At 42.0% G+C, this 121,568-nt stretch overlaps 1 protein-coding gene across 4 annotated transcripts; it reads right to left on the reverse strand.

Annotated features, from left to right (window-relative positions):
* Positions 1-14,349: 14,349 nt before the first annotated feature.
* On the reverse strand, positions 14,350-116,464 carry FBXL20 (F-box and leucine rich repeat protein 20; the record flags this gene model as incomplete). 4 transcript variants are annotated; one of them, XM_080712524.1, is made up of 15 exons in its annotated part: positions 14,350-14,457; positions 16,639-16,851; positions 17,845-17,901; positions 24,445-24,489; positions 26,463-26,523; positions 31,199-31,329; positions 36,219-36,293; positions 39,849-39,975; positions 44,078-44,173; positions 49,067-49,135; positions 54,301-54,395; positions 58,610-58,684; positions 67,230-67,284; positions 74,528-74,589; positions 116,417-116,464. In XM_080712524.1, the coding sequence occupies 15 exons, from the start codon at positions 116,462-116,464 to the stop codon at positions 14,350-14,352; spliced, it is 1,317 nt and encodes a 438-aa protein (XP_080568650.1). The 4 variants fall into 4 exon arrangements, with proteins under 4 accessions (XP_080568650.1, XP_080568649.1, XP_080568651.1 ...); XM_080712523.1 differs by lacking the exon at positions 116,417-116,464 and adding an exon at positions 115,682-115,993; XM_080712525.1 differs by lacking the exon at positions 44,078-44,173.
* Between the last annotated feature and the right edge of the window lie 5,104 nt (positions 116,465-121,568).

A 121,568-nucleotide genomic window follows, 5' to 3' on the forward strand; every position in this document is an offset into this window, starting at 1 on the left:
CTTTTTTTTTTTTTTTTTTTTTTGTGGTACTGGGGTTCCTGGAAGCCCTTCTAACTCCGGGCTACACTCCCAGACCTATTTTTACATTTTTATTTGGAAACAGGGTCTCCTAAGCCAGCGCGCGCGGCTAGCTTCGAACCTGCGCGATCCTCCTGTCTGCCTCCCAAGCGCGGGGATTACAAGCGTGCGCCACGACGCCCGGCTGCTGAGGCTCTTAACCAACTGTAATCCTTCTGTTTCAGCCTCCCAAATGCTGGGATTACAAGCGTGCACCACCACGCCCAGCTTGACCTATTCCTTTTTTTTTTTTTTTTTTGGTGGTACTGGGGATAGAACCATTCTACCTCTGGGCTACACTCGCAGACCTATTTTTATTTTATTTGGGAACAGGCTCTCTTAAGCCAGCGAGGCTGGCTTTGAACCTGCGTGATCCTCCTGTCTCCGTCTCCCAAGTGCGGGGATTACAAGCGTGTGCCACTACGCCCGGTGACCTATTCCTTTTATAAAAGTTTAAATCAGAAATTATTTTTTCAAACTGGGCATGGTGGCTCATGCTTGTAATCCCAGCACTTGGGAGGCTGAGACCGGAGCCAGCCTCAGCTACTTAGGCCCTCCACAACCTAGTGAGACCCAGGGGCATTCTACCTCTGAGCCACACCTCTATTTTTTATTCCTTTTTTTTTTTTTTTTTTGCGGGTTTGGGGATGGAACCCAGGGGCATTTGACTTCCAAGCTACATCCCTTGCCCTATTTTTTAATTCTTTATTTTGAAACAGGGTTTCACTAAGTTGCGGAGGGCCTAAGTAGCTGAGGCTGTCCGTGAACTCTGATCCTGATCCTCCGGTCTCAGCCTAAGTACTGGGATTACAAGTGTGCGTCATCATGCCTAGCTCAATTTTCTTGGCTTTAGGGTCCCTAAGTGAAATATCTTTTGCTTAAACTATAAGGACCAAGGAATGTGGTCTGGAACAAAGAAAAAATGAACCTGGTTGCCCCCCCCACCACCAATTTTAGGTAAAAGCTAAATACTAAAGCCTCCAAAAGACCACTCAACACTCAAATCACTACCTACTTTTTAATTTCCTCCTGTGTGCTTGTAATTGTAGTGCTGGGGATTAAACTCAGGGGCATTCAACCTAGGGTCTTCCTAGGTTGCTGAGAGTCTTGCTATTGCTGAGGCTGGTCTTGAGCCTGCAGTTCTTCTGTCTCAGCCTCCCAAGTACCAGGATTACAGGCATGCACCACCACACTTAGCTTCACTGTGCTTATTTAAAACTTCAGTTCATGCCGGGCATGGTGGCGCATGCTTGTAATCTCACCATTTGGGAGGCTGAGACCGGAGGATCATGGTTCGTGGACAGCCTCAGCTACCTAGTGAGGCCCTCCGCAACGCAGTGAGACCCGGCTTCAAAGAAATAAGAATAAAAAGAATAGGGCAGGGGGCGTAGCTTGGAGGTCGAATGCCCCTGGGTTCCATCCCCAGAACTGCAAAAATAAATAAATAAATAAGAAATAAAAAATAAAACTTTAGTTCAAGCCAGGCGTGGTGAAATAGGGCAGGGGGTGTAGCTCGGAAGTATAATGCCACTGGGTTCCATCCCCAGACCCGCAAAACAAAAAACAAACAAAAAACCCCCTTCAGTTCTACAGATTTGGAAAATATCATTGCTATTCTCTATCACTGAGGCTGCTGGGGAAGGGGGGAAGATGTCTTTTTCTTCTTTGCAATGTTGAGGGTGAAACCCAGGGCCTTACAAGGCCTCTACTACTGAGCACTGCCACCCTTGGCTCCCTCTTTTAAAATGCAGTTTGCTAGAGCCGGGGAGGCGGAGACAGGAGGATCACATATATTTGAAGCCAGCCTCAGCTACTTAGTGAGGCTCTCAGCAACTCAATGAGACCTTGTTTCCAAATAAAATAGGAAACAGGTCTGGGAGTGTAGCTCAAAGGTAGGAAGCCCCTGGGTTCCATCCCCAGCACCACACACACAAAAGATGCAGTTTGCTAATCATTTTTTTAGGCCTCAATCTTTCCATATACTAAGGTCATAAATTTTCTGTGCATGTATTAATTTATTAATATATGTGGTGCTAGGGATAGAACACAGGACCTTTTATATGCTAGGGAAATATTCTACCACAGAATTATACTCCGTTATAATTTTTTTGTGTGTGTGGTACTGGGGATGGAAACCAGGGGCATTTTACCTTCGAGCTACACCCCCAGCCCTGTTTTTTTATCCTTTATTTTGAAACAGGGTCTCACTGAGTTGTAAAGGGCCTAAGTAGCTGAGGCTGTCCTTAAACTACGATCCTCCTGTCTAAGCCTCCCAAATGCTGGGATTACAAACATATACCACCATGCCTGGCTCTGTTTTAATGTTTTCCCACTACTGGGGATTGAACCCAGGGGCACTCTGCTCAAGCTACACCCCCAGCTCCTCTCCCCGTTTTGGTGGTACTGGGGATTGAATACAGGAACATTCTGCCTTCAAGATATTTATTTTTTGTGGGTCCAGGGATGGAACCCAGGGAGGGGCATTCGACCTTCTGGCTACACTCCTTGTCCTACTTTTTATTCTTTATTTTGAAACAGGGTCTAAGTTGTGGAGGGCCTACTACCAGCTAACCTTGATCCTCTGGTCTCCACTTCCCAAATGCTGGGATTACAAGTGTGTGCCACCACGTCTGGCCTTTATTTTTTAAATTTTCAAAATAGGGTCTTGCTAAATTGCTGAGGCTAGCCTCACATTTGCAATCCTCCTGTCTCAGCATCCTAAGCACTGTGATTGTAGGTGTTCACCACCAGACCTGGCTTAGTCTTTTTTTGTGTGTGGTATTGGTGATATATCTACCTCTGGGATACACCCCCAGCCCTATTTTTTCTTTATTTTGAAACAGCGTGTCACTGAATTGCAAAGGGCCTACATAGCTGAGGCTGCCTTGAACTGTGATCCTCCTGTCTTAGCCTCCCAAATGCTGGGATTACAATGACCACACATAGCTTAGCTTAGTCCTTTTTTTGAGTCAAGGTCTTGCTAAGGCTGGCCTTGAAATTGAGGTTCTCCTGCCTCAGTTCCTGAGTCACTGGGATTATAGGTGTATCACTGCATCAGATTACTATATGTATGTGTCTATCTACCTAACTATATTTTGTACTGGGACTTAACCTATGTACATTCTACCTCTGAGATATTTTGTCTATTTTACTTATTTATTTGTGTGGTACCAGAGATGTAACCCAGGGGCATTTATCTCTGAGCTACACCCCCGGCCCTATTTTTTTTCTTATTCTTTATTTTTTGAAACAGGGTCTCACTGAATTGCATAGGGCCTAAGTAGCTGAGGCTGTTCACGAACATTGATCCTCCAAACCTTGATCCTCCAGTCTCCGACTCCTTAATGCTGGGATTATAAGCAGTGTGCCAACACACCCAGCTATTTTTACTTATTTTGAAATAGGATCTCACTAAATTGCTGAGACTGGCCTCAAATCTGTGATCCTCCTGTCTCAACCTCCCAAGTACTGGAGTTATAGGTGTGTGCCACCAAACCTGGCTTCCTATGTATGTATAACTTTAAGTGGTACTGGGAATTAAACCCAGTGACATTCTACCTCTGAGCCACACCCCCACTCCTTTTATTTTGAAATAGAGTCTGGCTAAGTTGCTGAGGCTGGTCTCAAGTCTGCAATTTTCCCGTCTCAGTCTAAGTACTGGGATCACAAGTATGTGCCACTGCACCCTTGTGTGTCTGGGGTTGAACTCAGGGGCATTCTAACTCTGAGTTATACTTCCTGTCCTATTTCTTATTCTTTATTTTGAAACAGGGTCTAAGTAGCTGAGGCCGGCTATAAATTTTCAATCCTCCTGTCTCAGCCTCCCAAGTACTGGGATTACAAGTGTGTGCCACCATGTCTGGCTCCTATGCAAATTTACTTCCACTTGAAATTAAGCTTTCCGAATCTTACCAAATAGAAGTCTAATTCTCTTTTTCCATATTGAAAACAAATTTTTTATTTTTACAGTACTGGGGCTTGAATCCAGGGGCTCTCTACCATTGAGCTACACTCCAGTCCCATTTATTTTTTATTTTGTGATAGATCTTGCTAAGTTGCTGAGAGTAGTCTTGAACCTGTGATCCTCGTCTCAGCCTCCTAAGTACTGGGATTACAGGTATGTAATACCATGTCTGACTGAAAGCAAATTTAATAAATAAGTGCTTCTTAAAAGATATATGGAGCTGGGTATGGTGGCACATACTTGTAATCCCAGCTACTTAGGCCCTTTGCAACTCAGTGAGACCCTGTTTCAAAATAAAGAATGAAAAAAAAAAAAAAAAAAAAAAGCCTGTAGGCATAGCTCTGAGGAACCCAGTACTGGGAAGGAAAAAAAAAAAAAAAAGTAAATGGAGCCAGGTGTGGTGATGCATGCTTGTAATCCCAGCACTCAGGAGGCTGAGACCAGAGGATCGCAGTTTGTGGACAGCCTCAGCTACTTAGTGAAGCCCTCTGCAACTTAGTGAGATGCTGTTTCAAAATAAAGAATAAAATATAGGCAAGGGATGTAGCTTGGAGGCAGAATGCCCCTGGGTTCCATCCCCAGTACTAGGGGGGGGAAAAAAAAAGAGATTTGACAGGGCTCTTCAAGGATTTTTCATGTCAATGTATTTGAATTTGACTCTTCTTATCTCTACCAAAATGATAGGAACCCTGCTGCATTTACATCCGTATGTATCTCTTAGTCCAGAAGCCTCTGGATAGTAAAGTATTTGTGGAAATGAAACAAAAGCATCTAACACATGAGTGAACTATGTGCCACTATATCATTTAATCTTCACAGCTCTATGAAATATATATATATATTCTTTTTTTTTTTTTTTGCGGGTCTGGGGATGGAACCCAGGGGCATTCTATCTCCGAGCTACACCCCCTGCCCTATTTTCTATTCTTTATTTTGAAACAGGGTCTCACTAAGTTGCAAAGGGCCTAAGTAGCTGAGGTTGTCTGCAAACCACGATCCTCCGGTCTCAGCCTCCAGAATGCAGAATGCTGGGATTACAAGCGTGTGCCACCATGCCCGGTTGAAGTAGATACTGTTATCTCTTATTGATGAAGAGCTGAGACAGAGAAATTAATTGGGGTCATAAGAACAGTAAATAAGACTTGAACCAGGCAATTTGAAATCTTAGTGTCTGTTTAACCACTATACTACTATTCCATCTCCAGCCCTTCCTAGTTACAGTAAGCGGCAAGGGCAATGAATACTCAGCACAGAGAGAAGGGACTTAAATTGAATTTTAACTATCAAATTTGTTAAGATCACTCCAACTTGTCTTCTACATTTCCTGAAGACAAGAATATTAATATATTAAGGCTGGGCATGGTGGTGCACGCTTGTAATCCCCACACTTGGGAGGCGGAGACAGGAGGATCGCAGGTTCGAAGCCAGCCTCTCTGGCTTAAAAGACCCTGTTTCCAAATTTAAAAAAAGTATAAAATAGGTCTGGGAGTGTAGCCCGGAGGTAGAAGGGCTTCCAGGAATCCCAATACCACTAAAAAAAAAAAAAACCTAATAATAATTAATTTAAAAAAGATTGTGTATTAAATAATGGCTATTAAGAGTATTAACAGAGGTTAAGAAATGAATAAATGAATATCAAACAAAGGCTAGTAGCTGGGCATGGTGGCATATGCCTATAATCCCAGCTACTTGGGAAGCTGAGGTGGAAGACTGAGTCTGAGGTCAGCCTAGAGAGCTTAGTGAGACCCTGTCTTAGAAGACAGAAAGGTTAGTAAAGGCTATTAAAAAGTACAGGATGCCAAAAAGAAGTCCCTTCATTCAGCCTCAGGAGCCTTGGTAATTCTAGAGTTCAAGGAAGTTAGGAATAATAGCTCCAAGTCAGGCTATTTCCACAGGACAATGCAAAGTCTTCACAGCTTATTTCCTTTAATTACATCATAAAACAAAATTAGAACATACAGGAAACAATAATAGTTACATAACAATTTTCTTTATATATTTATATATAAAACATTTCTTTTTTAGTCCAAAGATTTTAAAGCAAAAGGAATCCTCTACTGCCAACTTGGATTTTATTTATTTTAAATACCCCCCTACCCCCATCCTCAGGTGCCAAAAATATTGGGTGGAAATATAGTCACTTGAACAGCTAATGGGACCTGTTGTTTAGTTACGATGTAGGAGCTGTGGCAGCCCCAGCAGCTGGCTGCACACTGCAGCAGGCCCAGTGGAGACACAAGCAAGCAGTGGCTCACTCCTTGCTCCCCAGGAGGCTGTGTGGCTGGGGAGGGCGGGGCCGGGCCCTGCAGGCAACCCCTCTGCACTGTGCCCCTCAGGGGAGTGGGTGAGACCAGGGATAAAAGAGCCTGGTGTGAGATAAGGAGTTCTCCTACAGCACCATCTGCCCCTCCATCTCTGGCCCTGAGCAGAGTCTGACAGGCATGGGTAGTCCTCACAGTTCTCTGAGCTCCACACAGGCTGTGCTACTCAGGTCTGTGCTCTCAGGGTTACTGGAAGGTGGGCAAAGGTGAGTGGAGCAGCCAGGATCGTAGGCAGCAGGTTAACTGGAAACAATTCCTGGAGGAAAGGTGAGGAGGCCAGACCAGGAAGCATCCACAGGCCGAGTGGCACAAAAGAAATGGAGAAAGGCAAAGTGAAGAAGCCTCTCTCTCTGCACAGTGACCTCTGGAGCAGGAGCCACAGATCCTTGGGCTCGGCTCTGGGGCTATAGTACAGTGAGGAAGGTCAGGGGAAGCTTTTGGTGAGCCCAGTCCCAAGGTACCTGTACATGTGCCAACAGGCTCCAGAGGTTAAGAGTCAGTGATTGATGTGGGGGTGCAAAAGGGAATAAGAGAAGTCATAGGCTCACCCCTTCTTGTACTTATTAAAAACTAACAGTCATCAAAGGTACAGATAAGTTATTCTTAAGAGAAGGGAAACATCTGATGTAAACCCAGGAAAGTAGCAGCAAAGGTTTCACTTATTAAAGACCTATTTTAGAGCCCTAGGAAAGAAAATCATTTGTCATGGGTGTGGGAGGTAAACCATACCAGTCAGCGACTCTTTTTCAAGTCAGTTAGGATTTTCTAAGCCTTTAGGTTTTCATTCCCTTGCACCATACAGAAAGAAAACAAAAGGAAACAAAAGAATAGATTAATGATGTCAGGAGCTGAGTAAGGTTAGGCTAAGAAGAAACACCTATGTGTGAGCAGCAATGTGGCACAGATCTGAATTAAGAAGCGTAAGTAGTAAGCAGGGCAAAGTTTTCTTCTTCCACAGTAACAAGACATCATTTCAAAGATTTCTTCAGATGCTGCAGCACAGAAGAGAAGTATGGGTCTGGACACCTCTCTCCTGCCATCTCTTCCTAGAGTGAGGAGTCTAGGTTACTACCCACATGTTCTTGTCTGGCACTAAAGCACATGCCCAGAAGTAGCTAGGAAACCCTGGTGTTTCTTTCAGGGATGCCAATCCCCACCTCGATGACTCTGAGTTAGGGCTGTAAAAAGGAGCCCTCCTTGCCAAAGAAGAGCATGGAGCCCATCAAACAAGGAGGAAAGTAAGTACACCGAGGTGTGAGGCAGGTGTCACTAAATGCTCAGGACAAATGCTAGTTTTAGAACTGATTCTCTCTTTCCCTTTGAGCATCCATTTCCCCAGGCCAATTCTTCAAAATAAGACACCAGAAAGCACAAAACAGAAAAGGGCCACCATATGGTTTTGCTTGCTCATGTTCTTTCTAAAAGGGCAAAAGCTACGCTGGCTGATGAAGCACTGAGACTCAACATCTGCAAACTGAACTCTACAAAGTCTCACTCAGAAAAGCACATGACAAGCCAGGTGTGGTGGTGCCTTCTTATAACCCCAGTACTTAGAAGGCTGACACAAGAGGATCACAGGTCTGCAGATAGCTCCAGCAATTTAGTGAGGCCCTCTGCAGTTTAGTGAGACGCTGTTTCAAAGTTAAAAATAAGCCAGGCCTGATGGTGCAAGCTTGTAATCCCATACTTGGGAGGCTGAGACAGAAAGATCATAGATTCATGGAAAGCCTCAGTAAGTAGTGAGACTCTCACTAACCCTGCAAGGCCCTGTTTCAAAATAAAAAAGTAAAATAGGGCTTGGGGTGTAGCTCAGAGATAGAATGCCTCTGGGCTCAATTCCTGGTACCACAAAAATAAAAGTAAAACAAAATAGGGTTGGAGATATAGCTCAGAGGTAGAATGCCCCTGGGTCCAATCCCCAGTAACAAACACACACACACACACACACACACACACACACACACACACGCGCGCGCGCGCGCGCGCGCAAAACAACAAAAAGCAGGGCTGAGAATGTAAGTCAATGGTAGAACACTTGCCTAGTATACCCTAAGCCCTGGGTTTGAGCCTCAGCACCAAAAAAAAAAAAAAAAAAGACATGAGGCAGAGTAAAATTTCTAACATTCCACCCACAGTGAGCTTGTCCAACAATATTTTTTCTCCCTGAAAATTAAGTGTAATTGTCTTGGCCTCTTAAGGTTCACTTAGACTCAGGTGAGAAGTTATATACTGACTTTCCTAAGGATTAAAGGCTTCAGAGGCACAGAAATGAGGTTCACAAGAATAAAAGTAGACAAAGCAGGTAAACTTGGCTTAAGTATGAAGCTGCAGAAGCCCTTACTGCAAAAAAACTTGCCTCCTATGGTAGTTTCAGCAGGTGGAAAGTTTGTCCCAAGTAAGAAGGCAGGATCAGAGCAACTGGTGCCTATGTTCTTTGCTGGAGAATAAAGATATTAAGTTAGGACATCTGGATATAGCATTTGCAGCCAAATCTTATCAAATTACCTGGGTCAATTACACCCTACAGACACGGTTTTATACAGCTTTTGTATTTCTTTTTTTTTTTTTTTTTTGGTACTGGGGGTGGAACCCAGGGACATTCTATCTCCAAGCTACACCCCAGCCCTTATTTTTTATTCTTTATTTTGAAACAGGGTCTCACTAAGTTGCAAAGGGCTTCGCTAAGTAGCTGAGGTTGGACGCAAACCATGATCCTCCTGTTTTAGCCTCCCAAATGCTGGGATTACAAGCGTGTACCACCACGCCCGGTTCCAGGTTTCTGTATTTTCTAATCTTAAAATTAAAAATTACAATAAATAAGGTGAGGGGAGGCTGGAGCTGACCTTGTATTCCCTCTCATCCTCCTCTTGCTTTAAAAATCTTTAGCCCAAGATCACTGTAAGGGGGTTAGGATTTCTACCTCAAACCAAGCCCCTACACCTCTTTGCACATGAAATTTGGCTAACATACTGCTTGGGGTTGAGGTGGTTTCTCTAAAACTGGTAGCCATAAAGAAGAGGAAACTTTTTGGAAGGTGCTCCAGAGGCTCAGGGCATAATGGAAAAAAAGTCTCTCAGCCAGGAAGCACCACAATGATAAAAAAACTTAACCATCATTATGCATATGAGGAGGGGAAAGGCAGAATAGAGCAGTTCCTTTAAACACTTCTTCTCTGGTGGCGATTGGTAAGAGCAGTCTGTGTCTTTTAGTGTAATAAACATTGAATGGTCACGGGCCAATGATGACCCATGAGTATTCTTCCAACAAGTGTCACCTAAGAATATTCTGCCCACACAGGCAGGCAGGAAACCACCCTCCTTTCCAGTGATAACTCTCATACTTCCCAACAACTTGAAGCCAAGACAGGTTCCACTGGATACTATGTTCAGTGCCCCATGGCTTTGGTGGGCTATCAAACCAGTAACAATGCACTTCACAAGGTAATGAGAAGAAAGAAAAGATCTGGGCTATTGTAGCATTATGGCTATATTGAACAATTCAAATAGTAAGCCCAAAGTAAGCATCATAAAATTATTTGCTAAGTTTCCCACTAAAATATTTCATACACAGGATATGTAAAATTTCTAACAAACATTTTTACATCAATTTAATGAATGTGGAAATTGGACTGGAAATTTACAAAAGCCATTTAAGGAATACTTTTACATCTAGTAAAGATGAGAGCAGAATAGGAGAAAATATTAAACACAAAGCACGATGTGCTTTCACATTCCAAATATTGGAAAAAAGGCTGAAGTCTGATCCCCGTATTCTTCATATAAAACAGATTGATTTAAATTCAGTTAAAAGTCAATAAGCAAATGTCAAACACTTTCCAGTGAGAAATGGCCCAAGCTACTTGACAGTTACTGAATTCATCGAGCCTGCCTATAAGTAGTTTGTCTGGATCAGGACAAGGGCCAAAAACAGCAGCTAGACTGGAGACATTTGAGAATAAATCAGTAGCATTATTGAAGATGAGATGGAGGCTTTAAAAAGAGGGCAAGGACAGATGTAGAAGGAAATGGTGAAATCAGTGCAAAATAAAAAAAATGCTAGAATCACCTCAGTTGGGCAAATGAAGAGGATGTAAAGTATATTAATGTAGCAGACTATGCTGGGAAATATAATGAGACTGGGGAAGGCTGCTAAGAAACTAGACTATTTGCATGTTCAAGAACTTTCTCCAAGCCTGGCGTGGTGGTACACACTTGTAATCTCAGTACTTGGAAGGCTGAGACAGGAGGATCACAAGTTCACAGCCAGCCTCAGCTACTTAGTGAGGCCCTTCACAACTTAGTGAGTTAAAGAATAAAAATAGGGCTGTGCTTGGAGGTAGAATGCCCCTGGGTTCAGTCCCCAGTATTGGAAGAAAAAAAAAAAAAAAAAAAAAAAAGAAAAGGAACTTTCTCCAGAAACACTGCAATAATTGCAATAATTCCTCCTGGCAACCTGTTGATTTATGGCAACCAAATTGAGGGAATGAAACCAACTTTATTACTTACTTTAAATATCTTTTCTCTGTTCACTCGTTTTTCATAATAAAAGGCATATTCTGGAGTGGATAATAAATTAGACAAATGGACCAGTAAACGTTTCCTAAGGAAAATTTTTCTTACAATTAAGCTTTACTGAATTCTCAAACACATTCTAGAACCAGCCATAATGGCACACACCTATAATCCTAGTGACTTGGGAGGCTGCGGTCAGCCTCGGCAATTTAGAGAGGCCCTGTTGCGAAATAAAAAATAAAAAGGCCCTGGGTTCAATCCCCAGTAACACACACACACACACACACACACACACACACACACACACACACACCACAAAAATATGCATTCCAGAGGCTAAGACAAAAAACAGTAGGTTCAGACATCAGGACCCTTTGCACATCACCGAAACTTACCACGTAGTCCTAGTGCATTCATCAGCTGGTTTACATTCCAAACAGCATAAAGAATGTATTTTCTTCTAGGCCTTAACTTTCTTGAGAGCAAGGCTTCTGCCTGACACATACAAGCCAGTGCTACATCTCTGGACCTTTGCTCTTTCTCACTTGACTTTTGTTCTTGGCCCAGACAGGCTGAAATTGCCTTACTAGCAGGAAACAGCAGAGCAAGCCAATGGACCCATGTGTGGGCACACCCTTTGAATAGATAAAGAAGCATTTTCAAAAAATTTTTTTGTGATACTGGAGATTGAAACCAGGGACATTCTACCTCCGAGTTACACCCCAAGCCCTACTTTTTATTCTTTATTTTGAAACAGGGTCTCACTAAGTTGCGAAGGGCCTCACTAGCTGAGGCTGGCCGCAAACTGTGATCCTCCTGTCTCAGCTTCCCAAGTCCTGTGATTACAAGCGTGCATCACCACACCTGGCTCATTCTCAAGATTTTTGATGAACTGGTAAATAATAAGGTATTTGAAACTTCTAAGTAAATAAGTACCTTAATAGCCTCAATTCAGGCAATTAAAATCCACACTCACTAATCAATCCAGGTTTTATTATCAATTGTCAGATACTAAATATTCTTTTAGTTTTGTTTGGAAAAATCTGATTATTATCAACTATTATCTGGAATTGTGTGTTTGTATGTTTATTTCTGTGTGGGGGTATAGCCAGGAGAGTGAGTCTCACTTTGAAAAGTACCTTCCTGCTGGGCACAGCAGTGTGAGCCCACAGTCCCAGTTACTTGGGATGCTGAGGCATGAGGATCACTTAAGCCCAGGACTTGGATTAACCTGGGAAACAGACTGAGACCTCTATCACAAACAAACACACAAACACACACAACTCCGGGTAATCAGTAAAGAAGGGAAAGGAGGAATAAAAAAACAAATTTGAGCTTTTAAAGGGGCATAACAGAATTTAAAATACATTTAATATGATAAATGAGTAGTAATATAGACATTTGGGGCCCTTTCATCTGACTGCTTTCTACACCAACAGAGAAATAAATGAGATTTCATTCTTATCATATGTTGGTAGAACCAGTACCTACAACATAAAAAAAAGACTTTTAAAAATATGGATCATGCAAAAGATGATCTGAGATCAGGGTGGATTGCACATTCATATTCTAAAAGACCCATCCCCCTGAATCACACCTTATTAAAAAAAAATAAAGCCAGGCATGGTGGCACATGCTTGTAATCCCAGTACTTGGGAGGCTAAGACAGGAGGATCACAGTTTGCGGCCAGCCCCAGCAACTTAGTGAGGCATTCTACAACTTAGTAAGACCCCGTTTCAAAATAAAAAAATCAGGCTGGGGATGTAGCTCAGAGGTAGAATGCCCCTGGGTTCAATCCCCAGTAAACCCCCCCCCCCAAATTCATACAAGGTTGCTAACTTTGGGGTCTAGAAATATTTATATGCTTTAGAAATTTACTTTATTTCCTTCATCCTCTATGAATTTTTGGGGTGCTTCTCTGTCTCGGAGTCATGGGTACAGAATCTCTTCAACTCTGGTACTTGGTGCCCAAGCTAGGCTGAGACACTGAACTCTCTGCTCCGGGTAAAGATGTTCTTTTGGTTGCTTCAAGCCTTCACCTAGTTACTTTGATATTCCATTCAGAGGAAGTTTGGAATGGAAGAGAAATATGGTTGACATGCCTGGGTCCTTTGATATGACACCGTTAACCTTTATATATAGTATCCCTTATGAGTTGAAAAGGGAAGAAAAAGAGAAATGACTGGCTAGACTGCCATCTTTTCTAGCAGCATTCCTTCTAAAATAAATAAGCTCACAGACACAGGTCAGAGAGGCGAGTGATCACTCCTGGACTGTAGTGAATATATGATAATGATAATAAAAAATAATTAACATCAATGTCTGAGCTTGGGTGGTGGAGGCTTTGAAGCTCAGTTTCAGGTCTTCCATTTATTGTCTTCTACTCTTTACTAATTTACCTCCTTCCTTAATAAGTTAGTGGAGTTTGAAAGAAGTAAAAATGTGCAAGGGAAATAACTGGGGAGACCATGCAAATTATCATGTATCCTAAGACATAATAGAAACCAAAGGCAAAGTTTGTTTTCATCAAAATAGTTTTAGCTTGATTTCTTCTCATAACTTTTCTTGCTTTCATTAAAGTTTCCTTTCAGACTGGCAAAGATTCAGGCAGGGTCCCCTAATGGTAAAATTTAGAATTAAAAAAATATTTATTGATTTAATGTTTCTTTTAAAAATGTTTGATAATCCCAACTAATCATCCAAAATGCAAACTGTAAACACAACAGCAAAAGAGTAACATTTGAATGTGAGTAGACAGACTACGAACAGGTGACAGACTGAGCAAGAGTACAGAAGGAGCAATGGAGAATGGAAGACAGGTGCACAAGTGTGATACAGACAGTGATGATCTGAGTGAGTAAGTGATCACATTTGGGCCACAGTGATTTCAGTGCAGCCATTTAGGAAACCTCTGGGCCAAATACTAAAACACAGGCGGAATGGATGAGCCTTCTCTGTGAGCATGCTCAACATATTGGCATGGAAACAAGGAAGCAGAGAAACTGTAGTCATCTCACAATGGATAGCTACCATTTCTAGGATGCAAAGAAATTTTCTTTCTGGTCCCTGGATACATCATATATTGTTTTTCCATGCTTTCCTCGACCCTGGAGGACTGTAGTTACTGCTCCAAAATCCCCAAAGAAACCCCTTAACAAAATAAACCACAGTAGCAGTAACACTGGGTTTGCTGAAATGCCCCCTCCCTCTACCTTGGCCTATGAATTTCTTCTGGGCACATCCAACAGGAATGGTTAAGTGTTACCAATCCACTTCATAATGCCAGAACGAACTTTAGTCCCATGGTCATAGAGCTAGAGCGGATGGAGGTGAGGGTACGTAGGTGTATGTATGCATGGTTCTGGGGATCTGGACTCTGCCCTCACTTTGTAACCCTTGCTCAGAACACTGGGGTCGCTTCCACTGGAGAGACTCCACGATAATTCTAGAAGTGTCATTAAATACTCAGTTCACCAAGGTTGACCACCTCCATTGTCATAGGATGATGCAGCATCTGCAGAAGCGCTGTCTGCTGCCCCCTACTGATGGGGGTGGAGTGACAGGTGCGAAGTAGGCGTGGACTTTAATATTGGGTAAATGGGTCTGAAACAAGACAGAAACATTATTAGGAGAGAAGACCAAAACAGAAAGAACAACGATGCTTCTCAGAAATACCACTGAGGTGCTGAATGGACATGAAAGCAGAGCTGAGGCTGAGCATTAGTTAGGGTGTGTAGAGACCTGGGTTCTACCATGTTCCATCCTATGCTGTGCTAAATAACCAAATCAACTCACATAATTTTGGTACCTGTTTTTACAGTAAGAAGACTGGGGAAATACATCATACTAACTTCTTACCTGTCTCAAAAGAGATTTCCAGAAGAAGCTATGCAAGCTTAAAAATAATGATTTTTTTTTTCCAAGTTGTTTTGGATAATGTCTTTGTCTTGTATTCAAAAAGAAAAACAAGCCAGCATGGTGGTGCATGTCATGTGTGTAATCCCAGCTCGGGGGAGGCTGAGACAGGAGGATCGTGCAGGTTCGAAGGCAGCCTCAGCTATTTAGTGAGGCTCTCAGCAACTTAGTGAGACCCTGTTCCAAATAAAATATAAAACAGGTCTGGGAGTGCTCAGAGGTAGAAAGCCTCTGGGTTCCATCCCTAGTACCCTCCTCCTCCCAAAGAGAAAACCTATCTTTTTAAACAACGTACTTATTATAGTCTATACTAGTATCTCTGAATGCCTACTATGTTTAAGGAAATAAGTTACTTAACAAGTAAGAGGGGTATAAAGATGGTAAAGATATGAACTCTTTGGGGAGTTCATAGTCTAAATTAAAGTGGAAAACTGCTAAAGGACTTGAAGAACAGATAATAAACCATCTTCTGAGGATTCAGACAGCAAGGAAGGTCCAGGAAACTTAGTATAAGAGGCTCTGGTTAACTTATGGCTCTCTGCTCTTTTGTTGCAACTTTCCTCACTGCAATTACATTCTCAGTTCTCCCCATCTGAAGGAGGAGGAACTGAAATCAACTAGAACTCAAGGCCTCATGCAGCTTTATTTGCTCAAGGCCATATGGTCAACATGAATTTTTTAGAGGCTGTGGTAAGGGCCTAACTAAGCATGGTGCCTCTCCTCTAGCAGGTATGAAGCAGATGTTTCAATAAATGTCTCTTAAGCTGAATAAAATATAGATTCATCCAGCTTTTTATTACTTCCTTGCTGACAACCTGAATTCTAGTCATTTGTCTATATGTAAAGTCTCTCTACAATGGAGTATGGTACCTAAAGAAAAGGCACCTGATTTATACTTTTTTTGTCGGTCTGAGGATGGAACCCAGGGGCATTTGACCTTCAAGGTACACCCCCTGGCCTATTTTTTATTCTTTAATTTGAAACAGGGTTTCACTGAGTTGCAGAGCGCCTCACTAAGTAGCTGAGGCTGTCTGCAAACCATGATCCTCCGGTCTCAGCCTCCTGAATGCTGGGATTACAAGTATGCACCGCCATGCTGGGCTACACTCCCAAACCTATTTTATATTTTTATTTGGAAACAGGGTCTCTTAAGCCACCAAGGGGCTTCAAACCTGCGCGATCCTCCTGTCTCTGCCTCCCAAGCACCAGGATTACAAGTGTGCACCACCACGCCCGGCTTGATTTCTTCTTCTTCTTCTTCTTCTTTTTTTTTTTTGGTGGTACTGGGGTTCCTGGAAGCCCTTCTACCTCTGGGCTACACTCCCAGACCTATTTTTTTATATTTGGAAACGGGGTCTCTTAAGCCAGCGCGGCTGGCTTCAAACCTACGCGATCCTCCTGTCTCTGTCTCCCAAGCGTGGGGATTACAAGCGTGCACCAGCACGCCCAGCGATTTATTCTTTAAAAAAAAAAAGAAAAAAAAAGTACCCTAGAAAAAGGGTTTTATGTAAAGAGAAAAAAAGTGAATTCATAAATCCCATTTAACCAAACATTTTATATTATTCCTTTCTTTGAGGATAAAAATTTGGCATGTTCTTGTTCTGACTGTGGGGATATGATTAAGCCCTGGACATAAATGAAAACACTAGGATGAGAAGAGACCCACTTTTCCTTTCAGTGGGTTTTTCCTACTAAATTTCCATCTGGAACCACAGGGAAAAGCTATATACCCTTATGTTTGGTTTCCATTTTTTCTATTTTCTAAATATCCAAGTAAATATAAAAATCAAAGGAATATAAATCTGAAAACAAAAGAAAGAAAAGGTGCTGAGAACACGAGAGCTGGAGAGATACAGCAGCCATCTTTACCCTGAGTCTCTTGATCCCCGCCCGTGTGATTTGCTGGCAGTCATAGAGTTCTATCCGCTCAAGGCTGTGACAGCTCTTCAAGTGCTCCAGGGATGCGTCTGTGATTAGTGGGCAGTTGTCCAGCTCAATCACCTCCAGCTGGTCATGGGCGCAGGCCCCATTCCCTAGGTGACGAATTCCGTCATCTGTGATCAGCTCACAGTGAGATAGACTCTGTGGCCAAATAGAGCAAGAATATTTTGAAATATCTTCTGACATTCCTCTATCCAGAGACTTGTGTAAAGTCAGAAAGGAAAGCATTCTAGTTTGATTTTGATGAATATGGAGCCATTACTATTATCAATGTGTGCTGAAATGAAGAATGCAAAATAGGGTTTCTGGGGTTCTGCTTTTGGCAATCAACAACTGACATTTTTATCTTTTGGTACTGGAGATTGAGCCCAGGGGTATTCTACCTCTAAGCTACACCCCCAGCCCAATTTTTTTTTTTTTTTTTTTTTTTTTTTTGCAATACTAGGGATGGAACCCAGGGGCATCCTACCTCCGAGCTGCCCACAACCCTATTTTTATTTTTTATTTTGAAACAGGGTTTCACTGAACTGCAAAGGGCCTCATTAAGTAGCCGAGGCTGTCTGTGAACCATGATCCTCCTGTCTCAGCCTCTCAAATGCTGGGATTACAGGTGTACGCCACCACGTTCGGATTATTCTTTATTTTTGAAACAGGGTCTAAGTTGGGGAGGGGCCTCACTAAGTAGCTGAGGCTGGCCACGAACCTCAATCCTATCTCAGTCTCCCAAATAGTAGGACAAGAAGCATGTACTACCCTGCCTGCACTGCCCCTAGCCCTACTTTTCATTCTTTTTTTTTTTTTTTTTTTTTGTGGTACTGGGGATGGAACCCAGGGGCACTGTACCTCTGTTTTACACTCTCAGCCCTATTTTTTAGTGTTTTTGTTTTTTGAAACAAGGTCTCACTGAGTAGCTGAGGCTGTCCTCGAACAGCGATCCTCCGGTCTCCACCTCCTGAATGCAGGGATTACAAGCATGTACTACTGCGCCCGTCTTCTACTTTTTATTCTTTAAAACAGGGTCTAAGTTGTGAAGGGCTTCACGAAGTACCTGAGGTTGGGCGCAAACCTGTGATCTTCTTGTCTCATCCTCCTAAGTACTGGGTAAACACATAAAATTTCGAAAGTAAAACTCACCAATACTTGTAGTCGAGGACAGTGTATAGAAAGTTGGATTAATGTGCTATCTGTTATCTGAAAGAAACAAAAGTTTATTTTAGGTATAATTCCAAATAAAAATATGGGTTACTCCATCCTTTTTTTTTTGGTACTAGGGATAGAACCCAGGGCAATCTACCTCTGAGTTACATCCCCACCCCTTATTTATTTATTCATTTATCTATTTATTTTTGTGGTGCTGGGTAATGAACCCAGAGGTATTGTATCTGAGCTATATTCCCAACCCTATTATTTATTTATTTATTTAATTTATTATTTATGGTACTGGGGATTGAATCTACAGACATTCTACCTCCAAGCTATACCCCAGCCCTTTTTATTTTTATCTTTTTTATTGGTGCACTGTATTCATACATCATAGTGGGATACAAAAAAACTTTTGTAGACATACATGCACACATTGCCCAGTCATCCCCCACCCGATCCCCACCCCATTCCCTCCCCATCCCTCCTTCCCATGCTTGGCTTAGTGGTTGACATCTAGTATTATAGCAATTTATCCAAAATAATCTCACATAACAGTTTCATTTGTCTGATACCAAGCTTTTGATAACTTAAAGATAACATTTCAATATTTCTTTTTGCTTTCTTTCTTACCAGAGAATATTTTTTTCTTTTTTTTTTTTTAGGTGAAACTATCATATATTTATATATTTATTTTTCAGAGAAAAATCTATCCTAATATGGAATATGGACTCTAGATACCCAAAACGATCTCGAAAAAGAACAAAGCTAGAAGATATATATTTCTGATTTCAAACCATATAAAGCTACAATAATTGAAACAGTGTAGTACTGTTCTAAAGGCAGATATATAAACCATTGGAGTTAAATAAAAGCCTAGAGCTAAATTCTTCCATATATTATCAAGTTATTTTTGACAAGGTTTCCACAAACATTTGGTGGAGGAAATAATAATCTTTTAACTAAATATTGTTGAAAAATAATAATTACATGAAAAAGAATAAAACTGGACCCTTACCTAATCCCATATACAAATATTAACTCAAAATAGATAAAAGACCTAAATATAAATCTTAAGACTATAAACTTTTAGAAGAAAATCTGGGTCATAAAACCTCACAACAGTGAAATTGGCAGTGATTTCTTGGATATGATTTCAATGGCACAGGCAACAGAAGAGTATACAAACTCCCTAAAAAATAAAAAAAATATTGTATATCCAAAGACAATGTAAACAGAGTTAAAAGTTACTGATAGAATGGGATAAAATATTTCCAAATGCTATATCTAAAGGTATATTAATATTCCAACTAGAAATGCTAAAAATTAACAACAATAAGAGCAAACAATACAATTTAGAGATAGGTAAAAGACTAACATAAATAATGAATCTCCACAGATAACCAATCTTAGTTGTCTGTTGGAGAGAAAATCTTGTTTCTCTGGTTCTGGTGTGTGTTACCTATTTCTTCTTTGTAGTTAATCTCTTTAAGTATTTTCTCTAGCGCTGGTTTTGAAGACATAAATTCCTTCAGTTTCTGTTTGTCATCGAAGCTTCTTATTTCCCCATCTAATTTGATAGAAAGTTTTGCTGGGTAGGAAATTTTTGGCTGGAAGTTGTTTTCTTTCAGAGTTTGGAATATGTTACTCCAAGCCCTTCTGGCTCTCATGACTTGGTTTGGGAAGTCTGGAGTGATTCTAATTGGTTTGCCTCTGAATGTCACTTGGCCCTTTGTTTTTGTTGCCTTTAAGATTCTCTGCTCGGCTTCCACATTGGTCATTTTGACAATTATGTGGTGTGGGGATCCTCTTCTCCGATCCTGTCTAAAGGGAGTTCTATAAGTTTCCTGGACCTCTGTATCGAGCTCTTGCTCTATGTTTGGAAAATTTTCTGCTATTACTTCCTTGAAGAGATTGTTGATCCCTTTGGTTTCACCTTCTTTTCCCTCCTCTATTCCAATTATTCTTAGGTGAGCTCTCTTAAAATGGGCCTATATTTCTTCAATGTCAGATTCCTGCTGTCGGATATTTTTTTTCTAGATTAGAAACTATGCGTTCATTTTTGGATTGATCATCTTCTAAGAGCGAGATTCTATTCTCCATGTGGTCTAATCGGTTGTTTATACTTTGAATTGAGGCCTTTACTTCATTAATTGCATTCTTTATCTCTTTTTGGCTCTCTCTGAATTCTTTTCGAAACACCTCTATTATTTCTACAGTTATTTTCCTGATTTGATCTTCTAGAAATCTCTGAATTTCTGTTTTATCGGGTTCTGATGTGGGGTTGTGGGCATTCATTGCTCCACTGTTATTCCTCTTTCCCATGATTTAGGAAGTTTGTGCCTTCTCTGGGTTCTTCCCTTGGGTCACTATGACTTCACTTAAGATGCTCTGGATCTCGAGTCTGTATCTCAGACTCCACTACTCCTTTATTGGGTTGTATCACAGAGTCTCAGACCCAGGAAGTCAATCGAGGCTGCTTTAGACCATGGGGGTTGCCAGGTTGGGCGTTCTCCTATGGTGTGCTATCTCTGCCACCGCTACTCCCCCACTGGGTCAAGTCCCTGGGAGTGTAGTACTGGGATTTCTCCTCTGGGGCCCACAATTTGACTCACTGTTGTTGAGTATGCAGATGGAGCTGTAGTGGACTCAGTGAATTTGCTGCTGCTGCCGCCGGTGGCAATATGGCGCTGTTGCCACGCCCTCGGCCGTGAGGCTGGCGTATTTCTTCTCTGGTTTTGAGCTCCGCTCTGAGTCCCTGCAGTGTGTGCTGAGCTCAGCCACTGGGAGCTTTAGATGCTCCCTGCGCCAAAAAATCTGCCAAATCCCGCCTAGCTGTTCTGCAGCGGTTCACCTCGGCTCACTGTCCGCCGCTTCTCTCTGGAGCCTGGTGGGCTGTTGAGTGCGTTGGTCTGTAGCCGTAACTGTCCGGTAAACTCGCCGCTGCCGCTGGCAGTAAGGCGCTGTTGCCGTCTCCTCGGGCATGAGGCCAGCGTATCTCCTCTGTGGCTCTGAGCTCCGTTCTGCGTCCCCCTCCTCTCTGGGGCTGGCGCTACAAGGAAAGATGGAGCCTGCCGCTCCGTGCCGCGGCTCCAGCCGCAGCACTGCAGTCTGTTTTTTTTTCTGGTGTCCCGTTTTTCCAGCCCTCTTTTTCTCTGTCCTTTGTAATTACATTTTTTTGTTTCTCTGGTGATGGTGTTTTCTGGCTATGAAAGGTGCTGATTTTGTGGTAATAGAGATTGGTTGTTAGCAGGGCTCTTAAGCCCGGCTTTTCTCAGTCGCCATCTTCCCGGAAGTCCCCTTTTTATTTTTTATTCTGAGGGTCTCAATAAATTGCAGAGTGCCCCATGAGGTTGCTGAGGCTGGCCTTGTGCCCTGCTACCCAGCCCTACACACACACACACACACACACACACACACACACACACACACACACACACACACACGTGCTGGGAATTGAACCATTGAGCCCAAGGATATTCTACCTCCAAGCTAAACCCCTAGTCCAGTCCTGTCCTTTCCTTTCCTTTCCTTCCTTTCTTTCTTTCTTCCCCCCCCCCCCTCTCTCTCTCTCCCCCCCCCTCTCTCTTTCACTGGGGATGGACCTAGGGGCACTGTACCTTTGACATACACCCCAATCCTATTTTTTAGTCTTTTTTTATTTTTGAAACAGGGTCTCACTGAGTTGTGAAGGGCCTTGCTAAGTAGCTGAGGTTGCCTGTGAATCGTGATCCTCCAGTCTCAGCCTCCTGAATGCTGGGATTACAAACTTGTTCCACCATGCCCAGCCTATTTTTATTTTTTAATTGGAAACAGGCTAAATTGCTGAGGCTGGCCTTGAACCTGGGATCCTCCTGTTTCCAACTCCTACGTACTGGGATTACAGATGTGCACCACCCAACTTTGCTTAAAATTTTATTTTGAAGTGGGGACTTGCTAAATTGTAATACTGACCTACAACTCTGGAAAGGACACAGAAGACACTTAGGCATGTGCAAGTGATACGTGTGTGTGTGTGTGTGTGTGTGTGTGTGTGTGTGTGTATATATATATTATTTTTTTCGGTACTGAGAATTGAACTCAGGAACATTCTACCTCCAAGCTAAACCCCTAGCCCCATTTCTTTTTTCCTTTTACTTGAAACAGGGTCTCACTAGTTGTGGGGGGCTTACCAAGTAGCTGTGGCTGGCTACAAACCTGCAATCCTCCTATTTCAGCCCAAGTACAGGGATTACAAGTATGCTCCACAAAGCCTGGCAAGTAGGTATATTTTAATTTATAAGAATTAAAGGTATTGGCTGAGCGTGGTGACACACACTTGTAATCCCAGCATTTGGGAGGCTGAGACATGAGGACTGTGGTTCGCAGACAGCCTCAACTGTTTTTTAGTGAGGCCCTTTGCAACTCAATGAGACCCTGTTTTAAAATTAAAAAATAAAAAAAAATTGGCTGGGAGTGTAGCTCGGAGGGTAGAATGTCCCTGGGTTCCATTCCCAGTACTGCAAAAAAAAAAAAAATAAATAAATAAATAAAAAATAAATAAATAAAATAAAAAAAATAAAGGCAATGAGCAAGTTGGGCATGGAAGTGTACACCTGTAATCTCAGTACTTAGGAGGCTGAGACAGGTTCAAAAATAAAAATAAAATACTGCTTGCTGGGATGTAGCTTGAAGATAAAATGCCCCTAGGCTCAATCCCTAGTACTTGGGAGGCTAAGGCAGTAGGATTGTAGGTTTGAGGACAGCCTCAGCAACTTAGTGAGGCTCTCAGCAAAGTAGTGAGACCCTGTTTCCAAGTCAAAAATAAAATAGGACTGGGGGTATAACCAAGAGGTAGAAGGCCCCTGGGTTCTACTTCTAGTAACATACACACACACACACACACACACACACACACACACACACAGTGCTAAGTAGTATCTGGACAACTAATTTATTTGTGGTACTGGGAATAAACCCCGGGTGATTCTACATCCAATCTAGACCCCCAGACCTTTTCATTTTTGTTTTGAATCAGGGTCTCACTAGATTGCTAATAGTCTTGCTAAACTGGCTGATCTTGAACCTGTTTCCCTCCTGTCTCAGTCTCCCAAGTACTGGGATTTCAAGGCATATGCCACCCTACCCAGCTTCAAAAATCTTAAAACTGAGCCAGACATGGCAGTATACGCTGTAATCTCAGCATTCAGAAGGTTGAGAAAGGAGGATCATGGGTTGTGGCCACCCTCAGCAGCTTAGTGAGGTCCTTTGCAACTCAGTGAGACCCTGTTTCAAAATAAAGAATAAGCCGGGCGTGGTGGCGCACGCTTGTAATCCCCGCGCTTGGGAGGCAGAGACAGGAGGATCGCGCAGGTTCGAAGCCAGCCGCGCGCGCTGGTTTATGAGACCCTGTTTCCAAAATAAAAATGTAAAAATAGGTCTGGGAGTGTAGCCCAGAGGTAGAAGGGCTTCCAGGAACCCCAGTACCACCAAAAAAAAAAATAATAATAATAAAATAAAGAATAAAAATTAGGGCTGGGGATGTAGCTCGGAGGTAGATTGCTCCTGGGTTCCATCCCTAGTACTGCAAAAACAAAAACTTAAATTAGTTAAAAAAACAAAAAGATTTTTGGTAAGGAGTTCAGTAGGATTGAGTTAGAGTCAGGCCTCCAGAGCTAATGATGTAAGGAATCCAGGGTTCAGTTAAGTTAAAAGAGAGCCATGTTATAGATCAGTGTGATAGGATTTTAAGTATTTACTAGTATTATAACTCTAGTAATAATACTATTATTATAATAGTTATAATACTAGTTATAATACTAGTATAGTATAATACTAGGTTATATTATATTATACTGTATTATAACTAGATATTATTACTAGTATTATAGTATAATACTAGTATTATAACTCCTTTCCCCCTTTTATAATGGGACTATAGCAGCGTACCAGCCTTTGCAGCCTAAACATCTGGGTATCCATTATAATGGTAACCTGATTGATGGCACGTATTTTCACATATCTTTTTTTGTGTGCGTGGTGCTGAGAATTGAACCTAGGGACATTTTACCTTTAAGCTACATCTCCAGCCCTATTTTATTTTGAAACCAGGTCTCATTAAGTTGCTGATCATAGTTCTGTGTGTGTGTGTGTGTGTGTGTGTGTGTGTGTGTGTGTGTGTGTAAACTGAACCCAGGGACATTCTACCTCTAAGCTACACCCCCAGTCCTATTTTATTTTTATTTTATTTTTTATTTCTTGCAGTACTGGGGATGGAACCCAGGGGCATTATACCTACAAGCTATACCCCCAGTCCTATTTTCTATTCTTTATTTTGAAACAGCGTCTCACTGAGTTGCAAAGGGCCTAAGTAGCTGAGGCTGTCTGCGAACTGCAATCCTACTGTCTCAGCCTCTAAATTGCTGAGACTACAAGCGTGAGACACCATGCCTGGCTCTATTTTCATTTTGAAACAGACAGGGTCTCGTTAAGTTGCAGAGGACCTTACTAAGTCTCTAAGGCTGGCTGTGAACCTGCAACTCTCCTGTCTCAGCTTCCCAAGAACATGGATTACAAGCATGTACAACCACCCCCAGCTCAAATCCACAATCTTACCTGAACACATTCTTCCAGGTCCATCTTTTCAAGTTCATGGCAATTCTATAAAGTACAAAACCAAACAATACAGTAAAAGTATTTTTCTTTTTTTTCAATACTGGGGATGGAATCCAGAGACATTCTACCTCCGAGCTACACCCCCAGCCCTATTTTTTATTCTTTATTTTGAAACAGGGTCTCACTGAGCTTCAAAGGGCCTCATTAAGCAGCTGAGGCTGTCTGTGCACTGTGATTCTCCTGTCTCAGCCTCCAAATACTGGGGTTATAAGCATGCACCACCACCCTCAGAAAACATGAGAAAACTTTTAGGTCAGAAAACTAAGAGGTAACACTAATTATACTGTTGAAATCTTAAGTGTTTCAAGGTTGGTATAATTTTCTCATTCCACTGGTTACACATTTAAAATGCTTTGATCACAGTAAAATTTCTCAATTATTCCACATTTAAATATCTAACAACATCTTGTAAGTCCAAGGGAATAAATGTGTTGATTATGAACACCATTATTACATAGTGATTTATAAGTCATTTCAAATATTAAAATCCTCAGGAGCCAGGCGTGGTGGCACACACTTGTAATCCCAGTACTCAGGAGGGTGAGATGGGGATTGTACAGGTTCAAAGCCAGCCTCAGCTACTGAGTGAGGCTCTCAGTAACTTAGTGAGACCCTGTTTCCAAATAAAATATAAAATAGGTCGGGAGTATAAACTGGAGTTAAGAGGCCCCCGGACCCCACCCCCAGGACCACAAAAACAAAAAACAAAATATCCTAAAGCTTCTCCATTTAAAACCATGCTCACATTTCTTTCAACATTATTTTCACTCACTATTCACTTATCAAAAAGTTTCTTTCATAAAGCACCAGGAAGTCCCTGCTTAATTTATCATCTTAGAAAACTGAAGAACTAGCCAGGCGTGGTGGTGCATGCTTGTAATCCCAGCATTTGGGAGGCTGAGACAGGAGGATAGTGGTTCGCTGACAGCCTCAGGTATTTAGTGAGGCCCCAGTGAAACCCTGTTTCAAAATAAATAATAACAAATAGGAGCCCAAATGCCAGCATTCGGGAGGCTAAAACCAGAGGATCGCTGTTCGTGGACAGCCTCAGCTACTTAAGTGAGGCCCTCCACAACTTAGCGAGACCCTGTTTCAAAATAAAGAATAAGAAATGGGGCTGGGGATGTTGCTCAGAGGTAGAATGCCCCTGGGTTCCATCCCCAGAACTGCAAAAAAAATTAAAACAAAACAAAACAAACAGAACAAAAAACAAAAAAACCCACACACAAACAAACAAAAAAAACCCCTGAAGAACTAAGCCGGGCATGGTCATGCATGCTTGTAATCCCACTTGGGAGGCTGAGACAGGAGGATCGCACAAGTTCAAAGCCAGACTCAGCTACTTAGTGAGACCTTGTCTCCAAATAAAGTATAAAATAGGTATGGGAGTATAGCCCGGAGGTAGAAAAGTCCCTGGGTTCTACCCCTAGTAACACCCCCCCAACACACACATGGGGGGGAAAAAAACTGAAGAACTCAAGTCTCAAGGAGTATCAATAAGTAAATGCTTTGCATTTCCAGAGCAGCTTGTATTCTTACTGGCACCAGGAGGTCCACAGCTATAGCATGAGAATGCTCAGGAAGACTAGCTACAGAGGAAGTACCCCCAATTCTGCTGTTATGCTAGCTATGCTTCCCTTGCTGCCCCTTCTCCTTCTCCTTCTTCCCCTCCCCCTCCTCCTCCTTCGTGCTGGGGATGGAACCTAGGGGTGTTCTATCTCTGAGCTACACCTCCAGTACTATTTTATTTTTTATTTGGAAACATGAAACTCTTGCTAAGTTCCTGAGAACCTTGCTAAATTGCTGAGGCTTACCTCCAACCTACAATCCTCCTGTCTCAGCCTCTCAAATACTGGCATCACAGGCATGTGCCACCACACCCAGCTCTGCTCAGTCTTCTGAAATAAAAATCCCAAACACACAGAAACAAACTCATGGAACCTGGAATAAATACTTACCCTGGCCAAAGTGGTAAAGCCCACATCTGTTAATTGTGAACATCTTGCTACTTCTAATATTCTGTTAAAAAAAAAAAGTGAAAGTCAGGCTCTTGGTCCCTGAAAACTAGGTTTTATAAAAACAGCAAGATTTAAGAAAACTATTTCCTATTCTCTAAGGATTTCATAATGTAGAGCAACATTAACAGCTAAGCAAGTCTGTATACAGATCCTGCCATTTATTTTTTGTGGAGTCATCGTAAAGTGGTTCTGTAAATACCACATTTCAGGGTGATGCAATCAAAGAACACAGAGGAATATAACTGAAGCTTGTAGTTAATGCCAAAATGCATTAAAAGCCTTCTTGATGGCATACTGCTTACCCCCAGAGGGCAGCCTGCGCCTAGAAAACAAAGGAAATGGAGATAAATACTCTATTTCAGTTAATCTGTTGCTGAAGTAAGTTATTTTCTTTCCATCTTACATGTAGGTTCACTCAGATTTAAATAGCTTTCTAAAACTGCAATGAAGGGACTACTTAATTACAGGTGTGTCCCAAATAGGAAATTCCATTTTTTGGGGGGTGGTACTAGGGATGGAACCCAGGGGCATTCTACCTCTGAGCGACACTCCCAGCCCTATTTTTTTATTTTTTATTTTGAAACAGGGTCTCAGACTCAGTGAGATGCAAAGGGCCTCACTAAGTACCTGAGGCTGACTTTGAACCTGCAAAATCTCTCAGCCTTCCAAATACTGGGATTACAAGCATCCGCCACCACGCCCGGCTTTATTCTTTTTCTTCTTTTCTTTTTTTGTGGTACTAGGGATGGAACCCAGGGGCATTCTACCTCTGAGAAACACCCCCAGCCCTATATTTTAATCCTTTATTTATTATTATTATTATTATTATTATTATTATATTATTATTATTATTATTATTTTTGGTGGTACTGGGGTTCCTGGAAGCCCTTCTACCTTCGGACTACACTCCCAGACCTATTTTTACATTTTTATTTGGAAACAGGGTCTCCTAAGCCAGCGCGCGTGGCTGGCTTCGAACCTGCGCAATCCTCCTGTCTCTGCCTCCCAAGCGCGGGGATTACAAGCGTGCGCCACCACGCCTGGCATCTCTAATCCTTTATTTTTTGAAACACGGTCTCACTGAGTTACAAAGGGCCTCTCTAAGTAGCCGAGGCTGTCCATGAACCGCAATTCTCCAGTTTCAGCCTCCTGAGATTACAAGTGTGCGCCACCACACCCAGCTTGGCCTTATTTTTTATTTTCAAACAGGGTCTCATTAAGTTGAAGAGGGTCTCACTAAGTTGCGGAGGACCTCACTAAGTTGCTGAGGCTAGCCATGAACCTGCAACCCTATTGTCACAGCCTCCCAAGCACTGGGATTACAAACATGGGCCACCACGTCTGGCTTTTTGAAATTCCATAGTAATGAAGGCTTCCTGCCTCCTTCCACAGGCTCCTGGGGAGGTTCATTGGAGAGGGAAGCTGGGCTGCCAGCCACTCTCATATCCACCAATGTAAATACCAACCACAGGACTGAGGAAATGAAAGTAGCTCTTTTCTGTGAAATGTCTGGTGACACCTGTATACTGTACAATAGTACCAACAAATATTTACCTGCTTGTTTATAAGTTATTACCACAGTAAAAAAAAAAAAAAAGCTCAAGTACAATAAATCAACTGAAAAGTAACTAGAAATGCATTCTGTAATCAATGGGAGAGCATGAATTGACTGAAATACAACTTTTGGTACTGGGGATGGAACCCAGCAGCATTCTACCTCCAAGCTATACCCCCAGCCTATTTCTTTTTCTTTTCTTTTTTCTTTTTTTCTTTTCTTTTCTTTTTCTTTTGGCGGTACCAGGGATAGAACCTAGGGGCACTGTACCTCCAAGCTACACTCCCAGCCCTAGTTTTTTTAGTCTTTTATTTTTGAAACAGGGTCTCATTGAGTTGTAAAGAGCCTGGCTGAGTATCTGAGGCTGATTGCAAACCACAATCCTCTGGTCTCAGCCTCCCAGATGCTAGGATTACAAGTGTGCGCCACCACATCCAGCCTTATTTTTATTCTTTATGTTGAAACAGGGTCTCACTGAATTGCAAAGGGCCTCACTAAGTAGCTTAGGCTGTCCTCAAACCGCAATCCTATCTCAGCCTCCCAAATGCTTGGATTAAAAGCATGTGCCACCATTACCAAGCTGAACTACAACTTTTGACTATCACATTTGAAAGCCTTCCCAATCCTAACAATATAATGAACTATACAAGAGGATAAAGCAGCAAACCCACTATTTAAAAATAAAAAAGGATACTGTGTATCATTTTTAGAGAGGTTTGGTAATCTTCCCAGCTCCTTAGAAGCTTCTGATATTACTGATTTTTTTAAAGACTATTTTTTAGTCTTTATTTTTTATTTATTTTATTTATTTTGGTTATACTGGGGATGGAACCTTTCTGCCTCTGGGCTACCCTCCCAGACCTATTTTATATTTTATTTGGAAACAGGGTCTCTTAAGCCAGCAAGGCTGGCTTCAAACCTGCACGATCCCTCCTGTCTCTGCCTCCCAAGCGCGGGGATTACAAGCGTGCGCCACCATACCTGACTGTTATTACTGATTTTGACCAACAAGTCTATCATCTATTAAAGAATTATAATATTGCCGGCAAACATTTCTTCACATTTTTTTTTCTTGTACTGGAAATTGAACCCAGGGGCATTGTAGCTCCGAGCCCTTTTTATTTTGAAACAGGGTCTCATTAAATTGTTGAAGGCCTCACCTAATTACTGAAGCTGGCTTCAAACCTGCAATCCTCCTGTCTCAGTCTCCCAAGCATTGGGATTACAGGTGTATGCCACTACACCTGGCTCTTTCAACAATTTTGGTTAGGCCCATTACCAGCTAATCATAAAAAAGGTTTTAGAAAATTTTATTGCTTTACAATGATTATTCTGTGTAAGAAAAGTGGTTTCATGGATTCTGAAGCCAGATTGCTTGGCTTTGAATCCTTACTCCTGTACTTACTGGCTACAAGCCTTTGAGCAGGTTATTTCACCTCTCTTTGGTTTTTCTCATTTACAATGTAACAATAATAGTACTTATATGATATTATAGAGATTAAGTAAATTAATATTTGTAAAGCACCTAAAATCATGCCTAACTTATAAGTATTATTATTCTTTGTGGGAATTGAACCCAGTGGCATTCTACCTCTAAGCTATACCTCTAGTCCTTTTTATTTTGAAACAGGGTCTCACCAAGTTGCTGATGCTGGCCTCAAACCTGTGATCCTATTTCAGTCTCTCAAGTATTGGGGTTAAAAGCATGTGCCACCATACCCAGCTCTATAAGTATTATTGTTATTATTATTATTTTAGGTACTGGGGATGGAATCCAGGGGCATTCTACTCCTGAGCTACATCCCAGTCTTTTTTATTCTTTATTCTGAAACAGGGTCTCTCTGATTTGCAAAGGACCTCACTAAGAAGCTGAGGCTATCTGTGAACCATTATCTTCCTGTCTCAGCCTCCCAAATGCTGGATTATAAGCGTGCGCCACCATGCCTGGCTGTGTAAGTATCATTAAAAAAACCAAGAACTCTTAGTAAATATTCAGCCAATCCCACATTCAAACAAAGAACATAGAAGACTGTTCTAAAAGATGACTGACAACAAGAGATCCTCTTGTAAAGCTGTTTTGTCTTTTGTGTGTGATACTGGGTTGAACCCAGTGGCATTCTACCTGTGTTACACCCCCAATTCTTTAAAAAAAAAATTTTTTTTTTTTGAAATAGGTTCTTGTTGGGTTGTTGAGAGTCTTTCTACTTGCTCAAGCTGACTTTAAATTTATGATCCTCTTGTCTTAGCCTCCCAATTACTGGGATTATAGGTGTGGGCCACCATGCCCAGTTCTGTTTTGTCTTTTTAAATACTATGAACCTGGCATCATTACAATATAATTGATCTCAGAGGAAGCCTTTAAAAACTTATTTGAAGCTGGGCGTGGTGGCACACGCTTGGAATCCCAGCATTTGAGAGGCTGAGACAGGAGGGTCATGGTTCGCGAACAGCCTCAGCTACTTAGGTGAGGCCCTTTGCAACTCAGACCTCGTTTTAAAATAAATAAAAAAGCCGGGCATGGTGGCGCACACTTGTAATCCCCGCGCTTGGGAGGCAGAGACAGGAGGATCGCGCAGGTTTGAAGCCAGCCGCGTGCACTGGTTTAGGAGACCCTGTTTCCAAATTTTAAAAAATGTAAAAATAGGTCTGGGAGTGTAGCCTGGAGGTAGAAGGGTTTCCAGGAACCCCAGTACCACCAATAAATAAATAAATAAATAAATAAATAAATAAATAAATAAATAAAAAATAAGGCCAGGGCGTGCAGCTCAGAGGCAGAATGCTCCTGGGTTCCATCCCCAGTACTGGAAAAAAAAAACTTATTTGAGAAAGGGATTATATTAAAACATTAATAGGAGAAGATATCTTTATTTCATTCTTAGGTAATGAAATAAATGGTGATATTTCCTAGTATGAATAGCAAGTAGTAGAGTTGGGGAATTCTTGCCTCTTTGTCCATGCCAATTACATGAACTCAAAGTACAAAGCAAATAGGTAGGCATCAAAAAGGATAGTGGCTTTGTATTATCTACCTTAAAATTTCAAAGTTCCAGGAATAAATATGGGTCAAGCAGGCTTTTGTTCCTTTTCCTTGAGTTTGTTGAGCTAAATAAGAAATGTTTACCTAAGCCGAGGGCAGTTCTGACCTAGAGCATTCAGGATGGCATCTGTGATGTTGGAGCAGCCAGAGGCACAGAGGGACTGTAACTTATGGCACCCTCTGCATATAGTAATGAGACCTTCATCTGTGATTTGCTAAAAAACAAGAGCAAAAAAAAAAAAAAATCCATGGATATTAGTAACTTAGCAGAGGAAAAAGAAGGAAAAAATAATACTTTTTGAAAATAAACACCAAAAAGAAATCTGGGCAGGTTTAATATCAATCAGATAGCAGAACTAAAAGAAACTGAACATAGTTTGTTTCTTCCTTCCATCCATTCTGATTTGTTTTGCAAGAAAATCTGGTTTCATTTCTGGTATAAAGCAAAGAAGCTATAATGAGATTTTTTTAACCTAATAAGAATGGGAATAGCATTGAGTATATTATAGTATGGCTTTAACTAAATGTTAAAAACTAGAAAACAGACAAGAATGAGTGTGTGTGTGTGTGTGTGTGTGTGTGTGTGCGCGCGCGCGCACGCGTGTGTGATACTGAGGATCAAACCCAGGGATATTCTTCTACCTCTGAACTATACTCCCAGCCCTATTTTACTTTTATTTTTTGGTGGTACTGGGGGTGGAACCCAGAGGCCTTCTACCTCTGGGCTATACTCCCAGACCTTTTTTATACTTTCTTTGGAAACAGGGTCTCACTAAGTTGCTGAGAGCCTCACTAAGTAGCTGAGGCTGGCTTCGAACCTGTGTGATCCTCCTGTCTCAGCCTCTCAAGAGCGGGGATTACAAGCGTGCACCACCACACCTGGCTCCCTATTTTACTTTTTAAATAGTTGCTGAGGTTGGCCTTGAACCTGCTATCCTCCTTTCTTAGTCTTCCAAGTACTAGGATTATGGGCATGCCTGGCCGTAATCTCTGTTTAATCAAACAATGTCCTTAAATTCCAAGAACTGAAAAAAAACCCTTTTAATATCCAGTGTTTATTTTTGTGGTACTGGGGATGGAACCCAGAGGCCTTCTACCTCTGGGCTACACTCCAAGACCTTTTTTATTTTTTGTTTGGAAATAAGGCCTTGCTAAATTGGTGAGCGCCTCATTAATTTCTGAAGCTGGCTTCAAACCTGCAATCCTCCTGTCTCAGCTTCCCAAGTACTGAGATTACAAGCATGCACCACCACACCTGGCTCAATATCCAGTGTATAAATCAGTATCATGCAAATGAAACAAACATTGATAAAAAAGAAATTGAACCAGGAGTAGTGGCACATATCGGTAATCCTAGTACTTGGGAAGCTGAGACAGGAGGCTAGCAGGTTCAACGCCAGTCTCAGCAAGTAGACAAACTCTCAGCAACCTAGTAAGGCCGCTTCATAAACAAATATTACAAAGGGCTAAGGGTGTAGCTCAGAGGTATAAAGTCCCTGAGTTCAATCCCCAGTAGCACAAAAAGGAAAAAAATATGCTAAGGAAGATACATGATTTACTATGAGGATAAAATAATGAGATCTATTCAGATATAGAAGTACCCAAAAAAGTACCACACAAACGTGATGTAATGCATTACTAGATAAGCCAGAAATCAAACATGTAGATATAGTGGGGTATTTGAATTTGTACTACATAAAACCAGAAAAATATTGTAGAGCTGTGCTGCCCCTTTTTTATGTTTTGAAGTCTAGCTCAGTGTAGGTGGTACATTTCTACAGTCCCCATTTCTCAGGAGGCTGAGGTAGGAGGATTGCTTGAGCCCAGAAATTCAGGGACACCATGGGCAACACAGTCGAGACTGCCTCTTAGGAAAATAAAAATCTACAAGGGAGTACTGAAGAAAGTCATACTGACAATACCTTAGTTAAAAATTAAAAATAAGAAAGCCAGTTGTGGTGGCATAGCATGCTTGTAATCCCAGTACTTGGGAGGCTTGAGACAGAAGGATCCCAGGTTCTTGGCCAGACTCAGCTACTTAGTGAGGCCCTCTGAAACTTAGTGAGACCCCGTTTCAAAATAAAGAATAAAAAATTGGGCTGGAAATATAGCTTGGAGAAAGAATGCCCCTGGGTTCATTCCCCAGTACTAAAAAAAAAAAAAAAAAAAAAAAAAAAAAAGCGCAGGCTTATAATCCAAGTACTTGGAAGGAAGGCTGAGACAGGAGGATCACAGGTTCAAAGCCAGCCTCAGCTACTCAGCGAGGCTTTCAACAACTTAGTGAGACCCTATTTCCAAATAAAATATAAAATAGGTCTGGGAATGTAGAAGGCCCGGAGGTAGAAGGCCTCTGGGTTATATCCCCAGTACCACAAAATAAACAAACAAAGCAAAATTTACAAAAAAAATTTTTTTGTGTGGTACTGGGGATTGAAGCCAGGAGCATTCTACCTCTGAGCCACACACACCTCCAGCCCTATTTCTTATTCTTTACCTTTTTTTTTTCCCCAATATTGAAGATGGGACACAGGGGCATTCTACCTCTGAGCTATACCTCCAACCAATTTTTTCTTTTTTATTTTGAACCATGGTCTCACTGAGTTGCAAAGGGCCTCACTAAGCAGCTGAGGCTGGCCTCAAACCTGCTATCCTCCTGTCTCAACCTCCCAAGTACTGGGATTACAAGCATAAGCTACCATGCCTGGTAAAATTTACTGCACTTTTATGTTTTCAAATCAGTCAAGAAAGGAAAACAATCAGGTTTCCCTTTAAGTTAATGTTGAGCAGAACATAAATTCTCATTAATACTGAGAATCATTTCATCACACTGTAGAAAAGAAATGCCTCCCACCTTTTTCGTGTTACTGTGGATTCTACCTCTTAGTTAAACTTCCACGCCAATTTTATTATTTATTTTGAAACAGGCTGGCCTCAAACCTGTGATTCTCTTGTCTTAGTTCCCAAGTACTGGGATTATAGGTGTGTGCCACCATGCCTGGCAGAGAATGACTCTTGTACTAAGATTTTGGTGAAGGAAAACAACAAAATACACTTATAAAGAACTGGTTCTTGTTTTTCTTTTTTGGTGGTACCGGGGATGGAACCCAGGGGCCGTCTACATCCGAGCTACACTCCCAGACCTATTTTATTATTTTATTTGGAAACAGGGTCTCTTAAGCCAGCTGAGGCTGGCTTCGAACCTGCGCGATCCTCCTGTCTCAGCCTCCCAAGTGCGGGGATTACAAGCATGCCACCACGCCCGGTGAAGAACTGGTTCTTTATGCTTACAAACTGTGATTCCTGTCTGAAGAATAAGTAAAACTGGCAAATAATAGTTGTGATATTTGTGAATTTACATGTACATGTAATATACATGTATAGTGTGTATATGGGTATACATAGTGCAAACACGTATACATATATGTCCATACACATATTGTTTGAAGCTTCCCAAGAATAATTTTCTTCTGGAACTCTAGATGATAGTTTGATATTTATAACTGTTGTATTTGCTCTTCCAGGATAAACACACATCGTTTGAAGCTTCCCCAAAACAATTTTCTTCTAGAACTCTAGATGGTAGTTTAATGTTTAACTGTTGTACTTGCTCTTTCAGAATAAACATTGAGTTTTATAGATATACTTAGGCAAATTTTGGAAGTCAGAACTATAGCTATGAGCATACACATGCATGGACGTGCACACACACACCAAATTACAGTGAACGGATGGTCAGAATTAAAAGAAGCAAAGCTAGTATGGTTGTGCATGTCTGTATTCCCAGCACTTGGGAGGCTGAGAAGGGAGGATCACTTGGGCCCAGGAGTTTAAGACCAGCCTGGGTAACCTAGTAAGATCCCAGCTTAAAAAGAGGAAGGAGCTGGGTATGGTGGTGCACACTTGTAATATCCCAGTACTTGGGAGGCTGAGACAGGAGGATCGCAGGTTCTCAGCCAGCCTTAGTGAGGCCCTCCACAACTTAGTGAGACCCTCCTGTTTCAAAATAAAGAATAAAAACAGAGTCTCAGTAGGGTGATGAGAGTCTCACTACTGTTTTTTGTTTGTTTGTTTTTGTAGTACTGAGGATGGAAACCCAGGGGCATTCTTCCTCTGAGCTACACCCCTCAGGACTATTTTTTTATTTGAGGATCTCACTAAGTTGTGGAAGGCCTCACTGAGGAGCTGAGGCTAGTTGTGAACCTGTGATCCTCCTGTCTCAGCCCCCCAAATATTGGGATTACAAGTATGTGCCACCATTCCCAGTTGGGATTGTAATTTTAAATAGTAAAGTTTACTTTTTCTTTTTTTTTTGGGGGGGGGGGTCCTGGGGATTGAATCCAGGGGCATTCTATCTATGAGCTACACCTCCAGCCCAATTTTTTATTCTTTATTGAAACAGGGTCTCACTAAGTTTCAGAGGGCCTAAGTAGCTGAGGCTGGCCATGAACCTGTATCCTCCTGTCTCAGCCTCCCAAGTACTGATATTATAGCTGTGCACCACCACACCTGGCTCTTCAAGTTTACTTTTAATAAGTAGACAAGATTTTCCTAAGTAGGTAAGACTTGTGTTTACTACATCCCTAGCCAGATCTTTTTTTTTTTTTTTTTTTTGTATTTGTGTGCTGGGAGAGGGTACTGGGGATTGAAACCAAGGGTATTCTACCTCTGAGCTACAGCCCTAGCTCTTTTTATTTGAAACAAGGTCTTGCTAAATTGCTGAGTAATGGGTCTCAAACCTGCAATCATCCTGTCTCAGTTACCAAATTATTGTAATTTTTTTGTTTGTTTGTTTTGGTGCTGGGGGTTAAACCCAGTGGCATTCTACCTCCGAGCTACACTGTTGGCCCTATTTTATTTTGAAACAGGCTCTCACTAAATTGCAGAGGGCCTAAGTTGGTGAGGCTGGTCATGAACCTGTGATCCTCCTGTCTCAGCCTCCCAAGTATTGGGATTACAAGTGTGAGCCATCACACCTGGCAAAATTATTGAGATTACAGGCATGTACCATGGAATCTGGTTTCTGGCCACTGATCCTGATGAAATTCTTAACAGTATTACTGAAAGGAATTACTAATACTGAAGTATTATAAAAAGGGATGCTTACTAAGCAAGTCTGTAAGTTCAAAGTCACCAGTTCAGGACAATGTGCACCTATGTACTTGAGAGCTTCATCTTCTAGCTACAAAGATTAAAAACAACAACAAAATGATTACTGACATTGTTTTGAAGGAGAAAGATTTAATAATGTACAGATTCAAAATGCATTCTCGATATTTACGTTTCAAAGGAACAAGAAATAATAAACTTCGATCACACAATGATATAATTTCTATTATTATTAGTATTATCAGTATTTTTAAAAATCAATTCTCACCACACTCAATTCATATTATTACCAAATAAAGGAAAAGATGATATCAACACTGCTTAGTGTTTATGGATTTTACTTCTGATAAATTAGATGTACTTCACAGTACTCTGTGGAGAGATTAGGTAGCTAAAATGATTTTTACACTTCTATACCCCTATTAAAAACAAACTTTTTCTATATCTCCTTTTAAAAAACAAACTTTTGGGAGAAAGAGCAAAGAAAGGAATCTACAGAATCTACAATGTTTATCAGCTGCTGGAAGATTAGTGGCATGCTTTCAGTGCTGAGAACATATGGTAAGTAATTGATTATAATGATACATTCCAATCAATATTTTTCTGAATCCCATAAATAACCAGAAGCTCAAGCTGTTGTTTTAAGGCACTCCAGACATTCAAAGCAGTCTTTTAAACAACAATACTTCTCCCATCATGGTAAAAGAATGAGGGTGTTTTTAATAAAATATAAGGAATGGCTTTAGTAACCATTAATAAAATAAGGTAGAAACCAACCCCACTGCTGGGCGTGGTGGCACACGCCTGTAATCCCCGTGCTTGGGAGGTGGAGACAGGAGGATCGCGCAGGTTCAAAGCCAGCCTCGCTGGCTTAAGAGACCCCGTTTCCAAATAAAAATATAAAAATAGGTATGGGAGTGTAGCCCAGAGGTAGAAGGGCTTCCAGGAACCCCAGTACCACCAAAAAAAAAAAAAAAAAACCCCACAAAAAACAAAAAACAAAAAAACAACCCTACTTGTCAGCCCCTCCCCCCAAGTACTGGGGATGGAGCCCAGGGGCATTTTACCTCCAAGCTATAACTCCAGCCAGGATTTTTTTTTTTTTTTTTGCAGTACTGGGGATGGAACCCAGGGCCATTTTACTTCCAAGCTATACCCCAGTCTTATTATTATTATTATTATTATTATTATTTTTTGTACCGGGGATGGAACCCAGGGGCATTGTACCTTCGAGCTACACCCCCAGCCCTATTTTTTAGTCCTTTTATTATTTATTTATTTATTTGGTGGTACTGGGGTTCCTGGAAACCCTTCTACCTCCAGGCTACACTCCCAGACCTATTTTTTATATTTTTATTTGGAAACAAGGTCTCTTAAATTAGCGAGCCTGGCTTTGAACCTGCGCGATCCTCCTGTCTCCACCTCCCAAATTCTGGGATTACAAGGGTGCGCCACCATGCCCAGCTCCTTTTATTTTTGAAACAGGGTCTCAATGAGTTGCGAAGGGCCTTGCTAAGTAGCCAAGGCTGTCAGCTAACAGTGATCCTCTGGTCTCTGTCTCCTGAATGCTGAATGCTGGGATTATAAGCGTGTGCCACTATGCCAGGCTCCCAGCCCTATTTTTAATTCTTTATTTTGAAACAAGGTCTCATTAAGTTGCATAGGGCCTCACTAAGTAGCTGAGGCTGGCTATGAACTATGAGACTCCTGCCTTAGCCTTCCAGGTACTGGGATTACAAGCCTGTGCTGCAACGCCAGGCTTTGTTAGTCACATTTTAAACCCATCATTTTTTTTTTTTTTTTTAAGAAAGGGTTTCCGAGCCAGGCATGGTGGCTCACGCTTGTAATCCCCGCACTTGTGAGGCTGAGACAGGAGGATCGCACGGGTTCAAAGCCAGCCTCAGCTACTTAGTGAGGCTCTCAGCAACTTTGTGAGACCCTGTTTCCAAATAAAATATAAAAAAGGTCTGGGAGTATAGCCCGGAGGTGGAAAGCCTCTGGGTTCCACCCCCAGTACCACCACCACCAAAAAAAAAAAAAAAGGACAGGGTTTCCCTTTGTCATCCAGGCCTTGAACTCTTCTTTATTTTTATGGTAATGGAGATATGAACCCAGGGGCATTCTACATCCAAGTTGCCCTCCCAGGAATTTTTTAACAGTTTACTAAATTGCTGAGGCTGGCTTTGAAACTGTGATCCTCCTGTTTCAGATTCTCTAGTACTGGGATTATAGGTGTACTGTCATCGTGCCCAGCATAATACTTTTTTAAAATATGTCTACCCCTGAGCTATTTCCCCAGACCTATTTTATTTTTCATTTTGAAATAGGGGCTCACTACATTACCAAGGGCTGACCTCAAACCTGTGATCCTCCTTTCTCAGTCTCTTAAGTACTGGGATTGCTGGTATGTGCCATCACTCCCATCTATAGAGTAAATTATTATTATTATTATTATTATTATTATTATTATTATTATTATTATTATTTGGTGGTACTGGGAGTAGAACTAAGGGCCTTCTACCTCCAGGCTACACTCCCAGACCTTTTTTATACTTTATTTCTTTATTTGGAAACAGGGTCTCACTAAGTTGCTGAGAGCCTCACTGAGTAACTGAGGCTGGCTTTGAACCTGTGCGATCCTTGTGACTCAGCCTCCGAAGCACTGGGATTACAAGCGTGCGCCACCACGCCCGGCTAGTGTAAAATTTTTAATGACAAAATAGGTTGGATTTGTGATGTGACTGGTAGGAGATAAGCATCAACATTATAAAATGCAGGTTGCTGTATGTTAAGGGAAACTACTAGTAGTTGAGCAAATGAAAATTTTCAAGACAGTGTTTTTTGCTTATCCAGTTCAAAGTATCAGACAGTTAAGAAACCTCCTCTTTAGTACAAATTAAACTGCATGAAACCCTTTATTTTTATGGGGTAGCCTTAGTATGGGCTTATTTTCCCACTTTGCCCCTCCCTCAATGTATCTCTGGTCAGCTGTTATACTTATTCTTTGATTCTAAGGAAAATGTTTTCTTTTTTTTTTTTCTTTTGCAGTACTGGGGATGGCACCCAGTGGCATTCTACCTCCAAGCTACACCCCTGGTCCTATTTTTTAGTCTATATATATATATTTTTTTTCTTTTTTTTTTTTTCTTGGTGGTACTGGGGATGGAACCCAGAGGCTTTCTACTTCCGAGCTATACTTCCAGACCCATTTTATATTTTATTTGGAAATAGGGTCTCACTAAATTACTGAAAGCCTCACTACTAAGTAGCTGAGGCTGGCTTCGAACCTGTGCGATCCTCCTGTCTCAGCCTCCCAAGCGCGGGGATTAAAAGTGTGCGTCACCACGCCCGGATATTGTCTTTATACTTTTTGAAACAGGGTCTCACAGAGTTGCAAGGGGCCTTGCTAAGTAGCTGAGGCTGTCCTGGAACCACAATACTCTGGCCTCTGCCTCCCAAATGCTGGGATTACAAGTGTGCACCACCGGTGGCCTTAACTTTTGGTAAGATGTGTCTCTGGTCAGTAATACACGTATCTCACATTTCCCACAAGACACATATCTTGGTGAAGCTTAGAAAGAGCTCATGGTTCCCACTTTCCACAAGCACTAACTAGATGGAGTATTACCTGTGTGCAGCCCTTTAAGAATAAGGCCTTGAGACCTCCACAGCCTCTCACTAGTGCTTGAATGCCATCCTTGGTTACTTGGTCACACCAGGAAATGTTCAACTGCTCCAACAGCGGACACCCCTCACTTAGGATAAAATAAAATGAGACAAGCAAATCACTACACCCAATTCCAAAGACACCAAAGTTTCGTCTTTGTGCCATTCATGTTGGACCATAGCTCATTCATAAATACATACATACATACATACAATAATTTGTGTGTGTGGTATTGGGAATCGAATCCAGGGACATTGTATCTGAGCTACACCCACAGCCTTATTTTATTTTTTATATTGAAACAGGGTATCACTAAGTTGTTGAGATCCTTGCTAAATTGCTGAGGCTAGCAGTGAACCTGTAATCCTCCTATTTTAGCCTCCCAAGTATTGGGATTATAAGGGTGTGCCACCACCACACTCAGCTCCTATTTTACTTTGTTTGGAAGCAGAGTATAAGTTGCTGAGGACCTTTCTATGTTGCTGGGGCTGACTTTAAACACGAGATACTCCTGTTTCAGCCTCCCAAGTACTGAGATTACAGGTATGCCTTAAACACTGGCTCATGTGAGACTCTATCACTAGACTCTATCCATTTAACCAACAAACAAAAAGCACAACATTGTTTTCCAGATAAATAGGAAATGGATATAAAGTGATTTGGTTCAAGTTTATAGACCAATTAGTAGAGTCCAGATTCAAACCCCAAAACTTCATCAAGTAATTCTATTAGTGTCACAGTAATAATGAGGACTTTTAATGATTATGGTCCCATGTCCTAGTTGTACTTAATGCATACTGAGGATTGTACTTGGGAAGCTGAGACAGGACATCTGACAGTTCCAGGACAGCCTTGGCAACATAGTGAGACCCTCAGTAACCTAGCAAGATTCTTTTTCAAAATAAAATGGGCTAAGCCGGGTATGGTGGTGCACACTTGTAATTCCAGTACTTGGGAGGCTGAGACAGGAAGATCTGGGTTCATGATAAGACTCAGCTACTTAGTGAGGCCCTCGGCAGTTTAGTGAGACCCTATTTCAAAATAAGGAATAAAATTGGGCTGGGGATATAGCTCAGAGGTTATATGCCCCTGGGTTCAATCTTCAGTACTGCAATAAATAAATAAAATAAAATAGAATAAAATAAAATGGGCTAAGCAGGGCGTGGTGACACACACTTCTAATCCTAGTACTTGGGAGGCTGAGACAGGAGGATCATACAGGTTTGAAGCCAGCCTCAGCTATTTAGTAAGGCTCGCAGCAACTTAGTAAGACCCTGTTTCCAAATAAAATATAAAATAGGTCTAGGGGTATAGCCTAGAGGTAGAAGGCTCCTGGGTTCCATCCCCAGTACCATGAATATAATTAAATAAATGAATAAATAAAATGGCTGGGGGTGTAGCTCAGAAGTAGGATGCTCCTGGGTTCAAGCCCCAGTAACACACACACACAGCTAATATTTCAATCATTTGTGTATAAATTGTACTACTTTGTTCAGAAATCCTAGTTGCTTCTAGTTATTTCTCTAGACCATACTATGTCATTATAATACCGAGAGAAATCTACCCCAGAGCTCTATCCGCCCCCCTCCCCCCCGCCCCCGGTACTGTGGATTGAGCCCAGGGGCATCTACTTCCAAGCTACACCATGAGGCTGATTTCTTATTCTTTATTTTGAAGTAGGGTCTCACTAAGTTGTGGATGGCCTCACTAAGCTGAGGCTGACGGTGAACCTGTGATCCTCTTGTCTCAGCCTCCCACATATTAGGATTATAATTGTGTGCCACCACACCTGGCTTAATTTTTAGTTTTTGAAACAGGGTCTTACTAAGTTACTGAGGGTCTCGGTAAATTTCCAACACTGGCCTTGAACCTATAATTTTCCTGTTTCAGCCTCCCAAGTACTGGGATTATAAGCATGTACCACCACACCTGGCATTTAAGAACATATATGTTGCTGGGCGTTGTGGCGCAGGCTTATAATCTCAGTACCTGGGAGGATAAGATAGGAAGATTGTAGGTTTGAAGCCACCCTCGGCAACATAGTGAGGCCCTCTGCAACTTAGTGAGACCCTGTTTCAAAATAAAGAATTGAAATAGGACTGGGAGTATAGCTTGGAGGTAGAATGCCTCTGGGCTCAACCCCCAATATCACACGCACACACAAGAATGTCCAAAATAACTGTTTTGCTTATTTATTTTACTTACTGGTACTAGAGATTGAACCCAGTTGCATTCTATCTCCAAGCTATACCCCCAAATCCTATTTATTTGCTTATTTTTATAGTACTGAGGATTGAACCCAGGGTTATTTTACCTCTGAGCTATACTTCCGACCTTTTTATTTTGAAAAAGGGTCTTGTGAAGCCGGCTGTGGTGGCAAATGCTTGTAATACCAGCATTTGGGAGGCTGAGACAGAAGCATCACAGGTTCCCGGACAGCTCCAGTTACTTAGTAAGGCCTTTTGGAACACAGTGAAACCCTGTTTCAAAATTAAGAATAAAAAATAGGGCTGAGGGTGTAGCTCGGAGGTCAAATGCTCCTGAGTTCCATACTAGTATCCTCCCCATCCCCTGCCAAAAAAAAAAAAGAGGATCTTGCTGAGCTAGGTGTGGTGGCACATGCTTGTAATCCCAGCATTTGGGAGGCCAAGACGGGGATTTCAGTTCCAGGACAGCCTCAGCTACTTAGTGAAGCCCTCTGCAACTTAGTGAGACCCTGTTTCAAAATAAAAAATAAAAGCCGGGTGTGGTGGCACATGCTTGTAATCCCAGCATTTGGGAGGCTGAGACCTGAAGGATCGCGGTTCACGGACAGCCTCAGCTACTTAGTGAGGCCCTCTGCAACTCAGTGAGACCCGGTTTCAAAATAAAGAATACAAAATAGGGCAGGGGGTGTAGCTTGGAGGTCAAATGCCTCTGGGTTCTATCCCCAGACCTGCAAAAACAATAAATAAATAAATAAATAAATAAATAAATAAATAAATAAATAAATAAATAAAATAAAAAAAGAATAAAAATAGGGATAAGGAGGCCGGGCGTGGTGGCACACGCTTGTAATCCCTGTGCTTGGGAGGTGGAGACAGGAGGATCGCGCTGGTTCGGAGCCAGCCCCACTGGCTTAAGAGATCCTGTTTCCAAAAAAAAATATAAAAATAGGTCTGGGACTGTAGCCCCGAGGTAGAAGGGCTTCCAGGAACCCCAGTACCAAAAAAAAAAAAAAAAAAAAGAGGGCAGGGGGTGTTGCTTGGAGGTAGCGTCCATCCCTTTCTAAAAAAAAAAAGAAAGAAAGAAAAACCGGGCATGGTGGCGCGCACTTGTAATCCCAGCATTCGGGAGGCTGAAACCTGGAGGATCGCAGTTCATGGACAGCCTCAGCTACTTAGTGAGGCCCTCTGCAACTTAGTGAAACCTGGTTTCAAAATAAAGAATAAAAAATAGGGCAGGGGGTGTAGCCCGGAGGTCGAATGTCCCTGGGTTCCACCCCCAGACCCACAAAAAAATAAAATAAAATAAAATAAAAGAAAGAAAGAGAGAAAAAGAAAGGAAGGAAGGAAGGCAGGCAGGCAGGCAGGCAGGCAGGCAGGCTGGCTTGATAAATTCTTAAGGGTCTTGCTAAATTGCTGAGGCAGGCCTTGAACCTGTGATCTTTCTGTCTCAAGTGTTCAAGTATCAGGATTATAGGTGTATGGCACTACACCCAATTGCTGTTTTATTTTTTACTTTGAAACAGGGTCTCAATAAGTTTCTGAAGGACCTTGCTAAATTGCTGAGCTGGCCCTGAACTTGCAATACTTTTATCTCTTTCTCTCAAGTGTTGAGAATACAGGTGTGCATCACCATGACTGACTCAAGAAAGGTTTTTCTTTGTGGTTTTTTTTTTTTTTTTTGGTGGTACTGGAGATTGAACCCAAGGGTATTCTACCTCTGAGCTACACCCCCAGCCCTATTTTTTATTCTTTATTTTGAAAAAGGGTCTAAGTTGTAGAAGGCCTCAAATAAGTAGCTGAGGCTGGCCACGAACTTGAGATCCTCCTGTCTCATCTTCCCTAGTATTGGGTTTATAAGAGTGCACCACCACACCCAGCTAAGAAAGTAGATATTAATGGGCATGGTTATTTTAAGAAATTTACCTCAAAATAAAACAAAACACAAGAAAAAAATAAATTAAAATATACAGAAAAGAAATTTACCTCAGAGCTTTGAGAGACATATTTGTTATTGATGTACAGGAAGCCAAGTCAAGATGCCTAAGTTTGGAACAGAACTTGCTAAGGCTAGTACACGTACTGAAAATGGAGAAAGGAGAAAAATAATGAATAAAATAAGAATATATCTTTACTATATTATACACCCTTATTAGTAAACCACACACACAGCTTAGAATTATTATTATTTTTTGTGGTACTGGAAATGGAACCCTGGGGCATTCTACCTCCAAGCTACACCAACTAGCCCTATTTTTTTTCTTCTTTATTTTGAGACAGGGTCTCACTGAGTTGCAAAGGGCCTCACTAAGTGGCTGAGGCTGTCCTCAAACTGAGATCCTCCTGTTTCAGCCTCCTAAATGCTGGGATTACAAGTGGGTGCCATCACGCCCGGCTTGAACTAATATTTTTATTCCCTCCTAAAAGCAGCTATAATGGCTGAGTGTGGTGGCACACGCTTGTAATCCCCGCGCTTGGGAGGCTGAGACAGAAGGATTACACAGGTTCAAAGCCAGCATAAGCTACTTAGTGAGGCTCTCAGCAACTTGGTGAGACTCTGTTTCCAAATAAAATATAAAATAGGTCTGGGAGTATAGCCTGGAGGCAGAAAGCCTCTGGGTTCGACCCCTAGTACCACCAAAAAAATAAAAATAAAAAAAAATAATAAAAGCAGCTATAAACCTTGGAATCTTTCACATTTCATGAAGAAAAGGTAGAAACCCATTCACAAAGAAGAAAGGCTATGCTACATATGAAAATTGATATCGGAGGAAGATGGTGCTTGACTCACATTTGGAATTATTAACAGCCATTAAAAACAAAGTACTTACAAGCTCTAAAATATCTACCTGTATTTTGCAAATCCAGGAACATCAGAAAGTCAACCAGTTCCTGCTATTATATGGTCCAACAGGAGGATCCTCTGTCTCTACTCTTCACTTAAATGTCTAATTAAGCTGGGCATAGTGGTGCAGACTTGTAATCCCAGTACTTGGGAGGCTGAGACAGGAGGATCACAGGTTCGCAGCCAGCTTCAGCTACTTAGTGAGGCCCTCCACAACTTAGTGAGACTCTGTTTCAAAATAAAGAAAAAAAAATAGGGCTGGGAATGTAGCTCAGAGGTAGAATGCCTCTGGGTTCAATCCTTGGTTCCACCAAAAAAAAAAAAAAAAAAAATCAATTCAAGATAACCTTTTATAGGCAGGTGTGCTGGTATATGCTTTGTAATCTCAGTACTTGGAGGCTGAGACAGAGGATTGCTGATTTAAAGCCAGACTCAGCAACTAGTGAGGCTCTCCCCAACATAGTGAGACTCTGTTTCAAAATAAAGAATAAAATCAGGCTTTGGATGGATCTCAGAGGTAAGAATGCTCCTGGGTTTGCGGGGCGTGGTGGCGCACGCTTGTAATCCCCGTGCTTGGGAGGCTGAGACAGGAGGATCGTGCTGGTTCGAAGCCAGCTGTGCTGGCTTGAGAGACCCTGTTTCCAAATTAAAAAAAAATAGGTCTGGGAGTGTAGCCCGGAGGTAGAGGTAGAAGGGCTTTCAGGAACCCCAGTACCACAAAAAAAAAAAAAAAAAAAAAAAAAAGAATGCTCCTGGGTTCAATCCTCAGTACCAAGCCAGAAGTGATGGCACACGCTTGTAATCCCAGCACTTGGGAGGCTGAGACGAGAGGATCACAGGTTCTCAGCCAGCCTCAGCTACTTAGTGAGGCACTCCTCAACTTAGTGAAACCCTATTAAAAAAAAATAGGGCTAGGGGTGTAGCTTGAAGATAGAATGCCCCTGCATCCACCCCTAGTACCCCCCCCCACACACACTCAATCCTCAGTACCACACACACAAAAGAATTGCAATGGTTAAACTGGGAGTGGTAGGGAGGTTCTCAGGCTCAAGGATAGCTTCTGTAAGTAATAAGACTCTCAACCTAGCGAGACCCCGTTTCAAAATAAAAATAGGGCTGGGTCTGTAGGGGTAGAATCCTCTGGGTTCATTCCCCAGTACTACATGCATTAAAAAAATTGTAATGGCTAGATTCTTCAATACAATATTGATAGAGTGGTTATTTGCTGGGCGTGGTGGCGCCCGCTTGTAATCCCTGCACTTGGAAGGCAGAGACAGGAGGATCGTGCTGGTTCGAAGCCAGCTGCGCTGGTTTAAGAGACCCTGTTTCCAAATAAAAACATAAAAATAGGTCTGGGAGTGTAGCCCGAAGGTAGAAGGGCAGAAGGGCTTCCAGGAACCCCAGTACCACAAAAAAAAAAAAAAAAAAAAAAGTGGTTGTTTGCCTTAGAGAAAATTATTCAGCCTTTTATCATTAAGTATGATGAAAGTAGGTTTCCCATAGATGCCTTTAATCAGGTAGAGAAATTTTCCTTGTACTTACATATTTATCATAAATAGGTGTTGGATTTTGACATGTGCATTCTCTGTTCCTAATAATATATTAGTTATTTATTTTGTGTAACAAACTGCTCTAAAGTAAATCAACTTAAAACAGTATTTAGTACCTCACAATTTTTGTGGTGAGGATTTCCGGCAGCTCAGCAGGGTACCTCTTGACTTTAGGGGTCTTCACAAGACTCTAATCAAGGTATTGGCCACTGGTTGCCATCATCTCAGAGCTTAACTGGGTTTATGTATATTTTTTTCTTTTTTTGCAGTACTGGGGGTGGAACTCAAGGGCATTCTAACTCCGATTGACACCCCAGCCCAATTTTTTATTTTCTATTTTGAAACAGGGTCTCACTGAGTTACAAAGGGCCCCACTAAGTACCTGAGACTGTCCGTGAATCGTGATCCTCTGGTCTCAGTCTCCCAAATGCTGCGATTACAAGCGTGGGCCACCATGCCCGGCTGGTTTATGCATATTTCTAAAATCAGTCAGATGGTTGTTGGCAGATCTCAGAGAATTTAATTCCAAAGTCATTCATGGTTTTGGTAGGTTTAAAGACCTTGCTAGCTATTGGCTGGGAACTTCAGATCCTAGTCATGTGGGCCTATCTACAGAGGTGCAACAGGGCAGCTTGCTTCTCTGAGAACCAGAAACCCAAGAGGAAGCAAAGCAAAACACAGACTTTATTTTTGTTTGTTTTTTTGTTTTGTTTTGGGTTTTTTTTTTTTTTTTTTTTTTGGTGGTACTGGGGTTCCTGGAAGCCCTTCTACCTCCGGGCTACACTCCCAGACCTATTTTTACATTTTTATTTGGAAACAGGGTCTCCTAAGCCAGCGCGCGCAGCTGGCTTGGAACCTGCACGATCCTCCTGTCTCTGCCTCCCAAGCGCGGGGATTATAAGCGTGCGCCCCCACGCCCGGCAAAACACAAGACTTTTGTAACATAATCCAAAAGTACCATCCAATTTCTTTTGCAGTGTTCTATTGTTATTTTTACAAGGGGCACAATACCAGGAAGTGTTGAGTATTTGGAAGCCATCTATCTGAAATAATGGTGTTGTTCTTGTCCTTTATTCCAGAGGTCAGCAATCTACATATGGCTCAAGGGCCAAATCTTGCCTACTGATTATTTTTATATGGACCACAGCTAATAATGGTTTTACATTTAAAAATGGTTCAAAAAGAATTCTACTTTGTGATATGTAAAAGCTATATGTAATCCAATTTTTTGTGTATGGTGCTAGGTACTGAACCCAGGGACATTCTACCTCCAAGTTACACCCTGAGCCTTTTTTATTTCTTATTTAAAAACAAGGTCTTGCTAAGTTGCATAGGCTGGCTTTGAACCTCTAATTCTCCTGTCTCAGCCTCCCAAGTACTGGGATTACTGGTGTGTGCACCACCATGCCTGACTATGTTGACACCTTTTTTTTATGTTGTCCCATAGGTTTCTGAGGCTCTGCTATTTTTCTTTAATCTTCTCTGTGTTCAAATAGGGTAACTTCTTTTTTTGTTTGTGTGGTAATGAAGATTGAACCCAGGAACATTTTACCTCCGAGTTATATACCACTAGCCCTTATTATTTTTTATTCTTTTTTTCCTCCCAGTACTGGAGATAAAACCCAGAGGCATTCTACCTCTGAGCTATACCTCCAGCCCTATTTTTTATTCTTCATTTTGAAAAAGGGTCTCACTGAGTTGTAAAAGGTCTAAGTAGCTGAGGCTGGCCATGAACATCTATCCTCCTGTCTCAGCCTCCCAAATGCTGGGATTACAAGTATGTGCTACCACGCCCAGCTTTATTTTTCTGAATCAGGGTTTCACTGAGTTAGTGCGTACTGGCCTTGAACCCACGATCCTACTGTTTCAGCCTTCAAAGTACTGGGATTACAGGCTTGCACCAACAGGCCCAGCTGTTGGAAACTCAGTGATATTAAAGCAGAGTCTTGCAGCTGAGAAAAAGGGGGAAATGATGACAGAGCCATGGCACATGAGGGAATTCTGAAGGGTTATAGAAATGCTACACACACACACACACACACACACACACACACAGGTGTTTTGGGGGGCACTGAGGATTGAACCCAGAGGCAAGCTACACCCCAAGCCTGATTTTATTTCTTACTTGGAAACAGGGTCTCACTAGGTTGCGGAGAGCCTTGCTTATTGCTGAGGCTGGCTTTGAACCTGTGATTCTCCTGTCTCAAACTCCCAAGTACTGGGATTAAAAAGTGTGCCATCACGCCCAGCTGAAATATTCAATATTTTGAATGGGGTGATGGTTATATAGGGTTACCCAGCTGCCAAAAAATATTGAATTACATTTAAAATGAATGCACTTAAAAACATCTATTACCAACCCCAAATTTACTGTCTTATAAGAACAGCAGTTAGTAAATGATTTCTAGAATGCTGCAAGAGGATGTCAGCAAATCCTATCACAGAAACCAACCAGAACGATGAATGAAATTGTCAAAAACAGCTATTTTAGAGCTCAGAGACTAAAGTACTTACACAGCGGTAGTTTCTGTACACCACTTAGATTTAGTACTTCTGTGTTCCTCAACGTATAATACTTACGCATCTGTAGTCTTTGTACACCCGTTTAGATTCAGGACTTCAATGTTCCTACAGTTTTGTGCAAAGGTCCTTTATGGAGAAGAAACAAAATAAAAGGTTTCAAATGAAATGGGAGGTCACAAGCATAAAACATAATAAAGATGTTATTACTGACAATATTAACTATCGGTACCTATGATGATGATATTATTATTATTATTATTATTATTATTATTATTATTAGTAGTAGTAGTAGTAGTAGTAGTAGTAGAGGGGACTGAACTCAGGACATTCTATCTCCGAGCTATACCCTCAGCCCTATTTATTTATTTATTTATTTGTTTGTTTGTTTGTTTGGTTTTGGTGGTACTGGGGATGGAATATAGGGGCATTCTAACTCTGAGCTCTACCCCCAGACCTATTTTATTCTTTACTTTCAAACAGGGTTTCACTAAGTTGCAAAGGGCCTCACAAACTGCTGAGGCTAGCCACAAACTATGATCCTTCTGTCTCAAACTTCCAAGTACTAGGATTACAAGCGTGTGTCACATCTGGCTTCCAATTTTTATTTTGAAAAAGGGTATCTCTAGGTTGATGAGAACCTCACTACTTGCTGAGGCTGTCCTCAAACCTTCAATCCTCCTCACTCAGCCTCCCAAGTACTGGGATTACAAATGTGCACCACCATGTCCAGATAGTACCTGTGAAATTATGATATAAAAAATATAGCCAGGCACAGTGATGCACACTTGTAATCCCAGCACTTGAGAGGCGGAGACAGGAGGATCACACAGGTTTGAAGCCAGCCTCAGCTACTTAGTGAGGCTCTCAGCAACATAGTGAGACTTTGTTTCCAAAAAAGTATAAAATAAGTCTGGGAGTATAGCCCAGAGGTAGAAAAGCCCCTGGGTTTTATGCCCAGCACCACACAAAAATAAATAAATAAATGAATAAAAATATCTACTTGGTCTTCATCCCTGGTTCCTGGCATAGACCTCCTAAAATCTTGTAATTTCCTGAGTGACAGGGATGATAGGAGTATCTTTTGTTATAATATTTGGTCTTCCAACTATGCCTACACAATGCAACCTCCATAAAAACTACCAAAGAACAGGGATCAGAGAATTTCTGGGTTGTGAACACAAATGTGTGCAAGGAGGGTTGCATGCCCCAACTACATGAAAAGAAACTCCTGTGCTTGGGCCCTTCTAATTATTTCTCCATGTACCTCTTCATCTGACTGTTAGTAAAGAGAGTTTTTTAGACTGAGCCACTAGTGTGTTTGGACTGAGCTACATCAGGGTGGGTAGTGCCAGTACTGAATTTAATGACAGGATATCCATGTGGTGTCCAGAGAATCAAAGAACTCATTGTTGGGTAGGAAAAGATTCACTTATATTTGTTTTTGTTTTTGTGGTACTGGGGGATGGAACCCAGGGGCATTCTACCTTCGAGCTATATCCCCAGCCCTATTTTTTATTCTTTATTTTGAAACAGGGTCTCACTGAGTTGCAAAGTGATCATCCTGTCTCAGCCTCCCAAATGTTGGGATTACAAGCATGCGCCACCATGCCTGTTTTTTTTTTTTTTTTTTTTTTTGCCATACTGGGGATGAAATCCAGGGGCATCCAACCTTCGAACTACATCCCCAGCTCTATTTTTTATTATTTTATTTTTAAACAAGATCTCACTAAGTTGCAAAGGACCTCACTAAGTAGCTGAGGCTGTCCACAAACTGTGATCCTTCTGTCTTAGCCTCCCAAATGCTGAGATTACAAACATGTGCCACCATGCTGGCATTCCACTAATATTTGTTATTAAAAGTATTATGAATAAGGCCGGGCGTGGTGGTGCACGCTTGTAATCCCCACGCTTGGGAGGTGGAGACAGGAGGATCACGCAGGTTCGAAGCCAGTTTTGCTGGCTTAAGAGACCCTGTTTCCAAATAAATAAAAAATATAAAATAGGTCTGGGAGTGTAGCCTGGAGGTAGAAGGGCTTCCAAGAAACCCAGTACCACCAAAAAAAAAAAAAAAGTATTATGAATAAGAACAGTTCAGCATGATACACAAAGTTGGCAAATATAAATAAATTTTTGCCGGGCGTGGTGGCGCACGCTTGTAATCCCCGCGCTTGGGAGGCGGAGACAGGAGGATCGCGCTGGTTCGAAGTCAGCCGGGCTGGCTTAAGAGACCCTGTCTCAAATATATAAAATAGGTCTGGGAGTGTAGCCCAGAGGTAAAAGGGCTTCCAGGAACCCCAGTACCACAAAAATAAATAAATAAATAAATAAATAAATAAATAAATAAATAAATAAATAAATTTTTAACAGTAAGCTTTCTTTAAACTATAAACTTGAGGCTGGGTTTGGTGCCCATGCTTCTATGCTTGTAATCCCAGTACTCAGGAGGCTTCTATAGGAGGAATGAAAGTTAGGAGCCAGAATCAGTAACTTAGTGAAGCCACCTGCAACTTAGCAAGACCCTGTTTCAAAATAAAAGAATAAAAATAGGGCTAGAGGTATACCTTGGAGGTTGAATGCCCCTGGGTTCCATCCCTAGTATCAACAAAACAAAGCAAAGCAACAAAACACCCATAAAACTTAGCCAGGCATGGAGGCATGGTGGTGCATGCTTTTAATCCCAGTACTTGGGAGGCTAAGACAGGAGGATCTCAGGTTTGAGATCAGCCTAAAAACTTAGCAAGATTCTGTCTCAACATACAAAATAAAAAAGGCTGATGGTGTAGCCCAGAGGGAGAGTGCCCCTGGGTTCAATCCCTAGTACCAAGAAAAAAAAAGTTAAAAAACCCCCACTAACACTTAAACACTGATCTTTGTGTCAATCATAGCTAAGATTATCCTACCTTTGAAGTAAATAAAAGTTCAAACAACAAAATAAAACGAAAGAAAAAACATACTTAAGTTCCAAAAGAACCAATAGGCATCTGGCATTCTGGAGGAAGTATTTGTTTTTTAAACCATACTTCCTACTATCTGATCTTTTTATTTTTCTTTCCGTGCACATGTGCGCTACTGAGGACCGAACCCAGATGAGTTCTATTTCTGAGCTACATCTCCAGCCCTATTTTCTTTTTTATTGTTTTTTTAAATCTTTTTGATAATAGGGATTGACCCCAGGAGCATTCTACCTCCAAGCTACATCCCCAGCCCTATTTATTTTGAAATAGTGTCTCATTAAGTTGCTGAGGCTTGCCTCCAACTTGTGATCCTCCTGTCTATGCCTCCCTAATATGGGATTCACAGACACAGGCATTCTAACTAAAAACTACACACTTGTCCTAGTTTATTTTTTATTTAGAAGCAAAGTTTCAGCCGGGGTTGGTGGCACACGCTTGTAATCCCAACATTTGGGAGGCTGAGACAGGAGGATTGTGATTTGTGGATAGCCTCAGCTACTTAGTGAGGCCCTTTGCAACTCAGTGAGACCCTGTTTCAAAATAAAGACTAAAAGCCGGGCTTGGTGGCGCATGCTTGTAATCCCCGTGCTTGGGAGGCTGAGACAGGAGGATCGCACAGGCTCGAAGCCAGCCTCAGCTACTTAGTGAGGCTCTCAGCAACTTAGTGAGACCCTGTTTCCAAATAAAATATAAAAAATAGGGCTGGGAGTATAGCCCAGAGGTAGAAAGCCTCTTGGTTCGGTCCCCAGTACCACAAAACAAACAAACAAACAAACAAATAAATAAAGACTAAAAAATTGGGCTGGGGGGTGTAGCTCGGGGACAGAATGCCCCTGGTACTGCAAAAATAAATAAAGTTTCACTCAATTTCTAAGAACTTTATCAAGGCTCAGCCTTCCAATCCGAGCTACACCCCTGGTCCTATTTTTTAGTCTATTTACTTTTTGAAACAGGGTCTCACTGAGTTGTGAAGGCCCTCGCTAAGTAGTTGAGGCTGTTTGCGAACCTCTGGTATCCACCTCCCAAAGGCTGGGATTACAAGTGGGCACCACCACACCCGGCTTCAGATACTTTTTTGTTATAGACAATAATAAATATACGTTTTGCTTTTTTTTTTTTTTTTTTTTTTGAGGAACTGGGGATGAAACCCAAAGGCATTCTACCTCCAAGCTACACCCCCAACCCTATTTTTTTTTCCTTTATTTTGAAACAGGGCTTCACCTAAGTAGCGGAGGCTGGCTACGAATCTGTGATCCTCCTGCCTCAGCCTCCCAAGTACAAGGATGGGCCAAGAAGCTCAGCCAGACAACGAATCTTTACCATCAGAACCAGGAAGCTGGGTTTCCTGCACAAAAGGTTTTCTCAAACTCATTCTCTGGAACCCAGCTGAACAATTTTGAGGCGCCATAGGTGGAGAAGAAAAGTGATTCACTCAGAATTTGTAAAAATAATATTAAAAAAAGTTATATTTCATATATAACATCTATTTTAAATATATGAGTATATAGAATATAATAAATATACTAAATATATTCATATATTAAATATAGAAATATTATGCATTTTTACATATATATATATATATCCCTCCCATACTGGGGATTGAACCCAAGGGCATTCCACCTCTGAGCTACACTTCCAGCCCTACTTTTTATTCTTTATTTTGAAACAGTTTCACTAAGTTGTGGAGGGCCTCACTCCTGTCTCAGCCTCCCAAGTACTGGGATTACAAGCCTGAGCCATAATGTCCAGCTCGGTTTGCATTTTAAATTGCTCAGGAATTTAAAAACTACTTTGGCTTTTTCTGGTTACAATGGTACATTTCTTTTTTTGAACTTGGAATTGAACCCAAAGGCATTCTACCTCTGAGCTATACCCCCCAGCCCTTTTTATTTTTTATTTTGTCTCTTGTTAAACTGCTGAGGCTGGCCTCAAACCTATGATCTTCCTGTCTCAGCCTTCCAAGTACTGGGATCATAGGCACGCTCCAACAGTCCCAGCCAAGATGGGGCTATTATTATTAATTAATTAATTAATTTATTTTATTTTATTTGTGGTACTGGGGGTGGAACCCAGAGGCTTCCTACCTCTGGGCTATACTCTCAGACCTGTTTTATGTTTTATTTAGAAACTGGGTCTCACTAAGTTGCTGAGAACCTCACTAAGTAGCTGAGGCTGGCTTTGAAACTGTGATCCTCCTGTCTCAGCTTCCTAAGTGTGGGGATTACAAGCAAGTGCCACCACACCTGGCAGAGAAACTGTTTCCACTTGGTTTATTTTTTATTTCAATCAAAAAGATTAATCAACAGTTATTTTTTTAAACAGTTATGTTTTTACCTTAATGCATTGTCTCCTACTCCAAGACACCCACGAAGACTTAGCTTTCGTAAAAAGCCCCCACATCGTTTTGAAATATTCTCCACTACTCGGCCCTGTAAAAAGAGACAGTTAAACAAAAAGATAACCTACACCACTGCTTTCGAAAACAATACATCCTAAATTTTTTTTTTTTTTTTTGCAGTACTGGGGATGGAACCCAGGGGCATTCTACCTCCAAGCAACACCCCCAATCCTATTTTTTATTCTTTATTTTGAAACGGGGTCTCACTGAGTTGCAAAGGGCCTCACTAAGGAGATGAGGTGGTTTCAAACGTGCGCGACCCTCCTGTCTCAGCCTCCCAAATGCTGGGATTACAAGCATGTGCCACCACGCCCAGCTACAACCTAATTTTTAACCAATTTTTTTGTGTGTGGAACTGGGGATGGGACACGGTGGCATTCTACCTTCAAGTTATCTTTATTTATGTGTTTGTTTGTTTGTTTATTTATTTACTTATTTGTGGTACTGGGGATGAAACCCAGGGACTATCTCTGGGCTATACTTTCAGACCTATTTTTTTATATTTTATCCAGAAACAGGGTCTAAGTAGTTAAGGCTGGCTTCAATCTTCCGTGATCCTCCTGTTTCAGCCTCCCAAATACTGGGATTACAAGCGTGTGCCACCACACCCAGCTCGAGCTATTTCTTTAGCCCTATTTTATTCTTTTATTTTGAAACAAGGTCTCACTAAGTTGCAGATAGCCTCACTAAATTGCTAAGGCCGGCCACAATCCTGTGATCCTCTTGTCTCAGCCTCCCAAGTATTGGGATTACAAATGTGTGCCACCACTTCTGGCTCTCATTTTTAACAATTTAAAAACAGAAATAAAGTCAGCCGGTCGTGGTGGCGGACGCTTGTAATCCCTGTGCTTGGGAAGCAGAGACAGGAGGATCGCGCAGGTTCGAAGCCAGCCGCGCTGGATTAAGAGACCCTGTTTAAAAAAAAAAAAAAAAAAAGGTCTGGGAGTGTAGCCCAGATATAGAAGGGCTTCCAGGAACCCCAGTACCCCCCCCCACACACACACAAAAAAAAAAAAAAAACCAGAAAAAAAGTCAGACGTGGTGGCGCACACTTATAATCCCAGCATTCGGGAGGCTGAGACCAGAGGATTGTGGTTTATGGACAGCCTCAGCTACTTAGTGAGGCCCTTCACAATTCAGTGAGACCCTGTTTGAAATTAAAGAATAAAAAATAGGGCAGGGGGTGTAGCTCAAAGGTCAAATGATCCTGGGTTCCATCCCCAGACCCGTAAGTAAATAAATAAATAAATATTTCAAATTATTCTGAGAAAACTTTCTTGATTAATCCTTCTTATTTGAAACAGGCCCAAACTCTATATTCTTATTTAGTCTTCCATGTGTAAGATAGTCTGTATCTGAGGATTAGTGCTCTCTAGTTCTCTTATGTTACTCTATGAATGTTATGTATTCTGCCCAACCGGGCTAAACTATGAACACTGAAGGACAAAAAATGACATTTATTTTTGTATCCTCTCCGAAGTATTTACTATAGTATTCTCCAAACACTAGGGATTCAATGAACATTTAACAGTTTGCTGAACAATTCTGTGAATTTTATTATGTTGCCTTAAACTTATTTTCTCAGTAGTGAGAATTAAACCCAGTGGTGCTGTCACTGGGCTATATTCCTAGCTCTTTATTTTTTTTTTAATTTTGAGACAGGATCTTGCTAAATTGCCTAGGCTGGCCTTAAAGTTGCAACCCTCCTGCCTCATCCTCTCAAATTACTGGGATTACAGGTACTTGTCTCCTTGAGCAAACATTTGCATCCACACAGATCAGATAATTATGAAAATTATCCAGAGACCCTGTTTCAAAATAAGGAATTTAAAATAGGGCTGGAGGTGTAGCTCGGAGGTAAAATGCCCTTTGGGTTCCATCCTATGTACTGCAAAATAAATAAATAAATAAACAAACAAATAAATAAAGACTAGGTTGGGCTGAGTATGATGGCACAAGCTTTAATCCCAGTACTTGGAGGCTGAGACAGGAGGTTTGCAGCCAGCCTCAGCTACTTAATGAAGCCTTCTGTAATTTAGTGAGACCCTGTTTCAAAATCAGCATTCGGGAGGCTGAGACAGGAGGATCGCGATTCATGGACAGACTCAGCTACTTAGTGAGGCTCTGCAGCTCAGTGAGTCCCTGTTTCAAAATAAAGAATAAAAAATAAGGCTGGGGGGTGTATCTCAGAGGTAGAATGGCCCTGGATTCTATCCCCAGTACCGAGAAAAAAAAAAAAAAAAGAATAAATATAGGGCTGGGGATGTAGCTCAGAGTTACAATGCCTCTGGGTTCAATCCTCAGGACTGCAAAGTAAGTAAATAAATACTGACTGACTAGGTTGTACTAGGAGACCAAATGGTAGTGGGAAAAGTATGAAAAACAACTGTCTCTAGCAAAAAAGGATTCAATAAATTACTTCGGCCAAGCATGGTGGCACATGCTGGTAATTCCAGTACTTAGGAGGCTGAAACATGAGGATCACAGTTAGCTAGCAGCCAGCCTCATCTATTTAGTGAGGCCCTCTGCAACTTAGTGAAACCTTGTTTCAAAAAAAAAAAAAAAATAGGACTGGTGGTATAGCTTGGAGGTAGAATGCCCCTGGGTTCTATCCCCAGTTTCAAAAAAAAAAAAAAAAAGACTGATTTTATTCAGTCTCCATAAAAACTATTTCTGTCTTTCCCCAAGAATCAAAATGCACATCTCAGGAATATATGTTGCAAGCTAGAAGCTAGGCATGGTGACATGTGCTTGTAATCCCAGTATTTGGAAGGCTGAGACAAGAGAATCCCAGGTTCAAGATCAGCCTCATCGCCGGGCGTGGTGGCGCACGCTTGTAATCCCCGCGCTTGGGAGGCTGAGACAGGAGGATCACGCAGGTTCGAAGCCAGCCGTGGGTGCTGGCTTAGGAGACCCTGTTTCCAAATAAAAATGTAAAAATAGGTCTGGGAGTGTAGCCTGGAGGTAGAAAGGCTTCCAGGAACCCCAGTACCACAAAAAAAAAATAAATAAATAAAAAAATAAGAAGATCAGCCTCATCATTTCAGACTTAGTTTAAACATGGGGATGGGGGTGGGGGTGGGGGTAAGCAGGCTGGTGGGTGTAGTGCAGAGGTAATCCTCATCACACGTTCAAAAGAATACACACACACACACATATATATACACATGTATACATATATATACATGTATATATACGTGTGTGTGTGTGTGTGTGTGTGTGTGTGTTGCTGCGAGTGGTCACACATGGTGCAATCCCAGCTATACAGGAGGCTTAGCCAGGAAGACTGCAAATATGAGGACAGCCTGGAAACTTAGTGAGACTCTATATCAAAAAAAAAAAAAAAAAAAAAAGCCAGGCGTGGTGTCACATGTCTGTAATCCCGGTACCTGGCAGGCTGAGACAGGAGGATTGTAGGTTTGAGGACAGCCTCAGCAAGCAGTGAGATTCCCATCAACCTATCAAGACCCTGTTTCAATATAAAAATAAAATAGGGTTGGAGGTGTACCTCAGAGGTAGAATGCCCCTGGGTTTAATTTCCCAGTATCAAAAAGGAAAAAGAAAAAACACAACACAAAACACAGGTTCATATTTCCAATGGAAAACAAAAAAATTTTAGCCTTTTTTTTTTTGTGGTGGTACTGGGGATGGAACCCTTCTACCTCCGGGCTACACTCCCAGACCTATTTTTTAATATTTTATTTGGAAACAGGGTCTCTTAAGCCAGCAAGGAAACCTGCGAGATCCTCCTGTCTCAGCCTCCCAAGCGCAGAGATTACAAGCGTGCACCACCATGCCCGGCTTTCTTTCTTTCTTTTTTATTGTGGGTCTGGGGATGGAACCCAAGGGCACTCAACCTCCGAGCTACACCCCCTGCCCTATTTTTTATTCTTTTTAATTTGAAACAGGGTCTCACTAAGTTGCACAGGGCCTCACTAAGTAGCTGAGGCTGTTCGCAAACCGCGATCCTCCGGTTTCAGCCTCCCAAATGCTGGGATTACAAGCGTGCGCCACCACGCCCAGCTGCCTCATTTCAAGACTAAAATTATTCTAAAAATTCAGTGTATTTCAGTGAAAATAATCCATTTATTTTTAAAATCTGAAGAAACTCAGGAACCTGGAGGCTCTTAAAAAGATCAGATGTACTGAAAATAATATTTTCTCAGAAAAAGTAAGATTTATATGGTTAGGGCTAATCTGTAATTAATAACAAGAGAAATTAGGCCACACACCACATAATTATACCTCAATATCCCTCTGGAAATCAAACAGGTCAATTCGCTGCCAGTTACTGCCATCCAGAGCCAGAACATTCCAGGCCTATTTGAAGAGAAGAGAATGGAATGATGAGAAAAAGATGAACTGATGAGAATAAAAAGCAATATTAAAATTCACAATTCAACCAACTACTAACTGAAATAAACCCCCAAATTCCTCAGGACCTACCACTATCTCCTAAATCCTGATCTATGCTTTATTCTCCAAATAGATTATTTCATAAATAAATAGGTACAGAAACTAGTAGCCACAAAAGCTCTTATATGAGTTGGGAAAAGGACAGGTTGTAATAAACATTATACACAGAAGGTGTCTCCAACTTTCAACATTCCAATTACTAATCCTAAAATAAGACAGTATTTCAGTGATGAAAATCAAGTCTGCTTTATCCCTAAACTGGGAAGATGATGAAGGTAAAACCCAAGGCATGGGACAGTACTATGAATACTGCACTGTTCAACACAGATCTACTATCCACAGTATCGTCTGGTCAAATTTAGAACTCTTACATGGTGATTTGGAACTTAAAGCTTACATCATCATTTTTACGTATTATTTCTCTGTAATTAATGTTTTCCTCATCACCAATTTGCTAGCTTGGGTATGTTTTTTTCTTTTTTTTGTGTGTGGTACTGGGGATGGAACCCAGGGGTATTCTACCTCCGAGTGACACCCCCAGCCCCATTTTTTATACTTCATTTTGAAACAGGGTCTCAATGAGTTGCAAAGGGCCTAAGTAGCTAAGGCTGTTCGAGAACCTGGATCTTTTTGTCTCAGCCTCCCAAATGCTGGGATCATAACCGTGCGCCACCAGGTCCGGCTTTGTTTTTCCAATTGATCATAATTCCCTCCAACTTGATTCAGTGGTAATTTACTCTAATTAATTACATTTTTGTGGTACTGGGAATTGAATCCAGAGGCATTCTACCTCTGAGCTATATCCACAGACACACTTCCTTCCCTCCTTTCTTTTTGTGGTACTGGGAGATTAAACTCAGGGGCCTTCTATCTCCATGCAATACCCCAGACCATTAAAAAAAAAAAAAAAAAAAAACAGGGTCTCATTGAGTTGCTGAAAGCCTCACAAAGTTGCTAAGGCTGATTTTATTTATTTGGAAACAGGGTCTCACTAGATTGAGCCTCACTAATTGGCTGAGGCTGCTCCTGAACTTGAGATCCTCCAGTCTCAGCCCCCCAAGTCCTAGGATTAAAAGCATGTGCCATCATGCCTGGCTCAGTGGTAATTTTATTATCTGTGGCTGGGCATGTTGGCACATGCTTGTAATCCCAGCAATTTAGTGAGGCCCTCTGCAATTTAGTGAGATCCTATTTCAAAATAAAGGAATAAAACAGGGCTGAGGGCTCAGAGGTAGAATGCCCCTGGATTCTCATTCCCAGTATCACAAAATACATAAATAAATAAATCTGCGAAAGCTTTGTCATACATCTTTTTTTTTTTTTTTGTGTGTGTGTGTGGTACTGCGGTTCCTGCAAACCCTTCTACTTCCGGGCTACACTCCCAGACCTATTTTATATTTTTTTAAATTTGGAAACAGGGTCTCTTAAGCCAGAGAGGCTGGCTTCAAACCAGTGCAATCCTCCTGTTTCAGCCTCCCAAGCGCGGGGATTATAAGCGTGCGCCACCACGCCCAGGGTCATACATCTTTCAACAAGCTAAAGGGAAGCTAGAAAGTTCTAAGCTTTTTAACAATTGGGATTGGCTGAGCGTGGAGGCACATGCTTGTAATCCAACATTCAGAGGGGCTGAGACAGGAGGAACGTGGGTCACAGACAGCTCAGTTACTTAGTGCAACTCAGTGAGACCCTGTTTCAAAATAAAGAATAAAAATGGGGCTGGGGTGTAAATTGGAGGCTCAAAGTCAGCCTCAGCAAGTAGTGAAACTCTCATCAATTTATTGAAAATAAAAAATAAAATAGGGCCAGCGGTGCAGCTCTGATGTAAAGTGCCCCTGGGTTCTATTCCTAGTATCAAAAAAAAAAAAAAAAAAAAAAAGGAAAGAAAGAAAGAAAAAAAGAAAGAAAACAAGAATAATCACTAATGTACCAATTTTCCAGATTTAATGAAAATTGGTATTGTGCCATCCTTTCCTTAAAGTTAATACATATTAGCCAGGCGTGGTGGCACATGCTTGTTATCCCAATACTTAGGAGGCTGAGACAGGAGGATCACAGTTTGTGGACAGCCTCAGCTACTTAGTGAGGCCCTTTGCAACTCAGTGAGACCCTGTTTCAAAATAAAGAATAAAAAATAGGGCTGGGGGTATAACTTGGAGGTAGAATGTCCCTGAGTTTCATCCCCAGTACTGCAAAAAAAAAAAAAAAAAAAAAAAGTTAATACATATTAAGGAGGAGGAGGAGCTGGGCCTCATGACATAGGCTGGTAAGCCCAGGACTTGGGAAGCTGAGACAGAAGTCAGCTTCGGCAATTTAATGAGGCTATCAGCAACCTAGTGAGATCCCTGTTTCCAAATAAGAAATAAAACTGGGCTAGGGGTATAGCCTGGAGGTACAGTGCCCAGTACCATGCCCAGTATTGGTTCAATCCCTAGTACCAAAAAAAAAAAAAAAAAAAAAAAAAAAAAAGAAGAAGAAGCCAGGAATGGTGGTAAATGCCTGTAATTCCAGTACTTGGGATGCTGCTGATACAGGAGGATCTCAGGTTTAAAACCAACCTTAGTAACTTAGCCAGGCTCTCAACAATTTAGCAAGACTGTTTTCAAAAAAAGCCGGGCGTGGTGGTACATGCTTGTAATCCCCGAGCTTGGGAGGCGGAGACAGGAGGATTGTGCTGGTTTGAAGCCAGCTATGCTGGCTTAAGAGACCCTGTTTCCAAAAATAAAAAAGTATAAAATAGGTCTGGGAGTATAGCCCAGAGGTATAAGGGCTTCCAGGAACCCCAGTAAAACACACACACACACACACACACACACACACACACACACACACACACACACACACAGAGAAAGGAAGAATGCTAGAAAGCAAGCAAGACAGAGGCAGGCAGGGAGGGAGGAAGGTAGGCAGGCTGGCCTGGTCTGGTCTGGTGGCAAATGCCTGTAATTCCAGTATTTGAGAGACTGAGACAGGAAGACTGTAGGTTTGAGGCCGGCCTCAGCAACTTAGTGAGGCCCTGTTTCAAAATAAAAAAAATAAGCTGGGTGTGACAGCACATGCTTTAATACCAGTACTTTGGAGGCTGAGACAAGAGAACCTCAGGTTCAAAGACAGTAAATAGTAAGACTCTCATCAACCTAGTGAGATCTCATTTCAAAATAAAAATAAAATAGGGCTGGGTGCAGCTTGGAGGCAGAGTGCCACTGGGATTCCCAGTTCCAATAAATAAATAAATAGAATGGAATAGGGCTTGAGTATAGCTTGGAGGTAGAACGTCGTCGGTTCCATCCCTAGCACCATAAAACAAAACAAAAAATAGGGTTGTTAGCATAGTTCAGAGGTAGAACTCCCTTGGATTCTATTTCCAGTAAAACACACACACACACACCCTGCAAAAAAACCACAATAATTTAAACTATTTTTTCTGTTACCCAGGGACATTCTACTTCTGAGCTACACCCCCCAGCCCATTTTATTTTTTGTTTTAAAACAGGGTCTCCCTAGGTTACTAAGAGCCTTGTTAAGTTGCTAAGGCTTTGAACTTGCAACCGTTCTGTCTTAGCCTCCCAAATATTAGGATGAAATGCATGCAATGGCACATCTTCCTTAACTAAAACTTATTTAAGTGAACATGCCTTGGGAAAGACTCTGCAACTAAACAAGTTTGGGTATTTTGTTTCTGAATTATGATCTCAATATCATATGAAGACACAAAGTAAAATTAACTCATTTACAAATAGAATGGCCATGTATGAAGAGGTCACACAACTATTGGAGATAAAAATGTCAAAAAAACAGCCGGGCGTGGTGGCACGCTTGTAATCCCCGCACTTGGGAGGCAGAGACAGGAGGATCACACAGGTTCGAAGCCAGTCTCAGCTACTTAGTGAGGCTCTCAGTAACTTAGTGAAACCTTGTTTCCAAAAATAGGTCTGGGAGTATAGCCCGGAGGTAGAAAGCCTCTGGGTTCCACCCCCAGTACCACACACACACACAAAAATTCATAAAAAGAGCCCTGGGCATGGTGATGCACACTTGTAGTCCCCAGAACTTGGGAGGTGAGACAGAAGGATAGCAGATTCATAGCCAGCCTCAGCTACTCAGTGAGGCCCTCTGCAACTTAGTGAGACCTTATTTCAAAATAAATAATAAAAAATTGGGGGTGTAGCTTGGAGGTAGAATGCCCCTGGTTCCATCCCCAGTACCGAAGGGGGGGAAAAAAATACCCTACTTTTTGTTTCCGAAGATGGCTGACACATAAAGCGTAGCTTTTGGGATATAGAAATTAAGAGGATAGACAAGAAGAATTTTCTACATTAAGGTTTTTTTTTGTTTGTTTGTTTTTTGGTGGTACTGGGGATGGAACCAGGGGCATTCATTCTACCTCTGAGCTACATTCTCAGTCCTATTTTATTCTTTATTTATTGTTGAACTGGGAGTTGAATCACGGGCATTCTACTTGTGAGCTATATCCCTCTATCCCTATTTTATTCTTTGTTTTTTAAACAGGACTGGCCTCAAACCTGTGATCCTCCAGTCTCATCCACCAAAGTATTGGGATTACATGCATGTGCCACCATGCCCAGATTTTATTTTTTATTTTGAGACAAGGTCTCACAAAGTTTCAGAGGGCCACACTAAGTACCTGAGGGTGTCTGTGAACCTGCAATCTTCCTGTCTCAGCCTCCCAAGTACTCGGATTACAAGCATGTCACCACATCCCCACTTTAAGGTTTTATTAAGTGGTAGCTATTTTTTAAAAAAAATTAAACCAGGGGTGGTGGCGCACCCTTGTAATCCCAGCATTTGGGAGGCTGAGACTGGAGGATCATGGTTTGCAGACAACCTCAGCTACTTAGTGAAGCCCTCCACAACTTAGTGAGACCCTGTTTCAAAATAAAGAATAAAAAACTGGGCAGGGGTTTGCTCGGAGGTCAAATGCCCCTGGGTTCCATTCCAAGACCCACAAAAAAAAAAAAAAAAAAAAAATTTTTTTTTTTTTGGTGGTACTGTGGATGGAACCCAGGGGCTTTCTACCTCTGGGCTACACTCCCAGACCTATTTTATACTTTATTTGGAAACAGGGTCTCACTAAGTTGCTGAGAGCCTCACTCAGTAGCTGAGGCTGGCTTTGAATCTGTTCGATCCTCCTGTCTCAGCCTCCCAAGCATGGGGATTACAAGCGTGCGCCACCACACCCAGCTCTAAAAAAAAAAAATTGTTTTTTAAATAGTACTAGGGATTGAACCTTGGGGCATTCTACCGCTGGCTACACTCCAGCCCTTTTCATTTTTGTTTTGATACAGGATCTTGCTAGGTTGCTGAGGTAGTCTTTGAACCTGCGATCCTCCTGCTTCAGTTATTCAATTTAATTAATTTATTTTTCTACTTATTGGTACTGAGGATTAAACCCAGGGACATTCTACCTCTGAGCTACACCCTGACCCTTATTTTTTTTAAAAACAGAGTCTCACTAAATTAAAGGGACTTCCTAAGTTGCTGAGGCTGGCCTCAAACCTGCTATCCTCCTGTCTCAACCTCCCAAGTACTAGGATGATAGACATGTGCCACCATGCCCAGCGAAGCACTAGTTATGTTGATGCTTTGAAGGTAACACAGATGTACCATTACATAATAGGTACTCATAAATATGTTAAATAACACACCCAAAGCTGGTGTCTTAAGAGGGTGTGGTGATGCATGCCTGTAATCCCAGTACTTGGGAGGCTGAGACAGGAGGATTGCAGGTTTGAGGCCAGTCTCAGGAACTTAGCAAAGCTTTCAGCAACTGAGTAAGATCCTGTTTAAGCCGGGCGTGGTGGTGCACGCTTGTAATTCCCGTGCTTTGGAGGCTGAGACAGGAGGATCCCACAGGTTTGAAGCCAGCCTCTGCTACTTAGTGAGGCTCTCAGCAACTTAGTGAGACCCTGTTTCCAAATAAAATATAAAATGGGTTTAGGAGTATAGCCCGGCAGTAAAAGCCCCTGGGTTCCATCTCCGGTACACCCACACACACAAGCCTGTGGTGTAGCTCAGAGGTAGAATACTCCTGAGTTCCATTCTCAGTATCATGAATGAATGAATGCCTGAATGAATGAGGCTGGAGATGTAGCTCAAAGGTAGAATGCCCCTAAGGTCAATCCCCAATACAAAAAAAAAAAAAAAAAAAAGCTGGTGTCTGAATTATAAAAATTTGGGAATTAGACGGGCATGTGGTGCACTCTTGTAATCCTAGTACTTGGGAGGCTGAGACTGGAGGATCACAGGTTCAAGGACAGCCTAGGCAATTTGGTGAGGTTCTCAGGAACCTAGTGAGATCCTGTTGCCAAATAAGAAAATCGCTCTGGAGATGTAGCTCAGAGTTAGAATGCCTCTGGGTTCAATTCTCAATACCATACACATACACAATAAAATGATAACAACTGTATGTATATTCTTTTATTTTGTGGTACTTGGACAGAACCCAGTGTCCTCCTACCTCCAGGCTATACCCCCAGACCTATTTTATATTTTATTTGGAAACAGGGTCTAAGTTGCTGAGAGCCTCACTAAGTAGCTGAGGCTGGCTTCGAACCTGTGGGATCTTCCACTTGTCTCAGACTCCCAAGTACTGGGATTACTAGTATGTGCCACCATGCTCGGCTCTGTATATTTATTTCATTAAGTTAATGATTACATATATGCATTATAAAAGTGATTAACAATGGTTCATAAAGCAATTTTTACACAACAGAGATTATATCCTTTATATTAATGAAGCCAATAAGATTGGAATAGTTGGCTATTTTCTCACAGCAACATTAGCTGACAAAATTGAAAAACTAAATGCAATGTAGAAACTGACTTCAGGAGTCTGATTTTCTCTGTAACTTTTTTTTTTTATTCCTGTCATCCTTCAAGAAAAGAACACCAGTATATAAGACACTAAAGAGCTTTTAATATGTATATGTGTGATATATATGTGTCTATGTATGTATGTATCAAATGAACTAGGAAAACAGTAAAACATGATTTCATTACAATTTTAAGTCAAACCAAGCTTGTGTGTGTGTGTGTGTGTGTGTGTGTGTGTGTGTGTAGGTGTGTGGTGTCGGGAATTAAACAAAGGGGCATTCTACCTCTGAGCTATACCCCCAGTCCTATTTTTTACTTCTTATTTTGAAATAGGGTTTCTCTAAGTTGTGGAGAGCCTAAGTTGCAAGAGGGCCTCACTAAGTAGCTAAGGCTGCCCATGAACTTGCAATCCTCTTGTCTCAGCCTCCCAAGTACAGGAATTACAAATGTGTGCCACCAAACCTGACTAAAGTCTAGCCATTTACTTATTTATTTATGTATTTATTTACTTATTTATTTTTCAGTACTGGGGGTGGAACTCAGGGGCATTCTTCCTCTGAGCTACACTCCCAGCCCTGTTTTCTAGTCTTTATTTTGAAACAGTGTCTCACTGAGTTGCAAAGGGCCTCACTAAGTAGTAGCTGAGGCCATCCATGAACCCACATCTTACTGTCTCAGCCTCCCAAATGCTGGGATTACAAGCATGCGTGCCTGGCAAATCTAGCCTTTTAATTTGCATGTTCAGTGCTTTTTCATTGAAAAGGTTCCCTGTTAGCCCAGCATGGTGGTGCATGCTTGTAATCTCAGCATTTGGGAGGCTGAGACAGGAGAATTGAAGTTCACGGGCAGCCTCAGCTACTTATTGAGGCCCTCTGCAACTCAGTGAGACCCTGTTTCAAAATAAAGAACAAAAAATAGGGGCTGATAGCTTCAGCTACTTAGTGAGGCCCACCACAACTTAGTGAGATCCTTTTTCAAAATAAAGAATAAAAAATAGTGCAGGGGCTGCTTGGACGTTGAATGCCCCTGGGTTCCATCCCCAGACCTAAAAAAAAAAAAAAAAGAATAGCCGGAGTGGTGGCACACGCTGTAATCCCAGAATTCGGGAACAAGAGGTTTGTGGTTCTGTGGTTCACGGACAGGCCCAGGTACTTAGTGAGGCCCTTTGCAACTCAGTGAGACCTGGTTTCCAAATAAAGAATAAAAAATAGGGCTGGGGGTGTACTTTGGAAGTAGAATGCCCTTGGGATCCATCCCCAGTACCGCAAAATGAATGAATAAAAGAAAGAAAGAGAGAAAGAAAGAAAGAAGAAAGAAAAATAAAAAAATAGAGCTGAGTGTACCTTGGAGGTAGAATGCCCCTGGGTTCCATCCTCAGTATTGCAAAAACAAAATGTTCCTGTTTTATTATGCAAATAAGTTACAAAACGTTGAGAGTGTATATATATTAGGATCCCATTATAGAATTATATGGAATGTGTATACTATGGGTGAAACAACATCGGTTAAAACATAACAACATACAAGTAGTGCCTAAAATAAATGGTTAGGTTACTACAGAGACTGTCACCCTCAGGGTTAGGAAGAGGCACCCTGTATCTGTGTCAATCATTCTTACCCTCGAGACCTGAGCACAGCGACATAAGGTAACAACATCCAGAAAAGAAAAAATCCTAAAAAGAGAGAAAAACAAATTTTCATTGTGTAATAAAGTACTTTCTCTTGATTTTAGCCTACATATAATTGACCATATATACACACATACACCCAAACCCAATTTATTTCAAATAAATAAAAATCTTGAACAATTTACAAAAATAAAACTGCTCACATAAAAGTTACTGAGAGAAAGAAATCTTTTTCTTCATAATGTACCTATAAGTGTTGTACAAGTTTAATAACGTACATCAAGGTAAGATACAGACATCTGGAATGTTAGAAAATACAGGGTGGGGAGTATAAATTTTTTTTTTTATAAATTTTTTTGCAGTACTAGGGATGGAATCCAAGGGCATTCTACCTCTGAACCACACCCCTAGCTCACTGTGAACTAGGATCCTCCTGTCTCAGCCTCCCAAATGCTGGGATTATAAGCGTGCACCACCACGCCCAGCTAGTATTAGTTTAAAAGAACAAATTTTGTTGTTCACAAGTTACAGGCTATCAAACCAAGCATGATGGTGCATGCTTGTGTGTGTGTGTCTATATATATATGTATATATATATATGTGTATATATATGTATACTATATATATATATGTATATGTATACACACACATACATATAGTGGTACTGGGGATTGAACCCAGAGGTATTCTGCCTCTGAGCTACAACCCAGCCCTATTTTATTCTTTATATTTTGAAACAGGGTCTGAGTTGCAAAGGGCCTCACTAAGTAAATGAGGCTGTCTGCTGAGATCCTCCTATCTCAGCCTTCCAAATGTTGGGATTACAGGCATGTACCACCTCGCCTGGCTAGTAGGTAAATTTTGTTCAGGCTGGCCTTGAACTTGTGATTCTCCTGTTTCGGCCTCCTGAGCAGCTGGGATTACAAGTGTGAACCATGAGCACAACTTTTTTCTTTTTTGGTGCAGAAGACTGAACCCATGGGCATTCTACCTTGTAGCTATACCCCCAGATCCATCCATCCATCCATCTATCCATTCATCCTTCCATCACTCATTCATACATTTAGTGTGTGTGTGTGTGTGTGTGTGTGTGTGTGTGTGTGTGTGTGTGTGTAAGGTACTGGAGTTTGAAACCAGGGGCATTCTACCTCCCAGCTACACCCCCAGTCCTATTTTATTTTTATTTTGAAACAGGGTCTCAAGAGGCTAACGAGTCTAATTACTTGCTGAGACTGTCCTGTATCCTGCCATCCTCCTGCCTCAACCTCCCAAGTACTGGGATCGTAGGTGTATGCTACAATGCTCAGCTTATTTATTTTTCAAACAGGTTCTCAGTAAGTTGCTGAGGCTTGCCCCAAATCTGTGATCGTCCTCAGTCCCCCAGATACTGAGATTACAGGGGTATGGTACCATGCCTGGCGTCTTTATTTTTTTGAGGCTTTTTTCTTTCTTTTTCTTTTTTGGGTGGAACTGGGGACTCAATCCAGGGGCATTCTACTTCCAAGCTACACTGCCAGCCTTCTCTGCTTATTTTGAAACAAGGTGTCACTAGGTTGATGAGAGTCTCACTACTTGTTGAAGCTGTCCTCCAACCTGCATCCTCCTGTCTCAGTCTCCCCAGTAATAAGATTACAGGTGTGTGCCACCATGCGTGGCTTCTTTGATTTCTGAACTTCAGATATCATATCAAATAAATCATTGCTAAGCCCAATGAAATAAAAGTTTTAACCATATAGTTTTCTCCTAAGAACTTTTATTTTAGCTCTTTGTTTTGTTTCTCTACCTCCAAGTTATATCTACCCCTAGCCCTATTTTTTATTTTGAAACAGGGTCTCACTAAGATGCAGAGAGCCTTGCTAAGTTGCTGAGGCTGGCTTGAACCTTCAAGTCTCCTGTCTCAGCCTCCCAAGTACTGGTATTACAGGTGGGCACCACTGCACCTATGTTTAGGTCTTGATCCATTGTTATTTATTTATTTATTTTATTTATTGTGGGTCTGGGGATGGAACCCAGGGGCATTCAACCTCCAAATTATAACCCCTCCCCTATTTTTTATTCTTTTTTTTTTTTCTTTTTGGTGGTACTGGGGTTCCTGGAAGCCCTTCTACCTCCGGGCTACACTCCCAGACCAATTTTTATACTTTTATTTGGAAACAGGGACTCTTAAGCCAGCACGGTTGGCTTCGAACCTGCGTGATCCTCTTGTCTCCATCTCCCAAGCGCGGGGATTACAAGCGTGCACCACCACACCCGGCTTATTCTTTATTTTAAAACAGGGTCTCACTGAGTAGCAAAGGGCCTCACTAAATAGCTGAGGCTGTCCGCAAACCGCAATCCTCCGGTCTTAGCCTCCCGAATGCTGGGATCACAAGTGTGAGCCACGACATCTGGCTTCTTGATCTTTTTTTTTTTTTTTGGTGGTACTGGGGTTTCTGGAAACCCTTCTACCTCTGGGCTACACTCCCAGACCTCTTTTTATACTTTTTTATTTGGAAACAGGGTCTCTTAAGCCAGCCTGCGTGATCCTCCTGTTTCTGCCTCCCAAACGCGGGGATTACAAGCGTGCGCCACCATGCCCAGCCCTCTTGATCCATTTTGAGTTGATTTTTGTATATGGTATAACGTGGTCCAACATTTCTTTCTTACTTACTTACTTACTGTGATGGTGGAGACTGAACCCAGGGTTCTGAGTATGGAAAGCAGATACTCCACCACTGAGCGCTATCTTCAGCCCAACTCATCCTTTTGGATGTGGATATTTGGTTTTCCTATCACTACTCATGTGTTCCCAACTAAATGGTCTTAATAGCTTTGAAAGCTGGGGTGTTTTAAAATAAAGAATAAAAAAACAGGGCTGGGGGTGTCACTCAGACGTAGAATGCTCCTGGTTCCATCCCCAGTACTGCCAAAATAAATAAATAAATAAATAAATAAAAATAAAAAAGCTTTGTTTAAAAAAATCTCATCCGGGTGTGGTGGCGCATGCTCGTAAACCCAGCATTTGGGAGGCTGAGACCGGAGGACTGCAGCTCGAAGACAGCCTCAGCTACTTAGTGGGGCTCTTTGCAACTCAGCGAGACCCTGTTTCAAAATAAAGAATAAAAAATAGGGTTAGGGGTGTAACTCCAAGGGAGAATGCCTCTGGGTTCCATCCTCAGTACCAAAAAAAAAAAAAAAAAAAAAAAAAAAAAGAAAAAGAAAAAGAAAAAGAAAAAGAAAAAGAAAAAAATAATCTCACCAAGTATATGATGACTTATTTCTGAACTCTTTATTCTTTTTTTTTTTTTTTTGGTAGTACTGGGGTTTGAACCCAGAGGTATTCTACCTCAGAGCTACATCTGCAGACTATTTTATTTTTATTTTCAAATAGGATCTCACTTGGTTGATGAGAGTCTTACTATTTGCTAAGGCTGTATTTGAACCTGGGACCCTTCTGACCTAGCCTCCCAAGTACTGAGATTACAAACATGTGCCATCATGCCTGGCTTCTCTATTTTTACTTATTTGTTTATTTATCACACTACTGGGGTTTAAACCAGATGTATTCAACCTCACAGCTATATCCACAGCCCTATTTTTTTTATACTTTATTTTGAAACAGGGTCTCACTAAGATGCAGAGGGCCTCACTAAGTAGCCAAGGCTAGCCACAAATCTGCGATCCTCCTATCTCAGTCTCCCAAGTAGTGGGTTTACAAGTGGTATGCTACCACCCCTGGCCTTTCTTTCTTTTTGGTACTGGGGGGACTGTACCCAAGGGTGTCTATCTCTAAGCTACACCTCAGTCCTATTTTATTTTTTTATTTTATTTTGTGGTACTAGGGATGGAACCCAGGGGCATTCTACCTCCAAGTGATATTCCCAGCCCTATTTTTTTATTCTTTATTTTGAAACAGGGTCTCAATGAGTTGCAGAAGACCTCACTAGGTAGCTGAGGCTATCTGCAAACTGTGATCTTCCTGTCTCAGCCTCTCAAATGCTGGGATTTTAAGTGTGTGCCACCAGGCCTGGCTCTATTCCTTCCTTCCTTCCTCCCTCCTTCCCTCCTCCCCTTCCCACTCCCCCTCCTCCTCCTCTTCTTCTTCTTCTGGTGGTACTGGGGTTCCTGGAAGCCCTTCTACCTCCGGGCTACACTCCCAGACCTATTTTTATATTTTTTTTATTTGGAAACAGGGTCTCTTAAGCCAGCGAGACGATCCTCCATCTGCACGATCCTCCCATCTCCGCCTCCCAAGCGCAGGGATTACAAGCGTGAGCCACCACGCTCAGCTCTATTTCTTATTTTATTAAAAAAAAATTTTTTTTTTTTTTTGCAGTACTGGGGATGAAACCTAGGGGCATTTTACCTCTGACTTAGCCCCCAGTCCTCTTTTGTATTCTTTATTTTTAAACAGGGTCTCACTAAGTTGCAGAGGGCCTAAGTAGCTGAGGCTGTCTGTGAACTGTGATCCTCCTGTCTTAGCCTCCCAAATGCTGGTACTACAAGCATGCACCACATCACCCAGCTTTTTTTTTTTTTTTTTTTAAACAGGGTCTCATTAAGTTTTTGAAGCTGACCTCCAAGTTGTGATCCTTCTGTCTCAGCCTAGGCATGTGCCACTACGGCTGGCCCTGAGTTCTCTATTCTATTCTACTGGCCCATATGTTATATACCAATACCATGCTATTTTAATTTGTGGTACTGGAGATGAAACCTGGGTGCATTCTACCTCTGAGCTACTCTCCCAGCCCTATTTTTTTGAAACAGGGTCTTACTAAGTTGCAGAGGGCCTCACAAGCTGCTGATGCTGGCCATGAACCTGTAATCCTCCTGTCTCAGCCGCCCAAGTACTGGGATTAAAAATAGCATAGTAGCTGGACATGATGGCCTATGTCCAGCTACTATGCTATTTTAAATATTTTCAATTTTGATACAGAAGGTGCTTTTTTGTTGGGGAGTGTACTGGGGATTGAACCCAGGAGCATTCTACCTCCAAACTACAACCCCAGCCCTTTTTATTTTTTATTTTATTAAGATTCTTGCTTAATTACTGAGGCTATCCTTGAAATTGTGATCCTCCCATATCAGCCTGCCAAATACTGAGTTTAGAGGCATGTGCCACAACACCAAAATTCAGAAGGTACTTTTGACTGAAATAGTTTCATGATATAAAAAAAACACTAGTAATAGTAATTGCATTTGTGCTTTTTTACAGTTTACTTCCTCTATTAGATTTGATATATTTTGATTTGTTCTAACCATAAAGAGGTGTAAGTAATGGAATGATTAATACTGATAAATGAACCAAAAGAGTTAAGCTAGGGAAACTGTGGTGAGTAAATATAACTAATTTATATTCTAAAATCTCAGCAAAGCACCAAGGGGCGGAAAGTCCCTGAATAAAAGCTGAAAGAACAATTATAGTAAAATAATAAAATGAAAATATGTGTCTTTAGAGAATTCGTAGTGATGTCTACAGACTGTGGCTTCTCCAAGGAAGACCAGATGTCTGAACCTGAAAAGGGGGAGAAAACATTCAGATTTTATAAGGGTGTGAATTTCATGTAGTCATTCAAAAAACTTTTTTTTTTTCCTTGTATGTGGGTACTAGGGATTGAAGCCAGGTGTATATACTGCCTCTGAGCTATACCTGCATCACTATTTTATTTATTTTGAAAAAGGGTCTCACTAAGTTGAGGGCCTTGCTAGACTGCTGAAGCTGGCTAGGCATGGTGGTACATCCCAGTACTTAGGAGGCTGAGACAGGAGGATTGCAAGTTCATGGCCAACCTCAGTTACTTAATGAGATATTCTGCAAATTAGTGAGACCCTGTTTCAGAATGAAAAAATAGGGCACAGGGATGGGGGTGTAACTCAGAAGTAGAATGCCTCTGAGTTCAATCTTCAGTACGTGTACACACACACACACACACACACACCCAGGGATGGGGATGTAGTTCAGTAGTAGAGGTGGTAGAGCACTTGCCTACATTGCTTAAGGCCTTGGATTCAATCTCCAGCACCATAAATAACACCGCCTATCAATCATATCATATCATATCATATCATATATCATATCATGTTATTCCCCTGTCACTTCAAGAGGAATCTTGTAGTCCATAATATAGAATTTTGGTTTCCCAGTAAAAATAAACTCTAGAGGTAATAAAACATCAAATGTAAACCATAACAGGGTAGGGCCAGTTACCAAAGCATCAAGTAATTTCTCTAAATTTCATGAGTTTTATGTAAACTACTGTAGTATAAAATAAATATTGAGCCGGGCGTGGTGGTGCACACTTGTAATCCCTGTATTTGGGGAGGTTGAAACTGAAGGATCGCGGTTCGTGGCCAGCCTCAGCTACTTAGTGAGGCCCTGTTTCAAAATAAAGAATAAAGCTGGGCGTGGTGGCACATGCTTGTAATCCCCGCGCTTGGGAGGCTGAGACAGGAGGATCGCGCTGGTTCAGAGCCAGCTGTGCTGGCTTAAGAGACCCTGTTTCCAAAAATTAAAAAATAGGTCTGGGAGTGTGGCCCGGAGGTAGAAGGGCTTCCAGGAACCCCAGTATCACCACCAAAAAAAAAAAAAAAAAAAAAAAAAAAAGTTCAAAATAAAGAATAAAAAATAGGGCAGGGGGTATAGCTCAGAGGTAGATGCCCCTGGGTTCCATCCACAGACCCGCAAAAACAAAAAACATAACCTCCCCCCAATTTTTTTTTCTTTTTTGTGGCGCTAGGGATTGAACCCAGGGGCATTCTATCTCTGAGCTATACCTCCAGCCTATTTTATTTTTAGTTTGAAACAAGGTCTTGCTAGGTTAATGAGAGCCTCACTAAGTTGCTGAGGCTGTTCTTGAATCTGCAATTCTTCTGCTTCAGCCTCCCAAGTACTGGCATGCCTGGATTAACATAAATAATTAAAAAAAAAATTTCTCAGCCAGGCGTGGTGGGGTACGCTTGTAATCCCAGAGCTTGGTAGACTAAGACAGGAGGATCACACTAGTTGGAAGTCAGCCTCAGCTAGAGTGAGGCTCTCAGGAACTTAGAGAGACCCTGTTTCCAAATAAAGTATAAAATAGGTCTGGGAGTATAGCCTGGAGGTAGAAAGCCCCTGGGTTCCACCTCCAATGCCACACACACACAAAAAAAATTCTCAAGCCTAACACGTGTGAGGCTCTGTGTTTAATACTCCATACCACTATGAAAACAAAAAATAAAAGAGAAGTCTAAAAAATTTTAAATACACAATACGATATATAACAAAACTAAAACAAAAAATATCCCCCATAAAATTAGCATTCAGACTTACCGTAACAGGAGTTCTTTGGGAAGTTTTTTATTGATTACAGCTTCATCACTGTTTGAGAACATCTGCAAAGACAAAACCATGTGTCAAATGTTAACTTTTTTTTATATTCAACTCAACTGTTAAGAGGCAATTCTCTTAGAAGAGAGGTAAAACAAAAAAGTATAATGGATATTATAAGCCTATTTCAGAGATGCTTTGGATTTAAAAATGTCTGAGGCCAAAAAAGTCTTTTTGCAGGTCTGGGGAAGAAACTCAGGGGCATTCGACCTCCAAGATACACACCCTGCCCTTTTTTTTATTCTTTATTTTGAAACAGAGTTCACTAAGTTGCTGAGGCTGTCCGCAAACCTTGATCTTCCAGTCTCAGCCTCCCAGATGCTGGAATTACAAGCGTGCATCAGCATACCTGGCTAGTTCACATCTCTTGAGATAAAGAACTGTAATAGAAGAATATTAGATGCCAGACACTTTTTTTTTTTTTTTTTTGGTGGCACTGGGGATTGAACTCAGAAGCATTCAACTTCCAAGCTACACCCTCAGCCCAATTTTCTTTCTTTCTTTCTTCCTTTCTTTCTTTCTTTCTTTCTTTCTTTCTTTCTTTCTTTCTTTCTTTCCTTTCTTTCTTTCTTTTTTTGGTGGTACTGAGGGGGGGGGTTGTGTGGAACCCAAGGGCTTTCTACTTTCAGGCTACATACCCAGCCCTATTTTATAATTTATTTGGAAACAGGGTCTCACCAAGCTGCTGAAAGTCTAAGTAGCTGAGTCTTCAAACTTGTGCAATCTTCTTGTCTCAGCCTCCCCAGCACTGGGATTACAAGCAGTATGTGAAAGAGTGTCTCACTAGGTTGCTGAGCTTTGCTCCAGATCCTCCTGTCTCAGTCTCCCAAGCACTGTGATTACAAATGTATATCATCATACCCAGCTGGAGTGTTTTTTGTTTTTGTTTTGTGGTACTGGGGATGGAACCCAGGGGCGCTCTACCTCCAAGCTATACCCTCAGCCCTATTTTTAAATTATTATTTTTTAAACAGGGTCTAAGTTGTAGATGGCCTCACTAAGTAACTGAGGCTGGTTTTGAACCTGAAATCCTATCTCAGCCTCCCAAATACCGAGATTACAAGCATGTGCCACCATGCCTGGCCATAACCAGAACATTTTATCCTCGAAGTGACACAGCAATGGATCTAAGAAAATAACCTTAAAGGGGGACATACAGTAACATTTAATGTTTTCTACTAAACATTTATTTCTATTTCTGGTGGTGTATGCTTGTAATGCCAGTACTTGGGAGGCCGAGACAAGAAGATCATAGGTTCAAAGTCAGCCTCAGCAACTTAGTAAGACTCTCAACAATGTAGCTAGACACTGTTTTCAAAATAAAAATTGAAATTGGCCTGGGTTGAGGCTCAGAAGTTCAGAAGTAGAATACCCTTGAGTTCAGTCCCCAACACCACCACACATACACACTCACACATCCCAAATGTTTCACAAAAGCAAAGAATATAATGTTGGGGCCCACTCGGCAGGACCGAGGTGGCACCCAGGCTTGTTGCCAGCGTGGACTCAAGATGGCGCCTGGGCTTGCAGCCAAGTCACGAGGCTCACGAGGCTGGCGGTGCCCTGAGCCTGCGCAGTGAGCCCTATCAGGCGCCTTACGGATAATTAGCGACGCAACGCCTCGTGCTACCACCTGCCCGCCCAGGAGAAGGTTAAAAAGCGCGCATGCCCTAGCGGGGGGGGGGGGGGGGGAGGAGGAGAAGGAGAAGGAAGGAGAAAGAGCGAAGAGGGTTGGTGGACAGGAAGAGCAGTTTCTTGGCGGACTGCTCTGGGCTCCGAGCTGGGACGGACATGTTCACAAAGCCACCACTGTGACCGGTGTGTGCTGCAGCAGAGACGTAGAGTGCCACGGAAGAGGGTTGGTGGAGTGATGAGGGAGAGGATAGAAGATTGATGTTGTTTTTACCTGAGAGGGCGTTGAGAGAGCGTTAAAGAGGAATGGTAACTGTACAAGAACCTGGGGTAATAAAACTGCTTGAGGAAGATCGTGTAAGAGTCGTCACTGCGCGCGACAAATGGTGGCCCGTACGGGGAACTTCGCTTTGATCAGAACCTCGGCAGTCCCGGGCAGCCGGCTGGTAAGTACTCCTTTGACTCCGAAAAGGGAGGAGGAGGCTCCATTAAGGAGGATATTTTTTAGTGTAAGCAAGTTATTTCCCCGATCAAAGGGGGCTCCATTAAGGAGGATATTTTCCCCGATCAAAGGGGGCTCCATTAAGGAGGATATTTTTTAGTGTAAGCAAGTTAGAGAATCGGGCTGGTCCTGATTCGACTCCCTCTCCTAATCCGCCACCATAGATGGAAGACACCTGAGGTTAGTTGGAAAAGGCGCCTAATGTGTAAAGGATAGGTCAGAAGATTAGTTCCTAACGTAAGAGTTGTAAACTGCTGCTCGGTACCGTAGAGATGAGTTGTTTTCTTTAAGATCTTTGGGGAATTATTTCTACTTTCCCTCTTCCTTTACCTTGGTTAATGATAGTTTAGGTTGTTTTATTGATACCTGTTTTCTGACTTTCTGCTATGCTTCTATGCACCCTTGGAGACTTTGGAATTTCTGCTCTTATTGCTGTAATTGTGGCCTCTGTGGCCGTGGCAGTTATTGCAGCCACTATGAATGCTCTATCCTCACATGTGGCTGCTGGAATGGCTCAGCAAGCTCAATTATCTGGACTATATGTATAACGTATGTGCAGTATCAGAATTTCTCCCATGCAGGCAATTTGTTTCGTCAATTAAGCAAGACGCTTCTAGGAACTTGGAGCCGTGAATTTGAACACACCATGATTGAGCTATGAGCATCCATCGCTGCAATTAATTCTACCCGCGTGGAAGTCGCCGCAGTACAACAATGAATGGACTTAATACATGGAACATTGGGTTTTTTAAAAGACTGGGGTGGCATGGCGTTCTGGGCATTCTTGCTGGTGGTAGCATGATGTTTCATGGTTGGATATATCAGGCGAACTCGACAACGCGCACTGCAACAACAGCGCATATTGGTGCAAGCTCTGGCAGCCCTAGAAGCTGGCTTATCTCCCCATGTATGGCTCAGTATGCTGGATCGGTAGTCAGTGACGGGTAAGATCGTCCCCGGGACCTTTCAACCTAAGACAGGGAAACAATCATGCTATTGTTCTCCCAATGACGGGTAAGAATGGTCCTTGAGGGTCGGCAACCTAAGACAGGCACGATCCCGAGCCTTATTTTAATAAAACAAAAAGGGAGATATGTTGGGGCCCACTCGGCAGGACCGAGGTGGCACCCAGGCTTGTTGCCAGCGTGGACTCAAGATGGCGCCTGGGCTTGCAGCCAAGTCACGAGGCTCACGAGGCTGGCGGTGCCCTGAGCCTGCGCAGTGAGCCCTATCAGGCGCCTTACGGATAATTAGCGACGCAACGCCTCGTGCTACCACCTGCCCGCCCAGGAGAAGGTTAAAAAGCGCGCATGCCCTAGCGGGGGGGGGGGGGGGGAGGAGGAGAAGGAGAAGGAAGGAGAAAGAGCGAAGAGGGTTGGTGGACAGGAAGAGCAGTTTCTTGGCGGACTGCTCTGGGCTCCGAGCTGGGACGGACATGTTCACAAAGCCACCACTGTGACCGGTGTGTGCTGCAGCAGAGACGTAGAGTGCCACGGAAGAGGGTTGGTGGAGTGATGAGGGAGAGGATAGAAGATTGATGTTGTTTTTACCTGAGAGGGCGTTGAGAGAGCGTTAAAGAGGAATGGTAACTGTACAAGAACCTGGGGTAATAAAACTGCTTGAGGAAGATCGTGTAAGAGTCGTCACTGCGCACGACAATATAACTTTTATTATTTTATCTAAATCCAATCTCTTAAGTTTCTAAACACGAACACACACACACACACACACACACACACACACACACACACACACACACACACACAGTGGCCAGGCGTAGTGGCGCATGCTTGTAATCTCAGCATTCAGAAGGCTGAGACAGGAGGATCTTGGTTTGCTGCCAGCCTCAGCCTCAGCTACTTAGTGAGGCCCTCTACAACTCAGTGAGACCTGGTTTCAAAATAAAGAATAAAAAAAAAAAAAAAATGGGACTGGGGGTGTAACTTGGGAGGTAGAATGCCCCTGGGTTCCATCCCCAGTACCGCAAAAAAAAAAAAAAAAAAAAAAAAGTGACAAAATTTATTTATTCATTTATTTTGCGGGTCTGGGGAAGGAACCCAGGACATTAGACCTCTGAGCTACAGCCCCTGCTCTATTTTTTTATTCTTTATTTTGAAACCGGTCTCACTGAGTTGCAGAGGGCCTCACTAAGTAGCTGAGGCTGTCCGTGAACCGCAATCCTCTGGTCTCAGCCTCCCGAATGCCGGGATTAACAAGCATGTGCCACCATGCCTGGCTAATTTTTTTAATCTTTATTTTGAAAAAGGGTCTCACTAAGTTACGGAGGGTCTCACTAAGTAGCTAAGGCTGTCCGTGAACTGGTATCCTCCTGTCTCAGCCTTCTGAATGCTGGAATTACAAATGTACGCCACCACACCCGACTCCCAGACCTGTTTTTTTTTTTTTTTTTTTTTTTTTTGCGGGTCTGGGGATGGAACCCATTCAACCTCCAAGCTACACCCCCTGCCCTATTTTTTATTCTTTATTTTGAAACCGGGTCTCACTGAGTTGCGGAGGGCCTCACTAAGTAGCTGAGGCTGTCTGCGAAGCGTGATCCTCCGGTCTCAGCCTCCCAAATGCTGGGATTATAAGTGTGCACCACCACGCCCGGCTCAGACCTGTTTTTTATTATTTGACACAGGGTCTAAATTGTGGAGGGCCTAAATAGCTGAGGCGTGCACTACCAGGCCCGGTAATGCTTATACTCTTAACATTCTTAGATAATGTAGATTTGGGGGGAGTTGGGCATTTAACCCAGGGACATTCTATCTCTATACCACTTCCCTGCCCTTTTTATTTTTTATTTTGAAATAGAGTTTTACTAATTGCTAAAGGTTAAAAGTCTCACTACGTTGCTGAGGCTGACCTAAAAACCTATGATCCTCTTAGCCTTTCAAGTACTGGGATTACAGGCATGCACTACCATACTTTATTTTTTATTTTCAAACAGGGTCTAACTAAATTGCTGAGACTGCCCTCCAGTCTGCGATCCTTCTATGCCAGCCATCCAAGTACTGGGACTGCAGCCATACACCACCATGACCAGCTTAAAAATTATTTTTAAGGAACAGGGTCTCTCTTATGTTGCCACTCTGATCCTAAATTCCTTAGTCTCAACTGATCTCCCTGCCTCCGTCTCCCAATCAATTGGAACTATAGGCATCCTGATTTTACATTAACATAAAAATATATACTAAAGCATTTTTGTAATCAACCCATAAACAATTACAAGCAAATCGGGGAAACATGGACACAACAATACTGTTTGTTCACTCCTTTTTGTTTTCAGGAAGGTCAATGTCATCTAAACAAGGCATTGCAAAGCCATGTTTTCTTTTCTTTTCTTTTTTTTTTTTCTGTACTAGGGATGGAATCCAGAGGTATTCTACCTCTGAGTTATACCCCCAGTCCTAATTTTTATTCTTTATTTTGAAACAAGCTTTCACTAAGTTGCAGAGGGCCTCACCAAGTAACTGAGGCTGGATGTGAACCCATGATCCTCCTGTCTCAGCCTCTCAAGCATTGGGATTATGAGTACCACAACACATGGTTTAGGAATAGGATTTTTTTTTTAGGGGGGCTGGTCTGGGGATAGAACCCAGGAAGCATTCTATCTCTGAGCTATACCCCCAGCCCTATTTTTTATTCTTTATTTTGAAACGGGGTCTAAGTTGTGGAGGGCCTAAGTAGCTGAGGCTGTCCGTGAACCATGATCCTCCTGTCTCAGCTTCCTGAATGCTGGGATTACAAGTATATGCCACCTTGCCCAGCTAGGAACAGGATATTTTTATTTTATTTATTTTTTATTTTTTACTGGGGTTCCTGGAAGCCCTTCTACCTCCAGGATACACTCCCACGGGATACAGTGCCAAAACAATTTTTTCTTAACTTTTTTATGTGGAAACAGGGTCTCTTAAGCCAGGGAGGCTGGCTCCGAACCAGCGCAATCCTCCTGTCTCCGCCTCCCAAGCACAGGGATTACAAGCATGTGCCACCATGCCCGGCTGGAACAGGATATTTTTAAATATCCAAGCTTTTTTTTTTTATTTCTTCTTCTTCCTCCTCCTCCTCCTCCTCCTCCTCCTCCTCCTCCTCCTCCTCCTCCTCCTCCTTCTTCTTCTTCTTCACAGGATCAAAGTCAGCCTCAGCAACTTAGTGAGACCCTGTTTCAAAAATAAAAATATAGGGCGAAGGGTGTAGCTCAGAGATAGAATGTCCCTGGTTCAATCCCCAGTACCGCAAAAAAAAAAAAAGAAAAAAAAAAGAAAAAAAGAAAGAAAGAAAGAAAGAAAGAAAGAATAGTTAGACTTTAAAGCCAGGATCCAGGATCAGGGTAAGAACAGAGAACCCAGAAACTAGGAAATCCTTGCTCAACAGTGACCCCTGCTGCTTAAAGATACCAAACCCTAAATACGGTATTAAAAGTCTCATCTATATTATTCAAGCTTTTCAAATGATATACAAAAGACAATTACCAACTTTTAGCTAGAACATGACTGTGTGCAAAGAAGGCTATATTTTCCTTGCAGCTAGAAATCGCTTGTTGGTAAGTCCTGGCCACTGGGATGTAAAAAAAAGGCGATGCATTCAATTTCAGGACAGTCCTTAGAGAGGGCATGCCACTCCTTTCCTCGACTGTAATGCTTAAGACTGTAGTCAGGAGGCTGACTACATGACTGATTACATGACTGTAATCATGAGGCTGAAAGCCACAGTTTTGTTTTGTGATACTAGGGATGGAACCCAGGGGCATTCGACCTCCAAGCTGAACCTCAAGCCTTCTTTGAGATAGGGTCTCACTAGGATGTGGAGGGCCTCTCAAAGTAGCTAAGGCTAGCCTCAAACCTGTGATTCCTCTTGTCTCAGCCTCCTAAGTACTGGGATTATAAGCGTGCATCACCAAGCCCGGCACAATCATTATTTTGATTTTTTTTTTTTTTTTGGTGTGTGTGGTACTGGAGATTGAAACTAGGGGTATCATACCCCTGAACTACACCCCAGCCCTATTTTTTATTCTTTATTTTGAAACAGGGTCTCACTAACTTCAGAGTGCCTTATTAAGTAGCTGATGCTGGCTGAGAACCTGCAATCCTCCTGTTTCAGCCTCCCAAGTGCTGGGATTACAAGCGTGCACCACCATGCCCAGCTTTATTTTTATTTTAAAAGATATCTCTTGTTTTGCATGAAGAGTTCTAAAGGTTGTTCAACACCTTGAATGTTCACAACACTACTGAACTATGCACTCAAAATAGTTAAAATAGCCAAGTATGGTAGTGCACACCAGTAGTCCCAATACATGGGGACTAGGAGACAGAAGGACTGCAGGTTCAAGGACAGCTTCAACAATATAGTGAGACTCTAAGGAACCTAGCAAGATTCTATTTCAAAATAAATATAAAAGCTGGGCGTGGTGACGCATGCTTGTAATCCCCATGCTTGGGAGGCTGAGACAGGAGGATTGCACAGGTTTGAAGCCAGCCTCAGTTACTTAGGCTCTCAGCAACTTAGTGAGACCCTGTTTCCAAATAAAGTATAAAGTAGTTCTGAGAGTACAGCCTGGAGGTAGAAAGCCCCTGGGTTCCACCCCCATTACCAACCAACCAACCAACCAACCAACCAACCAACCAACAATAAAGCCATGTGTGGTGGTGAATGCTTGTAATCCCAGCATTTGAGAGGACGAGACTAGAGGATCGTGGTTCTCAGATAGCCTCAGCTACTTAGGTCCTCCGCAACTTAGTGAGACCCTGTTTCAAATTAAATAATAAAAAATAGGGTAGGGGGAATAGCTTGGAGGTTGAATGGCCCTGGGTTCCATCCCTAGACCTGCAAAAATAAATAAATAAATAAATAAATAAATAAATAAATAAATAAATAAATAAATAAAATGAAAAAAGGGTCAGATGTGGTGGTGCATACCTGTAATCCCAAGCACTTAGGAGGCTGAGACAGGAGGATTAAAGGTTCAAGGCTAGCCTCAGCATTTGGGAAGCTGAGACAGGACAGCCTCAGCTACTTAGGCCCTTTACAACTCAGTGAGACCCTGTTTCTAAATAAAGAATAAAAAAAAAAAAATTGGGCTGGGAGTGTAGACTGGAGTTAGAATGCCCCTGGGTTCCATCCCCAGTACCTAAAAAAAAAAAAAAAAAAAAAAAGAGGAAAGTGGAGTGTGGTCTCAGCAACCTACTGAGGTCCTCTGCAACTTAGTGAGACCCTGTTTTAAAATAAAAATAAAAGCCAACCATAGTGGCACATACTTGCAATCCCAGTCCTTGGGAGACAGGAGGATAGCAGGTTTGCAGCCAGCTTCATCTACTTAGTGAGGCCTTCTGCAACTTAGTGAGAGCCAATTTCAAAATAAAGAATAAAAAAATAGAACTAGGGGTGTCACTCAGAGGTAGAATGCCACTGGGTTCCATCCCCACTACTGAAAAAAAAAAAAACTTGTTTGACACCCTCAGTTGTATCGAAACCCCTTGTTTTGTGGGGGAATTCCTGATAATACAAGAAGAATAAAAAGATCCAGGATTGTGGTGCATACCTGTAATCCCAGTATTTGGGAGGACAGCCCCAGGACTCAAGAAGACTCTCAGAAACCAGTGAGACCCTATCTCAAATAAAAAAATAAAATAGGGCTAGGGTATATTTCGGCGGTACAGTGCTCCTGGGTTCAATCCACAGTATCATGAAATAAAATTAAAATTAAATAAGGCTGGGGATGTAGTTCAGAGATAGAATCCCAGTGGGTTTATTTTTTTGGTGGTACTGGAGTTCCTGGAAGCCCTTCTACCTCCGGGCTACACTCCCAGACCTTTTTTTTTTTTTTTGTATTTTTATTTGGAAACAGGGTCTCTTAGGCCAGAGAGGCTGGCTTTGAACCTGCGCAATCCTCCTGTCTCTGCCTCCCGAACTCGGAGATTACAAGTGTGTGCCACCACGCCTGGCTAAGAATTCTTTACATCTGGATTGGGCCCTTTATCCAATGATTTTATTATATCTGCAAATACTTCCATTTTGTGTGTTGTATCCTGTATTTCCCCACAACTTCATCCGAGGATTTTGGGGGAACCCTGGGCTACTTTACCCTGACCATCCTTTTCCATTTTTTTTATCTTTTTTTTTTTTCCTTTTCCCTTTTGCGGTACTGGGGATAGAACCCAGGGACATTCTATCTCCAAGTACACCCTCAGCCCTATTTTTTATTCTTCATTTTCAAACAGGGTCTCACTAAGTTGCAAATGGCCTCACAAAATAGCTGAGGCTGTCCTGACTGTGACTCTCCTGTCTTGGTCTCTCAAATGCTGGGATTACAAGCATGTGCCACCACGCCCATCTTATCTTTTATTTTGAGATAGGGTCTTCATAAATTGCTGAGGCTGGCATCAAGCTTACAATCCTCCTGCCTCAGTATCTCAGGTTGCTAGTTATTACAAGTATGTACCATGGAGCTTGGCAATGTTTTCGTGTGTGTGCGCACACGTTTTATTGGGGACTGAACCCAAGGTTCTACCTCTGACCTATATACCCAGCCCCTTTCTTGTTTTGATACACTGCTGACAGTCTTGCTGAGGTGCCCACACTGGTCTTAAACCTGCATTCCTACTTAGTCTCCCAAGTACTGGGAATATGGGCATGCAGCCCAGCTATATTTTCTATTTCTTCTTTTTTTTTTTTTTGTGGTTCTAGAGATTGAACCTAGGGGCATTCTACCTCCAAGCTACATCACCAGCCCTATTTTTTATCCTTTATTTTTAAAATGGTCTCACTAAATTGCAGAGGGCCTCACAAAGTTGCTGAAGCTGGCCTTAAATCTGAGATTTTCCTGTTTCAACCTCCCAAGTATTGGGATTACGGGCATGTACCACAACACCCGTCTTATATGTATGTCTTTATGTCAGTAATTCATTGACATGATTACTGTAATTTTACAATTTTGAAATCATGAAATTTAAGATCCTCTTTGATATTTTTTTCTAAATCATTCGAGATATCCTGAGACCTTGTATATACATCTAAATTTTGGAACCAGCCAGGTGTGGTGGTGCATCCTAGTAATCTTGTTTCCAAATAAAAAATAAAAAATTAGACTGGGGTAGTATAGCTTGGAGGTAGAATACCTCTAGGTTCAATCCCCAGAACAAAATAAAATAAAATAAAATAAAATAGCCTCTGGGTTCTACCCCCAGTACCATCAAAATAAAAAAATAAAAATAAAATAAAAATTTGAAAGCAGCTTATTTTTTCAAAAATACTTTTATTGCTGCACTGCAGTCACACATCAGAGTGAGATTCAAAGTGATATAAACATACATGCCCACATCATTTGCATCATCTTATTGAGAACTTGCATAGAACAAAATGGTGGAAGAAAGGAAAATTCGCATTTGCATTGGTGGCACACTCCATGCTCGGCTCCAACTATTATTTATTTTTGTGGTACTGGGGATTGAACTCAGGGCCATTCTACCTCTGAGCTATATCTCCATGCCTATTTTATTTTGAAATAGGATCTCATTGAGTTGCATAAGGCTTCCAAAGTTGCTGAGGCTGGCTTCAAACTTGCAATTCTCCTGTCTCGGCCTCCAAATACTGGGATTACACACATGCGACACCACACCCAGCTTTTGTTTTAAATAGATTACTTTCTACTGTGTCATTTAAACACACACACATTTCTTTAAGTTATTTTCTTCATGGTTGCTCTAACAATTACAGTGTGTACCTTTCTACAATCTATTCAATTACAGTATGTATCTTAATTTGCCACAACCTAGTTTAGATTACTAATTTAATTCCTGTAAAATATGGAAATGGCTACAACAGAACTCTGCTTCTTTTCTTTTTGCTATTATACATTACAAGTTTATCTCATAAACAAAATATTATAATTTTTAAATATTGTCGTATGAGAATGTTAACTCACTTAACATAATAAAAGAACAGTTTATTTATAGTCTTTTATATTTACCTCTGTAATTAACATTTACAGTGTTTTTGCTTCAAGTTACCATCTGGTACCATATCCTTTCAGTTTCAAAAGTCTTTTAATAGTTCATGTAAGGCAGATCTGCTAACAACAAATTGTCTCATGGCTTGGCCATTGGGAATGTTTTTATTTTGCCTCAGTATTTGAATAACAGTGTATTAGGGTTCTCCAGAGAAATATAGCTAAAAGAAGTGTACATGTGCAAGTAGGGGGAGAGAGGGGAGAACAAGAAGGAAAAGGAGGAGGAGGAATTTATTCTTGGATTGGTTTATGGAAAGCCAAAAGCCCAGGAGCTCTGACGTCCAAGGGTTCAAGAGAAGTCAGATGCCTTAATTCAAGGAGAGATCTTCCTTTTGTTTTTATGTGTGCATATATGTGTGATACAGTACTGGGGACTGAGCCCAAGAACACTCAATACCTCCAAACTACAACTCCAACCCTTTCAATTTTTTCTTTATTTTGAAACATGATCTCACTAAATTGTGAAGGCTGGACTCTATCCTGCAAACCTCTTATCTCGGCCTACCAAGTGACCAGGATTATAGGAGTATGCCACCATGCCCAATGAGAATTTTCCTTTTTTTCACCATTTTTTTGTATGTAAGTTCTCAATTAGATGATGCAGACTCACACAGGGTAGATTTTGAGTCTACTGATTCATATGTTAGTCTATTGCATTCCTTTTTTTTTTTTTTTTTGAAATACTAGGAAATGAACTCAGGGACATTCTATGTCTGAGCTACAGCCCAGCCCTATTTTTATTAAGCTACACTCCCAGCCCTATTTTTATTCTTTATTTTGAAACACGGTCTCACTAAATTGTGGTGGGCCTCAATAAATTGCTGAGGCGGGCTTCAAACCTGCGACCTTCCTGCCTGCACCTTCCTAAGTACTGGGATTACAGGTGTGCACCACCATGTCTTGCTTTTATTCTTTTTTTGAAATGGGGCTCACTAAATTGTGGAGGGCCTTAATAGCTGAGGCTGGCCACCAACCTGTGATCCTCTTATCTCAGCCTCTCAAGCACTGGGATTACAAGTGCCTGCCACCTCATCCAGCTAGCCTATAGCATTTCAATAGGTGTTATAGAAATATCTATGAAAAAAAGAATCTTTTTGGTAGTACTAGGGATTGAATCCCCTGTGGATTGTTCCACCTCTAAACTATCCCCCTAGTACTATTTTTTTTTTTTTTGAAACAGGGTCTTGCTAAAATGCTCATGCTGCTAGGCGTGGTGATGCATGCCTTATTTACTCCTTAGTGAGGCCCTCTGCAATTCAAATGAGAGACCCTGTTTCAAAATACAGAATAATATGGGGGTGTAGCTTGGAGGTAGAATACCCCTAGGTTGCATCTCCAGTATCACAATAAATAAATAAAATAAATAAAATGCTCAGGCTGTCCTCAAACCTGTGATCCTCCTGTCTCAGCCTCAAGTACTCAGAAATAATTTTTTTTTTTTTTTTTTTTTTTGGTGGTACTGGGGTTCCTAGAAACCCTTCTACCTCCGGGCTACACTCCCGGTACCTATTTTTATACTTTTTTATTCAGAAACAGGGTCTGTTAAGCCAGCGCGGCTGGCTTCTAACCTGTGGGATCCTCCTATCTCCGCCTCCCAAGCGCGGGGATTACAAGCATGTGCCACCATGCCCGGCTTATTCTTTACTTATTATTTATTTTGAGGGTCTGGGGATGGAACCCAGAGGCATTCGACCTCTGAGCTATACCCCCTGCCATACTGTTATTCTTTATTTTGAAACAGGGCCTCACTGAGTTGCAGAGGGCCTCACTAAGTAGCTGAGGCTGTCCACGAACCGCAATCCTCTGGTCTCAGCCTCCCAAATGCTGGGATTATAAGCCTGCGCCACCATGCCTGGCTTTTATTCTTTATTTTGAAACAGGGTCTCAATGAGTTGCAATGGGCCTCATTAAGTAGCTGAGACTGTCTATGAACTGTGATCCTCCCTTCTGTCTCAGCCTCCCAAATACTGGGATTACAATTGTGCACCACCATACCTGGATTGATTGATTGATTGATTGATTGGTACTGGGGATTGAACCAAGGGGCATTCTACCTCTGAGCTACACCCACAGCCGTTTTTATTCTCTCTCTCTCTCTCTCTCTCTCTCTCTCTCTCTCTCTCTCTCTCTTTTTTTTTTTGGTGGTACTGGGGTTCCTGGAAGCCTTTCTACCTCCGGGGTATACTCCCAGACCTATTTTATATTTTTATTTGGAAACGTTCTCTTAAACCAGCGCGGCTGACTTCGAACCTGCACAATCCTCCGGTTTCCGCCTCCCAAGCATGGGTATTACAAGCGTGCGCCACCACACCCAGTGTTTTATTCTTTATTTTAAAACAAAGTCTTAGCCAGGCCTGTGGCACACACTTGTAATCTCAGTACTTGGGAGGCTGAGACCAGAGGATCACAGGTGTAAAGCTAGCGCTGATAAGCAGGGACGCTCTCAGAAACCTAATGACAGCCTGTTTCCAAATAAAGAAATAAAACTGGTCGGAGGCATCGCTTAGAGGTAATGCCTCTAGGTTCAATCCCTAGTACCACAAAATAATAAATAAAACAGGGTCTCACTAAATTGCAGAGGGCTGAGGCTGGCCTTGAACCTGAGACCTTTCTGTCTCAGTCTCCCAAGTACTGGAATTACAGGCATGCGCACCTTGCTTGGTTCTAAGAGTTCTTTTAAAAGCCATTTTTTATAAGAAATTCATATGACAAACAATTTCCAAGTGTATAATTTAGTGGCATTTAGTGCAATCATATATTTGTGCAACTACCACCTGTTTTTAGTTTGAAAACTTTCTCATCCCCTCAGAATGCTCTCTATCCATCAAGAAATCACGGCTGGGCTCTGCTACCCCATGCCAAAGGCAACTACGAATCTGCTTGCTTTATATGGATTTTCCTATTCTGGATATTTCACATAAATGGAACAATTCAGCATGAGACCTTTTATGTTTGGTTTCTCGCTCCCTCTTTTGGCGGGGAGAGGAGTACTGGGTATTGAACCCAGAGGAATTTTATCTCCAAGCTATACCTCCAGCTTTATTTTTACAAGATCTCAGTAGGTTGTTGAGAGTCTCTAAATTGCTGAGATTAGTCTTGAACCTGCAATCCTCCTGTTTCAGCTTCCTGAGGACTGGGATTACAAGCACACATGAGCCCCCATACCTGGCTCATCTTCCTTTTTATAATGGTTTTGAGGTTTATTTCCCTGTACAGTGATTCAGTACTTCGCTTTTTTTTTTTTTTTTTTTTTGGTGGTATTGGGGTTGGAACCCAGGGGTCTTCTACCTCCAGGCTACATTCCCAGACCTATTTTATATTTTATTTGGAAACTGGGTCTAAATTGCTGAGAGATTCACTAAGTAGCTGAGGCTGGTGCCGAACCCATGTGATTCTCCTATCTCAGCCTTCTACGTACTGGGGTTACAAGCATGCGCCACCATGACCGGTTTCACTCACTTTTATGGTTAAATATAATATTCCATTATATATATACAGCATTTGTTTACCCATTCATAGTCAACAGACACCTGTATTGTTTAGACCCTTTGACTATTGTGAATATTGCTGCTCTGAAATATACACATTTTAAATTCATTTGGTACAGATCCAGGAATGGAATTATAGTCATACAATATTTAGTGTGTTCTGGGGATGCTGGGGATTGATCCCAGGGGACATTCTACCTCCAAGCTATACTCACAGGCCTTTTTATTTTTTGAAACAGGTATTGCTAGGTTGAAGAGTCTTGCTAGATATGCTCTCTACTAAGTGTTTTGAGGATAAATCACATGTTCCTTTCTTTCTTTCTTTCTTTCTTTCTTTCTTTCTTTCTTTCTTTCTTTCTTTCTTTCTTTCTTTCTACTGGGAATGGGTCCTTCCCTCCCCCCCCCTCCCCTCCTTCCTTCCTGGAACCCAGGGGCATTCTACCTCCAAGCTACACCCTTAGCCCTATTTTTTTTTTTAAATTCTGTATTTTGAAACAAGGTCTCACTAAGTTGCAGAAGGCCCCACTAGTAGCTGAGGCTGTCTGTAAACCATGATCCTTCTGTCTCAGCCTCCCAAATGCTGGGATTACAAGCATGTGCCACCCTGGTTTTTTTTTTTTTTTTTTTTTTTTTTTTGTCTTAACACTGAAAATCTGACATTTTAGGAAATATAACAACTCTGTATTCTGATTGCTGCCCTCCATCAGGACAGCTGATAATTTTTTGTTGTTAATTTGCATGCTTAGTGACTTGCCTGGGCTAATTATCTAGAGTCAGTCTCCAATGCAGCATAACTAATGTTATCTTTGGTCAACTGTTTTGCTGTTGTTCTTGTTTTTAATTTTACTCTTGGCTTCCTAGAGGCTACCCCTGGGTCAAAAATGCCTGTTGGTCAGAGACTTAGAAATTGGGCTTTAACAACCAGAGACAATAAAGCTTTCCTTCTTTGCCACTATGTGTGGGTTGGGAATTCCTCAAAGTTTAAGCAGTTTACAAATCTGTTCCAGATTTTATTTTCTTCTAGGCTTTCTTATGTCTTTGTCTATATACAATGCCTCACATTCAGCTAGCTAGCTACAGCCATTTACAGTTTACCTAGGGTGTGTCCAAGCTGTCCAGACCACCAAGAACACATGGGTATCAAGTTCCACTACTGGTTGTCCCATATCCTAGATCTTGCTTTGGGCGAATGCGTGTGTGTATGTGAGCACGCGTACGTGCATGTGTGTGTACGTGCATGTGTGTGTGTGAGCGTGTGTGTTACTAGGGATTGAAACCAGGGGCATTCTACACCCCAGCCTTTTCTGTTTTTGTCTTGAAACAAGGTCTCTTTAGGTTGCTGAGAGTCTAAGTTTCCGAGATTGGTCTTGAACCTGTGAGATTCCTGTCTTAGCCTCCAAGAACTGGGATTATAGGCATTAGCCACTGCACCCAGTTTGGTATTCAATTTCTATCGATTCAGCTGGTCTGTTGTTTGCCTCAAAAATGATCACAACCAGCCGGGTATGGTGGCGCACGCTTGTAATCCCAGCATTCAGGAGGCTGAGACTGGAGGATCGCGGTTCGTGGACAGCCTCAGCTACTTAGCGAGGCCCTCTGCAACTCAGTGAGACCTGGTTTCAAAATAAAGAATAAAAAATAGGGCAGGGGGTGTAGCTCAGAGGTCTAATGCCCCTGGGTTCCATCCCCAGAACCCCTCCCCTCAATAAAAGATCACCACCTCAGACTAGCTGTGACATTGGCCTTCTCCGTTTGTCTGCCATGGAAAGCTCTACTGAGTCCAATAACGTCAAGGGATATGAAGTTTTTGTGCAGCCTTCATTGCTCCCTTTGGCAGCACAACTACTGGTTTTCATGGCATATTCTGCTCTGGAAGCAAGAATGATGGGAGCAATCCTAAGTAAAAACATTCTGACAGACTCCCACTGACTTTCACCATTCTTACCAGAGGTCCAGGAGTTTCTGTCCTACAAACATTTCTCAAATGTCTGATCAATTACCAAAGTTTTAAAATAGATTTCTATTTTTATTTATTTATTTATTTATTTATTTATTTATTTATTTATTTATTTATTATTTATTTATTTTGTGGTACTGGAGTTGAACCCAGGGGCATTCTACCTCCAAAATATACCCTCAGTCCTATTTTTTATTCTTTTTTTTTTTTTTTTTTTTTTGTCCTGGCGATGGAACCCAGGGCATTCTACCTCTGAGCTACATCCTCAGTCTACTCTGAGACTGAGACAAGAGGATCACGGTTCAAGGACAGCCTCAGCTATTCAGGCCCTCTGCAACTTAGTGAGACCTTGTTTCACAATAAAAAATAGGACTGAGGGTGTAGCTTGGGAGGTAGAATGTCCCTGGGTTCCATCCCCAGTACTGGAAGACAAAAAACAAACAAACAAAAACAAACAAACAAACAAAAAAAAACAACAAGAAAAAAGAAAAGAGGTATAATTCAGAGGCAGAAACCCCTGGGTTCAATCTCCAGTACCAAGACCATCATTATTATACTTCACATTCTGTCTCAAACCAGTCTCAAAATAAGAAATACTCTTAGGATAAATATCTGATCAAAGGAGTGTCTGTAAATTTCTTTTAAGACCTCACCTCATTGATCCCCTCAGCTAGACAAATGGGCTTAAGAATTTATGACACAGTAGCCTGACAGGACCCAAAATAGAAAGATGTTTGTCTTAAAATTAGTTATAGTATAGTTTTGAGGACCAAGTCAGAGTCATAGAAAATTCAAAACATTTTCAAGGAAATTATACCAGTAAAAGGAATGTCTCAGAAGGCAGAGTCAGAAGCCACAGAGAACAATGGTTTAGAGAACCATTCATAGGGAGCAGAAGTAAACCTCAAGTACAGAACAGTTCCTGTTTCTGGAGTAGGTGACCCCAACATGTGCCCAGCTGGTTTACATAACTAATGTGGACTAACAACTGCTATATGCCTCCCTCTCCTCTCCTTTTTAAAGTGGGAATGACTACTGTCAATATTTATTTTTGGGGGGTACTGGGGATGGAACCCAGGAGCATTCTACCTCTGAGCCACACACCCCCGGCTCTCTATTATCAATATTCCATGCCTGTGACACTGAGGTAAAATAGGTAAAATAAAGATAGGTGTAGAGGTCGAATGTTCCTGGGTTCCATCCCCAGACCTGGGGGGGGGGGGGAATAAAAATAGGTGTAAAGGAGACAAAAGGGGAAGAAAAAGACTAGCTATAAATCTAAAAGCCCAAGAGCCTGGCATGGTAGTGCATGCTTGTAATCTCAGCATTTGGGAGGCTGGCAGAGGAGGATCAAGGTTCACGGACAGCCTCAGCTACATATATAGTGAGGATCTTTGCACTCAGTGAGACCCTGTTTCGAAATAAAGAATAAAAAATAGGGCTTGGGTATTGCTTGGAGGTAGAATGCCCCTGGGTTCCATCCCCAGTACAACAACAACAAAAAAAATCTAAAAGTCCAATGATCAGACTTACTACCCATACCATTTTTCCTCTGTTGGTCACTCCAAAATTTCTGAGAAATCTACAAATCTAATGAGTGACTGTAAATTGATTCATTTATTAAATTTGCCTCATTTTGATTAAAGCTTATGTGCATCCTTCACCTACACAATGTATTTTCAGATTATATAAAACAAGATATATATATATATTTTTAGAAACTGAGAACATAGGCACATTACAAACATTATTTAGATACAATATATATATATATATATATATATATATATACACACACATATATTTATTTATTTTGTGGTACTGGGGGTGGAACCCAGGGGCTTTTCTACCTCTGGGCTATACTACCAGTCCTATTTTATTCTTTATTTTGAAACAGGGTCTCACTAAGTTGCTGAGAGCCTCACTAACTAGCTGAGATGGCTTTGAACCTGTGCTATCCTCCTGTCTCAGCCTCCCAGTAGATACAAATATATTTAGATACAAAAAAATCCTGGAAAGGAGCAGACCACTATAAATGTTTTGTGCTCTATGATCAAAGAACTGAGTTCGCTGGGAGTGGCAACACACACTTGTAATCCCAGTATTTGGGAGGTTGAAACAGGAGGATCATTGGTTCATAGCCAGCCTCAGTAACATGAAGCCCTCCATAATTTAGTGAGAACTTGTTCCAGAATAAAAAATAAAATAGGAAGCCAGGCATGATGGTACACCCTTGTAATCCAAGTACTGGGGAGGTCTAGAGAGAATTGCTGATTTACAGCCAGCCCCCAGCTACTTAGTGAGGCCCTCTATCTCTGACCTACACCCCCAGCTCTACTTTTTATTCTGTATTTTGAAACTGGATCTCACTAAGTTTCAGTAGACCTCCTGAAGTAACTGAGGCTGGCTGTAAACCTGCAATCCTCCTGTCTCAGCCTCCCAAATAGTGGGATTATAAACGTGGGCCACAGTGCCTAGCTTATTTTTTTTTTTTAATTAAGAAACAGGGCCTCACTCAGTTGGGAAGGCTGGCCTTGAACCTGTGACCCTTTTATCTAAGTTTCCCAAATACTGAGATTACAGCATGCATCACCATGCCCAGCTACTTTTGTTTTTCTTGAGGACTCAAAAAATATGATTCAGTAGATCATGTAGGACCCAAAGAGAGCTCAATGGATTCTGGGACCCAAGAATATTTGGGTGCCAAAATGTACATCAAGTCTAGGGATGCCTGACCTCTAATGCAAATACTGTGTGGTCTGCAGATGAACTCTTGAGAGCTCAACCCACAGGGTCACTTTCACCTCCATGGCTGGGAATCCCTCTAAGAGAAAAAGGCTGTAGTTTCCCTTTTCTGCTCCTAATAACATTCCTCTCCAATTTTTTTTAATTTTTATTTTTGTGGCACTGGGGATGTAACCCAGGGGCATTCCACCTCCAAGCTATACCCCAACCCTATGTTATTTTTTTTATTTTGAAACAGGGTCTCACAGAGTTGCAGAGGGCCTCACTAAGTAGCTGAAGCTGGCCGTGAACCTGTGAGCCTCCTGTCTCAGTCTCCCAATAACTGGGATTACAAGCATGCACCATCATGTCTGGCTTCCCAAAAAAATTTTAAATAAAATTGGCTTACAGAACAAAGACTTATTTCATCAAAATAATCTTGTGTCTGTTTTCCTTGTTAGACCTTGGATGACTGATGGACAAATAGATCCCTGGCTGGATGCTTCTATGGATTTACTTTGGCATGCCAGGAAGCATGACTCCAAGTTAGCCTTGGAACAAAACCTCCCCCATAAGTCAATTTCTTCCTCACCTTTAATGTAATAAAAATTATTGACAGCCCATTCAAGATGTGCTTCAAGCCAGGTGTGGGCCTAAGCTTGTAACTGCAGTACTTGGGAGGCTGAGACAGGAAGATTTCAGGTTCCTGGCTGGCCTCAGTTTAGTGAGGTCCTTGGCAACTTAGTGAGACCCTGTTCAAAATGAAGAATAAAAAATAGGGCTGGGGGTGTATCTCGGAGGTAGAATGCCCCCAGGTTTGATCCCCAGTTCCGAAAAAAAAAAAAAAAAAGATGTGCTTCAGATTTGAGATTGCCTGTATTATTTGCTCTGAGAAGTATATATTCGCCTTTTAATTCTTTCTTTCTTTTTTTCTTTCTTCCATTTTGTGTATGTGGTACTGGGGATTGAACCCATGAACATTCTACCTCCAAGCTACATCCCCATGGTACTAAGGATTGGACCCAAGGGCATTCTACCTTCTAGCTACTACCCCCCAGCCCTATTTTTTTTTAATTCTTTATTTTGAAACAGCGTCTCACTAAGTTGCTGAGGCTGACTTTGAACTGGGATTACAGGAGTGTGCCACCAAACCTGGCATCCAATATTTATTGTAAAGTGAGACTGGTGATGGGGAAAGACTATTTAAAAAGTCACGCTGTACTTTCAGTCTATGTTGGAACTAAAGTAAACCCATCTAATAATGGGAAACATAAATTTTGTCTTTCTTCACATTTCCTGGCATAGAACTCCTAAAATCCTTGGAATCTCTGAAGTAACTTTTTCTTTTTTTTGGTGCTAAGGATTGAATCCAGAGACATTCTACTCCAAGCTACACCCTAACCCTATTTAATTTTTATTTTGAAATGGTATGTGAGGTTGATGAGTCTCACTACTTGCTAAGGCTGTCCTTGAACCTGCTATCTTGTCTCAGCCTCCCAAATACTAGGATTACAGGTGGCTAACTGTCTTTTTCAAGACTAAAAGGTTGACTTCAAGGCTGACACCTGCTAGTGACTTGAGGATGGGGGCTGGTCACTGAAAACATCAAGGGTAGATTAGAGGATTAGGACTTTCAACACCACACCCCAGCCTCTGGGTGAAGGGCAGGGATAGAAATTAAGTTGAGCCTTGGCACCTAGATGCATTTCTGTAATTCCAGCTATCTGGGAGGCTAAGGTAGGAGGAACTAAATTTTAAGGCCAGCATGAGCACTATAGTAAGACTATATCTCCCCTCTCCCAAAAAAAAGAGAGAAAATTGACAACCAATGGCCAAGGATTTAATCAGTCATGCATGTTGTAATGAAGGCTTCATAAACCTGCAAAAGTAAAGGGTTTGGACAGTTTTGGCAGGACCCTCCAAGACAGTATGAAAGCTCTTCACCCCTTTTCTCATACCTTGCTCTAGGCATTTCTTCATCTTTATCTTTTTGTAATATACTTTATAATAAAAGAGTAAATGTTAATGTTCCCCTGAGTTCTGTGAACTGCTCAAATAAATGAATTGAACCTGAGGAGGGCCTTATGAAAACTGGATTATAGCCAGTTTGCCATAAACAGGTAAAAGAACCTGAATTTGCAACTGACATCTGAAGAATTTGGGAGGACGAGAACAGTCTTGGAACTGACCCCAAGACTGTGGGATCTGAAGCTATCTCCAGGTAGACAGTATCAGAACTGAATTACAGGACACCCAGTGATGACTGATTACTTGTTGGTAGGGAGAAATCCCCACACCTTCCGAGGTCACAGAAGTCTTTAAGCCAGGCATGGTGGCACATGCTTGTAATCCCAGTACTTGAGAGGCTGAGACAGGAGGATAGCAGGTTCACAGCTAGCCGCAGCTACTTAGTGAGACCCTGTTTCAAAATAAGAAATTAAGTGAGGTTGGGAGTATAACTTGGAGGTGGAATGCCTTTGGGTTACAGCCCCAGAATAAAAAAAGAAAAAAAAAAAAGTCCTCTTTCGTATTGATTTATATGGTGTGAGTGCAGAAGTAGTTTATTTTTCTACACAATCCACTTATCAGATCACAGCTTAGAAACATTGCTTAAGCAAAATAAAACCAGATTCTAATAAAAAAAAAAGTAAGAAAAACTAGTCCATTATTCTAAAAACTACTCTAGCAAACTATTCTTTTTTTTTTTGGTGGTACTGGGGATGAAACCCAAGGGCATTCTACCTCCGAGCTACACCCCCAGCCCTCTCTTTTATTCTTTATTTTGAAATAGGGTCTCACTGAGTTACAAAGGGCCTCACTAAGTAGCTGAGGCTGTCTGCAAACCATAATCCTCCTGTCTCAGCCTCCCAAATACTGGGATTGCAAGCATGTACCACCACACCTGGCTGCAAACTATTCTTAATGAAAAATTTATTTTACTTACAGGTAACCCAGACCAGTCAGTATTAAGAGTTCTTCTACATTCTTTATAATCATGTGTTTATAAATTAAACTATATACATAGCCATAAAATATCTTCTGTGACAATGTCCCTTTACAATAATTTTGTTGCTCCTTATTTATTTTTCCATTAGGGAATGGTGGTGCGCACCTGTCATTACCAGAATTTGGGAGGCGAAAACAGGAAGATACAACATTTGAGGCCAGCCTCAGAAACTTTTTGAGGCCCACACCAATTTAGTGAGACCCTGATTCAAAAATAAAAAATAAGACCCAGGCATAGTGGCTCACAGCTGTAATCCCAACACTTCAGATGCTGAGATAAGACAATCACAGGTTCACTGTCCTCAGCAACTCAGTGAGACTCTGTTTCAAAATTAAAAAAAAAAATAGGGCTGGGAGGTAGAATGCCCTTAAGTTCAATATAAGTACCTCATACATTAAAATAAAAAATTAATTAATTAAAAATAAAAGAGGTCTGGAAGTGAATTTCAGAGGTAGAATGCCCATGGGTTCAATTCCCAGTTACTTACACACACACACACACACACACACACACACACACACACACACACACACAGAATGTGGTGTGATTTTTCAAGGCCTTAAAATACACTAAAGCTTAACCAGGCATGATAGTGCATGCTTGTAATCCCAGCGCTTGGGAGGCTGAGACAGGAGGATCGCACAGGTTCGAAGCCAACCTCAGCTACTTAGTGAGGCTCTCAGCAACTTAGTGAGACCCTGTTTCCAAATAAAGTATAAAATAGGTCTGGGAGTAAAGCCCGGAGGTAGAAAAGCCCCTGGATTCCACCCCCAGTACCACAAAAAAAAGAAACACTAAAACTTTTTTTTATACCCTCTTGGATCATTCCTGCTGCCATGTAAGGAAGCCCAGTCCAAACTTCTGAATGATGAGACATCACATCAAGCAAGAGACACAGCTGATAGCAACACTAACACAAGATCTCTGACTGTAATAAAGGCCCCCGCAAACACTTGAGTACCAGACAAGTCACAAGATGACTGCCGTCTCCTAAGTGAACCTTTAAGAGATGAGCAAGCCAGACATGGTGGTGCACGCTTGTAAACCCAGAATTCGGGAGGCTGAGACTAGAGGATCATAGTTCGCGGACAGCCTCAGCTACTCAGTGAGGCCCTCTGCAACTTAGTGAGATCCTGTTTCAAAATAAAGAATAAAAAGTAGGGCAGGGGGTGTAGCTTGGAGATCAAATGCACCTGGGTTCCATCCCCAGATCCGAAAAAAAAAAAAAAAAGCAGAAGTGCCACGCTCACGCTGAGTAATTGTTTTAAGCCACTAAATTATAGGTCTTAAGGTTAAAGGGTTGCTAGACAGCAAATGCTACAAAAACAGGTTGTACACATATAAAAGTTTATGACTCATTATCTTAATTTTATTATTTAAACAAAAATTGTTACATACAAAAGTAGCTCGTGTAGACTGAATCTTCTGGGTAACAGGACATTTTTAGTGAGAGTAATAATTTTTGTGTATGTGGTGCTAAGGATGGAACCCAGATGAAGCTTTCTACTGGGCTATACTCCCAGACCTATTTTATATTTTATTTGGAAACAGGGTCTCAATAAGCTGCTGAGAGCCTCACTAAGTAGCTGAGGCTGGTTTCGAACCCGTGAGATCCTCCTGTCTCAGCCTCCCAAGTGGTGGGATTACAAGCATGCACCACCACACCTGGCTTAAGTAAGAATTTTTATAAAACAAATACAGAATTGAAGCTGCAGAAAAAAAATTAATATTTTTTTCCTATAAGCAGTTTTCACTGATTATGCCATTCCCTCTCTCTCAGCCAACACCAGATGTTTTTCCAACTGGCTGCTTTTCTTGCCAGAATCTAAAAGGAAAAACATTTTTTGTATGGCTAAATAAATCTAAAAGAAAATAAGTTTATAATTTCTCCACCCAACATCTTTTCCTTAGTAGATATAATTGCTTTTTAGAAGCAAACTAAATGCCAGTGTATTACCATGTCATGACTAAAATTTCTCCTAAGAAAGACATTGCTATATAAAAACACCAAAGAAAGAATACGTTTAGAAAACAAATGTGTTACTTAATATGTCAAACTTTCTTCTTGACTCAATATTCTGAGTTTTCTTTTATTCCGAGTTGTTTTGTTTGCTTGACCAAAATCTACATCTAATACCTATGTCTAGCCGGGCGTGGTGGCGCACGCTTGTAATCCCCGCGCTTGGGAGGCGGAGACAGGAGGATCGCGCAGGTTCGAAGCCAGCCGTGCTGGCGTAAGAGACCCTGTTTCAAAAATATAAAATAGGTCTGGGAAAAATATAAAATAGGTCTGGGAGTGTAGCCCGGAGGAAGAAGGGCTTCCAGGAACCCCAGTACCACCAAAAAAAAAAAAAAAAAAAAAAAAAAAATAATAATACCTATGTCTATTTTTTGCTCTCAGGCCAGAATAAAGTATCTATACATTTTTACTGTGTTTTCTATTGAGCATTTAATCTATTTATTTGGCTTTAATCAACCTTGCCAACATTCTAGGTTCCTAGAACCTAGATTTCAAGAACTACTGGAAGCTGGGTGTTGTAGCGCATGCCTGCAATAGCAATTTAGCGAGATCTTCAGCAACTTAGCAAGACCCTGTCACAAAGTAAAATATGAGACAGGGCCAGGAACGGTGGCATATACCTGTAATTCTAATACTTCAGAGGCTGAGATAGGAGGATCGCAGGTTAGAGGACAGCCTCACCATGTAGTGAAACTTATCAACCTAGGGAGACTGTGTTTCAAAATAAAAATAAAATAGGGCTAGGGGTGTAGCTCAGAGGTGCTATGCCCCTGGACTCAATTCTGAGTACCACAAAAAATAAAATAAAATAGGGCTGGGGGTGTAGCTCAGTGGCAGAATGCCGCTGGATTCAATCCCCAGGACCAAAAAGCAAAAACTTCTCCTAGAAAAAAATTTATTTTTTTTTTGTGGTACTGGGGCTGGAATCCAGGGGCTTTCTACCATTGAGCTATACTCCCAGACCTATTTTATATTTTTTATTTGAAAACAACGTCTAAGTTGCTGAGAGCCTCACTCAGTAGCTGAGGCTGGCTTCGAACCTGTGTGATCCTCCTGTTTTAGCCTCCCAAGTACTGGGATTACAAGTGTGCGCCACCACGCCTGGCTTCCTACAAATTTCTGATTGGATCTCAGAGGTTGAACAGGCTCAATTCTGAAAATTTTCCATTCCCTACAAAATTATTTCTTCTTTATTTTGTGTGTAAGAGTGTGTGGAGAGGTCCTGGGAATTGAACCCAGGGGTGGTCTGTCTCTGAGGTATACCCTGACCCAGTTTACTTTGAAACAGGCTCTTACTAAGTTACCTTGCGCTTGTTTCAAACTTGTGATTCTCCTGTCTCAGTCTTCTAATTACTGGGATTACAGGTCTGCACCCCACAGACAGCCCTATAAAACTTCTTTTGAAGTTATTACTAAAAGGAAAGAGCTAGAAATTCAAAGTGGCAATGTACCTGGAGTCTACCTCTTTCCACATCTAGTCCTACCCCATTTACACATACACAAAAGAACTAGGTAGACAATGCAAGAAAACAAGAGGATTTGAGGAAGAATTAGCAAACATTTAAACCATCCCCAGATTCCAAAATGTCAGAGGGGCTGATAAATCAAGGCAAAGTGGTTTTAGTTCCTTTTGTATAAATTATAGTACATATAACAGAAATTGAAAACTGACAAGCACAAAAATAAATAAATAAATAAGCAATGAAACACGCCATATAAGCCAAGCGTGGTGGCTCACCCTTGTAATCCCAGCACTTGGGAGGCTGAGAAAGGAGGATTGCACAGGTGTTTTTTTTTTTTTTTTTTTTTGTAGTGGGGATTAAAACCAGAGACATTCTACCTTCAAGCTACACCCTCAACCTTTTTCTTTTCTTTGTGGTACTGGGGTTGGAATCTGGGGGCTTTTCTACCTCCGGGCTATATTTCCAGACCTATTTTATACTTTATTTGGAAACAGGGTCTCACTAAATTGCTTAGAGTCTCACTAAGTAGCTGAGGCTGGCTTCGAACCTGTGTGATCCTCCTGTCTCAGCCTCCCAAGTGGTCTTAGCCTCCCAAATGTTGGGATTACAAGTAAGCACCACTACACCCAGCTTTATTCTTTAAAACAGGGTCTCACGCCGGACAGGGTGGCGCACGCTTGTAATCTCCGCGCTTGGGAGGCAGAGACAGGAAGATCGCGCAGGTTCGAAGCCAGCCGTGCTGGCTTAAGAGACCCTGTTTCCAAACAAAAATATAAAAAATAGGTCTGTGAGTGTAGCCCGGAGGTAGAAGGGCTTCCAGGAACCCCAGTACCATAAAAAAAAAAGTTTCCAAATAAAATAAAAATAAAAGTAGGTCTGGGAGTGTAGCCGGAGGTAGAAGGGTTCCATCCCCATTACCACCAAAAACAAAAACAAAAACAGGGTCTAATTTGCGAAGGGCCTAAGTACCTGAGCTTGCTGCAGCGAACCTGTGATCCTCCTGTCTCAGCCACTCAAGTATTGGGATTACAAGCGTGCCCCACCTCGCCTGGCTTGGAGCCATTTTCTTACTGTAGAGGATGACCATACATCTCTCACTTGTTTGCTAGCATTCTGGAGCTAGGTGAAGAAAGGAGAAAGAGATTTATTTCTATTGTTCACTGAGTAGACACATTGGCTCCTGCCTCCCATTTTCAGTCTGGCTTCTTACTCTCATCCTGGGAACCTGGAGCCCTGGTCCTGAACTCTTCATATTTAATTCCTCTAAAGAAGACTCTCTTAACACACATAAAGCTGACAGCAATTGCCCAACTATTAAGGTTGGGCTAGGGGGACAGTACTGAGATGGAGGTCTTTCATTACATACTTTCAGAAAATAACCTTTTCATCTTATCCCTGCCTTCTACTGTGTGTGTGTGTGTGTGTGTGTGTGTATGTGTATGTTCGTTACTGAGGACTGAATCCAGGGATATTCTACCTTTGAGATATCCTCCCAGCCTTATTTTTTATTCTTTATTTTGAAACAGGGTTTAACTAAATTGTAGAGGGTCTCGCTAAGTAGCTGAGGTTGGCCACGAACCTGTGATCCTCCTGTCTCAGCCTCCCAAGTACTGGGATTACAAGTATGTGCCACCATGTCTGGCCTTAGTTCTGTTTTATATAAAAAGAAATTTTCTTTTTTCTTCTTTTTTCTTGGGTCTGAGGATGGAGCCCAGGGGCATTTGACCTCCGATCTACACTCCCTGCCCTATTTTTTATTCTTTATTTTGAAACAGGGACTAAGTTGCGGAGGGCCTCACTAAGTAGCTGAGGCTGTCTGCAAACAGTGATCCTTCTGTCTCAGCCTCCCAAATGCTGGGATTACAAGCGTGCGCCACCATGCCTGGCTGCATAAAGAGAAAATTTCTCTAAACACTGCTGGATTCTCTGTATTTCTTCTGGAAAAAAAAAAAAAAGCTGGGTGTGGTGGTGCTCCCTTGTAAACATTTGTAATCCCAGGATTCAGGAGGCTGAGACAGCACAGCTACATAAGCCCTCTGCAACTCAGTAAGACTGTTTTAAAATAAAGAATAAGCCGGGCGTGATAGCACATCCTTGTAATTTCAGCATTCGAGAGGGTCACACTCTTCCCCATGTAAGAAAATTAGATTCAGTAGAGAATGCTTGGTACGGGTAAGCCTACCTGATAAGACTTCAGTTAACAAGCACTGCTTGGCTCACACACTGAAAGCCATATTCTCGAATCTGTTTTCTATTATAATAAAAGTAATGTTTTGAGTCCCATGCCAAAACATTTCTTCATTTGTCTAACCCTTTGGTAAGATGAGGGATGCTTTACTCGAGGCCTCTTCAGAAATAATATTCTCTAAGTAGGTAATGTTCTTTTACTTTTCTATAATCCATAGCACTTTGTTTGTAGTTCTATCACAAAGTTTAAGTTTTGTTTTACTGTATTGATTCTCTTTTAGTTTATTAGACTGTAAGCCTTTTATTTCCCCCCACTACTGGGGATGGAACCCAGGGGCACTCTACCTTGGAGCTACACCCCCAGCATGATTTTTTATTCATTATTTTGAAACAGGGTCTCAGTGAATTGCAAAGGGCCTCAATGAGTAGCTGAGGCTGTCTGTCAACCCAGATCCCCCTGTCTCAGCCTCCCAAATGCTGAGATTACAAGTGTGCACCATCATGCCCAGCTTATTCTTTATTTTGAAACAGGGTCTCACTAAGTTGCAGAGGGTTTCACTAAGTAACTGAGGCTGGCCACAAACCTGGGATCCTCTTGTCTCAGCCTCCCAAGTGTGCACTACCATGCCAGGCAACTGAAAGCTTTCAGAAGGTAGATAACTATGTCTTATACATGACAAGCCGTACAGTAAATACTTGTTGAAGGGCTAAAGAAAGGTTTCTTTAAAAGTGAAAATATGCCAGGCGTGGTGGCACATGCTTGTAATCCCCACGCTTGGGAGGCGGAGACAGGAGGATCACGCAGGTTCGAAGCTAGCCAGCCGCGCTGGCTTAAGAGACCCTTTTTCCAAAAATAAAGTATAAAATAGGTCTGAATATATTTAATTTTATAAGTTTATATAACTAAGAAACAAATTGAGCACAAATCTTATAGCACAGTTCAATATCTATTATTAGTTATTACTTTTTTCTAAGTAGCTGAGGCTGGCTTTGAACCTGTGATCCTCCTGTCTCAGCCTCCCGAGTATTGGGATTACAAGCAGGTGCTAGCATACTTGGCAAAATATATTTTATCAAATGGATTCAAATGCATTAATATACAAAAATAGAAAATTACAGTTGGATTCATTAGTTTTTCTGAGTTAATTTTGTGTGTGGTATTAGAGATGGAACCCAAGGGAATTCTACCTCTGAGCTACATCCCCAGCCCTAATTTTTATTCTTTATTTTGAAACAGGGTCTCACTGAGCTGCAAAAGACCTCACTAAGTAGCTGAGGCTGGCAATCCTCCAGTCTCAGCTTCCCTAATGCTGGGATTACAAGCATGCGCCACCACACCCGGCTCTGAATATTTGGATCAGGGTCATATTAAAATCTCATGGTCCAGTAGACCAAGTAGGAAAAGAATATAAACCTAACTATCCACAGGCAACTAAATTTGGCCAGTGTAGGGGCATTCTCTCTTCTCCCTCCCTTGGATTTTCCTAGTATTACAGAATACTTTATTTTGAACATCTATAAATATCTCCCAAAACCACAGTACTGTACTACGTTAGATTACTGAAATTTTCAACTCAGTTTCCAATTTATTGCCAGTTGATAAAGAGTAATCTCAGGGACAGGAATGGAATCCTTGGCCTGTAACAAAAGGATTTTTAATTTGTAAGAAAAAAATGAGACCAAGATTTGAAATAAAAGAGTTCTGGGAATTAAATAGAAGAATTTAGCCAAGAATAGTGAAGTCTGTAATCTCAGTGCATGACACTGAGACAGGAGGATCAAAGTTTCAAGGTCAACCTCAGCCATTTAGTTTCAAAATAAAATAGGGCTGGAGGTGTAGCTCTGAAATAGAGTGCCCTTGGGTTTAATCCCCAGTGCCAAAATAAAATAATTATTAGTGTTGGAAATACAGGTGCTATACCCCCCCAGCCCTATTATTTATTCATTTATTTATTTAGTTTTTGTGTGGCACTGGGGACCTCCGGGCTATACTCCCAGACCTATTTATTATACTTTATTTGAAAACAGGTTCTCACTAAGTTGCTGAGCGCCTCACTAAGTAGCTGAGGCTGGCTTCAAATCTGTGCGATCCTCCTGTCTCAGCCTCCCAGGCGCTCACTTAGATTACAAGTGTACACCACCACGCCCAGCTCCTTATTCTTATTTTGAAACAGGGTCTCACTGAGTTGCCAAGGAAGTTGCTGAGGCTATCCTTGTCCATTTTGGTCTTCTGGTTTGGGACTCCCAAGTACTGGGACTGCAGGTATTTGTCACCATGCACAGCTCCTTTTTTATTTATCTGGTTTAGGCTTGTAATCCCAGTACTGGGGAGGATAAGATAAAAGGATCAAAGGTTCAAGCCCAGCCTCAGGTACTAATGAGGTCCTCTGCAACTTACTGAGACCCTGTTTCAAAACAAACAAACAAACAAACAAACAAACAAACAAACCAGGCATGGTGGCGCACGCTTGTAAGCCCAGCACTGGGGAGGCTGAGACCAGAGAGAGGATCACAGTTCCCAGACAGCCTCAGCTACTTAGTGAGGCACTATGCAACTTGGTGAGACCCTATTTCAAAATAAATAATACAGCTGGGTGTGGTGGCACAGGTTTATAATCCCTTGGGAGGCTGAGACAGGAGGATCGTACATGTTAGAAGCCAGCCTCAGCTACTTAGTGAGGCTCTCAGCAGCTTAGTGAGACCCTGTTTCCAAATAAAGTATAAAATAGGTCTGGGAGTATAGCCCAGAGGTAGAAAGCCCTGGTTCCACCCCCAGTACCACCAAATAAATAAATAAATAAATAATAAAGAAAGAATACAAAATAGGGCAGGGAGTGTAGCTCAGAGGTTGAATGCCCCGGGCTCTGTCCCTAGACCCGCAAAAAAAAAAAAAAAAAAAAAAAAAGGCTGGTAGTATAGCTCAGAGTTAGAATGCCCATGGGTTCAAAATCATGCATATCAAGAGGTTCAATTCTGCCAGGTTTGGCGCACTTATAACCCCAGCATTTGGGAGGCTGAGACCCGAGGATCGCAGTTCGCAGACAGCCTCAGATACTTAGTGAAGCCCTCTGCAACTCAAGTGAGACCCGGTTTCAAAAATAAGTAAAAAACACAATAGGGCAGGGGGTATAGCTCGGAGGTCGAATGCCCCTGGGTTCCATCCCAGACCTGCAAAAAAAAAAAAAAAAAAAAAAAAGAGAAAAGAAAGAGGTTCAAATCTTTTATGATTACTTTAAGAATACTACAAAACTGCCCAAGTCGTCAAGGGTATATACATCTGAAAAGTCACCCAGTATTTGAATGATGGCATATTAAAGAAGCAATATATGAAGTAGGTGTGGTGGCACAAGCTTGTAATCCCACTACTTGGGAGGCTAAAACAGAAGGATCACAGGTTTGTGGCCAGTCTCAGATACTTAGGCCCTCCTCAACTTAGTGAGACTCTGTTTCAAAATAAAGAAAAGAATAAAAAGTAGGGCTGGGGTTTAGTTCAGAGGCAGTATGCCCCTGGGTTCAATCCCTAGTACCACAAAAAAATAAAAAATAAAAAAGTAGAATGCCCCTAGGTTCGATACACACACACACACACACACACACACACACACACACACGTGCGCGCGCTTTCAAACTAATATCTACAGTGTAAAAAATTAAACTTCTTTAGTTTTGTTAATATTCTTTCCACTGCAAAGCTTTTTAAAGAATGAAAAAAACCAAAGTAGTGTTGGTACCTGTAATCTCAGCTACTCAGTAGGCTAAGGCAGGAGGATCACTTCAACCCAGTTTGGGCAACATAGGGGGACCCCCATCTCAAAAACAAAACATAGCCAGGCATGGTGGTGTATGCCTGTAATTCCAGTACTTGGAAAGGCTGAGACAGGAAGACTGCAGTTTGGAAGGCAGCCTGAGCACTAGCCAGACAGTGCATGCCACACCTGTAATCCCAGCACTTGGAAGACTGAGACAGAAGCCTGAGCAATTTAGTGAGATACTGTTTCAAATTTTTTAAAAATGCCTGTTTTATAAGCCCAGGATTTAGGAGGCTGAGACAGGAGGATCTCAAATTCAAAGCCAGCCTCAGCAGTTTAGCAAGGCTCTCAGCAACTTAGCAAGACCCTGTTTCCAAATAAAATACAAAAATAGTCAGGGGTATATCCTGGAGATAGAAGGTCCCTGGATTCCATCCCCATTACCACATAAATAAATAAATATAATACAAAATAGAGCGAGCTGTGGTGGTACAAGCTTATAATTCCAGTATTTGGGAGGTTGAGACAGGAGGATCGCAGTTTGCGGACAGCCTCAGCTACTACTTAGTGGCCCTTTGCAACTCAGTGAGACCCTGTTTCAAAATAAAGAATTAAAAAAAAATATACAGGGCTGGAGTGTAACTCAAGAGGTAGAATGTCCCTGGGTTCCATCCCCAGTACTACAAAAATTAATTAATTAATTAATATAAATAAAAGGGCTGGGGATGTGGCTTGGAGGTAGCATGCCCCTGGGTTCAATTATCTCTACCAAAAATGATTTTTTAAGATGCAAAATAAGGCTGTAAGTATAACTGGGAGGTAGAATGTCCCTGGAGTCAATCCCCAGCACCACCCAAAATAGAAACAGTGGAAAAAATTGCTCTCACCTATTGGAAGAATATATAATATTTTTAAGAAGCACCAATTTGGAAAATATATGTTATGCAGAAAATTCTTTATATTCAAGGATAAGACCTTAAGGGGTAAAAAACAATGTATACTTTTGCATCTTAGTACTGAGAGACTGTGTTTATATGAACCTACATTTCTTTGGATACTGGGTCTAACTATGTGGCCCGGGCTGGCCTCAAACTCCTGGACCCAAGTGATCCTTTTGCCTTAGCCTCCCAAATAACTGAGGTTATAGGGTACATAACCGAGGTTATAGGATACAAAACTGTGGATACATAGCTGAGGTAATATACTACCATGCCTGGCTTAAGTCTACAAACTTTAACAAATATTACAGTGAATGTTTCAGAACAACCAAGGGAATACAGCCTGTATTTTTATTTTAAAACTCACAGCAGGACCTGGTAGCATATACCTGTAATCCCAATACCTGGGAGACTGAGAAAGGAGGATCAGAGGTTCCAGGCCAGTCTCAGCAATTTAGTGAGAATTTAGTCTCAGTAACTCAGTAACCCTATTTCAAAACAAAAAATAAAGCTGGTGTGGTGGTACACACTTGTAATCCCAGTACTTGGGAGGCCAAGAGAGGAGGATCACAAGTTTGAGGGCATCCTCAGCAAGTAGTGACATTTTCATTAACCTAGCAAGACCACATCTAAAAATAAAAGTAAAAACAGGAGCCGGGTGTGATGGCGTACACTTGTAATCCCAGCATTCAGGAGGCTGAGACTGGAGGATCATGGTTCAAGGACAGCCTAAGCTTCTTAGTGAGGCCCTCTGCAACTCAGTGAGACCCTATTTCAAAATAAAGAATACAAAACGGGGGAGGGGGTGTAGCTCGGAGGTTGAATGCCCCTGGGTTCCATCCCCCAACCCACTAAATAAATAAATAATAAAAATAGGGCAAAGATATAACTTAGAGGTAGAATGCCCCTGGACTCAATCCCCAGTACCACGAAATAAATAAGTAAAACAAAAATAAATATTATTAGGACTAGAGACATAGCTCAGAAGTAGTACTCCTCTGGGTTCAATCCCTAGTACCACACACAGAGGATAAAACGTTACACTTCACATAATACTAAAGCTAAAGGTACTTGAGTGATTCTAATTCCTTGTTTTCCAGAAGAGTAAACCAAGCCAGAAGTGAAAGGAAATAATGTTACAGTTAGTTGGTAGCAAAAAGTCAAGATTAAACTAATATTCAGGCCTTGAGCAGGGCATGGTGGTGCACTATTGTAATCTCAACACTTGGGGGGCTGAGACAGGAGGATCGCACAGGTTTGAAGTCAGCCGGAACTACTTAGTGAGGCTCTCAGCAACTTAGTGAGACCCTGTTTCCAAATAAAGTATAATAGGTCTGGGAGTGTAGTTCAGAGGTAGAAAAGCCCCTGGGTTCCACCCCCAATACCACACACACACACACACACACACACACACACTAAAAAAAAAAAACCCTAATATTTAAGTCTCTTAATTCCCAATGTAGTATGTTCTTTTGGTATGCCACATTTCATGACTTTTCCTTTTTTTTTTTTTTTTTTTTTTTTTTAGTGGTACTAGGTAAGAAACCCAGGGGCAGTCTACCTCCAAGCTACACCTCTAGCCCTATTTTTTATTCTTTATTTTGAAACAGGGTCTCACTGAGTTGCAAAGGGCATCACTAAGTAGTAGCTGAGGCTGTCTGCAAACTGCAATCCTCCTGTCTCAGCCTCCCCAATGCTGGGATTACAAGTGTGTGCCACAACACCTGGCATGACTATTGCTTTTTTGGATAAACAGAATTAACAAAATGAAGAAGGCAGACAAAGAATTATCAAAATCCAGTGTCACACAATATATTTAATACTACAGATTTTAAGAAAAGCAGGGGCATATAATGAAAAACACAATGAACATAGATTCAAAATGCCCAAATGGAGGGTACTGCTTTCTTCTATGAGTCTTAACATCTCTGGGCACTGATTAAATTGTAGGCTGTTATCTGAATAACAGCTGATGTTACTACCACTATGACTTTTTAAAAAATGTTACTTTTAGCCAGGTATGGTACAGTACACCTGTAATCCCAGTACAGGAAAGGCTGAGACAGGAGGATCACACGTTTAAGAAAATCCTTAGAAAGTAGTGAGATTATATCAATCTAGTGAGATTTTGTTTCCAAATAAGAAATAAAATCAGCCAAACTTGGTGACACACCCTTGTAATCCCAGCATTCGGGAGGCTGAGACAGAAGGATCGTGGTTCGTAGACAGCCTCAGCTACTTAGTGAGGCACTCCGCATCTCAGTGAGACCCTGTTTCAAAATAAAGAAGAAAAAATAGGGCAGGGGGTGTAGCTTGGAGGTCATAAGCCTCTGGGTTCCATCCCCAGACCCGCAAAAAAAAAAAAATAAATAAATAAACAAGAAACAAAATCGAACTGGGAGGTGTATCTCCAAGGTAGAAAATGCCTCTGGGTTTAATCCTCAGCACCACAAATAAAAAAAATATTAAAAAATAAAGTTACTTTTTAAAACATTTTCTGGTACTCATAATTGAATCTAGGGGCATTCTACCCCCAAGATACACTTCCAGCCTTTTTTATTTTATTTATAAATAGGCTTACTAAGTTGCTGAAGCTGGGCTTGAATCTGTGATCCTTCTGTCTTGGCCTCTCAAGTACTTTAGCATGTGCCACTGTGCCCAGGTAAAATGTTAGCCTTTTTCACATGCCCAAATAGGACAGAGCTTATCCCAGTACCTCAAGTACTGTACCCTCATAATGGAGCTACTAAGAGTATGATAGCTGCTGGGCATGAGTCACACCTGTAATCCCATCACTAGGAAGACTGAGATAGGAGGATCACAGGTTCAAAGCCACTAGCTCCTGTTTCAAAATAGTCACACACTGTACTTGGGAGGCTGAGAATGGAGGATCACAGGTTCACAGCCAGCCTAAGCTACTTAGTGAGACCCTCCAGAACTTAGTGAGAACTTGTTTCAAAAAAAAAAAAAAGTAGGGCTGGGGATATAGCTCGGAGGCAGAATGCCCCTGGGTTCAATCTCTAGTACCACAAAAACAAACAAACAAAAAAAACATGCAACATAAGTTCAGTGCCTGGCATTGCTAGAAGCATTCGATGATGATGATGGTGATGATGATGATTTGGGTCTGGGGATGGAACCCAGGGACATTTGACCTCAGAGCTACACCCCCTGCCCTATTTTCTATTCTCACTAATTTGCAGAGGGCCTAAGTAGCTGAGGCTGTCTGGGAACTGTGATCCTCTAGTCTCAGCCTCCCGGATGCTGGGATTACAATCATGGGCGACCACACCCCGCTTTGAAGCATTCAATTATTAATCATCACTAAATTTGGAAGAAATTTTTCAAAATTGGCAAAAAATAAGTTCACTATAAGTAATATTCTAAGTATTTGAATGAATTTCAATGTTATTAAGATATTAAATTATTACAGACCAACAATTCAACATATACTATGTTAACTTATAAAAGTTCTTATTGGCCGGGCATGGTGGCACACGCTTCTAATCCCAATATTTGTGAGGCTGAGACAGGAGGATCACCCGGGTTCGAAGCCAGCCTCACCTACTTAGTGAGGCTTTCAACAACTTAGTGAGACCCTGTTTCCAAATAAAATATAAAAAAAAAAAGGTATGGGAGTATAGCCCGGAGGTACAAAGCCTGCATGTTCCACCTCCAGTACCACACACACAAAAAAATTCTTATTGTATAGACTTAATGCTAAGGTGATAGAGCAAGGAACATGAAGTTTTACATCTCTAGACTTCTTTAACTCTTCATCCAACATTGTCATTTCCTTCATCTATGCTAAAGGGTGCAACATATCTAGTTTATTTTCTTGGTTTTCAATTTTTTTCCCTGTAGCTCTATCTGTGAGTGTGAGATTTAAATTATGTAGCCTCCAGTTAGAACACCCAAAAGCATACTAAACAAAAATATTCCTTATAAAAAGAACAGTAAAAATCAACTATGAAAAGATCCTAAGTTTCAGTTACCTTCCCCAAGAAACCTTCACTTTTTACATTAGTCGAATCAGATTTTGAAATTAGCTATTCTTTGCTGATAAGAAAGACAGTAAGCCGGGCGTGGTGACGCACACTTGTAATCCCCGCGCTTGGGAGGCAGAGACAGGAGGATCGCGCAGGTTCGAAGCCAGCCGCGCGCGCTGGCTTAGGAGACCCTGTTTCCAAATAAAAATGTAAAAATGGGTCTGGGAGTGTAGCCTGGAGGTAGAAGGGCTTCCAGGAACCCCAGTACCACCAAAAAAAAGAAAAAGAAAAAGAGTAAGATATGAGATTTTTAGACTCACAAAAGTTGTCTGGTTTTTTTCCCATTCTGGGGATTGAACTCAGGGCATTCTACCTCTGAGCTACATCCCCAGCTCTATTTTTTTTTTTATTCTTTATTTTGAAACAGGGTCTCAAAAAGTTGCAGAGGATGTAAGTAGCTTAGGCTGGCTGCGAACCTGTGATCCTCCATTCTCAGCCTCCCAAATATAGTATGTGACTCCTTTTTATTTATTTTGAAACAGGAGCTTGCTAAGTTGTGGAAGCTGGCCTTGAACCTGTGATCCTCCTATCTCAGTCTTCCTAGTGATGGGATTACAGGTGTGACTCATGCCCAACAGCTATCATACTCTTAGTAGCTCCATTATGAGGGTACAGTACTTGAAGTACTGGGATAAGCTCTGTCCTATTTGGGCATGTGAAAAAGGCTAACATTTTACCTGGGCACAGTGGCACATGCTAAAGTACTTGAGAGGCCAAGACAGAAGGATCACAGATTCAAGCCCAGCTTCAGCAACTTAGTAAGCCTATTTATAAATAAAATAAAAAAGGCTGGAAGTGTATCTTGGGGGTAGAATGCCCCTAGATTCAATTATGAGTACCAGAAAATGTTTTAAAAAGTAACTTTATTTTTTAATATTTTTTTTATTTGTGGTGCTGAGGATTAAACCCAGAGGCATTTTCTACCTTGGAGATACACCTCCCAGTTCGATTTTGTTTCTTGTTTATTTATTTATTTATTTATTTTTTTTGCGGGTCTGGGGATGGAACCCAGAGGCTTATGACCTCCAAGCTACACCCCCTGCCCTGTTTTTTCTTCTTTATTTTGAAACAGGGTCTCACTGAGATGCGGAGTGCCTCACTAAGTAGCTGAGGCTGTCTGCAAACCGCGATCATCTTTCTCTACCTCCTGAATGCTGGGATTACAAGTGTGCACCACCAAGCCCAGTTTTCAAAAGCTCTCATTTAAACATCATCTAAGCTCTGTTTGGTGGAGCATGCTTGCAATCCCAGTACTTGGGAGACTGAGGCAGGATGACTGCAGGTATACCACCAGCTTCAGTAACTCAATGAGGCTCTCAGCAATTTAGTTAAGACCTTGTTTCAAAATACAACAGAGGACTAGGAAATCTAGCTCAAAGGTATTAAAATACCCAAGTTCAAGCCCCAGTAAGAATACACAAAAAATTATATTCTCAACGAATTAGCAATATGTTCATTACTTCATAAGAGGCCAGTTTATTGTCTTACTACTTATAAATTAGGTCAATAAAGGTAAATGGATTTAAGAAATGAGGTAAATGAATTTCAGAAAATGAAACACTAATATATATTATGTCTAGTCATTTTCATTTGTATTCTGTCACGGAACACTTCACATCTAACAAAATAACTTTTTTTTTTAAGTTCTTGGGATTGAACTTCTAAGCATTCTACCTCTGAGCTATACCTCCAGCCCTACTTTTTATTCTTTATTTTGAAACAAGGCCTAAGGTGTGGAGGGCCTAAATAGCTGAAGCTGGCTGGGAGCCCATGATCCTTCAGTCTTGCCCTCTCAAGTACTGGGATTACAAGTGTGCGCCACCATGCCCAGTACAGAATAATTTTTGGTTTGTAAACACTGTAACCATGAACAATATACAATGAGGTTTTCTCCCATTCTTTTTTCACGTGTGTGTGTGTGTGTGTGTGTGTGTGTGTGTGTGTGTGTGTGGTACTAGGGATGGAATCCAGGGGCATTCTACCTCCGAGCTACACCCCCAGCCCAATTTTTATTTTATTTTATTTTGAAACAGGGTCTCACTAAGCTGCAGATGGCCTAAGTAGTTGAGGCTGTCCACAAACCAAGATCCCCCTGTCTCAGTCTCCCAAGTACTGGCTCCCAGCACTATACTGGACTTTTTTTCACCTTCTCAGATTACATTTAGAAAGCTTTAGTTGCCAGCAACATAATAATCAAGACAAATAGAGTTAACAAAGCAATACTTTTGTTATTTTAGTATGCCACTACTACAAACTATAAATTAAAATATAAGTTGGGAGTGTGGTGGCACACTCCTGCAACTGCAATCCAAATTATTTGGGAGGCTGAGACAGAAGGATCACAGGTTCAATCCCAGCTTCAGCAACTTAGTGAAACCCTTTATCCAAAAAAAATTTTTTTTTAAAGGGCTGGGATTTTACTGCGAAAAGGTAAATAAATAAAAATTAAAATTAAAAACAATTATAAAAAAACAAAATCACAATAAAAATTTAAGCACATACTACAAATAAATTCCTTTTAATAATTATTCAACAACCTAAAGTGAACAATGAAATGATAAGAGTACTAACTGCAGCAATAAAAGGCTATTTCCCCCACAACCTTCACAAGTTGGAACTTTTGATTCCTTTAACTATCAAATGTCTACTCAGTAATTTTAATGGCATTTTTTTGTAATAGTACTGAATATGAAACCACTATAAATTAGCTTTATTGGGCTTTCTACATGAGGGGAATACAATGTCTTCTTTTTCTTGGCACTGGGGACCCACAGGCATTCTACCTCCAAGCTACACCCTCAGCCCAATTTTATTTCTTATTTGGAAACAGGGTCTCATTAGGTTGCTGAGAGTCTCACTAGATGCCAAGGCTGGTTTTGAACCTGTAAGCCTCCTGTCTCAGCCTCCCAAGAACGGGTATTACAAGCCTGTGCCACCACTCCCCGGTTGAATATGAAGTCTTTTAAAGTAACACCAAATAATATCAACTATAATACTTCCTGGAATTTCATGATTAAAGTTACATTTGAAAACTCAAAGGCAACCAATTCTTTGACTTTTCTCCACTAATTTGCAACATAATATTACAGCTCTGAATTTCTATTCCTCTAAATGCGTGGTGCATGCTTGTAATCCCAGCACTTGGGAGGCTGAGACAGAAGGATCCCGTAGGTTCAAAGCCAGCCTCGGCTACTTAGTGAGGCTCTCAGCAACTTAGTGAGTCCCGGTTTCCAAATAAAACATAAAATAGGTCTGGGAGTATAGCCCGGAGGTAGAAAGCCTCTGGGTTCCATCCCAGTACCCCACACACAAGCATTCTATCATGATGTTGGGGGCAATTTCTGATTTTTCCCCCCTCATTAAGCATAAAAAGAAGAAACTAAATTGAACATCCTTAGCCTTAGGTAGAAGTTTTCATCTCTTGCATGTAGTTGGCATGTTTCTTAAAACGTTTGTTTTACCCTTTTACAATACCGAGTGAGATGTACGCTGATCAGTAAGTGATCCGAGGTCAGCCTGATCCTCTGCCAGAAAAGGCCAGGTAACATTTACACTTCTTGTATATGTTTCTTTCTCTCTTTCCCCCTCAATGAATCTTCCTGTGCACTACTATACAATTGTAATTCGTCATCAGTTACAATACTTCACACTTCCCAAAGGAACCCTTCCCCCACACGACGATACTCTCGAAAGATACTTTTGAACTGCCCAGTTTTCAATCCCGTGACTATAAACCTCCCTGACCAGAGAAGGACAAGTTCCTAAGAGATAAACGGGAATGGATTTTCTGAAGTCTCTCGGACCTTCGTCCCAGTCTCAAACCCTGCGGGTACCTAAGGGTTCCCCAAAACAATGCGCTACCAAAGTACAGACTAAACGGGAAAGAAGAGGAAGTATCAGAACAATACCCCAACCAAACTCAGCACCGAAAACCCGTGGCCTCTTCTCTCACCCCGGTCTACCACCCCCACTTCCCTAGTTTAATCCATGTCTCAAGCTGAAGGAACGGCCCCGGCCCCTCGTTTCCCCGCTGCACAGAAGGCACACGCTTCCTCACAGCGGTGCAGAAGACGCTCCCTCTGGCCGGTCGGGGCCGCGATGCTTTTCTCTTGCGGAGTGAAGGAGGCGAGCCAAGGGTGTGTAAAGAATGGAAAGCCGAGTGATGGGGGAGGGGGAATTAGGGCGCCGCAGCTAATCCCCCGCCGCGGCCGGCCGGTGGGAAGGGGCCGCGGCCGGGAGGACCGGGCCGGCCGGCGGCGCCGGCTTCGGCCGCTCAGAGGGGAGAGGGCTGGCACGCCGACGCGGGTGGGCGGCGAGCCGGGCGCGGGGCGGCGGAGCGGGCGAGGACCGGAGCCCGATCCCCCGAGCTCACACCTCAAACCTGCTCTTGGTCACTCCGTTCACGTCCCTCCTCATCGGGCCGGCGGGTGCGGCCCGGCCGGGCGCTGCGGCGTGCGGGAGCGAAGGCGGGGGCCCAGGCAGGCCCCGGGGCCCGGGCCGGGACGCGGCGCCGCGGGGGCCGGGCGGGGGCCGCCGGCGCGGGGGCGACCTCTCGACGCCGGGTGGGGGGCCTCCGCCACCGCCCGCGGCCGCGACGACGGCGAGTCGCTAGCTAGGCTCTCCCTCAGCCTCAACTTCAACCCAAAACAAAAACACTCCCCACCTGCCAGCAACGCGGCCGCTCATTGGGCAGCGCCGTCCGGCGGCGGCGGCCGGGGGAGGGGAGGAGGGGAGGAGCGGCGGCGGCGCGAGACGCCCCTCCCCCACCGGACGCGGCCCCCGCCCGCCCGCCCGCCCGCCCGCCCGCCGCCGCCGCCGCCGCGCCCAGCCCGCGCCCGCGCCCCCGCGGCCGGCGCCCCCCGGAGCAGGCAGGCAGGGAAGTGCCCCGGCCCGTGCGCGCGCGTAGTGGGGGGCGAGGGTGGGTGCGCGTGCGCGCGGACGGGCGCGGGAGGACCGCACGCCGCACGGGACCCCTCCTCCCCTACGCGGGCAGACGGAGCCCAAGCCGCCGGCCTCGCCCTCCCGCCCCTGGCCCTGCCACCGCTCCCCCAGGACCCTGGGCTGGCGCACACCGCCTTCTCCACCCGGCTCCCTTCCCCTGTCACTCACGGTCGCCTTGAACCCAAAGTGCAGCAGGCGGTCCCTGCTCGGAGCCATTTTCCTCCTGTTTCTGGTTGCCTCTCGATTTAGGCAGTGCTGCTGTTGCTGCCGCCGCCGCCGCCGCCGCCGCCGCAGCTGCTGCCGCCGCCTCCCCCGCCCCGGGAGCTTGCATTACGGGGTGCTGCAGGGAGGCCTGGGGGGCCGCTCCGGGGCGGGAGGCCCCCTGTGCATGGCTAGGGAAGGCAGGGCCTCGGTGCGCCGAGGGCCGTCCGCGCGCCCCGGTGTGGTCCGGGGGTGGCCGCGAGGCCGCACCTCGGGGCTAGGGGTCAGGGGGTGCCGTACAGGATCCCGGCAACCATTCCTCCTGCTGGGGGAGGGGCGCGCGTCAGTGGGGTGGGGGCGGGCGAAGCCGAGGAGCCCTGGGTTTCCCCGCCCCTCCGGCGCTGCTGGCGCCCAATGGGTTGTAGGACTTGCCCGCCCTCCAATCAGAACTCTGGTTGGTGAGAGCCTGAGCCTGACGCCACTTTGGCGGGAGAAACAAGCGTGTGAGAGCGAGTAGGCGGAGGGGGTGTTTGCAGGTGTAAACTTTATTTGGACTCGGGCTCGCTCCTCATATCGAAGCTGTTCTGTGCCATCACATTAATATGTTTTAGTAATTCTAGCCTTCAGAATCCCAGATTTATGACTGACTTCCCACAGATTAAGAACAGTCTAGAGTAGGGCACCCCTTCAAATAGAAACAAACTAAAAAAGTACTACTTCCCAAACATGAAATACTAGAAACTATCTCGGGTCCCAGCAGTCCTGCCAAAACAGCAGTACTGCTTAATTGTATGCTCCCAAAGCAGTTATGAGTTTATCTTCACACCCCTTTAATTAGTAGTTTCAGTGACTGGTTTATTGTGAATCCGATTAGGAAATCAACATTTTAAGAGCACCAAGCACCGCATTCTACAGCCATATTTTAGCTAGCTCATTTCCCAATTACCCAACTCGGTGTAGTGGGGATTGATTGAACGTGGGAGGGGGGATCGTACTACTCAGATGCACAACCTTTTTTTATATTGTCATTATTATGAGTACTGAGGATTGAACCCAGGGGAGTTCTACCTTCAAACTACACCCTCAGCCCCCCCCCCCTTTTTTTAAATTGCAACAAAATTTAGCTAAGTTGCCGAGGATGACCTGGAACCTGTGATCCTCCTCAGTAACCTCTCCAGTACTGGGATTACAGAAGTGGGCCACTGTACCAAGTCTCGTCCCCTTTTTGTGTTCTATTTTGAAACACGTCTTGCTAAATTGCCCAGGCTGGCTTGGAAGTTTGGATCCTCCTGTCCTGCCCTCTGGTTGCTAGGATTACAAGGAGCTACCCAACTTTTTTTTTTTTTTTTTTCACTAGTGATTGAACCCACCAGCTTTCTACCTCCAAACTACATACTCAGCCCTATTTTATTTTGAAACAGGTCTGACTAAATTGCTGGGGCTGTGCTAAAACTTGCTATCCTACTGTCTCAGTCTCCCAAGTTCTGAGATCAGGCATGCACCACCAAACCCAGTGGACTGCCCAATTCTTAAAGCATTTGAGTAACCTTTCCTTTATTTTTATTTATTTACTTATTTATTGGTGGTACTGGGGGTGGAACCCAGAGGCTTTCTACCTCCGAGCTATACTCCCAGACTTTTTTTTTTATATTTTATTTGGAAACAGGCTCTAAGTTGCTGAGAGCCTCACTAAATAGATGAGGCTGGCTTCGAACCCCTGAGATCCTCCTGTCTCAGCCTCCCAAGCGTGGGGATTACAAGCGTGTGCCACCACACCCAGCTTCCTTTATTCCTTTAGAAAGGGCTTCAAAAGCAAGAAACCATAAATCTTTCTGAAGAAAGCTTCAGAAAACTCATTCTAAAGCCCACAAATCCAGATCTCTATGTTACATTCTCCTCTGATCCCAGATACTTTCAGTGTTTTTACTTCACTTTTTTCCAGTGTAATTAAAACAGCTTTTAAGTATAGCCACATCTAATGTTTTCTCTCAGCAAGAACTACTGATCATTTTGTGAATAACAACTGCTAAAGGTTAAAAAAACCTTGTATATTATAAATCAAATATTATGAAAAAATGTTCCATAGATGTATCAATTATCCATTCCTATAGACTCATTTATAGTCACTCAGGGAAGAGACATTTCTGACTTTTTGTTCGATTGTATTTTTGAAAAGCTGAACAATAAAAATTACCCAAAGTTTAAAAATTATTACACATAGGCTTATTACTTTTTATCAAAGAAATTTATTTGCATGTAAATAAACAGATTTTTGTAATTTTGGGGGGGAAATCCCAAAAACAGATGTCTACTTTCAAAAAAATTGAAAAAAAAAAACTCCAAAGTATTTACAGAACAGCCATACACACAGAAAATCAAATTTGAAAGATTTTTTTTTTAGAAAAAGGCCCTCCCCACTGCTCCTGATGTACATTTTTAAACTCAAAATTTAAAACTCAGCTCTTAGTTGAGCATGTTTCCCAACCTAACTTCTGAGATTTTTAAATACTTCCTGCCCCTCCAAAAAATGCAAAGGTAGAAATAAATGGAGGCAGGATAGAAATAAAACTTTAAAAAGTGAGATTGCCTGGGGATTATAAGTGCTTCCTATACTGACATCTGGTTTAAGTGACTCAACTGTGGATACTGTATGACTCACAGGCTCCCTGAAAGGGTTTCTTCTGAAAATTCATGATATTGTTGCACTAGATTTTCAGACCTAGGCATGAAGAAGGAAAATCCTTTCTAAGAGTCACCAACCTCAAACCTGGTTTTGGCAATTATATCCTGCTTCAGAACCCCCACCCCCCCAAAAAAAATACTTAAAGACACAGTGAATTTGAATCTGAAATCTTCATGTACATCAGAGCAGATTTTGAACAAGAATCCCTAACAAGAAGCCAAAAGACAGAAGAGGAATCAGGTCAAACTAAGAATACATAAGACTCCAGAAGCAGAAGATAGGTGGAAGTTGACTTCACATCCTTGCCGTCTTTTGAAACAGGAGAATGAGTACACCTAGACAGGAGGGAGGTGTCCCAGGCTTGGTTTATTCTGCCTCTTCTCCTCCACCCTGTGGAGAAATGCAGTGCTCCCTGGTTCTCAGGCAGGGTGAAGCAGTTTAGCCCCGGCTCCCTGTTAAGCAAGTTCAGATGCTGGGTCAGTGTGTGGGGTGTGCCCATCGACATTTCAGGGGCTTATCCTTCATCCAGATCCTAACTCGAGATTCTTTGATCTGGGATGAAGACAGAAAGAGAGAAAAAGCTTCCCAGTTTACTCATTTTGGTATTTGTTGGCTCTGCTTGGGGGAGCTGAGCCCCTGATACTATACAGTACATTCCCCACAAGATTTTCCCCACCCAGAACAAACTTAAAAACCATGTAAATTTTTTAAATTTCCTGTGGAAACCAATGGGATAAGATTCAAAACTAGGTGACAAACTTGAGAGAAATCCAACCTGGTTGTATGTCTGAGAGGCTGCTACTGTATCAGCATCACAAGATAAAGCACTCTGGTATCACCTTGCCCATGTCCTCCTTAGTGTCACCCAAGACATTTGATTCTGATATGGTAACCGATAACTTTTCTTGCTCCACTTTGCAATGTTTCGTTTCCTACTTCTTATTACCTTGGGACACAAATGTGGCTGCGTTGTTGAGAGCTGATGATCAGAAAAGGGAGAACACTAGAGGAAATGAGAGACAGTCAGGAAAGCAAGCCAAAGCAGATTTTCCAACTCTATGCTAACTCCAACCTGCAGAAAGAGCCGAATATAGAAATCTTCTTCCATGTCTGATGAAGTCACTCCACTTATGACACACATACATGAATCACCTGGCTTTTTTTTTTTTTCTCTTTTGAATCCAGAAGAGTTATGCTGGGGACTATGCCCTGCCCCGCTGATACAGATCCTGAATGGAATCATCAGGAATGGCACAGTGCAAGGTGTCAAAATCAAAGTAAGGCCGCAGAATTTTGAGAGGACCCTCCAAATACTGGAACTTCTGTTGCACTCAATATGGTCTCCTGGATTTCTATATTTGTGAATAGGGCTTCTTATTGTTGTCCCCAGAATCCAGACTCAGACCTGTTTTTCCAAACAGATCCAATTATGTTGCTACACAGTAGCAAGGATTTATCTTCATGCTCACCTAGCATTCCAGGCCCCCATAACTTCAAGTGAGCTTGAAATTGTTTTAAGTGAACTATGGCTGCAATTTTTTTTTTTTTTTTTTTTTACTGTCTTATCTCAGGGAGCATACAGTGGAGTGATTAAAGTCTGAACTCCTCCTCCTTGTGATGAAGAGAAACAAAGAGCTCAGCTCTGAGGAATGGCATCAGTTCTCCTGCAAACAAAATGCTGGGAAGCAGACTTTTGGCACATTGTAGAAATAGGAAAACTATTAATTCTGTAATGGTTTTCATGCCACTGAATCAGGAAGGTTGTCCCCCATTATACCTTACTGCATCTGAAAATATGTTTATATCCCCCAAAGTCAACCTAGCTTTTTTTTTTTTTAAGAAAAAGCTAGATCAATATCTCCCAGAGAGAACTCCTAATATTCCTATGATGCCCGAACCCTATGAAAAACCTCCTAAAATAAAAATATCATTTTGGTTTTTCCATTTAATTCCAAAGGCAGGCTCTGACTAATCTCCTTCAGTTTGAAGCATAAGCTACATACTCCCTACCACCAAATAAGCCTTCCTCCTCTGCCTCCCATCATTTTGAGCCCTGAACCTCATAGATTTAGAAACACTGTATAAAAACAAACATAAGGGTTAAAATATTACAAATAAATAGCTAAAATCATCTTCCCTCCCCCAATCACTCCTAAGAAAGACACCAAACATTGCTTAAGTGTCCAAAATGACCAAAGTCCTTCATTTGCCCATGTCTCAAATGGACAACTACCCAAACTAATGTGAACAACCTTCATGCAAATGCATCAAGGAATGTATTGCTTTTTCATTTTCTGCCCAGCCCTTCAAATACATGCACTAAAATGAGTTCAAAACATGGCCTAAAAATGGAAAAAGGGAGGAAAAAATATATATGAATATTTCCCACAAAACTTTTCTGACCCTCTCCTTACATCCCTCCCACCCACCCCTCCC

This window comes from Muscardinus avellanarius (assembly GCF_963383645.1).
Source record: "Muscardinus avellanarius genome assembly, chromosome: 16".
NCBI classification, from domain to species: Eukaryota; Metazoa; Chordata; class Mammalia; order Rodentia; family Gliridae; genus Muscardinus; species Muscardinus avellanarius.